Source organism: Tachypleus tridentatus, chromosome 2 (genome assembly GCF_004210375.1).
Source record: "Tachypleus tridentatus isolate NWPU-2018 chromosome 2, ASM421037v1, whole genome shotgun sequence".
In the NCBI taxonomy this organism is placed as follows: domain Eukaryota; kingdom Metazoa; phylum Arthropoda; class Merostomata; order Xiphosura; family Limulidae; genus Tachypleus; species Tachypleus tridentatus.
Genome location: NC_134826.1, coordinates 20,149,197 through 20,291,411, shown reverse-complemented (window position 1 = coordinate 20,291,411; position 142,215 = coordinate 20,149,197). Strand labels below are relative to the sequence as shown.

General features: G+C 37.0%; 1 protein-coding gene across 3 annotated transcripts; it reads left to right on the top strand.

Annotated features, from left to right (window-relative positions):
- The first annotated feature begins 20,582 nt into the window (after positions 1-20,582).
- Positions 20,583-85,374, top strand: LOC143239148 (protein madd-4-like). 3 transcript variants are annotated; one of them, XM_076480014.1, is made up of 18 exons: positions 20,583-20,686; positions 26,269-26,432; positions 27,262-27,492; positions 28,617-28,761; positions 29,333-29,462; positions 30,360-30,561; positions 32,965-33,118; positions 33,444-33,528; positions 33,881-34,011; positions 35,027-35,239; positions 50,162-50,291; positions 53,367-53,577; positions 55,661-56,582; positions 58,323-58,948; positions 71,800-71,964; positions 72,671-72,853; positions 74,990-75,137; positions 83,169-85,374. In XM_076480014.1, exons 2-18 carry the CDS (start codon positions 26,301-26,303, stop codon positions 83,276-83,278), a joined length of 3,918 nt encoding a protein of 1,305 aa, XP_076336129.1. In that variant the 5' UTR covers positions 20,583-20,686; positions 26,269-26,300; the 3' UTR covers positions 83,279-85,374. The 3 variants fall into 3 exon arrangements, with proteins under 3 accessions (XP_076336129.1, XP_076336122.1, XP_076336115.1); XM_076480007.1 differs by having other exon boundaries at positions 35,027-35,242; positions 58,326-58,948; XM_076480000.1 differs by having other exon boundaries at positions 35,027-35,242.
- Positions 85,375-142,215: the final 56,841 nt, after the last annotated feature.

Below are 142,215 nucleotides of genomic sequence, written 5' to 3'. Positions count from 1 at the left end.
TTGTTGCACGCATGAATCAATGATTTGTTCGATGATGTTTGTAAGTAATGATTTATTGCATGCATGAATCAACCTGATCGGAAATTTGTCCGTTTTTTCTTGAGCCTTCGACACACAACAACTCTTTTAATGAAATGGAAATGGGAACACTTCGCCACAGCGCTTATTACTACAGTCGCGTTGATCAGCGTTTGTCAACCTCTTCTATTCCAGAGCTCGTCTCGCTGTCTCTGTAAACTGTCGCAGATTACTAACACTTCAGTACAAAGAAAACTACAATATCATCTTACATAAGAATATTTGTGAGTTTTTTTATTTGTTATATTTTAGTGAAACCCCTATGAACTGGTAAATATGGTTGTAACAGATTGTGGTTGTCAAGAGAAACTGGCTTAGACCAGAAACACCACTGACTTAGATCAGAAACACTGGCTTAGACCAGAAACACTGGCTTAGATCAGAAACATTGGCTTTGAATTCAGAAACACTGGTTTGAATCAAAAAACACTGGCTTTTAGATAATAGACACTGTTCTGAATTAGGAACACTAGTTTGAATCAGAAACACCGGCTTAGATCAGATCAAAATTATTTATATTATTCCTGGAAGCTTTGTTGTTCTATATTACAAGCAACATCACTCTGCATCTTTGTCCTGTATTTCAATCATAGTATTTCTCTATGTATCGTCCTATATTCCATTCAAAGGAATTCGTAGTTTTGTTGTCCTATGTTTCATTCTTTCACAGCACTTTGCACCTTTGTTGTCCCATCTTTTAATTACAGCACCTTACACTTTTGTTGTCCTGTATTTATAGTCACGCCACTTTCCATCTTTTGTTGTCCCATCTTTTAATCACAGCATTTTGCACTTTTGTTGTCCAATATTATAGTCACATCACTTTCCATTTTTGTTGTCCCATCTTTTAGTCACACCACTTTCCATTTTTGTTATCCTATATTTTAGTCACACCACTTTCCCGTCTGTCTTTATATCCTATATTTTAGTCACACCGCTTTCCGTCTTTGCTATCCCATATTTTAGTCACACCGCTTTCCGTCTTTGTTATTCTATAATTTAGTCACATCTGCATTCCTGTCTTTGTTATTCTATAATTTAGTCACACCCCATTCCTGTCTTTGTTATTCTATATTTAGTCACACCCATCTGCATTCTGTCTTTGTTATTCTATAATTTAGTCACACCGCTTTCCGTCTTTGTTGTCCTATAATTTAGTCACATTACTTTTAGTCTTGTTGTCCTATAATTTAGGTACACCAATACTTTCCGTCTTTGTTGTCCTATAATTTAGGCACATTACTTTCCGTCTTTGTTGTCCTATAATTTAGGCACATTATTTCCGTCTTTGTTGTCCTATATTTTAGTCACACCGTGTTCTGTCTTTGTTGTCTCATATTTTGGGACACCGCTTTCCGTCTTTTGTCCTATATTTTAGTCACACCGTGTTCCGTCTTTGTTGTCCCATATTTTGGGACATTGCTTTTCCGTCTTTTTTTTGTCCTATAATTTAGTCACACCGCTTTCCTCTTTTTGTCCTATATTTTAGTTACAAACTTTTCGTCTTTGTTGTCTTCTATAGTTTAGTCACACCAGTTTCCGTTTTCTTGTCCTATATTTTAGTCACACCACTTTCCGTCTTTCTTGTCCTATATTTTAGTCACACCACTTCCCTGTCTTTGTTGTCCTATATTTTAGTCACACCACTTTCCGTCTTTGTTGTCCTATATTTTAGTCACACCACTTTCCCGTCTTTGTTGTCCTATATTTTAGTCACACTGCTTTTTTGTCTTTCCTATCCAATATTTTAGTCACACTGTTTTCTGTCTTTGTCTATTTTTGTTTTTCCTGTCTATTTTAGATCACACCACTTTTGTCTTTGTTGTCCTATTTTGGTTACACACTTTTTTCTGTCTTGTTGTGCTAAAATTTAGTCACATTACTTTCCGTCTTTGTTGTCCTATATTTTAGTCACATTACTTTCCATCTTTGTTGTCCTATATTTTAGTCACACTGTGTTCCATCTTTGTTGTCCTATATTTTAGTCACACCACTGTTCCATCTTTGTTGTCCTATATTTTAGTCACACCACTTTTTCCTCTTTGTTGTATACTATATTTAGTGACACGCCACTTCTTCCGTCTTTGTGTCTTATATTTTCGTCACTCCACTTTTTTTCTCTTTGTTGTGTCTATATTTGGACACGCCACTTTCCGTCTTTTCTTTATCCTATATTTTAGTCACACCACTTTCCGTCTTTGTTATTCCATAATTTAGTCACACCGCTTTCTTTCCGTCTTTGTTGTCATATATTTTAGTCACATTACTTTCTCCTTCTTTGTTGTCCTATATTTTAGTCACACCACTTTTCCGTCTTTGTTGTCCTATATTTTAGTCACAATTCACTTTCCCTGTCTTTGTTGTCCTATATTTCGGACACACCACTTCTCCTGTCTTTGTTGTCCTATATTTTGGACACACCACTTTCCGTCTTTGTTGTCCTATATTTTTGACACACCACTTTCCGTCTTTTGTTATATCCTATATTTTAGTCACACCACTTTCCGTCTTTGTTGTTCTATATTTTAGTCACAACACTTTCCGTCTTTGTTGTCGCCATATTTTAGTCACACCACTTATCTGTCTTTGTTGTCCTATATTTTAGTCACACCACTTTTCCGTCTTTGTTGTCCTCCTATATTTTAATCACTCCACTTTCTGTCTTTGTTGTCCTATATTTTAGTCACCCACTTTCTGTCTTTGTTGTCCTATATTTTAGTCACACCACTTTCCTGTCTTTGTTGTCCTATATTTTAATCACTCCACTTTCCGTCTTTGTTGTCCTATATTTTAGTCACACCACTTTCCGTCTTTGTTGTCCTATATTTTAGTCACACCGCTTTCGTCTTTTCCTATCCAATATTTTAGTCACACTGTTTTCCGTCTTTGTCTATTTTGTCTTTCCGTCTATTTTGATCACACCACTTTCGGTCTTTGTTGTCCTATTTGGTTACACCATCTTTCTGTCTTTGTTGTGCTAAAATTTAGTCACATTTCACTTTCCGTCTTTGTTGTCCTATATTTTAGTCACATTACTTTCCATCTTTGTTGTCCTATATTTTAGTCACACCGTGTTCCATCTTTGTTGTCCTATATTTCAGTCACACCGTGTTCCATCTTTGTTGTCCTATATTTTAGTCACACCACTTTTCCTTCTTTGTTGTAACTATATTTTAGACACGCCACTTTCCGTCTTTGGTGTCTTATATTTTCGTCACCCACTTTTTTTCTCTTGTTGTTGTATATTTCGGACACACCACTTTCTGTCTTTTCTTATCCTATATTTTAGTCACACCACTTCCGTCTTTGTTATTCCATAATTTAGTCACACCGCTTTCCGTCTTTGTTGTCATATATTTTAGTCACATTACTTTCCTTCTTTGTTGTCCTATATTTTAGTCACACCACTTCTGTCTTTGTTGTCCTATATTTTAGTCACACCACTTTCCGTCTTTGTTGTCCTATATTTCGGACACACCACTTTCCTGTCTTTGTTGTCCTATATTTCTGACACACCACTTTCCGTCTTTGTTGTCCTATATATTTCTGACACACCACTTTCCGTCTTTTCTTATCCTATATTTTAGTCACACCACTTTCCGTCTTTGTTGTTCTATATTTTAGTCACACCACTTTCCGTCTTTGTTGTCCTATATTTTAGTTCACACCACTTTCCGTCTTTGTTGTCCTATATTTAGTCACCCACTTTCCGTCTTTGTTGTCCTATATTTTAGTCACCCACTTTCCGTCTTTTGTTGTCCTATATTTTAGTCACTCCATTTCTTTCCGTCTTTGTTGTCCTATATTTTAGTCACTTACTTTCCGTCTTTGTTATTCTATATATTTAGTCATACTGCTTTTTCGTCTTTCTTCATATATTTTAGTCACTCCACTTTCCGTCTTTGTTGTCCTATATTTTAGTCACACCACTTCTTCCGTCTTTGTTATTCTATAATTTAGTCATACTTTTTGTCTTTCTGTTTCCATATATTTTAGTCACATTACTTCTTTCCGTTTTGTTGTACTATATTTTAGTCACATTACTTTTCGTTTTTGTTGTACTATATTTTAGGCACATCACTTTCCGTCTTTGTTGTCTTATATTTTAGTCACAATTCACTTTCCGTCTTTGTTGTCCTATATTTCGGACACACCACTTTCTCCGTCTTTGTTGTCCTCCATATTTCTTGACACCACTTTCCCTGTCTTTGTTGTCCTATATTTTATGGACACACCACTTTCCGTCTTTGTTGTCCTATATTTCGGACACACCACTTTCCGTCTTTGTTGTCCTATATTTCGACACACCACTTTCCGTCTTTGTTGTCCTATATTTCGGACACATCACTTTCCGTCTTTGTTGTCCTATATTTTAGTCACACCACTTTCTCGTTTTGTTGTCCTATATTTTAGTCACACCCCACTTTCCGTCTTTGTTGTACTATATTTTAGGCACAACCACTTTCCGTCTTTGTTGTCCTATATTTTACTCATACCACTTTTCCGTATTTGTTGTCCTATATTTTAGTCACACCACTTTCCGTCTTTGTGTCCTATATTTTAGTCACACCACTTTCCGTCTTTGGTGTCTTATATTTTAGTCACACCACTTTCCGTCTTTGTGTGTCTTATATTTTAGTCACACAACTTTCCGTCTCTGTTGTCCTATATTTCGGTCACACCACTTTCCGTCTTTGTTGTCCCATATTGTTGGTCACACCACTTTCTGTTTTGTTGTCCTATATTTTATTCACATCACTTTCCGTCTTTGTTATTCTATATTTTAGTCACACCGCTTTTCGTCTTTCTTTCCCTATATTTTAGTTACAACCACTTTTTGTCTTTGTTGCCCTATATTTTAGTCACACCAGTTTCCGTCTTTCTTGTCCTATATTTTAGTCACACCAGTTTCCGTCTTTCTTGTCCTATATTTTAGTCACACCACTTTTCCGTCTTTGTTGTCATATATTTTAGTCACACCACTTTCCGTCTTTGTTGTCCTATATTTTAGTCACACCGCTTTTCGTCTTTCCTATCCAATATTTTAGTCACACCATTTTCCGTCTTTGTCTATTTTTGTCTTTCCGTCTATTTTGATCACACCACTTTCCGTCTTTGTTGTCCTATTTCTGGACACACCACTTTCCGTCTTTGTTGTCCTATATTTCGGACACACCACTTTTCCGTCTTTGTTGTCCTATATTTCGGACACACCACTTTCCGATTTTGTTGTTCTATATTTTGTCACACAACTTTCCGTTTTGTTGTACTATATTTTAGTTACACCACTTATTTGTCTTTGTAGTCCTCTATTTTAGTCACACAACTTTCCGTCTTTGTTGTTCTATATTTCAGGACACACCACTTTCTGATTTTGTTGTCCTATGTTTTGTCACACAACTTTCCGTTTTTGTTGTCCTATATGTTTTAGTCACACAACTTTCCGTTTTTGTTGTCCTATATTTTAGTCACACACTTTCCGTTTTGTTGTCCTATGTTTTGGTCACACAACTTTCCGTTTTGTTGTACTATGTTTTGGTCACACCACTTTTTGTCTTTGTTGTCCAATAATTTAGTCACATTACTTTCCGTTTTTTGTTGTCCAATAATTTAGTCACATTACTTTCCGTTTTGTTGTACTATATTTTAGTCACATTACTTTCCGTTTTTGTTGTACTATATTTTAGTCACATTACTTTTTCCGTTTTGTTGTACTATATTTTAGTCACACCACTTTCCGTCTTTGTTGTCATTATATTTTAGTCACACCACTTTTCCGTCTTTGTTGTCCTATATTTCTGGACACACCACTTTCCGTCTTTGTTGTCCTATATTTCGAGACACACCACTTTCCGTCTTTGTTGTTCCTATATTTTAGGACACACCACTTTCCGTCTTTGTTGTCCTATATTTTTGACACACCACTTTCCGTCTTTGTTGTCCTATATTTTAGTCACACCACTTTCCGTTTTGTTGTCCTATATTTTAGTCACACAACTTTCCGTCTTTGTTGTTCTCTCATATTTTAGTCACATTACTTTTCCCTCTTGTTGTCCTATATTTTAGTCACACCACTTTTTTGTCTTTGTTGTCCTATATTTTAGTCACTCCACTTTCCGTCTTTGTTGTCCTATATTTTAGTCACTCCACTTTCCGTCTTTGTTGTTCTATATTTTAGTCATACCACTTTTCGTCTTTCTTTCTCATCCTATATTTTAGTCACACAACTTTCCGTCTTTGTTGTTCTATATTTTAGTCACATTACTTTCCCTCTTTGTTGTCCTATATTTTAGTCACATTACTTTCCTCTTTTTGTTGTCCTATATTTTAGTCACTCCACTTTCCGTCTTTGTTGTCCTATATTTTAGTCACACCACTTTCCGTCTTTGTTGTCCTATATTTTAGTCACACCACTTTCCGTCTTTGTTGTCCTATATTTTAGTCACACCACTTTCCGTCTTTGTTGTCCTATATTTTAGTCACACCACTTTCCGTCTTTGTTGTGTCTTATATTTTAGTCACAGCACTTTCCGTCTTTGTTGTCTTATATTTTAGTCACAGCACTTTCCGTCTTTGTTGTCTTATATTTTAGTCACAGCACTTTCCGTCTTTGTTGTCTTATATTTTAGTCACACCACTTTCCGTCTTTGGTGTCTTATATTTTAGTCACACCACTTTCCGTCTTTGTTGTACTATATTTTAGTTACCCCACTTTTTTTTATCTTTGTTGTCCTATATTTCGGACACGCCATTTTCCGTCTTTTTAATCCTATATTTTAGTTACACTACTTTTTTTGTCTTTAGTCCTCTATTTTAGTCACACAACTTTCCGTCTTTGTTGTCCTATATTTTAGTCACACCACTTTCCGTCTTTGTTGTCCTATATTTTAGTCACTCCACTTTCCGTCTTTGTTGTCCTATATTTTAGTCACTCCACTTTCCGTCTTTGTTGTCCTATATTTTAGTCACTCCACTTTCCGTCTTTGTTATTCTATAATTTAGTCACACACTTTTCGTCTTTTCTTTCCTATATTTTAGTTACACCACTATTTGTCTTTGTTGTCCTATATTTCGGACACGCCACTTTCCGTCTTTGTTGTCCTATATTTTAGTCACACCACTTTCCGTTTTGTTGTCCTATATTTTGGTCACACCACTTTCCGTCTTTGTTGTCCTATATTTTCGTCACTCCACTTTCCGTCTTTGTTGTCCTATATTTTGGTCACACAACTTTCCGTTTTGTTGTCCTATATTTTAGTTACACCACTTTTTTGTCTTTGTAGTCCTCTATTTTAGTCACACAACTTTCCGTCTTTGTTGTCCTATATTTTGGTCACACAACTTTCCGTTTTTGTTGTCCTATATTTTAGTTACACCACTTTTTTGTCTTTGTTGTCCTCTATTTGAGTCACACAACTTTCCGTCTTTGTTGTCCTATATTTCGGTCACACCACTTTCCGTCTTTGTTGTCCTATATTTCGGTCACACCACTTTCCGTCTTTGTTGTCCTATATTTCGGTCACACCACTTTCCGTCTTTGTTGTCCTATATTTCGGTCACACCACTTTCCGTCTTTGTTGTTCTATATTTTAGTCACATTACTTTCCGTCTTTGTTGTCCCATATTTTAGATACACCACTTTTTTTTTGTCTTTGTAGTCCTCTATTTTAGTCACACCACTTTCCGTCTTTGTTGTCCAATAATTTAGTCACACCACTTTCCGTCTTTGTTGTCCTATATTTTGGTCACACAACTTTCCGTCTTTGTTGTTCTATATTTTAGTCACATTACTTTCCCTCTTTGTTGTCCTATATTTTAGTCACTCCACTTTCCGTCTTTGTTGTCCTATATTTTAGTCACTCCACTTTCCGTCTTTGTTGTCCTATATTTTAGTCACTCCACTTTCCGTCTTTGTTGTCCTATATTTTAGTCACTCCACTTTCCGTCTTTGTTGTCCTATATTTTAGTCACACCACTTTCCGTCTTTGTATCCTATATTTTAGTCACACCACTTTCCGTCTTTTGTGTCTTATATTTTAGTCACACCACTTTCCGTCTTTGGTGTCTTATATTTTAGTCACACCACTTTCCGTCTTTGTTGTCTTATATTTTAGTCACACCACTTTCCGTCTTTGGTGTCTTATATTTTAGTCACACCACTTTCCATCTTTGTTGTACTATATTTTAGTTACCCCACTTTTTTATTTTTGTTGTCCTAAATTTCGGACACGCCATTTTCCGCCTTTAATCCTATATTTTAGTTACACTACTTTTTGTCTTTGTAGTCCTCTATTTTAGTCACACAACTTTCCGTCTCTGTTGTCCTATATTTCGGTCACACCACTTTCCGTCTTTGTTGTCCTATATTAAACTCACACCACTTTCCGTCTTTGTTGTCCTATATTAAACTCACACCACTTTCCGTCTTTGTTGTCCTATATTTTACTCACACCACTTTCCGTATTTGTTGTACTAAATTTTAGTTACACGACTTTTTGTCTTTGTTGTCTTATATTTTAGTCACACCACTTTTTATCTTTGTTGTCCTATATTTCGGACACGCCACTTTCCGTCTTTTTAATCCTATATTTTAGTCACACCACTTTCCGTCTTTGTTGTCCTATATTTTAGTCACTCCACTTTCCGTCTTTGTTGTCCTATATTTTCGTCACTCCACTTTCCGTCTTTGTTGTCCTATATTTTGGTCACACAACTTTCCGTCTTTGTTGTCCTATATTTCGGTCACACCACTTTCCGTCTTTGTTTTCCTATATTTTTATCATGTTATTTTCATATGTTCTAAGTTTATTTCTTCCAAAGTGATATTTAGCTCAGTAAGCTTTAAATATTTTTCAAAATCAAACTTTTCAATCTGTGGTGAACTGATGGTTTGTTGTATCTGTGATGAACTGTTTGTCTGTTGTATCTGTGGTGAACTGTTTGTCTGTTGTATCTGTGGTGAACTGTTTGTCTGTTGTATCTCTGGTGAACTGATGGATTGTTTACCTTGAAGTATTTAGCCTACTTTGCATCTTCTCTTGTGAAACATTCTCCAAACTTGTCTTCACCGGACATATACTTTCATATGTACTTAAAATCGGTTCTAAAGTTAGCCATTGACCTTCTCGGATATGACAGTGTGTTCTAGTTTGACCTTCTCGGATATGACAGTGTGTTCTAGTTTGAAAAAGGTGACTTTTTGTGTGACTTTCTTTTCAGGTAGTTGTGTTTACATTTTTATTTTGAGGTTTCTGGTGGTGAGTTGATTATTACATCCAACCTTGCCCCCTCCAGTGGCTCAGCCGTATGAAAACCGGGTTTCGATACCCGTGGTGTGCAAAGCACAGATAGTCCATTGTGTAGCTTTGTGCTTAATTCAAAAGGACAAAACTACAATAACATCCAACTTTGGTTGCTCTCTAGGGTTGGAAGTTTTAAACAAGTTATCGGAATGGTTTCTTAAAGCGAAAGTGTTCAGTTTGATTTTAGGTGATTAAACCTGGAGTGACCCATATTGTTTCGTGAATTTCTTTACACAATAATTGTTATCTACATATGACAAAATAACTGTTCTAGCGTTGTTGTTTGTCCTCTGTCAGCGGTAAGTTTACGGATTTATTGCGCAAAAATCCGGGGTTGGTTCCCTGTGGTGGAGACAGTACATAGCCCAATGTGGCTTTGCGCTAAAATAAACAAACACATGATCAGTTGACCGTTTAAGGAGCCCATGATTTCAGAAGTAACTGACCGTAAAGACAACTCTTTAGTTTATAAGGTTTTCGTTTGTTATACTTACAAGAATTAGCACTCTTAATATTTCAACACATCAGGGACTTTAATGTAACGTACTATTTTATACGTGTGAAAGCTATATTACTTTGGTTTGTAAATTACAAATTTGGGGCTAAGTTATAATATAATTTGGTAAATTTCTTTAAATGCCTCAGTTACTACCTTTGTACGTAGTTTACAACGTAGCTAGTTTTTTTTTCGTTATGCAAGTTGCAACGTAATTTAGAAAACTGTTTTTATCAGTAAGGCACTACTGTTGTTTATAAGTAGCAAAGTACTTCGATAAACTTCCATCATCTGTAAATTATTACTTCGTTGTGCGAGTTACAACGTAATTACATCAACCTACTTAACCTGTATTCCACTACTTAATATATAAATTATTAGTTATAGAAATGATAGCTGTATAAAGTAGATGTTGGTTCAGTCATAAATATTTTTAGGTCGGTCGTTAAGATCTCTAAGCCTAGTGAACCAACTGCTTGACAACGTTTTATGAGCTGTGTGACAAACCTTGCTAAACACGTGAAGGAAATAAATAACAGTTACGAACAAGCGTGTGTTTTCTTTACCAATATCTGCAGAGGAAAGAAGTCTACAAAACGTACATCAATGTCTTCTGCTTCATCTCATTTCTAACAGCTTTTACAACCTCTTTTATGGCATCAGAAACTAGCGAGAAAATTAGCATCAGTCTTTCAGACAGCTACGTCCTTTAAACAGTGCATTACGAAATTAACACACGAAAGATAACAATATTAAAACAGTAGTAACAGGTACGTCTTAAGTACACTGTGAAATTAACACACGAGATATAATGTTAAAACAGTAGTCACAGGTACGTCTTCGATACACTGCGAAATTAACACATGAGAGACAACATTAAAACACTAGAAACAGGTATGTCTTCAGTACACTGTGAACTTAACACACGAGAGATAATATTAAAACAGTGGTCACACACTTTACGTCCTGTAAACAATACATTAAGAAACGAACTCAAGAGAAACATTATTTAAAAAAATATTCGTGTATAGTGTCTCTAGGCTCTGTAAACCATCCCTGTAGGAAATAAATTGAGATTTCAAAATGTTATAAGTACTCTCGAAAGGGAACATGTAGTTAAAGAAGTTAAACTTAAGTTTACCGGGAGGTTTGTTTGTTTGTTTTGAATTTCGCATGAAGCTACATGAGGGCTATCTGCGCTAGCCATCCCTAATTTAGCAGTGTAAAACTAGAGGGAAGGCAGCTAGTCATCACCACGCAGCGCCAACTTTTGGGCTACTCTTTTACCAAAGAATAGTAGGATTGACCGTCACATTATAACTCTCCCATGGCTGAAAAAGTGAGCATGTTTGTTGCGACGGGAAATCGAGCCCGCGACTTTCAGATTGCGAGTCAAGCACCCTACTTACCTGGCCTACTGAAACAGTCCTGAAACTCCGGAAATTTGAAATGGACGCTCAATTCTTGAGAACTTGCAAACACCATCAATTTACTTGATCCAAGTTCCTGGGATTCTCAGATGCACATTTAAAACCAAAATAATATTATTTTATAAAACATTAGAATGTGAATAGAATGAAGAGAAACAGTGAAGGTTTGTTTTGTCACCCTACTATAAATTTATTTTCTGTTTTAATGACCGTTGTATCTTTAAAATTGGCTTTCGAGTCCTTATACCGTCCCCGAAAGAGAGATTTTTACTTTAATTATATTCAGAAAGCAATTAATACTGTTACGAATATACTAAATAACAGTGGAATATTGAAGTTTCCAGTTCTTAAAGTTCAGCTGAAACTGTTTAACTACTTATAAAACTGTACTACTTTCCAGAATGTTCAACAGTGTTCGTATGCAAAGACAAACATGAACATCTTTCAGTAAAATTAACACACGCTAATGTTTTGCTTACAAAGAAATGACGCTAAAACTTTACATCACAATAGAACGTAATAACGGATGTTATGCCTCACAATAGAACAGAATTCAAACTTTAACTCAAACTCCATTATTTTCAAACTCATTCTTACATCAACGTTTTATAATACCGAACGAAACTTGTTTGTTTGGAATGAACAGTTTTACCTCTGCCCCATTACTCACTGGACCACTCCTACCTGTGTTTGGAGATAATTCTACTTCCATTAAATTTTTCTGCTTCTTTCTACCATCCACATTAATCACAGAGAACGTAGAAGAAAAATAAACTTTTATAAAACGCTTGCCTTCTTTTAATACTTTCATTTTATGTTTAGCAACTGGATGTAAGGAAGGGAATGAGTCCATGGTTCGATATAAGATTTCTCGGGCCTTTTGGCTACTTTGAGAGAAGACAAAAAATGTCGTTATCCGAATAACACCCAGGAGACACATAGTTATAAAAAGTTATTGTTTGGAAAATTGAGACTCTTATGTGACGCAGTAGGTTTTGTTGGCTGCACTAATCGTCACAAAAATTCTTTATGTTACAATGCTGTTTTTTTTAACCGTGTATGATACTACTAGAGACAAGATGAGATTATTTTTATTTTTAATTTACATGACACAAAATATAGAATAGCAGACTCTTTACACAATAATGTACTATTTAGTAATTAACGTCTCGGTCACTGACTGCTACTTTTAACCTTATACAATCATTCCCCATATTAAGTATCAAAAACTTAGTAAATAATTCCATTCGCGGATGAATGTTTCTCGTCTATTGTGATCGCTTTAACTGTGTATCGTTTATGGTTTGCGAAGTAAAATCTTTATTCAAAAACTTCTGGTAACTGCAACGTAAGTGCGTCAGTTGTTTTAAAATTTATTATTCAATCGAAGAGTTCTTTCGCATTGTTTGTTTTGAATTTCACGCAAAGCTACACGAGGACTATCTGCGCTAACCGTCCATAATTTAGCAGTGTAAGACTAGAGGGAAGGTAGCTAGTCATCACCACCCGCCACCATCTTTTGGGCTACTATTTTATCGAAGAACAGTGGGATTGACCGAAATTATAACGTCCCCATGGCTGAAAGGTCGAGCATGTTTGGTGTGACAGGGGTTCGAACACGCAACCCTCGGATTACGCTTCGAATGCTTTATCCACTTGGCCATGCCGAGCCTCACACACAATAAAAGTACAAATGGGCTATTTATGATCTGCCCACCACATTTATCGAAATCAGGTTTCTGTAACTAATAACTAAAATGTCTGTAGACATACCGCTATGTCACTGGGGAAAGTCTCTTGAATATTTTAAAGTAAAAGCATATAATTATAGAAATTTAGGAGTTTCGATTTTAATTTTTAGAAAAGGATAGATAATTCCACGTTCTAAATGTTGCACATATTTTATTACCATAATGTTTTGTTTGATGTTGCACATATTGTATTACCATCATGTTTTGTTTAATGTTGAACGTATTTATATTGTTCCATATTTATTCACTCATTTACAGAATGCCAGTTCTTAGCACGTGCATGAACTATTAAGTTGTTTCGTCACTTCCTTAAAGCTTACAACTCTGATGGCGTATTATTATATAGCGCCGATTACAATATAGTATGTTAGGCTAGACCAACTAGATCCAGTGAAAATTCATTGAATAGTGGGAATAATGCGACCGTAGATTATTTCGAGTTTTTCTCATCAACTGTGTAAAACAGGAAACATATTCTTTAAGGCTGAAACTCCTGTCGTTAACAGTGACATCAGGTTACTGTTATATGAAATTCAGTATAAAAATAATTATTTTTAGGTGATCACGTTCCCGTCAGAGTGCGTGATTGTTTTCTTAAGGGTACAATTACTTTGAACTTTTTTTTGGATGCATTTAATATACTGACGAGAACTGATAATGTTTTTTGTTTTGTTTTTAATTTCGCACAAAGCTACTCGAGGGCTATCTGTGCTAGCCGTCCCTAATTTAGCAGTGTAAGACTAGAGGGAAGGCAGCTAGTCATCACCACCCACCACCAACTCTTGGGCTACTCTTTTACCAACGAAAAGTGGGATTGACCGTCACATTATACGCCCCCACGGCTGGGAGGGCGAGCATGTTTAGCGCGACGCGGGCGTGAACCCGCGACCCTCGGATTACGAGTCGCACGCCTTACGCGCTTGGCCATGCCGGGCCAACTGATACTCTATAAACGTGCTTATCACGGAACTGCAAGTTGCTTAGTTTTCCATTGTCTATGTTCTCTACTTTTTAAAGCTAACATTCCATCAACTTATCAGATTTTTTATTTTCTGTAATTTAGTTGAGAGATGTGTGTGTGTGTGTTGTTTTCACGCAGACATATAGATGGAAGAGCGTCATTAGATTAGTATTTGTAGCAACTACATTTGAGATTTTTCTAGATGAAAGAAACTCTCTTTTATTTATCTTCTTAAAGAGTTTCTCTGACCAAAACCAAATTGTTTCACCGATAAAACAAATCCGCCCTGAACTGCGAGTCGTTTTGTTTATTTAAACTAACAAAGAGAACAAAGATTAACTACTTTGCCATCCGTGTATCAAAATATTACTAACTGTTGACACTGAAGTGTCTTCTTTTCGAATATAAGTGTTTAATTTCATAAAATAACACATAAAAATTGCCGAATTTTTGCTGTTACGTGGTGGACATTTTTACTATCTGTATAATTAAATGAATGACGTGTGTGCACGCGTTGGAAGTTTTTCAAACTTCACAAAATTATGTGAAACGAATTAGGGTTAGAGAAGTACAAACGATGTTGTCATACGAAAGTTACTTAACTGTTTTGAATACTAACACTTCACATCGGTGCATAAATTAAGTTTTTCTCCTCAGTTATTACTATTTGAGATGAGGTTGGAATGGGATAATGTTGCTTAAAATGTCAGCTAGAATCCGTTCGCAATGTTGCCTAGACAGTCTTAAAGTTGTATTGTTCATTTCTTAAGTTTTAATAGAAGTCTAAAACAGGGTAGGTATCTCAAATCTAGCAGAACGTAAGCATGGAAACAACCTTATTTATCAAAACTAGCTAAGGCTCGGTATGGCCAAGTGGTTAAGGCGTTCGACTCGTAGTCTAATAGTCGCGGGTTCGAATCCCGGTCGCACCAAACATGCCCGCCCTTTCAGTCGTAATATGATAGTCAATCCTACTATTATTTGGTAAAAGAGTAGCTTGAGAGTTGGCGGAAGGTGATGATGACTGGCTGCCTTCCCTTTAGACTCTTATACTGCTAAAGTCGGGACGGCTAGTGCAGGTAGCCCTCGTGTTGCTTTTGCGAGAAATTCAAAAGTAAGATAAGTGTTTAATTATTTTAGGACAAAATTACATTTTGCTATTTGCCGTGTGCACCACGGGGAATCAAACCCTTGATTTTTGCGTTGTAAATCCATTGCCTCACGGGGGAAAATATTCAGGTGGAAAAATAAAACAATACCTGGAATTTACAAACACGATCAAAAGATAATGGTGTATGTGAAACATGACAGGACATTTTGTCTTGTTTTTTTAGGCTTAGTCGCATAACCAGAAGATTGAGGGCATTAGCATAAATATATAATTATACAGAATATTAAATAAAACATTTTATCACAATAGGGGGCGTCGGTTGTATATAGTGACTAACTGTCTTTTCGTGGGTTGTTTACACATGTATTTATGTATATATACATATACATGAGTTCGTGGTCAGCGAAATCACAGTGATGAACAAATGTAGTTGTGAAATATCGGTGATCACGTTTTATTGTTATTTTTTCGCAAAGTTCATTTTATATTCGAGCTGTTAAATAGACAGCAGTACAAACTCAGGAGTATAAATTAGAATTCTCAGTTTACAGACTTTGCTGTTAAGGGTATTATGAATGTTTTCAAGCGGAAAAATATTAAAAATACGCATGTGTTCTAAGTGTCACATCTTTTAGCGTTAACTGTAGCACATTCTTAAAACATTTGAATTTTTTGTTTAACTGCACAACGTCGCGCTACAATGAACGCTGGCGTCTTTCACTTGCAAAAATTACCCAACGTACACACACAAATATACATGCACTCGTGCACACTGTTTCGTAAGTTATTTAATACTTGTTACATTATTTGAGCTAGCGTGGATATGGACGTCAGGTGGTGTTTTCTGTTCCTTAACCACTCGCGAAAATATTGAGCAAAATGATTAAATTCATAATTATGGTTCGTCGAACGCTTTAGCTATAAAAGTCAATAAGGCTTTAGTACCTCTGCCAGATTAAACACAGAATGGAAGTGTACGTGTGTGACGTCAATAACTCTTTAGGTTTACGGTTTGCAGTCCTCGCACAAGAAACAACGCGATAATTTGAGCCAATATTTGAGATTAAAAACTTTTTTTTTCTTCGAAAAAGTTAAGATATAGCAATCAAGATATTTCCAAAGTTAGCCACTTCACTCGCTCTGCTGACTCACAAGACTCATAATGTTTGAAATCGTGTTTTAATAACGTGTGGTGAGCGCAACGCCGAAAGTTTGTTATGTAGATTTGTGCTTAAGGAAGAAACCCTAAACTAGAAGGCAAAATTGAGGATTTGTTGTATTTGAACCTAGGGTCCAACTGCTAACCCTGAAAGAGGAGTGGACAAAAAAAACACGGATATGAAAATATTTTCCTCTGACTTTCATAACATTGGAAAAGATTAACCTCAATGAGGAATAGATGGAGAGAAATTAGCTTTTGAAGATCAATTTCTCAGTGAGAGAGGATAAAAGGAAAGATTGGGTTGAAGATAGTTTTGTTTCTAATCAGAAATTTTTTTTTTAGAATATTGAGAATCATTCTAAATAAGAATTTCAGAGGACGAGCGAGAACTGAATTATACAGTTCCGAACGCAAAGCAAAACGAGCCAATCAAACGAGCTAAGAAGGTGGTTGGGGGTGACACAGATTGAAAAGGTTTTAGGGTCCATTATGCATCAACTATTTAAATTAAAAGGTATAATTTCATTCAACTTAAAACGGAATTACTAACAGCACTCGTATTTGAAGGCCTTTCTTTATAATGATAACCCTCCGTTATTCGAATTGTTTATTCTTAATTAAGGTGGAATTTAGAGAGAGTCGTCACAGCTGAAAAAATGGTGGTCATCCATCTGATGACGATTTTCAATATTATTACGTTAAAAATTAATTGTCTATTATCTATCTATGTATGAACCCAGCGATAAAAAGGCTTATAACGATAGCAAATGGGTTTGAATACCAGTGGTGGGCACTACAGAGATAGCCCACTGTGAAGCTTTATGTTTAACTACAAAGAAAAAAATCTTCCGTTTGCTTTCCATTTCCCAAAGAAATTTATAAGTACCGAGTTCGTTCGGTACAGCAAACTGTTACATATGGTAATATTGTATAGTAGATCGATACTGTCCTAAATGTGTTTGATATTTACGATGTAGACAAGCAGTGATTGTATATACAATAAAGAAATAGCGACAAGACTCTTGACTGAATTTATTTATGTATTAAAGAAGAAATCTTGCAATATGAAGGTTTTTCTTCTGAAATATTTACATAACTTTTGTCATTTAAATGGATAAATGAAAAATTATACAATGAACAAAGTAGAATGTTCTGAGAATTATTTCAGATTTATTCTTGGACATTTCAAGCTACAAGCGAAACAGAAAAGATAATTCGTTTCTAAAAAACTTAGCCAAAGTATTTTCCAGCACAATAGAAATAATGTACAACAGTTTTCTAAAAAACGATTTTCGGAGCAGCTTTAGCGCAGACTCAGTTTAAATCTTAGATTTTTAACCACCAGAAAAGTAAATGAAATAACAATATTTAACTGTCAAATTACACACGTTTTGCCCCCATTAAGATTCAGCTTAGGTTTGGTTTGAATTTCGCGCAAAACTACATGATGGCTATCTGCACTAGCCATCCCTAATTTAGTAGTGTAAGACCAGAGGGAAGGCAACTAGTCATCACCACCCACCGCCAACTCTTGGACTACTCTTTTTCAACGAATGGCAGGATTGACCGTCACATTATAACGTCCCCATGGCTGAAAGTGCAATCATGTTTGGCGTGACGGGGATTCGAGCCCGCGACCCTCGGATTACGAGTAGAGTGCCTTAACCACCTGGCCATGCAAGGCCTAGATCCAGTTTTAAAAGTTATCTTTTTATTGCAAGATTATTTGTTTTAATGTTTTAAGCATTTCCCGACATTGTTTCTTTATTTGTTTCCACATGAACCTGATTGACGAAAGCAAAAAGATTTTGGAACTTCAGCGCCTTATTACAGCCCACGTATTCACGCTCTATCATATTCTATTTGACAACCATACATGTTGACAATAGTCCTGTAACATAGTTTCAATTGCACAAGATCCATCGTAAAGCTGTCACATCCAAAGCACATTACCCTTCCGTGTTTACTATCCAAAATCCATTTAGTGTGCAAGAACGACGAATTCCCAGCATTCGTTTCAAAAGTTCGATCACACAGACTTCATAGGAGCTGCGTCCAACGACTTGATCGATATGTCTTAATATGGTATGGGATGAATATTCGTTTGAGATGTGTAAAGGTTGAACAGACACGTCATGGAAGCAACTCTTGTACACATACACATGATTTGTTTCTCGTTTTCAGATGGAGTTCCTTCCTGGTTATGTTACATGTTGCAACTGAATGATTTTTGCCACTGAACTTTGTGAGTAGGGTATGAACTGTTACAGGTGTCACTCTGAATGGTTCTGGTGCTTAAAGATGATACATATTCATTTATTGTTCAATGCACTTAGATAAACTATCAATGACAATAGGTTTAAATCCCAATTTAAACACATGCCAAGATGTAGTTCTGATACATGCTGTTTCTCTGCGATTTACGTCAGTTGTGGTTGTAATATATCAAAATCAGCCTCATTATTAATATTTATTCCTCGTGGCTACCTCGTAGACTGATATTTATGATAATATTGTTATTTCTTGAAAAGTTGCAGCTTATATTTTTGTTTTGTGTGTAAATAAATTTATTTGCGGGTTTAATTACGTCGGAAGAAAAACAATCGAAAAATCTCATTATTATGTAATTCTTAGTTTTAAGTAGAATCCTCGTTTGTGATGTTATTTATTTGACTCTGCGCCTAATTTTTAATCAATAGAAACTGTAAATTTATAGCAGACAGTTGTAAGTCTGTGACGTTGTATAATTTCGTCTGTCAAGAATTTTCACTTTTCCCGTGATTTATTTCGCACTTATTGAAATATAGATATATTATTCTCCAGTAAACAAAATTATAGACGAAACAAACATGTTTGTACATGGACCACTATTATTTCTGACTGGTAAAACATTTTATCCAGATGGTCACTTTCTCAGCCGGGAAATGCGCGTTTTATCCCACGCAACAAACACGCACCCTTACGGCTCTTACAGTAAACATCATTCAAACAAGAAAGGTCAGAGACAAAAGATCGACCTTCCACTTAATCGTTAAAAAAACTTAAAGTAGGAAAATATTAATGTTATTTTTGTGTTATTCAAAAATTGTTCCCTTGGCAACATTACGGTAAACACGAGAAACTGAAGTTTTTTTGGGTTTTTTTTTTTACGATCCACGTGTGGATTTAGTAAATAATTTAATTACCTATGCAACTAATTATCATATATTACGGAAGATCTATATATATATACAGTTACAAAGCTACATAATTTATTTTAGTATACCAAGCAAGCAATTTTATGTTAATCACAGCATAAATTGTATAATTGGCATAATTTGTTTAGCGTCTATTTATCTATGTTATATGCCGTCGAAAGATTCCAGTGTAGAAAAACATTACGTTATTATTGTGCATAACCTAACTCAGTTAAATTAAACGTGATAAAGAAAAACGACCAAACTTAAAACATGTTTTCATTCACATCCTTTTAAGAATACAATAATTCAAATCACAGTGTTAAAAATAACTTATTAATTCAATAAATAAGGTGTATAAATTGTTTTATATCGCCCTCTAGTGGCGCAGCGGCAACACAACGAACTTGTGTGTTAACCTGGTGTAAATTGTTTACAGCTACCATTAATACATGACCAATAGTGTAAATTGTTTACAGCTTCCATTAATACATGACCAATGGTGTAAATTGTTTGCAGCTTCGACTAATACATGACCAATGGTGTCCATCTTTTTACTACTGCCATCAGTAGTCGAGCAACAGTATATTTTTTTACGTTTTAAATATTTAATTAAAATAATTAATTAACTAATAAACTTAGTTTAAACACATTAGGATCTTTTTTTTTTTTAAACAATTATGCAAAAAATTCAACATGCGTGAATAACAAACCTAATTTTATTGTATTTATTTGTTTTTATGTAATTACTGGCACAATATTTACTGACTTACCATTAAATACATGACTCTTTGTTTTCAGAGATGACTTCAGTTTTTCTTTCATCCGATAGTAGTAAGTTTTAACTTAAATATTTGTAGTTCAACTGTGCTGTCGATACAAAGATATGGTTGAGATAACTAATATTATTTTTACGCATAAAGTTTAGGTCTTGGCTTTCTTGTTTGAGAAGTTATGTTATCATGTCGTTATAAGGTAAGACGATGTTATTTGCATACTCTCTTTTCTATAGGGGTTAAAATTATCATAATTGTTTGTAAGTACACAGATATGGCTGTAGGTTAATAATCTGTTGAACATTGGAACTGATATTACTTCGTACTAATTTAAAGCATAACTGTTTTAGGTCTTCTTGGGGCTAAGAAAGCAAGAATTGCATCTAGCTGTTTCAAGTTCACCACCAGCAGAATCCGAGAGATGGTTCTTCTCTACTGACAAGGTAAGTAGAAAGAAAAAGAAGAGGTTATCCCAAACAGAACACCATCCATAGTAGACAGCTGACAAACAAAATGAAATAATTCACGTATTAAGTCGCTTTTCGTTTCCACGAAATATGGTACTTTGTTTGTAATGTATTTCACGCAAAGCTACTTGAGGGCTATCTACTCTAGTCGTCCCTAATTTAGTAATAATGTACTAGAGGGAAGGCAGCAGTTAACGCCACCCACCGCCAACTCTTCGGCCTCTTTTTTTGTCTTTTTTTCCACAGACGAATAGTGAGGTGGACCATTATATTATAATGCCCCTATAGTTGAAAAGACGAAGATGTTTGCAGAAGAGGTTTGAATTCATACATGTCGAATACTTACTGAGGCTAGATGAACTTAACACGTCATAATGGTTTTTCATGTAAAAGGCTCCATTTACCTACCACAAGTTACTTTAGAACCAGTTACCGTGTGGTGCTGTGTCAGCCTTACAAATCGACTCTCGAATATTTGTGTTATAAGTCCGAAAATTCACCGATTAGCCACAGAGGGATCATGAGAGAAAAAAAATAAAAGAACAGTACACTATACCTGAGTTTAAAGTCTGACTTAGTTTGTTATTTCTAAATATCGGTCGGTTATATTTGGTAAAGTGTTTCGTGAATCCTGCTACTTCATACATTTAAACTTTCAGACAGATATAACTACTAACCAACATTGTTTTACTTTTCGTAAAGTCACGCTAGTACCTGTTTTGTGCTGTTAATAAAACTCCCCATTTTGTTTTTGGTGTTTTGTTTATCGATTAGGTAGTTTACTCGCTGGAACACGACTTGAAAAAAATTTTATGTCAGATTTAAAGGAATGAAAAAAACAGCTCACTTTGGAGATTCAAATAGACTGTACATACGTGTATTTAATATAATAAGTACATTTACTGAGTTTGCGGGTAATTGGAGTGATTGGTTGACAGTGACAAATGACCAATCACCTTTAGATTCTGCTCATGAACTAGTAGGTTTGGTGTAAGGATGTTACCTGTGTTGTCAGTACAAGCTATCGTCATTAAGTACATTACCTGTGTTGTCACAAGCTACAAAGTACTTACCTGTCATTAAATTGTATATTACAAGCTACCGTCATTAAGTATGTTACCTGTGTTGTCAGTACAAGCTACCACCGTCATTAAGCCACCGTTATGTTTACCGTGTTGTTACAAACTACCGTCATTAACTATGTTACCTGTGTTGTCAGGTACAAGCTACCGTCATTAAGTTACCTGTGTTGTCAGTACAAGCCACCGTCATTAACCATGTTTACCTGTTGTTGTCACCACAAGCTACCGTCATTAAGTACGTTACCTGTGTTGTCACTACAAGCTACCGTCATTAAATACGTTACCTGTGTTGTCACTACAAGCTACCGTCATTAAGTACGTTACCTAGGCCGTTTATTACCACAAGCTACCGTTTATATGTTACCTGTGTTGTCACTACAAGCATCATTGAAGTACAAGCTACCGTCATTAAGTACGTTACCTGTGTTGTCACTACAAACTACCGTCCGTCATTGAATTACGTTACCTGTGTTGTCAGTTTCAAGCTCACCGTCATTGAGTACGCTACCTGTGTTGTCAACTACAAGCTACCGTCATTGAGTACGTTACCTGTGTTGTCACGTTACCCTGTGCTGTAGTACAAGCTACCGTCATTAAGTACGTTACCTGTGTTGTCACCAAGCTACCGTCATTAAGTACGTTACCTGTTTGTCAGTGCTTGTCACTCACAAGTACCGTCATTAAGTGTCGCGTTATTACTGTGTTTGTCACTACAAGCTACCGTCATTAACACGTTACCTGTGTTGTCACTACAAGCTACCGTCATTAAGTACGTTACCCAGTGTCACTCACAAGCTACAAGCCACAAGCTACCGTCACTTAAGTATTACATTAAGTACCTGTGTTGTCACTACAAGCCACCGTCATTAAGTACATTACCTGTGTTGTCACTACAAGCCACCGTCATTAAGTATGTTACCTGTGTGGTCACTACAAGCTACCGTCATTAAGTACGTTACCTGTGTTGTCAGTACAAGCTACCGTCATTAAGTATGTTACCTGTGTTGTCACTACAAGCTACCGTCATTAAGTATGTTACCTGTGTTGTCACTACAAGCTACCGTCATTAAGTACGTTACCTGTGTTGTCACTACAAGCTACCGTCATTAAGTAAGTTACCTGTGTTGTCACTACAAAGCTACCGTCATTAAAGCCACCGCATTTTACCTGTGTGGTCACTACAAGCTACCGTCATTAAGTACGTTACCTGTGTGGTCACTACAAGCTACCGTCATTAAGTACGTTACCTGTGTGGTCACTACAAGCTACCGTCATTAAGTACGTTACCTGTGTTGTCACTACAAGCTACCGTCATTAAGTAAAGCCGTTACCTGTCAGGTTGTCACTACAAGCTACCGTCATTAAGTATGTTACCTGTGTTGTCACTACAAGCTACCGTCATTAAGTACGTTACCTGTGTTGTCACTACAAGCTAAGCGTTACCGTCATTAAGTATCGCCATTAAGTACGTTACCTGTGTTGTCACTACAAGCTACCGTCATTAAGTAAGTTACCTGTGTTGTCACACAAGTACAAGCTACCGTGATTAAGTACGTTACCTGTGTGGTCACTACAAGCTACCGTCATTAAGCACGTTACCTGTGTTGTCAGTACAAGCTACCGTCATTAAATTACGTTACCTGTGTTGTCACTACAAGCCACCGTCATTAAGTACGTTACCTGTGTTGTCACTACAAGCTACCGTCATTAAGTACGTTACCTGTGTTGTCACTACAAGCCACCGTCATTAAGTACGTTATGTCAGTCACCACAAGCTACCGTCATTAAGTTATTAGTACAAGCTACCGTCATTAAGTTACGTTACCTGTGTTGTCACTCACAAGCCACCGTCATTAAGTACGTTACCTGTATACCGTCATTAAGTACGTTACCTGTGTTGTCACCAAGCTACAGCTGTCATGTTACCTGTGTTGTCACTACAAGCTACCGTCATTAACTACGTTACCAAGCTACCGTGTTTACCTGTCAGTACAAAGCATATACCGTCATTACAGTATGTTTACCCTGTGTTGTCACTACAAGCTACCGTCATTAAGTTACGTTACCCGTGTGTTGTCACTACAAGCTACCGTCATTAAGTACGTTACCTGTGTTGTCAGTACAAGCCACCGTCATTATGTTACCTGTACCGTTGTCACAAGCTACAAGCCTACCGTACATTAAGTACGTTACCTGTGTTGTCAGTTACCTGTGTTGTCACTACAAGCTACCGTCATTAAGTACGCAGTACCGTCATTAAGTACGTTACCTGTGTGGTCAGTACAAGCTACCGTCATTAACTACGTTACCTGTGTTGTCACCTGTGTGGTCACAAGCTACCGTCATTAAGTACGTTACCTGTGTGGTCAGTACAAGCTACCGTCATTAAGTACGTTACCTGTGTGGTCACTACAAGCTACCGTCATTAAGTACGTTACCTGTGTTGTCAGTACAAGCTACCGTCATTAAGTATGTTACCTGTGTTGTCACTACAAGCTACCGTCATTAAGTACGTTACGTTACCTGTGTTAAGTACGTCGTGTACTACAAGCTACCGTCATTAACTACGTTACCTGTGTTGTCACTACAAGCTACCGTCATTAAGTACGTTACCTGTGTGGTCAGTACAAGCTACCGTCATTAAGTACGTTACCTGTGTGGTCACTACAAGCTACCGTCATTAAGTACGTTACCTGTGTTGTCAGTACAAGCTACCGTCATTAAGTATGTTACCTGTGTTGTCACTACAAGCTACCGTGATTAAGTACGTTACCTGTGTGGTCAGTACAAGCTACCGTCATTAAGTATGTTACCTGTGTTGTCACTACAAGCTACCGTCATTAAGTACGTTACCTGTGTGGTCAGTACAAGCTACCGTGATTAAGTACGTTACCTGTGTGGTCAGTACAAGCTACCGTCATTAAGTACGTTACCTGTGTGGTCAGTACAAGCTACCGTCATTAAGTACGTTACCTGTGTGGTCAGTACAAGCTACCGTCATTATTGTTTTCTTGGTGTCTCCGGTGCCTAGCAACCATCGTTTAACTTCCCGATAAGGTTTATGAAGAGACACTACATTTAACAAACACACAGAAACATAACAAACCTTAACTTTTTTACTGGTTTCAGACAGTAACAGTGAAAACAATTTTGAAGCTGTCTTCCTGTTTATATTGTATCTAATGTACGCCTGTTCTAATTCATGTTTAATTAGTCAGATCAGCTCGGTATAGTTTTCAATAAATATAAAAATGAAGGATACGGTGTGGAACCAGACTTTGGTTTTGAACGTTTTGTTAACAATTCACATGTTTTTAAACACCTTGTTTTCGAATAAACATATTTAACTTTAACCAAGATAACTGACATAAACAAAACGATATTTGTACATTCCCTTTCAATATATACAGCCTACCAGTAAGTAAGTACATACCTGAAAATTCAACCATCTCACTAGCGTCACATGTAAATATTCCAGTCATATTTCAGTGAAAATCTTGACACGTATGAAAAAAATAATCCTGCGATTTAACCGTGTTTTCACAAAATCTAATGACTGGATGATGGAAACATGAAATCAAGTGAATTAGAACACCTCAGTGAATTTGGTACTAATATAGTTTTAGTTACGTTGGAAAACAACAATTTATGTTCATCCTAGGCATCCGAACTGATCAGAATGTCTGTGAAAGGACGTAAGTCGAATGGTTTATTTTAAGCAGCCGCCACAGATACCATCAGAAGTTCTGTTTTGTTTTTGAATTTCGCGTAAAGGTACACGAGGTAAAGGTACTGCGCTAGCCGTCCCTAATTTAGGAGTGTAAGACTAGTGATAAGGCAGCTAGTTATCACCACCCACCGCCAACTCTTTGGCTACTCTTTTTTACCAACGAATAATGGAACTAAACGTAACATTTTGACTCCTCAACGACTGAAAGGGCGAGTATGTTTGGTATTACGGGGATTCGAACCCGCGACCTTCAGATTACGAGTCGAGTGCCTTAACCACCTGGCCATGCCGGGGTAATCAGAAGTTATTTTCATAGAATGGGCTACGTTATCAGGGTAGCTAGACGGAAGCCATTCCTCGTCCCAGGTAATGTTTTAAATCAACATCACTGGGCACCACAAACCATATGACACTTTCTTATCTTTCGAATATGGTAGTTTTATTTTTACAACTAGCGCAGAAATTTTAGAATTTTATTATGGATCAACTGAACTATGAAGTTTCTAGTTATTATTATTTTAAAACTGCTAAATATTTAATTAAATGACTGAGGATTGTTAATGAGCAGTCATTGGATTATTGGCAGTGAACAGGAGTCGAACATCCAGTGATTTTTTTTTATACACGGTTTGAACAAACTTGCATTTGAGAGTTGTATCGATAAACATCTCGATTCGTGAGTTTTTATCTATTTTTACATGCGGACATTGTTTTACATTCTTTATTTTGTATGTTGGTACTAACAGACCAATCAGAGGAGAAGCGACACTCCAATCGGATGGTCGGAATGGAGTCTCTGGGGGATATGCTCAAGGAGCTGCGACGGTGGCGTCACCTACCAAATTCGACAGTGTTTACAGAAAACGGGTGCCGTGGAGATTCAATACGTTACCGTATTTGTAATATGCAGGTAAAATAAGAAATTTGTTTGAACTTTTAATACACTATGCCTTCGGGCAAGTCAAGGCAAAATCAATAAGCGACACCATAAGCCCTCGTAGTGTCTGTGTTAGAAAGACACTTTGAAATGCAGAATCACCATTCTTAAGTCAAGTACTTTGTGAATCTTTAAAAATGTGCTGTTTTTATGTATATTTATAGCAAAGAGATTCGTTATAGCTACTAGCAATGTATATATTTGTTTAGGGATGGAAAACCAAAAATAAAAAAACGTCGCCATACAAACAAACTAAGAAAGAAGCAAGACTACAAACTTGCCCTTTCACAGTGTAGTGTCTACCTTAGTTTCTAATTTTTAGTCTTGGTTTTTGAAAGCTTGTGTTAAGTTATCATCAAAAATAGAAGTTCAATACTCTCTTTAATCATCGTGTGTGTTTGTCTGTGTTTTCTTATAACAAAGCAACATCGGGCTATCTGCTGAGTTCACCGAGGGGAATCGAACCGCCGATTTTAGAGTTGTAAATCAGTAAACTTACCGCTGTACCAGCGGTGGACTTTTAACCATACCTACTAAAGAGTTCCCTGCTAGTACAGTGGTAAGTCTTCGAATTTACAGCGTTAAAATCAGGGGTTCGATTCCCCTTGATGGACTCAGCAGATAGCCCAATGTGGCTTTGCTATAAGAAAACACACACAAACACACCTACTAAAGTTAACGTAAACGTTATATATTCTATAGCGCACGTAAATAATTCCAGGTGTGTGCGACATATTTGTTATTTGTAGAATTCTTGAGTGCACGACAATATAAAAGGGTAAGATTCGTTGTTTCTTTTCAGCCTTGCAAGGACAGGTCTGACTTTCGAGCTATGCAGTGCAAGGCCTACGACAACAGACCATACCGAGGACGGCTCTACGACTGGAAGCCATTCCACGATCCGGAAGATCCGTGCAGTTTGACGTGCCAGGCAAAGAGTTTCTTATTCGTCGCCAAACTAGCGCATAAAGCTCAAGATGGCACTCGTTGCCGGAAGGGTTCACTCGATATGTGTGTGGAAGGGGTGTGCATGGTGAATATTCTTAAGTTCTCGCCAGGGGTCGTGTTATGTACATGTAAAAAAAAGCAACAAAAATAAAATATTTTTAAAGGTTTTCATTATATATAATATTTTGACTAATACCAATCGGGCTTTCCACCAGAGTTCGCTCAATATATACATATACTGATAACAGCTTATTTATATATTATTTATACATAGAACACATATAACGTAGCAGGTGAGCGTGTTGCAGGCTTGCATTTTATTGTGAGGAAGTTGTTCAATACGTAGAAGCTTTATATCAAATGTCTTTCGCTACGTTGCAAGAACAACAGATGTATCAACACGTAGTAAAGTCTCACTGCGGTTCCTAAACAAGAAATTCTAGGTTATTACACTTACGCTTCAGTCGATTTTCGTACACAAATATTTTTCAGCTAAAACCAAACCTGATTAATCATAAAAACGCACAAATTATTTTTTTTGTTTATCCACCCATTCGTTTTTTTATTCACTGTTCTTTTAACAACCTAACAGTAACTTAAAGAGTGACGCGTGTTTGACATGGTTTGTTTTTTAATTTCGCGCAAAGCTACACGAGAGCTATCTACGCTAGCCGTCCCTAATTTAGCAGTCTAAGACTAGAGGGAAGGCAGGTAATCATCATCACCCACCGCCAACTCTTGGGCTACTCTTTAATCAACGAATAGTGGGATTGACCGTCACTTTATAACGCCCTCACGGCTGAAAGGGCGAGCATATTTGGTGTGACGGGGATTCGAACCCGCGATCCTCGGATTACGATTGGAGTGCCTTAACCACCTGGTCATGACGGGCCTATTTGACACGGTTTAAGTCAACTAGTTAGTAGAGCATACAACCTTGTTTCCGTATAGTTTCGACCGTGTGATCATATATAGATACGAATTAGAATAAAACGAATGTGGATAAAAACGAAAAGTTGTAAGTCACAATCTGTATCCAGTAATGAAAGATAAAATAAGAAAGAATAAAGTGAACAAACTGATAAACTTTTAATCTAACTAGAGCAATATTGTAATTACCCACCAATATATTTATGTATATATATATATATGTACTTAGAATAAGGAGGTAGCCGCATCTGATGCTATTAAATATTCATTGTATTTCAGTCCGTTGGATGTGATCTTCAGCTTGGCTCAGCGAAAAAGATTGACGAATGTGGAATTTGTGGAGGAAATGGAACAAGTTGTAAATATCCTACTTATGAATGGTCAGAAACTGACCTTTCACCTTGTTCTGTGACATGTGGTGGTGGTGAGTACTACTTGTCCATTTACACATTTTTTATGACTTATAACGGTGCTAATTGTGTATTCTGTGTAAATTATGTGACTTGAGCTAATGGTTAATATGTTGGTTTTTTTATCTAAACTTAGGGTCCTGTGTATTTCACAGATGTAGTCGTGAAAAAGGTCACTCTGCTTCAAGTGAGATGTGCCTTATACCATGCATTAGTGTCGACCGTTATGAGCTCTTATAAGTTTTCTTATAAAATAAGCAGCTTAAGTCTTTCCACAACCATATTATCCTTAGGTCATTAAGTTGATTAATCTAATTTCACATTACAAAGTTTATAATCGTCATCGCTTTTGGGGAAAGATATCTGGTTAGTGTGTAACTATACGGGCGTAACCGTTACAATAAGTACGAATATAGAAACTTTGTGGTGAAAGTTTCAAAACTGCTACATTTAAATTATATTACGTTGTTTTTTTTTTTTATGGAAGGAGAAACAGAAACCAATGTAAAGTATTATTAGTTGTTAAGCGAAATCCAACAGAATGGACTATCTGTAACTATCTGTAATTGTAATATTGTTATTCAGGCTATCAGATGTCAAGGCCCATTTGCAGTGATACAGAGACTCGCAAAGAATTTCCCGAAAGATTCTGCGACTTTGCCACAAGACCCCGACCTCAAATACGGTTATGTAATACGCAAGTTTGTCCAGCAATGTACGTATACGTAAATATGTACTCACTGTCGAATGATACTACTATGTTTGAACCTTTAATAAAGGGATGTTTTCTTTTGAGTGAAGCAGATATAAAACTCGGGTATTTTCCAGGATAATTCCTGGAAATCTAGTGATGATGAAAATAAATAACGGATTGTTGAATGTCGCCCGAAAGTATGGATGTTTGTAAATAGTAATTCGTAATGTCAATGAATTTTGTTTGTTTTGAATTTCGCGCAAAGCTACTCGAGGGCTATCTGCGCAAGCCGTCCCTAATTTAGCAGTGTAAAACTAAAGAGAAGGCAGCTAGTAATCGTCACCACCCACCGTCAACTCTTGAGCTACTATTTTACCAACGAATAGTGGATTCACCATCACATTATAACGCTCCTACGGCTGAAAGGGCGAACATGTTTGGTGCGACCGGGATTCGAACCCGCGACCCTCGGAATACGAGTCGAACGCCTTAACACGCTTGGCCATGCCGGGCCCGATGAACTTTTAATTCATGAATGTATAAGGTTACGAAATACAATTTCTTTGTGAGATTTTGCTTCTGTTTTTTTTAACATCCTACACAATTAAATGGACGTTCTCAAAAAGCTTCTTGTAAAAGAAAATTGCTTTTCGTGATGTATGCCTACCACTATCTAGAGCAAATATAGATGGTCAAAATTCGATACCGAATAGCAGTACATCACTATATCCAGTCCTCCAACCTTATAGTTTCCTGTTATGTGTTTCATTTACAAATCCATTTCTTATTCCCACGATCATTAAGAAACAATTCGTGAGGATCTAAGTAATGCGATGGAAGAAATGTGTATAATACAGTTGATAACAAAGACGTTTTTCTTAACTAAACTTTTATTGTTACAATTATATTACTTTTCAGCTGGATTACCGAAGACTGGGGTCCCTGCAGTGTTCCCTGTGGCGGAGGTTTCCAAACCCGTAATGTAAAATGTGTTCCAGATTCTTATAACAGAACAAATGTCCAGGTTAACACTAGGTTTTGTTTTCCACCTAAACCCGTCGACCGGCAACCCTGTAACACTAGGATCTGTCCTCGGTGGTTTGAAGGTCCTTGGTCTGAAGTAAGTTCATTTGTGTTCTAGTTTAGCCATCTTGTTGATTAGGTCCAACTGGACCCGTTTTCTAATTTTCTAACCTCTGAATTTCAGTTAAAGTAGACTTTGTAATCTGTATATACAGATACATATAAAAGAATCCTTTTATCAATATCCGTTGTTATTTTCAATCACCGCTTTAAAGTCACAAAAGACAATGCCCTGGTAATATACATACAGGGTATTCGGAAAGTCACTGTGCACTTATATATTTATTAACAGACATGTTTCAATATAGAATACAAGAGGTAAATATGAATGACAATTATAAACAATGTTGAAAGTGACCCCCGTTGACATCAATACAGGCCTGGATCCTTCTTATTTTGTTTCTAAACACCGCTATCAGTTGCTGGCTTGAAATAGACTGAATAGACATATGAGTACAAAACTGCACAGTGACTTTCCGAACACCCTGTATAAATAAATTCCCAAGCTAACATTTCTAAAATTATGAATCACAATTTCGTTTAGAATTCAAACAAAACAAGTACAACAATAGGCTAGATTCGACGTTTTTCAAACAGAATGGACTTGATAAAAAATATGTCAGTTAAACATTACACAAAAATTAGTTGTTGGTTTGGTATTACGACTTTGTTTTGTTACAATGTAAGTCAATACTGAAAGGAAGAAGTTATAGACGAATGAAATCTATCCAGAACAACAATCGGGTTGTAAATACACAATGACATTAATTAATACACAAAAATCTGAGCATTTATTTTCGCAACTACCTTAATCCCAAGTACTATTGTAAGCCAAGACCTTTCTTCCATCCTAATAACGTTGTTTTCTAGTGCTTTAGCTACTGATGTAAAACCTTCTTCATTATGGTATAGATTAATAATATTCTAAATTATTTAAAATATTTATCGTATAATTTTAATGGTATCAACACAAAGAAAAATTGAATAAGACGTTATTCAGTGGGCCTGGCATGGCCTAGCGCGTTAATGCGTGCGCTTCGTAATCTGAGGGTCGTGGGTTCGCGCCTGAGTCGCGCCAAACATGCTCGCCCTCCTAGCCGTGGGGGCGTTATAAAGTTACGGTCAATTCCACTATTCGTTGGTAAAAAGAGTAGCCCAAGAGTTGGCGGTGGGTGGTGATGACTAGCTGCCTTCCCTCTAGTCTTACACTGCTAAATTAGGGACGGCTAGCACAGATAGCCCTCGAGTAGCTTTCTGCGAAATTCCAAAACAAACAAACAAACGTTATTCAGAAATAGATAAAATACAAGTGTTTAATCTCACGAGACACCCAACGACACAAACTGATTTAACATACAGAGTGCATTACAAATCATTAGAAAAAGAACAGTAAACGCGTATACAGACTCTGATATTGATGTTATATCGCTGATTCAATAAGGATGAGGGTAGTACCACTGTCTGTGATGATAATTGATGTTAAAAGCCTGACTTAATCGCTGATCGTCAGTGATCAGGGACTCCGAGATTCAAAACCTGTCAACGGACTGATCTTGTTTAGAGTAGATATACGTTTGCTTAATAACTTAATGGATTATATTAAAGTATATTTGACTTTTCTTAAGAATACAGAGTATATGTAGGCTTAGAGAATGAGTTATAGGTTAAACTAGTGTTTTTCAAACTTTTGTCATTCACCTTCTTTGATAAATATTGTTTCTTGGTGCCCATTTCACTTGTAAATGAGTAAAAGAGGGCTTGTTTGTTTGTTTCGGAATTTCGCACAAAGCTACACGAGGGCTATCTGTGCTAGCCGTCCCTAATTTAGTAGTGTAAGACAAGAGGGAAGGCAGCTAGTCATCACCATCCACCGCCAACTCTTGGGCTACTCTTTTTACCAACGAATAGTGGGATTGACCGTCACATTATAACGCCCCCACGGCTGAAAGGGCGAGCATGTTTGGCGCGAAGGGGATGCGAACCCGCGACCCTCCGATTACGAGTCGCACGCCTTAACACGCTTGGCCATGCCGGGCCCGTAAAAGAGAGAGTTAAATGTGGGGATATAATACACAGTAATATTATATATGTGTTGTAGAAATTACATATTATTTTCATTAATAAAAACATATTAAAAACGCTTAAATCTGCATTATTGCACTATTTATTTTATCCTATTCACTCGCGCCCCCGTAAGAGATCATTTGCGCCCTCACAGGGGGCGTGCCCCACAGTTTGAAAAACACGGGGTGAAGCTATGCTACAATACACTCGTGAACTTTCAAGAAAAAAAAAATGTTTTATTTTTCAAGAAAATACCGTGTAAAGTTTCCCAAATGTTTCCAAACACATACAGTGTTAATTATAAATACTTTACCCTAAAGCGATTTAAAAATCCTATTTCTATGTGTACGTTTGTTCACGGAATTCTCTTCCGTAGTGTTCAGTAACATGTGGACAAGGTTACCAGCAAAGATCTGTGGTTTGCCGGAACAGTGATGGACATTTGAGTCCAGAATGTAAACTGAACACTCGACCTGTGTTAAGCAGAACATGTGTGAGCCGAGTGCCATGCGCTGTTACTAAAGACACAGGTAATTTATATGTTTAATGTGTGTGAGGAATAGTATTCCTCTACCGTTTCATTTATCGTGTGACTGGAGATCACATTTCAAGACTTTCCATAAATTATCTAGAACATCACATTTTAATTTTTACTAGTAACTATTGAAACGTAGGAAATACTTAATACGTAAAATACACACATGATTCAATTAATATCAATAGTTTAAATTCTTAGAATGTACTATTACAGTGATAATAACTAGAAGTGTAAGACAATAATTTATAGAAACTCAGTGTTTAAACAATAATAACTATGATTGCAACTTAAATGTTATTTTCAATCTCGGAGCGAAGAAACTGAAGACCTTCGGCACAGCCAGACTGGCGTTTCCTTAACAACACAAACCAATGAATCATCTCGACCGAAAACACAAACAAAGTGAGTTTACCACCAGGTGGTGTGACATTTATTCGACTAGTATAGAGCAATTGCTAAACCTCAAACTGCACATAACTCGTAAATTAGAATCAAGTGCTATTTTTAAAACTAAAATAATGGCACGTTCAAAGTATTCGGACGTACAGTCGGATGCGCTGCGCTGATATAATAATAATAATACTTCAATTAAAATCATTTGTTGTTAAAATCAAATTATTTGTTCTATTATTGTTGATAAAATTTGCAATTAATAAAATAAAATATAATGAGAACAATAATAACACTAAACGTTTTTTTCCTCAGCACTTATAAAGTATTGATCTGAGAAATTAATAAAATATTTTCTTTTCAGATTCAAGGTAGGCGAATGGGAACCTTGTAGCGCCACCTGTGGTGAAGGGACGAAACGACGATCTGTGGAATGTATAATGTATCTAGAATTTGCAAAAACGGCTTCTACATTACCTGATAACGAATGCCCAGGTTAAAACCAATTCTGTTGTTTCACCTCGTTGATAAGTTTTGGTTTTGATTTTTTTGGGTAACACTTTTTTTTTACTAAGCTGACCAATTAAATACTGCACGAGGAAAATAGTCTGAACTGCGTTTATAATAATCAATCAATATTCGTACAGACCCTATAAAAATACATTTATTTCGGAACGATAACTTCTGCAATACAAGATTTACGTAAATGATCTTTAAAAGCTTGCTTAAACTTGATAATTAATAAACAATATCTTCACTTCTGTTCATTAATAAACGAACATGCTAAAGTCAGTGTATTGAACAAAAGCCTCTATATTTATAATATTGATTATGTTTCCTTGTGGTTTGTGAAGTACATCGTCACTTAAATAAACAATTTGTCGTTAACAAGAAATAACCAACATAATACTTCGAAACATAGTTTTTAGTCGATGACTTTGATCCACTAATTGCCACTCGCTAGCACAGCGGTAAGTCTACGGATTTACAACGCTAAAATCAGGGGTTCCATTCCCCTCGATAAGCTCAGCAGATAGCCCGATGTGGCTTTGCTATAAGTCAGGAATAGGAATATTCTCCTTCGCTCCTGCCCTCCTCTAGTACAGCGGTAAGTCTACGGATTTACAACGCTAAAATCAGGGGTTCGATTCCCCTCGATGGGTTCAGCAGATAGCCCGATGTGGGTTTGCTTTAAAACAACAAACAAACACCGCTAAGGGAATTAAAAATACGTGAGAACACGGTTCTTTGTATCGGATACACCTCGCTAAGGGAATTAAAAATACGTGAGAACACGGTTCTTTGTATCGGATACACCTCGCTAAGGGAATTAAAAATACGTGAGAACACGGTTCCTTGTATCGGATAACCTGACTACAACAATTCAACTACGAAGAACTTAACAAAAACCTTTGTAAAAGTTTTCATTTCTTATCCTTTGTTTCTGACTACCGCTTAAGAATAAAATCTAAAAATAAAGAACATCACAAGCCAGTCTGATCAATTACAGGACCCCGGCCTCCCGGGAAAGACATTTGCTTCATCCAGCCATGTGACAACCATCGGAAATCACCCGAGGGAGGGACGTCAGTGAATCATCTTGAAGAATGGATTCAACAAAAAGCTGATGGTGCGCGAGGAAGACTGGGAGACAAGTCGAAGCACGTAATCAAGTACTTTTGGAAGAGAGTTGGAATGTCTCCTTGTAGCGCTTCCTGTTTGGGTGGTAAAGCTTTATATATCATGTCTTCTGAATCACATTTTTTTTCGTATTAACATTAAATATACTTTATGTTTGTTACAATTTGTGTCATGTCGCGTGTATCGGTTTGAATTTCGTAACAAATTAGCAACACATTTAATCTATCTATCGTCACGTCATATATGACGTAAAAGTACGTAATATACTACCATATTTATGGTTAAGTTATTATCAAAATTGTGTTTGTTTTTTCCTTCAGACAAATACAAGTTAAAGTAAGTTGTTGTTGCTTGAGCTGTATAGTGATCTTATATTTACATATGAGTAAACAAATTAACGGAAAGTAAGAATCGTTTGTTATTTGTAGAAATGCTATACGAAGCATCAAAAACAAAATAAATGCTGAAATAAAAAGTACACAAATAGAGAATTTAAATAGATTTAAAACAATTTTAGTCCCTACTTTGGTTGGCCTTGTCACCCCTACAGCTAAATGAAGCAGTCTAAATTTTATTGAAATGTTTATTTTGTTTTGGACGCTTCTTATAAAAATTTTATGAGCAATCAACAATCCCTATTTTATGTTAAAATTTTATTTTCTTCCTATTTATTTATTCTGTTTTTATATGTCCGTGGAAATAAATACAACATCTATAAATTTTCAAAATATCCATATTTATGACAGCTATAACTTTGACAAGATTTAAAATCACAAATTTAGAAGATGTAATTCTTACTTTGGTCTACAGAAGTGTGTGTAAAGCTGCCATACTACGGATTAAACTTTGTAAATTTGTTATTGTAGTTTTAGTTCTTTAATACTCTTGTTTGTTTACCTTTATGTTATATCTGTATAAAGTATATACTTTACCTTGAGAAACTGTCACGTGCCTATTCATTGATATGTTGCGCCATCTTTTGGGTTAAATTGGATTGAAAAGATGTTCAAGTACGTGTATGATGTATTTATCATTTATACAGAATTTGTGTATATTTATCGGAATAACAAAATCGGATACCCACAGACCACTTAAGTAACCTGGAGAAATTTTGTAGTGATATTTTGAGCCGTCTAGGGGCTAGCCCCGCTGACGTGATCAGGTAGGCAGGTGATAGACGATCTTGTATATTTTTGAAAATCTCAGTGACATTTTTAGTGTATTGTTAGTATAGCGCATAATATATTGTAATCAATACTTTGAATAGTTAGTTGTTTTTTGTTTTGCTTTGGAATTCAATACGGTGATTTCTTTTGGAGTTATTTGGAAACCTTGTCAAACCCTACTACTAAGTACTACTGTACTTAATAATATGAGAAGTTTAAGAACATGCAAAATTGAGCTACCAGTTAACTTAGCCAATAAAGGTATTTAATATTATAAAAATAAAAGGGAAGCCCCCTCTATCATTTTATTTACCACTTGTACATGAGTTGTACTGATTACGTGGAAATCTATATTTCACTAGTAATTCTGAACAAGGACAACTTGAAAGAACAGATACTAAATATCATATATGGGTGGATTGTATTTCATACGTATTACATGACGTATGGTTATTATATTATTTCGAAATGCCCTTTAGAGGGTTGGTAGTGAGGTGTAGAATTCATTCAAACCACTAAAACTCAGAGACAATTAGTGAATCAAATGATAGATTTGAAGTCAGATTTGTCAGTATTTTTCAGCTGTACGATTTGACTGTATAGTACAACAAATACATGTTATTTGCTTTCTTTAATGTATGCAACATGTTGAAACTGTTGGGATCCTAAACACTTTCACAAAGTATTTTTTTATTATTTTATTTTGAAATGTACTTAAGAAAAGCATAATTAAAACGCCTAACAAAAAGCAAAATAAATAATTAAAAAACAGACCAATAGATGGGAGCACTTGGAATTCTAATGCTTTAAGGCCGGCTATAGGTTTGCAAGCTCGAGTATTTAATGGTGAAAAGAAACGAAGTAAACATTTCGCTGTAGATACTATGTGGACGGTATGTAAATTCAAAGTGTAAAAATTAGACCACAGTTACGCAGTTAGACTGCCAACATCTTCAGGTGAAACTACTGGGAAGAAAAGTCACAAAATGTCGGAAAGTGCATTTCTAAAAAGGTAAGACGTTATTATTATTGTCACTTAAGTACTAATGTTATTTTAATTATTATATGGCCGTAATCCTGCAGTTCTCAGTTGGTTGTAGGCTTAGCATAGTTTACGTTAAGCATAACTTGTGTTTGGTCTAGCGAATGTTACCTATCACTTATCTGCTGATCAGAATTTCTAAATTAAACTATTTGACGTTTATTTCAATAGGTACCGTGTTTCTCCGAAAATAAGACAGAGCTTATATTAATTTTCACTCCAAAATATGACACTAGGGCTTATTTTCGGGGGATGTCTTATTTTGATATATTAAAAAAATGAAGTTACAAAGTAAAACTATTAAACTAACTGATTAATACTTAAACAAACTAATTAAGTAACTAGTAAACTAATTAATAAATTATTATTTTTTATTTCTTTCCTCTTCCTGCCACTCTTAACTAGGGCTTATTTTAAGGGTAGGGCTTATATTAAAACTATCCCCAAAAATCACACTAGGTCTTATTTTATGGGTAGGTCTTATTATCGGAGAAACACGGTATATGTTAAAGTAGGGGTTTTCGTTTGTTTTCAAAATACTTGTATATGTATATGATTATGCTATCCAAATTGATCCTAAAATTAGGGGTTCGATTCCCCCTCGGTGGACTCAGCAGATAGCCCCATGTGGCTTTGCTATAAGAAAACACCAAATTGATCCAATTATTTGTATTCAAATGCTGGAGAATTCAGACATGACTTGGTCTGTTAATGGCTAACGAAAGACACTTCAAGCGACCTTCTAAAGAAGACTTAAACGAATTTAGTCAGACACATCTGTATAGAAGCTTACAGTGAGCTATTTCATATAAGCTCAGTTGATGGTGTAGGAATTTGCTAGTGTGTGGCTATAAAAAATTTACGAACCTGTGTAAATAATAGTTTGTTTGAATTTTGTGAATAAGATCTGTATAAAGGTTATACATTCCATTTGAATTTATGACTAAAGTAACATAGAAAATGAAGTATATATTTCAAATACGTGAACATATTAAACATATTTAACCATTGAATATACACACGAATCTATTCAGTATATGAAGTATAAGCAAGTACGTTAACGGAAGTCAAACCATAACTATGATAGTCTATGACAGTATGTAAATCCAAAGAAGGAATAATTGATATCAGTAGTTAAACAAAGGATTTGTGGCTACATTCAACGAGTTTAAAGTGAAATAAATCGTTGTACAATTTCACCTGTTCATAAAGTGACATACTCGTATTACAATGCAAATGGTAACATTGCTAAAATAGGAAATAATATTCTAAGGTTTGGGAAGATCAGTTCATCAGCCAAATGAGTTGCATCAGAGATCTGTTTACACCATCCTTACAAAGTTCCTGCCATCAAATTAATTCATTGTTGGACGTGGAATAATAAATTGCCATTTGGCGTGGCATGGCCAGGTGGGTTAAGGCGTGCGACTCGTAACCTGAGGGTCGCGGGTTCGCATTCCCGTCGCACCAAACATGTTCGCTCTTTAAGTCGTGGGGTTGTTATGATGTGACGGTCAATCCCAATATTCGTTGGTTAAAGAGTAGTCCAAGAGTTGGCGGTGGGTGGTGATGACTAGCTGCCTTCCCTCTAGTCTTACACTGCTAAATTAGGGACGGCTAGCACAGATAGCCCTCGAGTAGCTTTGCGCGAAATTCAACCAACAAACAGACAAAATTGTCATTTCTGGGCAACGGATTTGTCAGTACATAAAGTTCAATATGGTTCTTCTTTATTATGACATCTGGATCAATGAGCACAGCTCGAAGTGCACTCGCATGTTTTCTCCAGATCGTGGCCTCAGTTTTCCAGATATTATACCTAGAAAATGAATTGCCATGCTGTGTTCGTAGTCTTGGAGTGCTATTGGAGCGATGCTCCTGACATCCATATAATTCTGGGACATTTGTCTTTGGAATCCATAGACTGTGCTAATTCTTTGGCTTTGGGGTAAACAGTGGGAAACCAATAATCAACAGATGCACGGAGGTTGTATAAAAAGAAATTATCTGATCTACATTTTGAAAACCCATATAAGCATCAGTTGTCTTTCCTTGAAGACACGGCGCATGTAGAGACTTTGGTTCTTTTGCAATTATACAACTGATGTTATGCTCGAAATTAGTAAATGTATGACGTCGTCCATTTGCCTTACTTCGTGTTTTTGAACCTCGTATCCAATTCTCTCCTTCGATGCAAATACATGGGTCAACAGAAGGTTCTGAATTTGTAGACATAACTTTCTTCAACTGTGTCGAAAGTGGTGTGTTGGTCTTTTGCAGAGGTCTTTTTCTTAATACTAGAGTAAGAGCATCAGTGATATTTTGGAAAAACGTTTAGTGTTTGGGTAAATTGTCCAAAAATGAAAATGACTCTCAACAAGAATTCATTACATATATCCGATGGGAAGAAACCTCATAATCATAGCGTCCCCCGCTAGTACAGCGGTAAATCTACGGAGTTACAACGCTAAAATCAGGGGTTCGATTCCAGTCGATAGGCTCGGCAGATAACCCGATGCAGCTTTGCTAAAAAAACATACATAATCATGGCATGCTGTTAGGTTTAGAGACTGTAACGCACATCCTTGGTAATCAACATTTGGTTCAAAGTTCTTAATGCATGTTTCATCTCCTTTTCTATCGGAACTCAAGGAGGTTCATAAGTCTAGCCTTTGTAGTCTTTGATTTTAACATGTTCTCTCTGAAGAGTATTGCTGATGCAATAGTTTCTCCTATTATTCGCTCAAGGTCGGCTAAGTCGAAAAGTACTTCTTGTATTTTGGGTGTTTAGTTAAGCTTAAAATTCACTGGCAAACTATGAGAGAATTTCACACTCATTGGAAGAAATTTCATTCACTCTTATTGCTGTTCGTGAGTTCATGCACAGAAGCTCATTCGAAAATTTCACCAATTGTATCTGCAACTGGTTGCCTTATTTCGTTCTGTATTGTCTTACTGGCGCAGGTGGCATTTTTTTTGCACCTGAAAGGAGGTGTTCTATCAAAATTAGTTTCTGTACAAGAAAAATCAGCGCAATAAAATTATCTTCATTGTGGTCTAGGACCTCTTTGTATTCTATCCTGTCATCTCGATGTCTTCTTAAGCCTATCTGCTCTGTTGCAAAATATAAAACGAAATCAGCTATAGTTGGAAGGATTTGTTTATTGTCTTTCGTATTGTCAGCAATGATTGAAGTCCAGGATTAACCATTCAGGAACTCATTGGACTTACTAGAGTTATTGAATGACTTCTTTAAGTAAACACCCAAGATATGCTTTTCCACTTCTTATGAAAAGAAAACACAAAGGTGACACCATCCACTTTTGTAATAAGGGTACTGCTGTAAGTAATCCACTTATAGTCATGAATCCATGTCGATTGTAAAGCGGTTGTCTTAAATTGTCTTCAATTTTGAGCGTTTCATTGTGAAATTTCTAATGTAGAGGGTGCTTGCATCAACATTTATACAAATTACGCTTTCGTGGAGCCACTCATTAAGTACAGATGTAATATGTGTTGCTGAAATCGCTTCAGAAGGCTGTGTTGTAGTCGTATGTGTTGATTTGTCTTGACAGCATGCTTCGTTGGACTTCGGAACCCAAAATCAAAATAGAAGAGACAGCGTTGTTTTAGACGCTTAATGGGTTGAGGGTAGTTCGCTTAACATGACAAAAGTATAAAATATTGAGTATAAGGAATCAGTAATACCATTTAAACTAGCTAGGTAAGTAAAATGTAAAGTTGAATTAATATAACAGAAGCACATATATTGTAAATATGTAATACACTTAAAATGGTGCAAATTGTTTGAAAGAAGAATTGTTCGCCTGCGCAGATGTGCAATGTAAAACATATTATATTAAGTGACTGTGGGATTCCCTTGAGTCTAAATGTATGAATGGTCGACCGCTAGAGGCGCTACAGAAAATGTAACATAATGCTACAGACGTACCTATTTATTCGAGGTATTATCCAATGAAATTAGTTAGTCAGATCATGAATTTTAATTACTTAAGCAATGAATTATTCACTAATAATTAAATATATTTCTAAATGTGACATAACTTTTTTTAAAATATATAGAAAAAGAGTGAGGTAGTTACCCAAGCCACCCCCTAAATGTGCCGCTGAAGCTGAATGTTCTGATGTTGATTAAAAGTGCAACACGCTTTAACATTTGATGTTCGATTAAGACATCAGTTCTCCCGTATTGTGCACATATTTCCATAATAGTTTTTGCTTAAAAGCTCGACTAACTTATATAATGAGAGAAACAACGATACGTTATTAAAAAATTGTTGGATGGCGCAGTAGATAAGGTTTAAATGTCTTCTAATGCACTGCTGTAACAACTCCCTTTGCAAACATGTTCGTGCTCTGTGTTATTGCGTTGAATATCACGCCAACTTAGACATGAAAGCTCCGGGATTAATTACTGAGGAAAAACACGAAAGGTATAGACGAGAGAAAGAAATGTGGTAACCAAATCCTTTTTAACAGTTGATTCATTCTCGTTGTAGATAAGTGAAGAAAGATTTTCAGTTTTTGTTCCTCGCTTGTCTTATTGTCTTATTATGGAAACACAGATTATTAAAATATCGTTTTACAATAGCAAGTAATCAAACAAACAAATGAAACGTTCTCTGAGAATATTGTTGTACCCGAATTAGAAACAAACAACAACAAGTGAAATGCCTTGTTCCATTTATGATTGATACTAGAATTTATTATATTTATTATCAACATTTTATATTGTAATTTATTACAAGTAGAAAGCTGGTTACATTTGATATCTGAATAAATTGATGACTTAAATGTCTATGAAATGTGCAAAATTCATTGTGTTTGAAAAATGTGTAATTTATATAGAGATTATGAGCCATACATAATTGACTGAATACATCTATATCTGTACCCTTTGAAATACAAATACACCATACGTCAAACCTGATTACCATTAAAACTAAATAGTTCCCAGTTCTCTCATGAAAACGAGCAGGACACCAACCGAATCATAAAATAAAACTAGTTAGTAACTATTGTCTAGCTCTACGTATTCCCTCGGTGTGGATTCCTGTACGTGTTGAGGGGACCTTTCAAAAAAGGTTCAGTACTTTCAGTTTACCTCCTCTGGGATCTAAAAATGTTTGTGCGGTGACCCGTGAAGGGAAGGAGAGTATCCTGCTGGTTGAGAGGTGAGGGGTCAACCTTATCACACCACCTTGACCTCGAATTCTCGTAGATGGGAGGCCTTAGAGTGGCTCCCCAGGGTCAATTGGTTGGTTCATTTAGGCTAGGGTCAACCAATTACTAGTGTTGGACTTTCTCAACGGGTGTTGTGGAAATTGTGTCTGATGCTGGTGTTTGGGTATAGTGCTCACGAAACCATGGCATACTGCAATGTCCTTGTTTAGCATTGTAGTAAGTCCCCTCGTAGGGTTCCATGGTGGGTGGGGTCTTGGGCACTTAAATGCACACCCTATATTATGGACACCTCCCTCCATGAAAAAACCAAAAAGAATAAAAAATGAGAAAAGACGACTCTGTTGTACAGTCAGATTCTGTATCTCGATTTATAATTATGCATCATTCTTTATCAGAGAAATCCTTATGCCAAATGTCTCCCTTTCTATTCAAAAGGAATTATAGGGACTTGCTGGCTCCCCCAAGTCAATAAGGAAGTTACGATCTTGAGACATTTTGGTGGAAACATCTTCACTACAACATAATAAATTCCTCCTGAATCCGAAGAGCATCGGGTATATACCCATCGATGTTACTCCTCATGTAACTTTGGATTCTTCCAGAGGAGTTATAGTTGAAAGGGATTTAAAGAACATTCCCTAGTCGGAGATCCTCACTGGTTTTTCCCAGACAGGGCATTTCTGTGGTGCGCTGTATCTCTACTTGCAAAGACGGAATAGTGCTACTTACTCATGTAATTACACGTCCACCTGCCATTATCAAAGCAGGTTACTTAAATTGTAATGTGATACCATATGTTACAAATCCTCTCCGATGTTTTGAGCACCAGAGGTTCTGGATTTTTAACGTGTGCTCGTTATAGTGACAAATACCACGACACCTATGAACGTGAACTTGCACCACACAGTGTCAACTGTGGTGGTTCACACCCCTCGTACTCTCGTTCTTACCATAAATGGGTGGATGAGAAAGAGGTACAACGTTTGAAAACTGTAAACAATATCTTCTATCATGAGTCTTGGAAATTATTGTTCTCCACTTCATCTTGCTGCTGCACTCAGTTCCACTACTACAGTGAGAGTGCAGACTAATCCCTCTGTGCCCTCCAACAGAGTCATTTTCAAACCACCTAATGTTGCACCATCTCTCTCCTGCCCATCTTGCTATTCTTCTGCTTGTTTTTAACCAGAATGAGAATGCTTTTTCTGATGCGTGGTGCCAGGTCCTATGTTTTTTAAGCCTGTGAAGAATTCCAAGATTTCCTCAAACTACCGTCCAATTTCTTTGACGAGTTGTCTCTCTAAGACCTTAGGCAGGATGGCTAGTGCTCGTCTTGTTTGGTTTCTCGAATCAAACAACCTCCTCTCGCTCACCTAGTGTGGGTTCTAACAACAGTGCTCCACCGTTGACTGCCTGGGTCGACTTAAAATGTCAATCAGAGAAGCATTTTTCAAGCAACAACATCTTGTATCAGTATTCTTTGACCTAGAGAAGACTTACCATATTACGTGGAGATATGGCATTTTGCAAAACTTACACCCATATGGGTTGCGTGGCCATTTGTCCATTTTTATTAAAATTTTTTGATGGATCAGCGATTTCAAGCTCATGTGGGTTCGACACTTTCTCATTCTTTCCAACAGGAGCTTGGAGTCCCTCATGGCTGTGTGTTGAGTGTCACACTTTGAGCTGTGTGTTGAGTGTCACACTTTGGGCTGTGTGTTGAGTGTCACACTTTGGGCTGTGTGTTGAGTGTCACACTTTTCAGTGTAAAGTTTAATGCCATCATTGGACAACTTCCTCCTACCATAGGAAATGGGTTCTATGTCGACGACTTCCACATCTTCTGACAGTCGTTGAATATGAAGTTTATTATGTGGCAGCTACAGACTGCCCTTAATCGTTTACAGAATCGAACCACAGTAAAGGGTTCTACCTTTTCTCTCTCTCTCTCTAAAACCATTTGCATGCACTTTTGCCATCAACAAAGTATTTACACCAATCCTAAACTCAGTGTCGGTGAAGTTCTGCTTGCGTGCTCACTGAGGCAAAGTTCTTGGGGCTTATCTTGACCATAAGCTGACCTTTATACCATACATCAAGCTGCTACAAGTCAAATGTACAAGGGCACTGAACATCCTCTGTGTCCTCTATCCCACCTCTTTGGAAGTGGATCGATGTTCTATGTTAAAGATCTGTCGTGCCCTCATTCAATCAAAACTGGACTATGGGTCTCTGGTCAATGGCTCTCTTAGAATGTCGATATTGAAGGTTTGTTCCCCAGTCCATGAACCTCCTCTACACATTCACTGTTTGTCTTTACTGCATGCTTCAATTCTTACCAAATCATCTCACCTGGGTTTGTGTTTTCCTTCCTCAGTGGGTCATGCATTTTCAGAATAGATGGCCTGCCATTTGTTCCTATTGGCTTTCGTATCTAGGCACAGCTGGATAAACTCGATCTTTCCTTGAATGACATTGCTAAATCCGTTGGCTAGTCTATCCCACCATGCCTTATTACCATCCCCAAGTGTGATCTTTTATTGAGCCATCTGAAGAAGGCAGATACTTCCGATTAGAAATACTGTCTGTTATTTGCTAAACATCTTTCAAACCATCCTTCCATTCCTATTTATACAGATGATTCGAAATCAGTTGACTGTGTGAGCTCTGCCATGGTTTTTTTGTGGTTTGGTGGTTGCACATAGAATCCATTCTACAGTTGCTGGGTCCTTTGCCGAATTGTACGCCATTTCTTTGTCCTAGATCATATAGAAGCTTAACAGTACACGAACTGTTTTATTTATACTGATTTGCTTAGCTCTCTACTATCCCTGGAATCGCTTCACGTTAGTTCACACCCTGTTCTCGCCGATGTTCAAAACTGACTGGCCCATTTCCCTTTAACATGCACTTCTATCCAATTCTTTTGGATGTCAGGCCACGTTAGCGTTCGCGGGAACGAGCTCGCTGACACCGCAGCTACGTCTGTCTGCTCTGGTGCTGTCACTGCCGTGCCTGTACCACACGTGAATTATAGTCTTGTATTCAAGGCTCGGCTCTGTGCCAGTTGGCAATCGACTTAGAGTAAGCAACGTGAAAACAAGCTTTTCCAGATAAAACTGTCTATTGGACTTTGGCCATCTTGTTTCTGTAAGGATCGGAAAGAGGAAGTTGTCCTGGCTAGACTACGCGTTGGTCACAGTTTTTAACTCCTCGCTTTCCACACTAATGTGTGATCTGTGTGACACTCAAGCCACAATAGTTCATATTTTATTGTCATTCCGGCGTTACGACTAAACAACGGCACCATTTGAGACATGTTTTGTCCACAGGCTTACTCCTAACGCTGGACAGTGTCATGTTTTTAATTTTTTTAAGGGCCATTGGCCTTTTTAACACTTATTTAAAGTTTTACTTCAAAAATTGGATTTTGTTTTTTAAATATTTTTTTTACTAGTTTTAATAATTTTACTTTATTTGTCATTTTAAACCAGTTGTTTGGCGCAGACACCTTAGTCAATCAACCAACCAATCAGCTCCACGTATAAATACACAAGTTTGTTATAAACTAATCACGACATTTGGTGAACGTAATAATTACATTTGGTGAATGTATAACCGTGACATCTATTGACATTCGATCGTAACAATCTCGCCATAAATAATTAACAAAAAACATAAGAGCAATAGTATATTATGTTATACTACAGGACGACAAAACTACATAAATATGTACAGTACATATGAACTTTACAAAGTATAATACAATTACATTTACTGAGACATTATTAACTTCTTAAATTATAAAACCAAAAATATTCAAGAGGAATTTTTGTAAGAATTAAATTCTGATTTAATATTTTGAATGTTTTGACGAATCCTATACAGGATGTTCAAAAAGTCTGGAACCATAAACTCTTCATCGAATTTTTACAGAATTGTTCCACATACTGCTTCTGTAATTTAAAAGATGTTTGTAGGTAGTATTTCTATTCTCTTTGGACACGAATCATTGGCAATAGTCTACACTGTCACTCTACTTAAAATCTAGCTAGCAGCTTCCAAACAGCACTATGAGTAATATTTTCTCTATCCATCTCAGGATGGCGTTCAATGAATTCGACAGTAGCACTCCGCTGGAACTATTTTTCTCTGCCACACAACAGGATTAGCTTGACCTTCTTGTGCTTTGACAGCGCCATCTGAAATAAAGAAGCTCTAAAATCACCTATAGTTCCAAACTATTCGGACACCCTGTATAACCTTCCACATGTATTCACTTGGATGAAATGCTTGTAGACTTTTAAAGCGTAAAAGCAGTTTCTAAACCTAGATTTTCCTGAAGGAAGAAAGTGTCGTTAAAACATTGTTAACCTTGAATTAGCTAGTTTTGTGCAGTAAAACTTCTCTTCATAATCAGACTATTCTCTGGTTTCAAAAGCTAAAGTTCTGCTGCCTTCAAAACTTTCATCCTCACATCACAGGACTTTCAAAAGCTTCTGACACAAACATTCAACGCTCAGTTTTGATACTTCAATAAATACTTTCAGTTGTAACAATTTTTTACAAGTATAAAAGGTTATTCGATGTCATAGTAGAGTAAAATAAAATTAGATTTTAACGGAAATTGGTTGGTTATCCATAGAATTGTTATAAGAAGAATCCAAAACAAATTAATTACTGCAATAAAACTGATAAATTTAAACTGCTTTATTTAGCTTGTGTGTGTGGCGTGTTTTTCTTGTAGCATAGCCACAACGGGCTATCTGATGTGTCCACCGAGGAGAATCGAACTCCTGATTTTAGTGTTGTAAATCTCAGGGGGAGACACTTCATTTAGCTTGTGCGTGTGTGCGTGTTTGTGTTTGTTTTGTTGCAAAGCCACAACGAGCTATGTGATGTGTCCACCGAGGAAAATAGAAATTTCAATATTGTAACTCTCAACACAGGAACATTTCATTTAGCTATACGGGTCACTATGCCAACTCAAGTATGGATTGAAAATTATTTTAAAATCTGACTAACTAGTATCACTTTACTTTTCTATGAACTTTTAATTACAGTATTTATATATTCTTATAGCAATTCTACAAATACTTTACCTTAAAACACCGCCACGTGTTAAGTTTGAAAGTGTGATATTATATGTTTCACCCACAATAACGTATTTAAACACACAAAAGCTGTTTACGATAAAATTCTGTTTTGATAATTAAAATAGAATTAGGGCTATGAGTGTTCTCAAACTTTGCTAGTTATTAATTTCATCGTAATACCAATACATACAATCATGAGACATGTTAAATGTATAACGAATTTCATCAACAGGGAACAAAGCTGTAAAGTGCTATTGAACAAGGATCGTAAAGTATTGATTACGATGAGGAGTTATTGTGGACATAAATACGTTTTAACATACAATGACTGCTCAGTCGTACTAAGTAGCACAATGTTGGACTTTAGAGATAAAAGTGATTTAATAAATTCAGTGCATCTACAGTGGCGACACAATCTACTTAAACTCGTAAACTTGAACGTTTATGTGAAATAGTTCTAATTAGAATACCCTTGTAATACGGTGATATGAATTTATCCATCATACCTTATTATTATTTATTTACGATTTCTTTTTATTATGGCTATATTTTACTAATTTTTGTTTTGTTTGTTAAGCTACACGATGTACTTTCAAGGCTCTATCCACCGCGGGTATCAAAACCCGTTCCTAAGCGATAATATCTGTCAAATGTGCCGTTGAGCCACTAGAGGGTGCTATTAAAAAGACAGAAAAAAATATCAGTATTTTATCTTATGGACCTTCCATGGGTTTAGTATGAGTATTATCTTTAGATAAACCAAAAGTCCACATAGTTCTTTGGACTTTTATCACGTCATCGCACGTTACTAACACTGTTCACTAATAAACGATTGAAAACAAAACAAAACACACGCACACAAATGCCGGCCCGGCATGGCCAGGTGATTAGGCTCGACTCGTAATTTGAGGATCGTGAATTTGAATCCATGTCACATCTAATATGTTTGCGTTTTCAATCGTAGAGTCGTTATTTTATTACGGTCAATCCAGCTATTCGTTGGTAAAAGGATAGCCCAAGAGTTGGCGGTGGGTAGTGATGACTAGCTGCCTTCCCTCTAGTTTTACACTGCTAAATTAGGGATTGCTAGCGCAGACAGGCCTCGTGTAGCTTTGCGCGAAATTAAAAAAACAAACAAACGCATAGGTTAATAACATTTACTGCGTATGAAAGTTTGTTTAATGTGGGATAGTTTATACACTTAAACATTGTAACATTGTGTATGTGTGTCTCTAGAATTGTTTATAAATTACTAGTACACAAACCCGTCAAAAACAGCGGGAAACCAAAGCCTATTACATCTGAATCCTTACATATGTAGTTGCAACTTTGTCGTCCGTAAATCTATAGCAGGAAAATAAAAAATCTTCAAACTTTAAAAAAAAAATGGTTTGGTTTGAATTTCGCGCAAAGCTACACGAGGACTATCTACGCTAGCAGTCCCTAATTTAGCAGTGTAAGACAAGAGGGAAGGCAGCTAGTCATCACCACCCACCGCAAACTCTTGGGCTACTCTTTTACCAACGAATAGTGGGATTGATTGTAACATTATAACGCCCCCACGGCTGGTAGGGCGAGCATGTTTGGCGCGACGCGGGCGCGACCTTCGGATTACGAGTCGCTCGCTTTACGCGCTTGGCCATGCCGGGCCCCACAGGTTAGAGAGAAAGCAGGTAGTTAGCACCACCCACCATTAACTCTTGGGCTACTCTTTTACCAACTAAAAGTGGGATTGATCGTCATATTATAACGCTTGCACGGCTGAAAGGGCGAGCATGTTTGGTGTGATGGGGAGTCGAACCCGCGACCCTCAGATAACGAGTCGAGTGCCTTATCCACCTGGCCATGTCGAGCCCTTTAAAAAAACCACAAAAACCTCTACCGTGAACCTTATCCACCTGGCCATGTCGAGCCCTTTAAAAAAAAGCACAACAACCACTATCGTGAACAACATTTACTTCAGCTAAAGAGCATCTTCCCAGAATTCATTGATCGCAGTTATTTTATTAATACATAAATTGCACTTTAGCAATAGTTCTATTAAAACTTCATATCTCATATATACGTAATAATCGTTCAAAACCTCTCTTTATAACAAACAACAAATTAATTTCACTCGGTGATAAATATATCCTTTGCATAAAAACGCCCTCTTTGAAAGGCTTTTATATAGAAGAGAAGGTTCTGAAGTTTAGGAGTTGTTTATACCTTTTGTTAGGTATTGATTTCAATTAAAGTGAGAACACGCAATAAAAAAACGAAGTGCTATAGGAGAAAAAGTGAAACTGGGCTTTTGAAACTTACAAAATTTGGATAAATCAAACGTGATCGACTGATTGACCAACCGACCGACACTTGACACATATGATTATGACTTTCTGTAGAGAAACTAAACTGTGTATCGCATAATACATAATACCAACCTTGTTGTAAGTGCGAAGCTTTTGTGCGAGATGTTTATGTCATATCTTATAAATACAATAATTTTACAGGAACCCAAGAGTTGATGGTTGAATGTGTTCGTGACTACGATACTTTGGTGGTAGCGCCATATCTCTGTGATATTGACAAGAAACCTAACATTGTTACACAGACATGCAACAATTTTCCATGTCCATCGAGGTAGGTTATTTTCATTTTTTTATTTTAGTTTAGTGTAATAGCAAAAAAAAAAAAAGACCATTATTTTGGGGTCTTCTTAACTTTATTTTGGGTCATTCCATGCCAACTCACCCAGAAAAAGAGAACTTTTCCCAGTTTATGTTATAGATTTTCTTGAAAAGAAATTCAAGCCAAAACTTGATTTATTCAGGCCTGCAAAATGCTACAGCTGCAGGCCCGGCATGGCCAAGTGATTAAGGCCCTTGATTCATAATCTAAAGGTCGCGGGTTCGAATCCCTGTCCCACCAAATATGCTCGCTCTTTTAAGGGACGTTATAATGTGACGGTTTGTCTCACTAATCGTTGATAAGATTAGCCTAAGAGCTGGATGGTGGCGACTAGCTACGTTCACTCTAGTATTATACTACTAAATTAGGGACAACTAATGCACGTAGCTCTGATGTAACTGCACGAAATTCAAACGAAATCTACCGTTGTACTGAACTGCTGAAGGACCTCACCCTCCAGGGTATGAACATTTCTTACCCAAACACCGAGAGAGAACTGCTGAATAAATCAAAATGAAGTTTTTCATTGAATTTTTTTAACATGAACTGGGAACCCTTGGTGTGTTGGCATAGGATAACTCTTTTGTATTTTATGGATTGGCATTTTTCTCAGCAATCATGCTTTTTCATGTCCTGAGAATGTCTACTTGCAATATTTCATACCTAGATGGCAGCGCGGCTTGGATTTATGAAGGTGGAAACTGTTAGTATGGGAAAAGAAAGCTAAGCCTCGTTTTAATCGAAATATAAAAACAAATTTTCACACTAGCGATTTGTTGTCGTAACTGTCACCACTTGTTAGATCCACGTACAGTATGATATTGAGTAATTCTACACTATTATTTGCTACAATATTTACTGTAAAGAACTAACGTTAGAAAATTTCACAAAATTATTCATTTTCTACATAAATTGCACAGAAATCCTGATTAGTTAGTAAAGTAAACTAAAATATTAATGGTAGTTTTGCTTATATTTTTTTTTGTGAGGTGTTCAAATTATTACAAAATCCTGTAAACATTAAGTTGCCAGTTCATGTTGAGTTTGCTGCATAAATAGTTTAGAAGCAGGTGTTTACAGCGTTAATGGAGTCAGACATCATAAGTAATTTTAGGGTTATGTCTACATGTACTTGGTAGGGGAGAACACGAGCATGTTTCAAAAGTAAAAAACGAGAACATTGTCCTGCGCATGCGTAACACCGTCATGTTGTGCACAATGTTAACTTCCAGTTCCTAACCATAACAAAACTCTTGATGATACAGTTTTACAGATGTCTGTAATAAACCCATGCAAATCAGGTTAGTCCTAAGACAGATGGTATAATCCAAATAAGGTAAAAAAAACAAACAAACAACCTGTGACGTATACAAGAAACAGTGTTTTAGTTGATCTCATAACAGGGTCTGCGTATATCCGGGTAATTTAAAGTTAAAGCTACGTAGTACACAATGGATTTGGTTACAAACAGATTCCTTTGTTTGGACTCGACTTGTAATAGAAACTTTCATGCTTGAAGGAACCAGTTTGACACGCAAGTTCTCGTTCGGTAACACACTTACAAACTGAGCTCCACTCGTGTAAACTTAGCGAAACTTTAAGTCTTGTTTAAATACATCGATGGTAAGGTTTAAGAAACAAGGCTTTTGAAATATGATAGCAGGAACAACAAGCTTCTAGAGTGTAATAAAATATTTATCTTTTTACACGACACTGAAAAGCAAATAATAGTTTGTAGTTTATTACGCACGTAGATATTTGCAGTTACTAATAACAATGTCATAATAATTAATGATTTAGAAAAAAATTCATCTTATTTTCACAAAAAGTGTTTTCGTTTCTGAAGGAAAACTATCAATCGATAGTGTGATTTTATAGATCGTAAATAGCTCGAACCACTGGTAAAGCAACGAACATAAGGATATACACTGATAGGTATTTTCACGAAAAGAAATCCATCATTGAATAATAGAAGCAGTAACTGGAACTTAAGGCAGATAAAAATACATTACATCGTATGTCAGTTTGTCTTCGGTACGACGTAATTGACGTTTTGAAAACGACAAATGAAATTAAAATAACAATTATTTTACAGCTAATACAGTATCTATTAATATGGTCATTTGTCAGGTTTCTTAACCAGAAAAATCACTTTCAAATGTCTCTTGGTGTAGCTATTTTGTTTTGGAGTACACTAGATTCAGCACAGTGAGTGCCGAACTCACTGTTAACATTGATGCGTAGTGACCAGTTCTCTTTAACACTCGCGCACTTTTCACTGGTTACCTTACTAGGAGTGAACTTACATGTACGCCCTAATAATACACTCATAACGTGTTAATCTTATGAAATATTTTAATATATAACTAGAGACAGTTCGTCATCATAGCCGCGTGTGTGTCTCATTGTTTATAGTTGCAATAAAAGCCACTATAGTAAATATTCTCACGCGCAGGGTTGAAGGGGAAAAACCCTGCACGAGCACCCCTGTTTGGAGATCAGGCAACTATCATGTTTAATTGTTTTTCTGAGTGTGTTTTAGCGCAAAACCACATAAAGAATGCTCACGTTATGTTTGTTGCAAGAGTGAAACTCCAGATATAAGTAGTGGCTTATTTAGGTAGGGGCTAGAGAGGGCTCAACCCCAGAGCTCATGGTCTTAATGGGGAATCGTTAATAATATTATTCTATGTAAAATTAGATGGGATGTAGGCTTACAAAAATTATTAGCCCCTGGAGCCACACAGCCTTAAATCCGCTACTGGATATAAGCTCTCAAGGTTTACCGCGAAATCGCCGCCAGAGGGGAGGCAAAATGTAATACATTTAACTATTTAAGACTCTCGCACTTGAATAAACCAGCAAATCGAATATTCTTTTCTGTTATCTTTAACTACTTTTATTTTAATAAACGTGGTTTTAATCTCGTGCAACAGTTTTGGGTTTGTTACATGAAGAACAGGATGTCTCCTTCTTCTGCCAAAAACAAACAAACCATTACAGTAATAGAACCACTCTTTTATTTAGATGGAACCTGACGGAGTTTTCTTCATGTTCCAAAAGTTGTGGAGGCGGGATACAAAACCGAAAAATTCAGTGCATTCAAGAGCTGGAACGTAAAGAGAGAAGTGTGTTGGTTCTTAGAAATAACATGTGTCCACAACCTCCACCGAGGTCTCAACAATATTGCAATGTTATCGACTGTCCCGCCAGGTGGCAGGTTGGAGAGTGGAGTAAAGTGAGTTTTTTATTATTAAACAAAGACTTAAATAATCGGCTCTCTATGGTCTTCCTCACCACATGTATCAACACTTTAATTTTAGCGTCGTAAGATGCGAGAGTCACCCGCTAAGCCTCGGGGAGGGAGTTAGTACAGCGAACGACATATCTTAACTCACTATTAACGTTGGGTTTCTGTTACAGAAAGCATAAGGTTAGTGTAAACATGTTCCAGACGTAAACTAGCAAACGAAAACCATATATTATTAACACTAGTTTTAATGAACTTTGTGATTAATATGACACTAGATGAGTATTGTTCATTTGATTTTATAACTTGTTAATTAATCGAATAATGAACGAGCGTGAAAATATGGAATGTTACCATAATGCACATAATGTTTTTGTGTTTATTGTAATATGAGGTACAAAGAAAATTATTTTCTTGGTGATCGTAAAATATAATCAATTGAAAGCAACCATATTACCTTGTTTCCGAAAAGAAATCATTTTGACTTTTTCGTGTGAAAATAAACCAAGTACAAGATATTTAGATCACTTGATAAAATATGTTAAAATATTTGAGGCTTAATTTCTTGTTTTTTTTTATTTTCGCGCAATGCTACACGAGGGCTGTCTGCGCTAGCCATTTTTAATTCAGCAGTGTAAGACTAAAGGGAAGGCAACTATTCATCACCATCGCAGCCAACTCTTTTAACAACGAATAGTGTGATTGATCGTAATTTATAACGCCCCCACAGCTGAAAGGGCGATCATGTTTGGTGCAACAGGGGTTTGAGCAGATGACCCACAGCTTGCGAGACAAGCGCCCTCTAACGCCCTAGTTATGCTGGGCCTGTTGAGGTTTCAGACCCTCTTCCTTGTTGATACGTGAATTAACCATTGGATTTATCAACTGATTTAACTCTCTTTTTATAACTGCAATATTACAAAGGTATTTAAACTCAATATAACGAATTATATATTATTCTAGTATTTAACCAAAGTTACACTTGACGACAATAATAAATTGATCAAATTTACTAAAAATACGTTTTTTGTTGTTTATTTTAATGGCGCAATTTCTCAATGAAAACTGTGTTCGTGGCGTGAGAATACAAATGATTCTTCCACCTCAACTCTGAAAGTATCAACAAACTTAACGAACTACTTTAACATATTTTAATAACTGTACAATTAAACTTGTTAAATGTTATTGATTTGCAGACAGTATGAACCAGGATAACCAATCAGAACAACATCCCGTACGTCACGGGCGTTTGTTTAGTTATAATTATTTCGTGCTGTCGGATACGGATTGAAAATTATTTTTAAATAACACTGAAGAACTACAACAATGAAAAAAATATTTTGTTTTGTTGAATTAATATGATATTGTTTCAAGTAGCTTGCATCCAAAGTAACTGAAACATAGAAAATGAAAGAAAGTAGATTTTCTCCCGCCTTTGTGGTAGAAACAACCTTGTATAGCGACATCTTTCGGACACTGTTGACATAAAATGTTTAAAAATTACGCGTTACCAACTTAATTCAATTTACATGTAACCGTTGTTTTAAAGCAGTTTGCTGATATAAATAGCGGCATGGCCCTGTGGGTTAAGACGTTCGACTCGTAATCTGAGGGTCGCGGGCTCGAATCCCCGTCGCACCAAACATGCTCGCCCTTTCAGCCGTGGGGCGTTATAATGTTACGGTCAACCTCACTAGTCGTTGGTAAAAGAGTAGCCCAAGAGTTAACTTCGGATGGTAATGACTATCTGCCTTCTTTCTAGTCTTACACTGCTAAATTAGGGACGGCTGGTGCAGATAGCCCTCGTGTAGCTTTGCGCGAAATTTTTAAAACAAATATCGTCTCCATCATTACTGTTTCTATCGTGTCCTAACTGGTTTGTATAGCCCTGGTTTGGGGGGTACTGGATGTAACAGTTGATGCATTATCATTATAAACTCTTTTTTTTTTTCAATTAGATATTCTCATTGATAAATATTATTATTTATTATTTTTTGTGCGATTTAGTTCCTACCTTATTTTAACTTTTAATCGTTTTGGTTAAACACGTTTTAAAAATTGTCTTCCTTAGTGTTCTCATCTGTGTGGCGGAGGAGTACGAACCAGAAAAATAAAGTGTGTTAAAGTAGTTCCTTTTGACCACAAAATCAACCAGCCTCAGTCTAGTTGCCAAGGTGATAAACCAGCAATGCAGGAAATTTGTGGAATGAAACCCTGTCAAGAGAAAAACAAATCCAATATTGAACGGCCACCTTCCATCAAGATTTCAAAGCAAGACTACATCCAGCAAGAACCAATCAGAAATGTAAAGCTGGACATTGGGGGCAGAGCGGTTCTCTTAGAAAGAACCACTGTCAGAATCAGATGTCCAGTTCAAAGGTTTAACAGGTCACATATTCGATGGCAGAAAGAACACAAGGACTTGGCAGCAAGTCGAAAGTATCGGTTTAGTAACAGGGGAACACTTAAAATAAAAAATATATCACTTATGGACGCAGGACAGTACACCTGTAGGGCGGGGTCCGCGAAGGCAGATATAACCTTAATTGTCAGACCTTTACCTTTCAAACACCTAAAGGAAGGCATAGCTGTTGAGGGTTCTAACTTATTAGGAGATAAAAAAGATCCCCACATTAAACTTACCCAACAATCATACACTCAGAGTTATCCTAAAGAGAGAGTTAACCTCAAGATTGGTGGCATGGCTACTCTTTATTCAGGATCAGATGCAAAAATTCGTTGTCCAGTATCAGGTTATGATAGGTCGCTAGTACAATGGTTTAAAGGAAATATGAAATTATCTCATAATAACAAGTATGAAATCTCGCCTACTGGTGCCATGACAATCAAATCACTGAGACTGCAAGATAGCGGCAAATACACCTGTGTAGCTGGTTCATCTAGAGCTCACATGATCATAGACGTCAAACCAGTTTACTCAAAGTTCTCTCATGATGTGGACCGCACAGTAGAAAGACCAGAAGTTCCCTCAGGTACAACTACGACTGTTATAAGTGTTAAATTCCATCATTAGAGTACATCCTTTCTTAAGGCAGACACAAAATAACAATACTATATATATATATATATAGGATAGTATCTTAGATGAATGAAGCCTAAAACTGAGAAGTTGTCAATGGATATCATAACTTTGCTGTAATGTAAGCATGCGCGTTTTCATTATTACAATTCGCTAAGCCTTTCGCATTCCCAGGATGTTTTTTGAATTTCTGTCAATAACTGCATCTAACATGAATAGAATGATTGATTCTCCTGTGAATCAGTTTGAGAAATATCCTGCTGATTCTATTTAATGATCAAACATCAGAGATAGTGAACGGTAAACCTGTGATGCTTCTGTGTCAAAAACTTGTTGTATTTGACTGATGTGTTATCAGTATTGATGCTGCACTACAAAACTTGGGTATTAGGTCCTTTATTCAGACTGATAATAAGATACGTAAGTGAATGGAATAGTAGTAGAGACTCAAAAAGTAGAGATTTACAGTAGAATCGTGAAATTCATTTCAAACGTATTTTAAACCAATTATGTTTAAAAGATTTACAGTAATATTGTGAAATTCATTTCAAACGTATTTTAAACCAATTATGTTTAAACGATTTACAGTAGAATTGTGAAATTCATTTCAAACGTATTTTAAACCAATTATGTTTAAAAGATTTACAGTAGAATCGTGAAATTCATTTTACATCTTTTCTAAATTATGAGTCTTTTTTTCTCTATTGTTCTCTGTTCTCCATAGATAGCTTCATTTGTATCCAAAATAACCGTTTTTTTATGCACATATGTATATCTCTATAATATGATGAAAGAAACACACACAGGATCACACGCAAAAGGTGCAATAAATTAAAAACCAAACTCTAGCGCTTTCGATTGTTTGTTTGTTTGTTTTGAATTTCGCGCAAAGCTACTCGAGAGCTATCTGCGCTAGTCGTCCCTAATTTAGCAGTATAAGACTAGAGGAAAGGAAGCTATTTATCACCACCCACCGCCAATTCATGGGCTACTCTTTTACCAACGAATAGTGGGATTAACCGTTACATTATAACGCCCCCACGGCTGAAAGAACGAGCATGTTTGGTGCGACCGGGATTCGAACTCGCGACCCTCATATTACGAGTCGAACGCCTTAACCCACCTGGCCATGCCGGGCCATAGCGCCTTCCAATAGTTGAGTATTTGTGTTCGTGAACTTAATTATATATACACATACATATATGTTATGTGAAATCTGAAAGAACCATTTTTCGTTTTTTCAAGGCCCGGCATGGTTAGGTGGGTTAAGGCGATCGACCCGTAATATAAGGGTCGCGGGTTCGAAACGTCCGTCGCACCAAACATGCTTGCTCTTTTCAGCCGTGGGGGCGTTAAATGTGACGGTCAATCCCATTATTCGTTGGTAAGAGATTAGCCCAAGAGTTGGCGATGGGTGGTGATGACTAGCTGCCTTCCCTCGAGTCTTACACTGCTAAATTAGGGATAGCTAGCGCAGATAACCCTCGAGTAGCTTTGCGCGAAATTCAAAACAAACCCTTTTTTCATAAGCAAATGATTCGAATTTAAAAACAACGGTATTTTAGAATTGTTAGAATATACCGATCATTTTAATTCAAATTGATTTTAAGAATTTTTGTTTAGAAAAAATGTTCGAAATTTACGTGATTTTGTTTTGATTATTTTTGTTTAATGACCATCACTGATAACCAAGAAGAATACAGTCACGAGGACAGTGGTCACGGGATAACGTCGTCAGCGGTGGATGATACTAAGAGTCACTTCGATTTTAGGCCTAGGACTACTAATCCAGAAGCGAGACCTCTAGCGAGATTTTTCTCCGATGATGAGAGTTACGAAAAATCGTTTTATGAGATTTTAAGACCAGAGAGATTAACCGGTTCTTCCAGGTTTCCACTTTCATCCACCTCTTCTCACGACGCTTCGAAACCAACATACGTAACAGAATTTGACTCATGGGAGCTCCACCATAGTGGTAGACCAGATTTTCATCTAGGACGCAAGGACATACACCAAATAGTTACTCCACGAGACAGTGAACAGTATATTAATGGGTCGTCCAGGCAAACCGACCACCATTCTTTTCCTCGGTTACAAAGTTTATTAAAAAACATGTCAAAAGCTTGGGGAAACTCGAAAGACTCTTTGAATAGATATCTTTTCATAAAAGATCAGAAAGAAAATCCAAACTTCAATCGAACTGCTAACAAGGGAGTCAAGCATCTTTTCGAAAGAGAATGGACCGAAACTTTAAAGTTCGAATGGTTTATCACTCCTTGGTCTACGTGTTCAGGGACTTGTGGAGAGAAAGCATTCCAGGTACACTAGATCCGTTGTTGATAAACATATAGTTATTTCTAGTTCATTATAATGAGCCCAGCATGGCCAGGTGGGTTAAGGCTTACGACTCCTAATACGAGGGTCGCGGGTTCAAATCCCCGTCGCACCAAACATGATTGCACTTTCAGCCGTGGGGACGTTATAATGTTACGGTTAATCCCATTATTCATTGGTAAAAGAGTAGCCCAAGAATTGGCTGTGGGAGGTGGTGATCAGCTGCCTTCCCTCTAGTCTTACACTGCTAAGTTAGGGACGGCTAGCGCAGATAACCCTCGTGTAGCTTTGCGCGAAATTCAAAAACAAACAAACCAATCAGGATAATGATTGACAGAACTAAACGATTAAGGTAGGAAGAGTAAGTTGAAACCCATTTTTAAAAATTTATCCAGACAGTTTACTGTGGAGAAAACCACAATAACTGTCGAAGAAAGAAATCGAGACGATAGATGCGTAACTACAAATCGTTCATTCAAAATTCTGTTTTTCCCATAAATTATCTTACAACCAAAAGCTACTTTTGACTCGCCTAAGATAATTAGTGCTTTGTTTTTTAAACATTATGATAAATATGAGAATCTTTGCTACAAATTCATGTCTCATTACAAGTTATTCACGTTTCAAGACCACCATTTATATTACAAATTCGAATCTTATTAGAAACTATTTACGTTTTAAGACCTTCCTTTACTACAAATTCATATGTTGTTACAAGCTATTTACGTTTTAAGACCTTCCTTTACTACAAATTCATATGTTGTTACAAGCTATTTACGTTTTAAGACCTCCCTTTAATACAAATCCATATCTTATTACAGGCCACTTACGTTTTAAGACCACCACCCCATTTCTTAAAAAAAACAAAAAACAACTAATCCCTCTAGGCGTCGCACCAAGTTTCGACATGTTACATTCCAGAGGGCGCTGGGTGGTAGAAATAAACCACTTTACACTGCTCCTCAGACTCTTTTCTTTTTCAGCTTTAAGTTCCATGACAGATGAAAAATAGATACAGCTGTATATAGCAGTAATGGTTTTAGATGTTTCAGCGTTTCCATCTTCTCCTTTAGTTTAGTTGTTGTTGTTGTTTTTAATTGAGCACAAAGCTACACAATGGACTATCTGTGCTCTGCCCACCACGGGTATCGAAACCCGGTTTTTAGCGTTGTAAGTCCACAGAAATACCGCTGAGCCACTGGGGGCCCATCTTCCCCACAATCAACTTCATACACCTTACTTTCTTCTAATATAATTCGATTTTCACCTCTCAGGTTATTTGTCATTCCAATTACACTTCTGTGTGTGTTTTCTTATAGCAAAGCCACATAGGCCTATGTGCTGAGCCCACCGAGGGGAATAGACACCCTTATTTTAACGTTGTAAATCCGTAGACATACCGCTGTACTAGCGGGGGGTATTGATCTTTTTTCTTGATTTTCAGAATCATTTCTTTACTTCTAGTTAATATGATTTGCTTTATTCAAACATGAATCCAAATGTAAACAACATCTGCAAACACCACAGTCTGATTTCTTTCTATGTTTATGTTCCTGTCAGACATTTCACATATTTTACTTATGAATATATTTTTGTTAGTCAGAAGGAGAAGTTTCTTTAGACTGTATTATTAGATTACGGTTACATAGTGTGGCGTGTCTAATCCGTTATTCAGCTCTGACATTTGTTTTCGTGAATTTGAGATTTTTGTTCTCTCGACCGGGAGGCATTAAAATAAATTGAAACAAAAAAAATAGTTTTTATACATGGCGTGATGCAAAGAGTAAAAACCAGAATGAAAATCGTTTTTATTAATCAAGGTGTTGAGGTAGATAATTAGAATTAACTTACGGAACGGCTGCAAATTATTCAACGCAATCAACTTTCACACGGAATTCTTGTCCTTAATCACTGAAACTGTTTACAGATGACTTAATTATACAAACTATAAGTTTTCACACAGATGATCCAATTGTACAAACTGTTAGTCTTCACACAGATGACCCAATTGTACAAACTGTTAGTCTTCACACAGATAATCCAATTGTACAAACTATTAGTCTTCACACAGATGATCCAATTGTACACACTGTTAGTCTTCACACAGATGACCCAATTGTACAAACTGTTAGTCTTCACACAGATGATCCAATTGTACAAACTATAAGTTTTCACACAGATGATCCAATTGTACAAACTGTTAGTCTTCACAGAGATGATCCAATTGTACAAACTGTTCGTCTTCACACAGATGACCCAATTGTACAAACTGTTAGTCTTCACACAGATGATCCAATTGCACAAACTGTTAGTCTTCTCACAGATGACCCAATTGCACAAACTGTTAGTCTTCTCACAGATGATCCAATTGTACAAACTGTTAGTCTTCACACAGATGACCCAATTGTACAAACTGTTAGTCTTCACACAGATGACCCAATTGTACAAACTGTTAGTCTCCACACAGATGATCCAATTGCACAAACTGTTAGTCTTCACACAGATGATCCAATTGTACAAACTGTTAGTCTTCACACAGATGATCCAATTGTACAAACTGTTAGTCTTCACACAGATGCCCAGATTGTACAAACTGTTAGTCTTCAATTGTACAAACTGTTATCTTCACACAGATGATCCAATTGTACCACTGTTATTGTACAAACTTGTTAGTCTTCACACAGATGATCCAATTGTACAAACTGTTAGTCTTCACACAGATGATCCAATTGTACAAACTGTTAGTCTTCACACAGATGATCCAATTGTACAAACTGTTAGTCTTCACACAGATGATCCAATTGTACAAACTGTTAGTCTTCACACAGATGATCCAATTGTACAAACTGTTAGTCTTCACACAGATGATCCAATTGTACAAACTGTTAGTCTTCACACAGATGATCCAATTGTACAAACTGTTAGTCTTCACACAGATGATCCAATTGTACAAACTGTTAGTCTTCACACAGATGATCCAATTGTACAAACTGTTAGTCTTCACACAGATGATCCAATTGTACAAACTGTTAGTCTTCACACAGATGATCCAATTGTACAAACTGTTAGTCTTCACACAGATGATCCAATTGTACAAACTGTTAGTCTTCACACAGATGATCCAATTGTACAAACTGTTAGTCTTCACACAGATGATCCAATTGTACAAACTGTTAGTCTTCACACAGATGATCCAATTGTACAAACTGTTAGTCTTCACACAGATGATCCAATTGTACAAACTGCTAGTCTTCACACAGATGATCCAATTGTACAAACTGTTAGCCTTCACACAGATGATCCAATTGTACAAACTGTTAGCCTTCACACAGATGATCCAATTGTACAAACTGTTAGTCTTCACACAGATGATCCAATTGTACAAACTGTTAGTCTTCACACAGATGATCCAATTGTACAAACTGTTAGTCTTCACACAGATGATCCAATTGTACAAACTGTTAGTCTTCACACAGATGATCCAATTGTACAAACTGTTAGTCTTCACACAGATGATCCAATTGTACAAACTGTTAGTCTTCACACAGATGATCCAATTGTACAAACTGTTAGTCTTCACACAGATGATCCAATTGTACAAACTGTTAGTCTTCACACAGATGATCCAATTGTACAAACTGTTAGTCTTCACACAGATGATCCAATTGTACAAACTGTTAGTCTTCACACAGATGATCCAATTGTACAAACTGTTAGTCTTCACACAGATGATCCAATTGTACAAACTGTTAGTCTTCACACAGATGATCCAATTGTACAAACTGTTAGTCTTCACACAGATGATCCAATTGATGATCCAATTGTACAAACTGTTAGTCTTCACACAGATGATCCAATTGTACAAACTGTTAGTCTTCACACAGATGATCCAATTGTACAAACTGTTAGTCTTCACACAGATGACCCAATTGTACAAACTGTTAGTCTTCATGATCCAATTGTACAAACTGTTAGTCTTCACACAGATGATCCAATTGTACAAACTGTTAGTCTTCACACAGATGATCCAATTGTACAAACTGACAGATGATCCAATTGTACAAACTGTTAGTCTTCACACAGATGATCCAATTGTACAAACTGTTAGTCTTCACAGAGATGGCCCAATTGTGCAAACTGCTAGTCTTCACACAGATGACCCAATTGTACAAACTGCTAGTCTTCACACAGATGATCCAATTGTACAAACTGTTAGTCTTCACACAGATGATCCAATTGTACAAACTGTTAGCCTTCACACAGATGATCCAATTGTACAAACTGTTAGCCTTCACACAGATGATCCAATTGTACAAACTGTTAGTCTTCACACAGATGATCCAATTGTACAAACTGTTAGTCTTCACAGATGATCCAATTGTACAAACTGTTAGTCTTCACACAGATGATCCAATTGCACAAACTGTTAGTCTTCACACAGATGATCCAATTGTACAAACTGTTAGTCTTCACACAGATGATCCAATTGTACAAACTGTTAGTCTTCACACAGATGATCCAATTGTACAAACTGTTAGTCTTCACACAGATGATCCAATTGTACAAACTGTTAGTCTTCACAGATGATCCAATTGTACAAACTGTTAGTCTTCACACAGATGATCCAATTGTACAAACTGTTAGTCTTCACACAGATGATCCAATTGTACAAACTGTTAGTCTTCACACAGATGATCCAATTGTACAAACTGTTAGTCTTCACACAGATGATCCAATTGTACAAACTGTTAGTCTTCACACAGATGATCCAATTGTACAAACTGTTAGTCTTCACACAGATGATCCAATTGTACAAACTGTTAGTCTTCACAGAGATGGCCCAATTGTGCAAACTGCTAGTCTTCACACAGATGACCCAATTGTACAAACTGCTAGTCTTCACACAGATGATCCAATTGTACAAACTGTTAGCCTTCACACAGATGATCCAATTGTACAAACTGTTAGCCTTCACACAGATGATCCAATTGTACAAACTGTTAGTCTTCACACAGATCCAATTGTACAAACTGTTAGTCCACACAGATGATAATTGTACAAACTGTTAGTCTTCACACAGATGATCCAATTGTACAAACTGTTAGTCTTCACAGATGATCCAATTGTACAAACTGTTAGTCTTCACACAGATGATTGTACAATTGTCTTCACAAATGACTTGTTGTTAGTCTTGATCCAATTGCACAAACTGATGATGATCCAATTGTACAAACTGTTAGTCTTCACACAGATGACCCAATTGTACAAACTGTTAGTCTTCACACAGATGATCCAATTGTACAAACTGTTAGTCTTCACACAGATGATCCAATTGTACAAACTGTTAGTCTTCACACAGATGATCCAATTGTACAAACTGTTAGTCTTCACACAGATGACCCAATTGTACAAACTGTTAGTCTTCACACAGATGACCCAATTGTACAAACTGTTAGTCTTCACACAGATGATCCAATTGTACAAACTGTTAGTCTTCACACAGATGACCCAATTGTACAAACTGTTAGTCTTCACACAGATGATCCAATTGTACAAACTGTTAGTCTTCACACAGATGATCCAATTGTACAAACTGCTAGTCTTCACACAGATGATCCAATTGTACAAACTGTTAGCCTTCACACAGATGATCCAATTGTACAAACTGTTAGCCTTCACACAGATGATCCAATTGTACAAACTGTTAGTCTTCACACAGATGATCCAATTGTACAAACTGTTAGTCTTCACACAGATGATCCAATTGTACAAACTGTTAGTCTTCACACAGATGATCCAATTGCACAAACTGTTAGTCTTCACACAGATGATCCAATTGTACAAACTGTTAGTCTTCACACAGATGATCCAATTGTACAAACTGTTAGTCTTCACACAGATGATCCAATTGTACAAACTGTTAGTCTTCACACAGATGATCCAATTGTACAAACTGTTAGTCTTCACACAGATGATCCAATTGTACAAACTGTTAGTCTTCACACAGATGATCCAATTGTACAAACTGTTAGTCTTCACACAGATGACCCAATTGTACAAACTGTTAGTCTTCACACAGATGATCCAATTGTACAAACTGTTAGTCTTCACACAGATGATCCAATTGTACAAACTGTTAGTCTTCACAGAGATGATCCAATTGTACAAACTGAGTCTTCACACAGATGATCCAATTGTACAAACTGTTAGTCTTCACACAGATGATCCAATTGTACAAACTGTTAGTCTTCACACAGATGATCCAATTGTACAAACTGTTAGTCTTCACACAGATGATCCAATTGTACAAACTGTTAGTCTTCACACAGATGATCCAATTGTACAAACTGTTAGTCTTCACACAGATGATCCAATTGCAAAACTGTTAGTCTTCACACAATGACCCAATTGTACAAACTGTTAGTCTTCTTCACAGATGATCCAATTGTACAAACTGTTAGTCTTCAGATGATCCAATTGTACAAACTGTTAGTCTTCACACAGATGATGATCCAATTGTACAAACTGTTAGTCTTCACACAGATGATCCAATTGTACAAACTGTTAGTCTTCACACAGATGATCCAATTGTACAAACTGTTAGTCTTCACACAGATGACCCAATTGTACAAACTGTTAGTCTTCTCACAGATGATCCAATTGTACAAACTGTTAGTCTTCACACAGATGACCCAATTGTACAAACTGTTAGTCTTCACAGATGACCCAATTGTACAAACTGTTAGTCTTCACACAGATGACCCAATTGCACAAACTGTTAGTCTTCACACAGATGATCCAATTGTACAAACTGTTAGTCTTCACACAGATGATCCAATTGTACAAACTGTTAGTCTTCACACAGATGATCCAATTGTACAAACTGTTAGTCTTCACACAGATGATCCAATTGTACAAACTGTTAGTCTTCACACAGATGATCCAATTGTACAAACTGTTAGTCTTCACACAGATGATCCAATTGTACAAACTGTTAGTCTTCACACAGATGATCCAATTGTACAAACTGTTAGTCTTCACACAGATGATCCAATTGTACAAACTGTTAGTCTTCTCAGCACACAGATGATCCAATTGTACAAACTGTTAGTCTTCACACAGATGATCCAATTGTACAAACTGTTAGTCTTCACACAGATGATCCAATTGTACAAACTGTTAGTCTTCACACAGATGATCCAATTGCACAAACTGTTAGTCTTCACACAGATGATCCAATTGTACAAACTGTTAGTCTTCACACAGATGATCCAATTGTACACAGATGATCCAATTGTACAAACTGTTAGTCTTCACACAGATGACCCAATTGTACAAACTGTTAGTCTTCACACAGATCTTGTACAAACACTTCAGATGATCCAATTGTACAAACTGTTAGTCTTCACACAGATGATCCAATTGTACAAACTGTTAGTCTTCACACAGATGATCCAATTGTACAAACTGTTAGTCTTCACACAGATGATCCAATTGTACAAACTGTTAGTCTTCACACAGATGATCCAATTGTACAAACTGTTAGTCTTCACACAGATGATCCAATTGTACAAACTGTTAGTCTTCACACAGATGATCCAATTGTACAAACTGTTAGTCTTCACACAGATGATCCAATTGTACAAACTGTTAGTCTTCACACAGATGATCCAATTGTACAAACTGTTAGTCTTCACACAGATGACCCAATTGTACAAACTGTTAGTCTTCACACAGATGATCCAATTGTACAAACTGTTAGTCTTCACACAGATGTTGATGTCTCCAATTGTACACAGATGATCCAATTGTTGTTAGTCTTCACACAGATCATCCAATTGTACAAACTGTTAGTCTTCACACAGATCATCCAATTGTACAAACTGTTAGTCTTCACACAGATGATCCAATTGTACAAACTGTTAGTCTTCACACAGATGATCCAATTGTACAAACTGTTAGTCTTCACACAGATGATCCAATTGTACAAACTGTTAGTCTTCACACAGATGATCCAATCAGTACAAACTGTTAGTCTTCAACAGATGATCCAATTGTACAAACTGTTAGTCTTCACACAGATGATCCAATTGTACAAACTGTTAGTCTTCACACAGATGATCCAATTGTACAAACTGTTAGTCTTCACAAACTGTTAGATGATCCAATTTTAGTCTTCACACAGATGATCCAATTGTACAAACTGTTAGTCTTCACACAGATGATCCAATTGTACAAACTGTTAGTCTTCACACAGATGATCCAATTGTACAAACTGTTAGTCTTCACACAGATGACCAATCAAATTTTAGGATCTTCACACAGATGATCCAATTGTACAAACTGTTGAGTCTTCACACAGATGATCCAATTGTACAAACTGTTGGAGATCTTCACACAGGGTATTGATCCAATTGTGTGGCCTGAAACAGTCTTCACACAGATGACCCAATTGTAGTTCTTCACACAGATGATCCAATTGTACAAACTGTTAGTCTTCACACAGATGATCCAATTGTACAAACTGTTAGTCTTCACAGATGATGTCCCAATTGTACAAACTGTTAGTCTTCACACAGATGATCCAATTGTACAAACTGTTAGTCTTCACACAGATGATCCAATTGTACAAACTGTTAGTCTTCACACAGATGATCCAATTGTACAAACTGTTAGTCTTCACACAGATGATCCAATTGTACAAACTGTTAGTCTTCACACAGATGATCCAATTGTACAAACTGTTAGTCTTCACAGAGATGGCCCAATTGATGATCCAATTGTACAAACTGTTAGTCTTCACACAGATGATCCAATTGTACAAACTGTTAGTCTTCACACAGATGATCCAATTGTTGTACAAACTGTTAGTCTTCACACAGATGATCCAATTGTACAAACTGTTAGTCTTCACACAGATGATCCAATTGTACAAACTGTTAGTCTTCACACAGATGATCCAATTGTACAAACTGTTAGTCTTCACACAGATGATCCAATTGTACAAACTGTTAGTCTTCACACAGATGATCCAATTGTACAAACTGTTAGTCTTCACACAGATGATCCAATTGTACAAACTGTTAGTCTTCACACAGATGATCCAATTGTACAAACTGTTAGTCTTCACACAGATGATCCAATTGTACAAACTGTTAGTCTTCACACAGATGATCCAATTGTACAAACTGTTAGTCTTCACACAGATGATCCAATTGTACAAACTGTTAGTCTTCACACAGATGATCCAATTGTACAAACTGTTAGTCTTCACACAGATGATCCAATTGTACAAACTGTTAGTCTTCACACAGATGATCCAATTGTACAAACTGTTAGTCTTCACACAGATGACCCAATTGTACAAACTGTTAGTCTTCACACAGATGATCCAATTGTACAATTGTTACACAGATGATGGCTTGCTTTGGTCTTCACACAGATGATCCAATTGTACAAACTGTTAGTCTTCACACAGATGATCCAATTGTACAAACTGTTAGTTTCACACAGCCTTCACACAGATGATCCAATTGTACAAACTGTTAGTCTTCACACAGATGATCCAATTGTACAAACTGTTAGTCTTCACACAGATGACCCAATTGTACAAACTGTTAGTCTTCACACAGATGATCCAATTGTACAAACTGTTAGTCTTCACACAGATGATCCAATTGTACAAACTGTTAGTCTTCACACAGATGATCCAATTGTACAAACTGTTAGTCTTCTTGACACAGATGACCCAATTGTACAAACTGTTAGTCTTCACACAGATGACCCAATTGTACAAACTGTTAGTCTTCACACAGATGATCCAATTGTACAAACTGTTAGTCTTCACAGATGATCCAATTGCAAAAACTGTTAGTCTTCACACAGATGATCCAATTGTACAAACTGTTAGTCTTCACACAGATGATCCAATTGTACAAACTGTTAGTCTTCACACAGATGATCCAATTGTACAAACTGTTAGTCTTCACACAGATGATCCAATTGTACAAACTGTTCCAATTGTACAAACCGCTGTTGTCTTCACACAGATGAGTCAATTGTACAAACTGTTAGTCTTCACACAGATGATCCAATTGTACAAACTGTTAGTCTTCACACAGATGATCCAATTGTACAAACTGTTAGTCTTCACACAGATGATCCAATTGTACAAACTGTTAGTCTTCACACAGATGACCCAATTGTACAAACTGCTAGTCTTCACACAGATGACCCAATTGTACAAACTGTTAGTCTTCACACAGATGATCCAATTGTACAAACTGTTAGTCTTCACACAGATGATCCAATTGTACAAACTGTTAGTCTTCACACAGATGATCCAATTGTACAAACTGTTAGTCTTCACACAGATGATCCAATTGTACAAACTGTTAGTCTTCACACAGATGATCCAATTGTACAAACTGTTAGTCTTCACACAGATGATCCAATTGTACAAACTGTTAGTCTTCACACAGATGATCCAATTGTACAAACTGTTAGTCTTCACACAGATGATCCAATTGTACAAACTGTTAGTCTTCACACAGATGATCCAATTGTACAAACTGTTAGTCTTCACACAGATGATCCAATTGCACAAACTGTTAGTCTTCACACAGATGATCCAATTGTACAAACTGTTAGTCTTCACACAGATGATCCAATTGTACAAACTGTTAGTCTTCACACAGATGATCCAATTGTACAAACTGTTAGTCTTCACACAGATGATCCAATTGTACAAACTGTTAGTCTTCACACAGATGATCCAATTGTAGTCTTCAAACTGTTGCTGTCTTCACACAGATGATCCAATTGTACAAACTGTTAGTCTTCACACAGATGATCCAATTGTACAAACTGTTAGTCTTCACACAGATGATCCAATTGTACAAACTGTTAGTCTTCACACAGATGATCCAATTGTACAAACTGTTAGTCTTCACACAGATGACCCAATTGTACAAACTGTTAGTCTTCACACAGATGACCCAATTGTACAAACTGCTAGTCTTCACACAGATGATCCAATTGTACAAAACTGTTAGTCTTCACACAGATGATCCAATTGTACAAACTGTTAGTCTTCACACAGATGATCCAATTGTACAAACTGTTAGTCTTCACACAGATGATCCAATTGTACAAACTGTTAGTCTTCACACAGATGATCCAATTGTACAAACTGTTAGTCTTCACACAGATGATCCAATTGTACAAACTGTTAGTCTTCACACAGATGATCCAATTGTACAAACTGTTAGTCTTCACACAGATGATCCAATTGTACAAACTGTTAGTCTTCACACAGATGATCCAATTGTACAAACTGTTAGTCTTCACACAGATGACCCAATTGTACAAACTGTTAGTCTTCACACAGATGATCCAATTGTACAAACTGTTAGTCTTCACACAGATGATCCAATTGTACAAACTGTTAGTCTTCACACAGATGATCCAATTGTACAAACTGTTAGTCTTCACACAGATGATCCAATTGTACAAACTGTTAGTCTTCACACAGATGATCCAATTGTACAAACTGTTAGTCTTCACACAGATGATCCAATTGAAACTGTTAGTCTTCACACAGATGATGTACAAACTGTTAGTCTTCACACAGATGATCCAATTGTACAAACTGTTAGTCACAGATTCTTCACACAGATGATCCAATTGTACAAACTGTTAGCCTTCACACAGATGATCCAATTGTACAAACTGTTAGTCTTCACACAGATGATCCAATTGTACAAACTGTTAGTCTTCACACAGATGATCCAATTGTACAAACTGTTAGTCTTCACACAGATGATCCAATTGTACAAACTGTTAGTCTTCACACAGATGACCCAATTGTACAAACTGTTAGTCTTCACACAGATGATCCAATTGTACAAACTGTTAGTCTTCACACAGATGACCCAATTGTACAAACTGTTAGTCTTCACACAGATGATCCAATTGCAGATGATCCAATTGTACAAACAGTCTTCACACAGATGATCCAATTGTACAAACTGTTAGTCTTCACACAGATGACCCAATTGTACAAACTGTTAGTCTTCACACAGATGATCCAATTGTACAAACTGTTAGTCTTCACACAGATGATCCAATTGTACAAACTGTTAGTCTTCACACAGATGATCCAATTGTACAAACTGTTAGTCTTCACACAGATGATCCAATTGTACAAACTGTTAGTCTTCACACAGATGACCCAATTGCACAAACTGTTAGTCTTCACACAGATGACCCAATTGTACAAACTGTTAGTCTTCACACAGATGATCCAATTGTACAAACTGTTAGTCTTCACACAGATGATCCCAATTGTACAAACTGTTAGTCTTCACACAGATGATCCAATTGTACAAACTGTTAGTCTTCACACAGATGACCCAATTGTACAAACTGTTAGTCTTCACACAGATGACCCAATTGTACAAACTGTTAGTCTTCACACAGATCATCCAATTGTACAAACTGTTAGTCTTCACACAGATCATCCAATTGTACAAACTGTTAGTCTTCACACAGATCATCCAATTGTACAAACTGTTAGTCTTCACACAGATCATCCAATTGTACAAACTGTTAGTCTTCACACAGATGATCCAATTGCACAAACTGTTAGTCTTCACACAGATGATCCAATTGCACAAACTGTTAGTCTTCACACAGATGATCCAATTGCACAAACTGTTAGTCTTCACACAGATCTTCCAATTGCACAAACTGTTAGTCTTCACACAGATGATCCAATCAGTTTTCGCATTTGAACTTTTTCATCGCATTAAAAATTATTCATGTTCTTCTAACAGACACGTTCCAGTCAGTGTCTGTTGAAAATTGACGACAAACAAGCAAATCACTCAAGGGTTGTCGATCACAAACTCTGTGTTAATGCCGGACTCAAACCTCCGCTCTACATCAGACACTGTGGAATATCTGAGTGCCCTCGATGGAAAATTGCAGAGTGGGCAGAGGTAAGTTTTTAATTATTTTTTATCCTGTTGTAATTAGTAGTTAAAGTATATCACTGACCTAACGTATCTTCATTATTGATGTTGCATAGGTTAGATATTAGAAATGGATAATGCTATTTGCATAGCGACTCTACGTCTTGATTGGATTTTTCAAACCATTTTAATAAATATGAAATAGACTTTGATTATACATACAATAAGTTTCTAAGCCTATTTGACCCCTAGTCCAATGATTAGACTATGCGATTTTATTTTTACCATTGGGGCATACACACAGTTTAAAATCTACGTATTTCCTTTCATTATGGCTTGTAATGTCCAATATTGAGAGAATGAACACGCCACTTCACAATGAGCGAATAATTTCGTGATATTTATTATTGATATTCCAGTATCGAGCCTGCTGGCTGTTTTTTTTTTTTTAATTCTAATGTTACTACCCACGCTGTAAAAAATTACAATGAGTATAATGAAATTACTCGTAACTTGATATCGAAGTCACCGCAAGAGGTCACTAGCCTTAAGGACTTGTGGTAGGTGAATTTTACAGCATAATTACTCGGCTGCTCAACTCCCTATTTTAAAACATGGTTCACAGATGTCGCCCTTCAAGTATTAAGAACAAGTACATATTATTACACTGTAATGCTATTACTTGTTTAAAATATGACTAAATGACATCTTTCTGATTTTTCGCACGTTTTAGTGTTTGGACATCAGTTGCACAAGCTTGTACACAGGAAAACAAAACAGACGGGTAAGCTGTTCTTTTTCAAACGGAACGGAAGTGTCCGACAGTAACTGTGCTAGAAACGAGAAACCTATCGTATCTCGGGAATGTTTCAACCCTCAGTGCTTTGGGGTGTGGAAGGTTGAACCGTGGTCAGAGGTTAGTATGATAATATGAGACTCGTTAACTAGGTTTGTTTTTGAATTTCGCCCAAAGTTACACGAGGGCTATCTGCGCTAGCCATCCCTAATTTAGCAGTGTAATACTAGAGGGAAGGCAGCTAGTCATTAAATTCCAACTCTTGGGCTACTCTTCTTACCAACGTATAGTGGGATTGACCAGTTACATCATAATACCCCCACTGCAAGGGCGAGTATGTTTGGTACGACAAGGATGCGAATCCGTGACCTTGAGATTACGAGTCGAATGCTTTAACCACGTGGCCATGCCGGCCCGAGACTAGGTACACACAGGAAACTTATTTCACACTTGAATTACATGGGATTTTTTAGAGGGGTTTAATGGATCGGAATATATAGAGTTTTAATACGACTTAATCATGTACACTATTTGAAACATTGATTATGGTATCTATATTCAGAATGAATCAAGACTGTCATCATTCGATTAAAAAATAAGTGTTACGAACCTTTTGGAGACCATTATTATAAATATTAATACATTATAGTCTAAGTTATTATTTGTTTTTTTGAATTTCGCGCAAAGCTACACAAGGGCTATCTGCGCTAGCCCTCTCTAATTTAGTAGTGTAACACTAGAGGGATGCAGCTAGTCATCACCACCCACCACCAACTCTTGGGCCACTATTTTACCAACAAATAGTGGGATTGACCGTAACATTATAACGCCCCTACGGCTGAAAGGACGAGCATTTTTGATGCGACGGGGATTCGAACCCGTGTCCCTCAGATTACGAGTTAAGTCCTGAACTACTTGGTCATGCTGGGCCCCTAAGTTATTATGTCTTTTGCTACCATACATATATTTACATAAATGATTATCACCAATCAACATGTAATGGACTAAACATTTACGATATTACCATCCTCAAAGGGTTTTTAAACCCTCAGGTAATATTAATATTATCCTTCAAATGTTTCCAACTCTCGACGAATATTAAAACTTTTGTGCAGTTATTTGATTTTGTTTTGAGAATAAATTAAATCAATGGATTTGTACATTTGATCAGAAGTTGTTTATTATTTTGAATATCTAGAAGTTAAGATAAACAAGTCTATTTGTTTTAGAATTTTTGTACAAAGTCACACAACAGATTTCTGCGCATAGCATTTCTAATTTTCAGTTGGCATACTAGACTTAAAGCAGCTGCTCAATGCCATTGTCAACTCTTTTCAAATCGAATCGTGATATGTGACCGTCACGGTTTATAGCGTACTCATGGCCCCAACGTGCGGAGTGTATATTTTATGGAAAGGAGATGCGGAACAAGTATTATCTGATTTACAGTACTGTTATTTTAACCAGTCGATCATGCCTGGCCCAGATATTTAATTTATACGAATATACTTCTGTCAGATTATAAAAACAAATCGAATTTGATTTTTTCGTTTAATAGCGGTAAAACATTCATTTACCAAACAATATTGTTTTTATATCCTGTGTGTATTGTTAACCCTAATCAATTGAAACGTCTTTTTATTATTTGGTTTGGGGTGCCCAAAGTAAATTGTTTGTTTGTTTGTTTTTGAATTTCGCGCAAAGCTACTCGAGGGCTATCTGCGCTAGCCGTCCCTAATTTAGTAGTGTAAGACTAGAAGGAAGTCAGCTAGTCATCACCACCCACCGCCAACTCTTGGGCTACTCTTTTACCAACGAATAGTGGGATTAACCGTAACATTATAACGCCCCCACGGCTGAAAGGACGAGCATGCTTGGCGCGACGGGGGTGCGACCCCGCGACCCTCGGATTACGAGTCACACACCTTAACACGCTTGGCCATGCCGGGGCCCTAAAGTAAACATGCTGGTATTAAGAATTTAATGACACATGGTCTGTGTCCTGTTTTCGTTGTGATCTACAACTGGAAGCCTTGGATGCGCTATAAGAGTGACAGTAAGATGCTGCTATTCGATGAAATAAGATGCGTTCAAGAACTGGCGGTGAATGCTGTTGAACAGGTGCCTTTTTTATCTAACTTATAAATTCAGAGTTAGGGATGACTATGGGTAGAAAATTGTGCATAAATGGACAAACTGATTATTATCAAATTAAATCTACTAACCTCTATTATAGAAAGTTCACTTTCTTCTCAGTGTAATGCCAATTGTGGAGAGGTCGGTTTCAAGAACCGTATAGTAAAGTGTGTGTGGCCGCTGACTGATGAACCAGCGGGAAATTCGTGTAAACCTGAAGCCAGGCCGTCCGTGATGGAGCATTGCACAGGACCGCCGTGTTTGTCTGGTGGGTTTCTTTTCGCTGTTCTGCTACTAGAAGTTACAGAGATATTTTCTTTCAGACTATAGGTCGTTCTTCATTACATTTGGTGTCAAGAAACACAAACAACTCCATTTTATCATATCTTTCTGGATATTATTGAATATAACTTATCTTTTTCCTTGAAAATCTTTTAAACACAATATAAGAAATCCTTGTATTTTTCTAATTATGATTTGTTAACTTTTTAGAGTGCATTTTTTGTCACGTTAAAATTTGACCTGTGTTTTCTTTCATTAAATTTTAAGACTAACAAACTCATTTTTTTCTAACACTTTGAAGTCTCAGGGGTTCGGCAGAGGTCAAGACACATAAGCTATGTATGTGTCCGTTCCATTTACCCCATTCGTATGATTCGTGACGTCACGCTCCACTTGGCCATCATTGGCTGCGGCTGATCACGTCACATCACTTGGCTTTAATATCTGTGCTGCAGGGAGCTTCGTGCGCTTAGCAGTCGACTTGTTACTGTAGTAATCGTGCGTCATTTGTGATTTTTTTCCTAATCTTTGAATCCCTTCATACTAACTATGTCGAGTAAAAACAGAAAGTGGTCGGACGAATACGTACAATATGGATTCACGTGTATAACGGAACATGTAGGGAGTCAGCGTCCTCAATGCATGACTTGCAATGTCAAGTTGAGCAATTCTAGTCTAGTACCTGCAAAACTAAGAGAACACTCCCTAAAGCTGCATGGAGATGGGAAATACAAGAACACAACGCTTGCTGAATTCAAGGTAAAGAGAGCCAGGTTCGATGAAAAGGCTACTTTGCCTGTTCTCGGCTTTGTACCCATTAACAAACCGATCCTCACAGCATCGTATAAAGTTGCGTACTTGACTGCAAAGCAGGGCAAACCACACACCATTGGTGAAACACTCGTAAAACTAGCTGCGTTGAAGATTGCGAATATCATGCTGGGAAAAGCTGCTGAAAATAAGTTATCCCAAATTCCTCTTTCAAATGACACCATCAGCAGCAGAATAGATGACATGGGCGATGATGTCTTGGCTCAAGTAGTAGCAGATCTGATTTCAAGCCCAACAAAATTCAGCCTTCAATCGACGAGACCACCGACGTTTCCAATCTAAGCCAGTTTGTTGTATTCGTGCGCTATGTGAAGAACGACGAAATAAAAGATTTTTTATTTTGTAAGCTTCTTACAACAACAACTAAGGCAGCCGACGTGAAGAAACTTGTGGATGACTTCTTCAGAGACAACGATCTTTTGTGAGATATGGTTTCTGCAGTTTGTTCGGACGGAGCTCCAGTCATGCTGGGACGAACGAAACTCTGGTTTTGGTGCGCTGGTGAAAGTCGATGAACCACACATCATTGTAACGCACTGTGTTCTACACAGGCATGCGTTGGCAACAAAAACCTTGCCTTCAAAACTGGCAGAAGTATTAAAAATTATAGTGGAATGTGTGAACTTTGTGCGAAATAGTGCCCTGAAGCACTGCATCTTCAAAGAGCTGTGTAATAAAATGGGCTCTGAATTCGAGGTACTTTTGCACCATTCTAACGTTCGGTGGTTATCCCGGGGAAAGATGCTGAATCGTGTTTTTGCCATGCGTGTGGAATTAGCCCTGTTTTTGCGAGAACACCAACATTGTCATGCAGATTGCTTCGAAAAATCTGAGTTCATTCTCATTTTGGCGTACATGGCCGATATCTTCAATACTCTAAATCAACAGATGCAGGGCGGTGAAGTCAACATCATCGAAGCGGAAGAAAACCTGAAGGCTTTTCAAAAAAAAGGTACAGTTATGAAAACGACGAACAGAGAATGATAACTTCGCAAACTTTCCCCTGCTGGACGACTGTGTAAGTAAGATCGAAGATGTGTCTGAAATCGGAGACATTTCTGTATCCGGGGAACTGAAGGAAGCACTTAGATGAGCTCGCAAAGTCTCTCGACGGATACTTCCCCACCAGAGAGTCATATCCAGCATGGGTGAGACAGTAGTTCACGTTTAGTGTTGCGACAGCAGATGTTAATGGTGAATACCTCGACGAAATCATTGAACTTCAGCAGAGCCAGGTTCAACAGCAACTTTTCAGAACAACAACACTCTCAACGTTTTGGTGTCACCAAATCGTAGCGTACCCTCTTATTGTTAAGAAAGCCCTTAAGATATTCATACCATTTGTTACAATGTATCAATTTGCGATCAATCCTTTTTGAGGATGGTAGGCATGAAAACGAAGAAAAGGAACAGACTTTGTTGGGAAAATGATATGAGAGTGGCACTTGTTAAGATGAAACCGCGCATTTTTGAACTTGTCTCTGAAAGGCAACAGAAAAAGTCACACTGATCTGCAATAAATATTCATTGAGTTATATTTTTTGTTTTTGTGTGAAATTCACGTTTTGTTGGTTTTGTTTTTTGAACACAGTGATATTGTGTGCAACTGATGCATGGTTAATTTTGTGATCTTATAAAATATGTAATGTTTTGAATTTGAAAAAAAAAAACATATTTTATTTTTCCAATTACGAAGGGTTCAGTGAATGCAAATACGAAACTTCCGGGGTTCAGTACCTCCAACAAGGTTAAGAACCACTGATCTGGTTCAGTACCTCCAACAAGGTTAAGAACCACTGGTCTGGTTAAGTACCTCCAACAAGGTTAAGAACCACTGGTCTGGTTAAGTACCTCCAACAAGGTTAAGAACCACTGGTCTGGTTAAGTACCTCCAACAAGGTTAAGAACCACTGGTCTGGCTCAGTACCTCTAACAAGGTTAAGAACCACTGGTCTGGTTAAGTACCTCCAACAAGGTTAAGAACCACTGGTCTGGTTCAGTACCTCCAACAAGGTTAAGAACCACTGGTCTGGTTCAGTACCTCTAACAAGGTTAAGAACCACTGATCTGGTTCTGTACCTCCAACAAGGTTAAGAACCACTGATCTGGTTCTGTACCTCCAACAAGGTTAAGAACCACTGGTCTGGTTCAGTACCTCCAACAAGGTTAAGAACCACTGATCTAGTATCACTTACGAAATGGTTCTATATCACATCACAAGATCCACATTAGATCTAGTATCACTTACCAAACAGTTCTATATAACATCACAAGATCAACATTAGATCTTGTATCACTTACCAAACAGTTCTATACAACATCACAAGATCAAGTTACAGATCTTATAATCAATACAAATATCCAAATCAAACAACTATACGATGAAGGACCATGCCTTAAATCGTGAGCCTAGGCTATTTACTATTCAGTATAACTAATATCACAGGACCTAAACTTTCCAAGGTATAACTTCCTATTCAGTACAAACAATGAAGTAACTATATGACGAAAGACCATGCCATAAAACGTGAGCCTAGGCTATTTACTGCAAAATCGTATTAGCACAAACAATACACCTTGCAAAGTACAAATATCCTATACAATGCAAATAAACAAACAGCAATCATAAAGGGCCAAGTCCTGAAACGTAGGTCTAGGCTATTTACTACAAGGTCTTATATATTGATATACCATTAACTGTATAGTTCTATATATATATGCCATTGACTATATAGTTTTTTATGTATATATGCCATTAGATATATAGTCTTATATTAGCACAAAAATACATCTTGCAAACTACAGATGTCTTATTCAGTTCAAATAAACAAACAATTATCTGATGAAGGACCATGATCTGCAACTTGGGTCTAAGACCTTCTCCATGTAGGTTTATGTAATATTACAAAAACAAACAAACAAATGAATTAAAATAAAACACAAAAACAATAACTATTCAGTTGTGGAACAGTTTTTACCAATTATATTTTATTATCCCAAAAAACAACATGAAAATTCCAGTACTGTTTATTAATGGGACATTTGTCATTAGTCCATTAACTCTTCTATAAAGTCGCCTCGTGGTTTACAATCGATTTTTCTGTTCACAGTTCTTACAAGAACTATATATGAAACTTTTTTTTTTTTCTAATTTAAAACAACACTTCAAGACTTTTCTGGCATATCAATGTTTAGTTTGTCTGCTTTATTTCATCTAAAAATATTTCCAATGAATTATGGCCCGGCATGACCGGGTGGGTTAAGACGTTCGACTCGTAATCTGAGGGTCGCGGGTTCGGATCCCGATCGCATCAAACATGTTCACCTTTTCAGCCGTGGGGGCGTTATAATGTGATGGTCAATCCCACTGTTCGTTGGTAGAAGAGTAGCCCAAGAGTTGGCGGTGGGTGGTGATGACCAGCTGTCTTCCCTCTAGTTTTACACTGCTAAATTAGGGACGGCTAGCGCAGATAGCTCTCGAGTAGCTTTGCGCAAAATTCAACACAAACAAAGAAACCGATGAAATGAGCGTTTTTGGTTTGCATTTACTTTATAATACCATCTAGGTGATACGTGTAATTATATCTCAGTTTATTCACGTAAAATTACTTAATTTCAGTGCTAAGTCGCTAGTTGTGTCTCTCATATTTCTCCCTTGTACACAAGAAAAGAAAGACAAGTTCGTGCCATATTTATTAGTGAAATTTAGACAGAGACGTATCTGGTACTAATCAAAATACGTAGTTGCGCTTATAGGGATCGTTATGTAAAAAAAACACAAGGCTGTTTTTAAATTAAAGTCAAAATAACAAATAGCTTCTGAACTCGCGCGTGGAATAGCAGTCAGATAAGTAATGAGGATGCAAGCTCACGAGGAGGAGTTTAATTTCACGCTTCAATAACTTGGCTGAACTCACTCAAAATCCTCAATTATTAAGTAGTTAATTAGGTAATTAAAAGAACTAAGTCGATAAATTCTTACAAATGCAAATGAAATCTACGTAAACCGTAATGTCTACCGTTCCTTATGATTATTGTCAGTCAATCTACTGAGACAGTGTTTCTCAGACTTTAAGCAGCCATGTAACACTTTTGAGACATTAGCCTTATCGCAGCCTCCCAGTGGCACAGCGGAATATCTGCGTATTTACAACTCTTGAATCCGGCTTTCGGTATCCGTAGTGGGCAGAGCACAGACAGCCCATTGTGTACTTAAGTATCAAGAGAAACAAACGATATTTTTATGGCTCGGTATGGCCAGGTGGTTAGGGTGCTCGACTCTGTAATCCCAGGTCAAATCAAACGTGCGCGCACTTTCAGCCGTAAGGGCGTTATAATGTGACGGTCAATCTCACTATACGTTGGTAAAATAATAGCCCAAGAGTTGGCGGTGGGTGATGATGACTAGTTGCCTTCCCTCTAGTCTTAAACTGCTATATTAGGAACGGCTCATATAACTCTCGTGTAGCTTTACGGAAATTCAAAACAAACAAACAGCCTTATCTGTGTACTTCTTTGGAGGAGATAGTCAGCGATGCCCGACTGCTGTCTGAGAGAGGAGTATAGTCATGTAATAATGGAAATATGCTTATCTACAATCTCTTAATGATAGACACATACATGGTTCAGTAACTTACTTTACTGAAAATTGGCGTAAAAACGAATTACCACACGAATCACAACGTTAACGCATATTTGATAAAGATAGACCCAAGCATCTCTTTCTCCAAGTAACATATAATTTATAAATAAAAAATATTATTACGTAACTAATTATTAATAGAATTATTTACGAGGACATTGCCATGAAAAGTTTGTTTGTTGGAAGTTAAGCGCAAAGAAACACAATTGACTTGCTGTGCTTTGTCCACCACGGGTAAGGAAGTCCGCAGATATTCCGCTGTGCTAATGTGGGCGCCCAGGAAAAGGTAAGGATAAATTCGGTAAACTCTGACCCACTTAAAGTCGCAATGGGGAGGAAGAGGTCAGAGGCGCCCGACCCCTACGAGGTGATACATACACGGGTTAAGTGGTCAGGTCAGAGAAATTATGGTCGAAACTAAGCCATCTCTAATTTTGATCTGCTGACCAGAGGGAAGGCAAAAAGTGAGCATCACTCGCTGCCTATTAGTACAATATGAGACTGACTATCGCAGTCACAACACTTCCACAGCTGAAAGTGTTAAGCATGTTTTGGGACATATCGCAGCTCAAACCTTGAACCTTCTAATCGTAGTCTAACACGCCCAAACCTTTGTAAATGTGTACCGATGATCAACTGTTGTTGGCAACAACTTTCAAAGTTTTCACGTTATTTTAACAGCTATCAACACATTTCTAATTTATATTAGCATAACAATAAATCAACACATTTCTAATTTATATTAGCATAACAATGATTATCACTTTTAATTTATATTAGCATAACAATAAATCAACACGTTTTTAATTCATATTAGCATAACAATAAATCAACACGTTTTTAATTCATATTACCATAGCAATAAATCAACACATTTTGTATTTATATTAACATAGCAATGAATTATCACTTTTAATTTATATTAGCATAACAGTAAATCAACACGTTTTTAATTTATATTAGCATAACAATAAATCAACACATTTTATATTTATATTAACATAGCAATAAATGATCACTTTTGAATTCAATTTCCTTGAATGTTTAGTCACATTTCTATTTATTCAAGGATTTATTAAAAGGAAACTGAATTTATTGCATCTGAATAGTTAACTATGAGAGAAAGTGTGTGTTTTCTTATAGCAAAGCCACATCGGCTATCTGCTGAGCCCACCGAGGGGAAGTCGAACCTCTGATTTCAGCGTTGTAAAATCTGTGGACATACTACTGTACTAGCGGGGAACATGAGAGAAAGAGAAAAGATGAAGTAATTCTGAAGTACAATATATACTCTTCAAAAAAAGAAACGCAAAAGGCAAAATTTGAGACATATCGTTAACAAGTTTATTCCGGGTAGTTCTGTATGACATGTGTGAAACTTTGCACATTCACTGCTGAACATCCAAAGTCTGCAAAGGCGAAGTCCACGCTCACTAGTTGACGTTTAACGTCACTCAACGTCAATAACGAGTATGCCCCCCGTGAGCATCAATAACTGCTTGGCGTCTCCTGCCCATGGAAGCGATGAGATGACGAATCACATCCAGTGGAATGGCTGATCACTCAGCCTGCAAAGCTGCTGCAAGCTGAGGTAGAGTCTGCGGTTGAGGTTGTCGCCGTCGCAGACGTCGGTCCAACTCGTCCCAAAGATGTTCGATGGGGTTTGAATCTGGTGATCTGGAGGACCAGGGAAGAACGTTGATGTTGTGGTGTCTCAAGAAGACAGTGGTGAGTCGGGCTGTGTGAGGACGGGCGTTGTCGTGTTGAAAAACGTCGTTGACGTTCACCATGATGGGTTGCACATGGGGCCTAAGAATCTCATAGACGGTTGCGTACGGTCTGATCGGAAATCCTACGCAGCCCTGGTATGGTTGAGGCAATAGACGTCGCAGTGGTGGTCCTATCCCGAAGGTGACGTAACCGGATGTAGCGATCTTGTGCGGGCGTGGTCACACGAGGCCTGCCAGATTGTGGACGGTAACAAGTTGATCCATGTTGTTGGTGACGATTCCATAGCCTTATGATGGTGCTTGGGCTCTGGCAACATCTGATCGAGATTCGCCTGCTTCCAAGCGACCAATGGCGTTGTTGCGTTCTGCTTCAGTCAGTCTTGGCGTAACTGTATTGCGTGTCAGTGGCTTAACACTGAGCTATGGAAACCGAGAACCCGTCACTTTTATAGGGATTTTGCACATGTTGCACTTGCAGAAAATGCAGATCTCTCAAACAAATTTATTGGACACGAATGCGTTTTGGCGAAAAATCCGATGTTTTCCTCCGTTTACAAAGCGCACAACTTTTATTGTCATTTTGGTCTGACAATCAGTGCCTTAACACGTGTAACATGCTCTGAGCTTGTAACGTTATTACATACATTTCTCTTTAAAATAACAAAAATATCCCTTTTGCATTTCTTTTTTTGAAGAGTATATTTATCTATGTATTTTTTAAGTGTCCCCATTATTATGGGGGTATTTAGACTCGTATAAATGCTTATCAATACAATAAAACATTGAAATAAATGTCTTTTGTTTTACTTGACAGGAGACAGCTGTCAGGACAACTCCAAGTACTGTGGACTGTCCAAAAGGCTTAACATATGTAAATTGGCTCAGTATCGAATTCAGTGTTGTCGTTCGTGCACGCAAAGATAGAATGAACGAGGATAGTGAATTTTATAGCAATCATTTAAATATAATTTGAAGTAAGAAAAATTTAGACGGTTCGCATAGTGTACATACAGTTGTAGCTGACATAATAGTATATCAGCTAGTCGATGTTAGCAATAAATATTGTAGATTTAATGTTACTGGTAATTCTTTAATGCATGTCAGTTATTGCATTACTCAATACAAACAAGAACAACTGTTTATTAACTGAGAACTTATATAAATACGTAATCTAGGCTGTGTATTAAAAATTAGTCTAAAGTTTACTAGTCATCGATTCATTTATCAGAAAACGTAACTTGTTTACTTGAAGTATTGAATAAATATTATATTTTGGAATTTTGGGTATTCCACTTTCAGTAATTTAAAAATACAAAAATACACCGCAAATGTGACATACTCTACAGCAAATGACATTAAACTATTTGAATGAAATAAAAAGAGAGTGAGCAGTGTGTACCACAAATTAAATCACAAATATGGAAAGTGATTTAATTATTTTAACATATGCACTTCTGTCTCTAGTGGTTTATTTCGTTTTCCTTTGTGTTCAAATGATTTAACGCCGTTTGTAACATTCTTTATGTAATTATCTGTGTGTATTTTTGTGTCGATTGAACTTACTGTAGATAGAATTTCGAATATTCTGAAACGCTTATTAAGTGCTTTAAATAATTATGTTCGTCTTGCTATTAATAATTAGACTGAAGGTTATCTTTGTGTTACATTAGTTACCCAGGAAATATTCTGTAAACATCTGCATACCATCCTTCAAGCTCAGTTCTAGCCATAAACATCTGAATAGCTTTGTTATTGGTTGGCTTGAATTTTGTCTGCCTATAAGTACAATTAAAATCATATTGATCTTAACATGTTATTTTTATAATTTTATGAGTTGGTTATAGATTAAAATTTCGAGTTTATGTCTTGAAAATATCAGAGAACAGATTTAAAAGTTGTTAAAAGTTTGTGCACCAGTGAAGCACGGAGACAATAAAACATGCTTAGTAATAAGTATTTATTATGTTTTATACGTATTAAATATTTAAAAGTATGTGTGTGTGTGTTTTTCTTATAACAAAGCCACATAGGGCTATCTGCTCAGCCCACCGAGGGGAATCGAACCGCTGATTTTAGCGTTGTAAATCCGGAGACATACCGCTGTACTAGATTTAAAAGTAACGATAATGTACGTTAATCCTAACACACTTCTGCACATTAAATACAAGAGTTTTAAATACAGTTTGGAAAATAATGTATTAAAACAACGTACAATTAACTCAGGTCAAGACCGTTCTGCTCGAGTTTGTCATCTGTCACTGTAAACTGATTTATTAGCAGTCCGCGTCCTTAAAGTTTTGTATCTATAAATCTTATGGAATGATTACAAGCAGATAATGCATTACGTAGTATACTACACAAACCATTTCTATATGTTTAATGAACCAGTACGCTACTATGTGTCGTATTAATAGACGAGACAGTTTCGTAATTTCGGTTCGTCTGAGAAATAAAACAAAGGAAAATATAGATTTGCTTGGAAGTTTCGTTACGTAGAAACGTTCCGTTCTGTTTTAATTCTAAGGTTATTTTCTTTATTTTGTCATTAGATTCTATGTGATGTTGTAGTGTGTATGTGTGAATATATATATTATATGCATATAAATACTTGTTATACTCAGGATAAAACTAATTAAAGTTAATATATGTACATATATTTATTTTTCCTTCGGTTGTATAAATAAATGTTTGTTCGTAAAATTAATTACCAGATAAGGGTGATTGTTAGAGGTAAGAATAGTTTTATGTGACCTAAAACAGTAACTTTAAGAGTGACTCCACCTAATGTAAGCCACTTTTGTTTAATAAGAAGACGCAATGTGAACTTCTCTATATTTTGTTTAACTGCATTTACCATTATATGAAAGATAAATCTTTAAATTGTAAATATCTTGTAATTAACAAATTAACTGATAGAAAATTCACATGTGTAAAAAAATGTTGACCAGAAGTTTCTGTAGACTCTGTGGAAACAAATGTATAAAATGTTATAGAAAATAAAACTATGTTACAGCAACTGACATCTTTAATTTTGATTTACCTAATATTTAAAAAGATTTATCAAAACGTTCTAAGTTTAAAGTCCACGAATGAAGCTGTTCTAGTCATGCACCTTCAACTGAAGAACAAACAATTAGAAACTGATTATGCAGCATGTTTTTGTTACCCTGTTTAACTCATAATTGTTTTTTTAAGGAAAGAAATCTTAAAATGTATTTTTTTTTCGGGAATTGCGTTATTTCTTCCTATTTAAAACGAAGTTATTAACCAGCAATTATTATATTCCGTTTTGTAGAAAAAGTCCCGTTATAAGACCGTGGCAAACATCTGTATTTCACCGAATATTATTCTATTAAAATGATTAGCGTTTCTTTCTTTATGAACAGAACACCTGATTAAACTAAACGAAAATTGAAATATGCTTTCCTTTAACTGAAAATATAACATCAGTATATTGACGAGACATCTGGTTGATCACGTTCCTGAGATTGTTTGTCCTTCTACACCATTACTATTTGTCCCTCTACACCATTACTGTTTGTCCCTCTACACCATTACTGTTTGTCCCTCTACACCATTACTGTTTGTCCCTCTACACCATTACTGTTTGTCCCTCTACACCATTACTCTTTGTCCCTCTACACCATTACTATTTGTCTCTCTACACCATTACTGTTTGTCCCTCTACACCATTACTATTTGTCCCTCTACACCATTACTATTTGTCCCTCTACACCATTACTGTTTGTCCTCTACACCATTACTTTTGTCCTCTACACCATTACTATTTGTCCCTCTACACCATTACTGTTTGTCCTCTACACCATTATTGTTTGTCCTCTACACCATTACTGTTTGTCCTCTACACCATTACTATTTGTCCTCTACACCATTATTGTTTGTCCCTCTTGCATTATTGTTTGTCCCTCTACACCAGTTATTATTTGTCCCTCTACACTTGTTACTATTTGTCCCTCTACACCGTTACTATTTGTCCCTCTAAACCATTACTATTTGTCCCTCTAAACCATTACTATTTGTCCTTCTACACCATTACTGTTTGTCCCTCTACACCATTACTGTTTGTCCCTCTACACCATTACTATTTGTCCCTCTACACGTTTTTTTCTTGTTGGTTTATAAAATGTAATAGACACTTTTGTTTTCTTGTTTTGTCTACCAGTTTCTCAAATTCCAGGAATTACCTGATTGAGCTCATTATATTAAGAATAATTTGAATATTCAAATCAACAAATCACGGGGTAATTACAACTGGTATAAAATCACGTTGGAAAGGATTGTATCAGAACTATATTTCAGTTTTGTTTGGCATTGATTGTGATGCCACAGAAAATCGTTGGTTTTTCGAAGGATTGAATGTCTGTAGTCTTAACTTGCATGGTTTGAGTCTGGCATGAAGCTGTCTTCTTTGGTTTTGGTCGCTGCTGGATAGTAACGTCAACCTTGGTCAGAGTATATTTGTCTTTCTTTTTAGCACTAAGTGTAGAAATGCTGCTGGCAGTAGAGATAATGGGCATACATGGAGATGAAAAGCTTACTGGACGAGGGTCACTCTGATTGACAGACTTGACATGTTGAAGAGGGAAATGAAAATCTTACTGGACGAGGGTCACTCTGACTGACAGACTTGACATGTTGAAGAGGAAGATGGAAAGTTTACTGGACGAGGGTCACTCTCATTGAGAGACTTGGCATGTTGAAGAGGGAGATGAAAAGCTTACTGGACGAGGGTCACTCTGATTGACAGACTTGACATGTTGAAGAGGGAGATGAAAAGCTTACTGGACGAGGGTCACCTGATTGACAGACTTGACATGTTGAAGAGGAGATGAAAAGCTTACTGGACGAGGGTCACTCTGATTGACAGACTTGACATGTTGAAGAGGGAAATGAAAATCTTACTGGACGAGGGTCACCTGACTGACAGACTTGACATGTTGAAGAGGAAGATGGAAAGTTTACTGGACGAGGGTCACTCTACTGAGAGACGGCATGTTGAAGAGGAGATGAAAAGCTTACTGGACGAGGGTCACTCTGATTGACAGACTTGACATGTTGAAGAGGGAGATGAAAAGCTTACTGGACGAGGGTCACTCTGATTGACAGACTTGACATGTTGAAGAGGGAGATGAAAAGCTTACTGGACGAGGGTCACTCCGATTGACAGACTTGACATGTTGAAGAGGGAAATGAAAATCTTACTGGACGAGGGTCACTCTGACTGACAGACTTGACATGTTGAAGAGGAAGATGGAAAGTTTACTGGACGAGGGTCACTCTCATTGAGAGACGGCATGTTGAAGAGGGAGATGAAAAGCTTACTGGACGAGGGTCACTCTGATTGACAGACTTGACATGTTGAAGAGGGAGATGAAAAGCTTACTGGACGAGGGTCACTCTGATTGACAGACTTGACATGTTGAAGAGGGAGATGAAAAGCTTACTGGACGAGGGTCACTCTGATTGACAGACTTGACATGTTGAAGAGGGAGATGAAAAGCTTACTGGACGAGGGTCACTCTGATTGACAGACTTGACATGTTGAAGCTGGAGATGAAAAGCTTACTGGACGAGGGTCACTCTGACTGACAGACTTGACATGTTGAAGAGTAGTTGGTTGATGTCGAGGACGTTCGCCACTAAAATGATAATACTGTAGGGTACATCCGTGGTTAAGTATAAAATCAGCTAACTGTTTATGTTTGGACACAACATTAACAAAGTTAATTGGTAATCCTGTGGTCTTGGATTGAATTCTGTGGGCTGCATGGAGTTTCCTGGAGGTTGTTGTTTTCAGAGAATGTTGAATTTCAGTAGAAGCTATAGACAAATGAACGTCCTTAATAAATACCGAGTATAAGCTACTGGAACTTTTGGTAGGAGAGCACTGAACGTTGATATTTGCATTCCATGGTTTACATAGATAAGCGTGGTCCTGGAGAGTTGAAGGCTGCAGTAATATACCTCCTCGGCGAAAGATTTTTGCTTTTTTGGGATCAACTGAGACGTTGGGTTTGAACTGGTCAGACAATAATCTGACGAGGGAAGAAATCCAACGGGAATCCATCAAGAATTAACGAGGGTACTGATGATGTTAGGGTAAAAAATGAAGCTTGTGCGATGAAGGCAACATGGCAGCATTGACTTCACACGTCGAACACTTCAGCTACCAGTCAAGGAATGCAAAAACGAAAGCAAAAACACAAAACATTTTAAAAAATAAACAAAAACTGGCAGTGATTTCGGTTTGAACTACTCTAACCCCTCTGGGGATAGAGATAACCGGGGGTGCTCATAATGATGGACTTTCTCTTCGCCACGGTCATCAAATAAGAACAAGCTACGTGAAAAAAAACCAAAAAACGTGACAAAAAAAAAAACACGAGCTGATTGCGACCCAGAGCAAAGAAGACGAAAAACCGGCGGAACGACACTAGACAACCAAGGTGAGAGATTGAGTGATACCATAATACCAACGGACGATGCGTGACTTAGGGTCCATCAGGGCGGCTGGGAACTATAGATCCAATGCCCTAATTTCAATGTGGGGGAAACGGGAGAGCCCCGGGAAAACCCACTTTCACTAGCTAGTGCCAGTTTGTCTCACCACAAAAGAGTGGGTCGCACTAGGAGAAGGGAGAGGAAACGCACGGGGAGATAGGAGGAGTCGTGTCGCGAAGAAGTCCACGCTCTTTCAAAAACTTTATTATATCAACGATGGAAATTATGTGTTCTGAACTGTGCCACCAGGTGGAGTTTTTAGATCTTGCATAGATACATACACCGGGTGTTCATTGGATGTCTGGGAAAATTTATGTCTTTAGCTATTTTAGAGTCAGTAGATTGAGAAATGATATGAAGTTTGTCAGTCATGTTTGATTGTTCTGAGTGGGTAGTAAAAGTAGCCCAAGAGTTGGCGGTGGGTGGTGATGACTAGGTGCCTTCCCTCTAGTCTTACACTACTAAATTAGGGACGGCTAGCACATATAGCCCTCGAGTAGCTTTGTGCGAAATTCCAAAACAAACAAACGCCTCTGAGAAATTTCGGTGAAATCCTGAATCTTGTTTGGACTGATTTTGAGCGGCCCTTGTGAAAGACGTTTTGTTGATTTGTCTCTTGAAGCCTGTCTGGACTGAATCGACTTTAGGTGGAGTTTACATTGTTTCATTAATGTACTTAAATTGAAGGGAGTAAGTACTTACGCATCGCTGATCAGTACTTCTTGATCGCATTGTACTATAGTGGGCTTTGGGACTGTCTGGAAATATTTAAAACACTAATAAAAGGCTTTATATGGTGTTGGAATAAATATTATAATATTGGTTTATCAGTCACTCCTACACCAACCCAGTATATGTATAGGAAGTTTACTGACATGCATGTATGACCGTACTAATTAATTCCTATGTATTATTTAACTACATAAACTATTCAACTACCTAAGAAATAAATGTGTAGCCGAGTCTATGGTTTACAAATTCTTTTCGAGTTATGTTTGTTTGAGTGTTTTACACTCTCATTAATGGTATTCAGAGAGTATGTAAGATTTATATATCTATTTATACATATTAAAATATACACAAACTTTCATATCTCACTCGATTTTGGTTAAATATTTCTAATGCTGTTAATTTCTCTCTTTCTGTATGAATTTATTTTGAGTTATATTTACAATGGTTTAGCATTACACATAAAGCAGCTGTTTGAAGGCTAATATTTGGATATTAATCAACGCTAAATCTCCAACTAGTTTTCAACTGGGGAATAGTGCGGTTAACGTTACATGCTTGTTATTAGAACTGTTACAATCATATAATGTGTTATACCCAATATATGTTTTAATTCATTACTTGTTATCGCACTATATCTCCAAGAGCCCCACCTACAATCAGTTAATGTTAACATAGGTTTAAAACGCAAAGAAAAGGCCTAATAAATTGTTGAAGTCTATATAAGTTATTGTTTAAACGCTGCTCACTCCTACATTAACCCATTATTTATATTTAATAATACAGAAGACAAAGTATTGTACATTAGATGAATGTTTTCTCGTGTTGTGTTGTAGTGTATATTAGATGAATGGTTATTCATGTAGTGTTGTAGTGTATATTAGATGAATGATTTCATGTAGTGTTGTAGTGTTTATTATGTGAATGTTTTCTCATGTAGTGTTCTAGTGTTTATCATATGAATAGTTCCTCATGTAGCGTTGTAGTGTTTATTATATGAATGGTTTCTCATGTAGTGTTGTAGTGTTTATTGTATGAATGGTTCATCATGTAGTATTGTAGTGTTTATTTTTCTCGTGTAGTGTTGTAGTGTATATTAGATGAATGTTTTCTCGTGTAGTGTTGTAGTGTATATTAGATGAATGGTTATTCATGTAGTGATGTAGTGTTTATTAGATGAATGATTTCTCATGTAGTGTTGTAGTGTTTATTATATGAATGGTTTATCATGTAGTGTTTATTATGTGAATGTTTTCTCATGTAGTGTTGTAGTGTATATTAGATGAATGATTTCTCATGTAGTGTTGCAGAGTTTATTATATGAATGGTTTCTCATGTAGTGTTTATTATGTGAATGGTTTCTCATGTAGTGTTTATTATGTGAATGATTTCTCATGTAGTGTTGTAGTGTATATTAGATGAATGTTTTCTCGTGTAGTGTTGTAGTGTATATTAGATGAATGGTTATTCATGTAGTGATGTAGTGTTTATTAGATGAATGATTTCTCATGTAGTGTTGTAGTGTTTATTATATGAATGGTTTATCATGTAGTGTTTATTATGTGAATGTTTTCTCATGTAGTGTTGTAGTGTATATTAGATGAATGATTTCTCATGTAGTGTTGCAGTGTTTATTATATGAATGGTTTCTCATGTAGTGTTTATTATGTGAATATTTTCTCATGTAGTGTTGTAGTGTATATTAGATGAATGATTTCTCATGTAGTGTTGTAGTGTATATTAGATGAATGATTTCTCATGTAGTGTTTATTATGTGAATGGTTTCTCATGTAGTGTTGTAGTGTTTATAATGTGAATGATTTCTCATGTAGTGTTGTAGTGTTTATTATGTGAATGGTTTTTCATGTAGTGTTGTAGTGTTTATTATGTGAATGGTTTCTCATGTAGTGTTGTAGTGTTTATTATATGAATGGTTCCTCATGTAGTGTTGTAGTGTTTATTATGTGAATGGTTTCTCATGTAGTGTTGTAGTGTTTATTATATGAATGGTTCCTCATGTAGTGTTGTAGTGTTTATTATGTGAATGGTTTCTCATGTAGTGTTGTAGTGTTTATTATGTGAATGGTTCCTCATGTAGTGTTGTAGTGTTTATTGTATGAATGGTTCCTCATGTAGCGTTCTAGTGTTTATCATATGAATAGTTCCTCATGTAGCGTTGTAGTGTTTATTATATGAATGGTTTCTCATGTAGTGTTGTAGTGTTTATTATATGAATGGTTCATCATGTAGTATTGTAGTGTTTATTTTTCTCGTGTAGTGTTGTAGTGTATATTAGATGAATGTTTTCTCGTGTAGTGTTGTAGTGTATATTAGATGAATGGTTATTCATGTAGTGTTGTAGTGTTTATTATATGAATGGTTTATCATGTAGTGTTTATTATGTGAATGTTTTCTCATGTAGTGTTGTAGTGTATATTAGATGAATGATTTCTCATGTAGTGTTGCAGAGTTTATTATATGAATGGTTTCTCATGTAGTGTTTATTATGTGAATGTTTTCTCATGTAGTGTTGTAGTGTATATTAGATGAACGATTTCTCATGTAGTGTCAGTAGTGTATATTTTTTCTCGTGTAGTGTTGTAGTGTATATTAGATGAATGTTTTCTCGTGTAGTGTTGTAGTGTATATTAGATGAATGGTTATTCATGTAGTGATGTAGTGTTTATTAGATGAATGATTTCTCATGTAGTGTTGTAGTGTTTATTATATGAATGGTTTATCATGTAGTGTTTATTATGTGAATGTTTTCTCATGTAGTGTTGTAGTGTATATTAGATGAATGATTTCTCATGTAGTGTTGCAGTGTTTATTATATGAATGGTTTCTCATGTAGTGTTTATTATGTGAATATTTTCTCATGTAGTGTTGTAGTGTATATTAGATGAATGATTTCTCATGTAGTGTTGTAGTGTTTATTATATGAATGGTTTCTCATGTAGTGTTTATTATGTGAATATTTTCTCATGTAGTGTTGTAGTGTATATTAGATGAATGATTTCTCATGTAGTGTTGTAGTGTATATTAGATGAATGATTTCTCATGTAGTGTTGTAGTGTTTATTATGTGAATGGTTTCTCATGTAGTGTTGTAGTGTTTATAATGTGAATGATTTCTCATGTAGTGTTGTAGTGTTTATTATGTGAATGGTTTCTCATGTAGTGTTGTAGTGTTTATTATGTGAATGGTTTCTCATGTAGTGTTGTAGTGTTTATTATATGAATGGTTCCCTCATGTAGTGTTGTAGTGTTTATTATGTGAATGGTTTCTCATGTAGTGTTGTAGTGTTTATTATATGAATGGTTCCTCATGTAGTGTTGTAGTGTTTATTATGTGAATGGTTTCTCATGTAGTGTTGTAGTGTTTATTGTATGAATGGTCCTCATGTAGCGTTGTAGTGTTTATTATGTGAATGGTTTCTCACGTAGTGTTGTAGTGTTTATTATGTGAATGGTTCCTCATGTAGTGTTGTAGTGTTTATTATGTGAATGGTTTCTCACGTAGTGTTGTAGTGTTTATTATGTGAATGGTTTCTCACGTAGTGTTGTAGTGTTTATTATGTGAATGGTTCGTCATGTAGTGTTGTAGTGTTTATCATATGAATAGTTCCTCATGTAGCGTTGTAGTGTTTATTATGTGAATGGTTCCTCATGTAGTGTTGTAGTGTTTATTATGTGAATGGTTTCTCATGTAGTGTTGTAGTGTTTATTATATGAATGGTTCCTCATGTAGTGTTGTAGTGTTTATTATGTGAATGGTTCCTCATATAGTGTTGTAGTGTTTATTATGTGAATGGTTCCTCATGTAGTGTTGTAGTGTTTATTATATGAATGGTTCTTCATGTAGCGTTGTAGTGTTTATCATATGAATAGTTCCTCCTGTAGTGTTATAAGTTAAAGAATAGGCTTAAGATAACTAGATACGGTAATATGAAGTAGATCAGTGAGTAACAACATTATAAGAATCACAAGTAGTTTCAATCACATTAGGGATTTCATGAGTAAGTCTTCCATTAATATTGTTTTTCTCTTAGATAATTATTTTGTCTATCTCTCTATTTATATATATATATATATATTATATTATATTATATGTACAAAATAATAAATGTTTAAAAGTATGTAAGAATTCATCAGCTAATGACAAACTGAAAATGATATTCTGAACAAAACATAATTAACATTATTTATGTATAAACAATTACCACAATGCTTCTTATTCGCCTGGCATGGCCAGGTGGTTAAGGAACTCCACTCGTAATCCAACGGTCGCGAATTCGAATCCCCATCGCACCAAACATCCTCTCCCTTTCAGCCGTGAGGGGCGTTATAATGTGTTGATAAATCCCACTATTCGTTGGTAAAAGAGTACCCCAAGAGTGGGTAGTAATGACTAGCTGCCTTCCCTCTAGTCTTACACTGCTAAATTAGGGACGGCTAGTGCAGATAGCCCTCGTGTAGCTTTGTGAGAAATTAAAAAAAAAAATGCTATTAATTTCTTCGATAAAAGACGACTTTTTATATCAGCTAATGTAAAGAAAACAGAGTAAAGTAACTTAAGAAGACAGTTTTTTGAGGTTTCTGTAATAATAAGTTATTTTACATGAAGTTCAATTCAAAGATGTTCATTTTCGGTTCATTTTAGTTATTTCCATGGTCATTGTTTTATTAATTATGAATGAGGTGATTAATACATAAGTCATCACTTTCAAAGTTTTTTATTATCCATACATGAGGGTTTTGTCATTTAAAAGTTACACTGGGAACCATGATATAACCATAGCTATACTCGTGTTTTAAGATGTATTGTAAAAGACATACAATTAAACCACTGCTAAATAGTATTGCACAAGTGTAAGAAGTTTTACAATGGCCAGTCGTTTATTATAAAAAATAATATATACATATGAAGATCACGAACAAGCTTTCGAGCCTATTTATAATATGTTTCTATAAAAATATATTTATCTCATATTACTTCTATCTCTTAACATGTTTTATTATTACTATATCGATCCATCTCTTTGAACAGCACAGCTGTGCTTTTGACAACAATGCATTCTTCCGATTTCCATGTTGTAATTTAAATATTATTTGCGTCGATAAAATAAATTAAAAATTCTTCACGTTCGAGTATAATCATGTTTTGTAGATTACGGAACAAATAAAGTGAAACTAAATTTTTGTTTCCTTTTACTGCAAAGATTCATCAAAGATTTGAAACGTTATGTATAACTTTTAAAATACTTTAACCGCAGACGAGATAACTCGCCCAAGCCGATCGGTAACACAGTGCCACGGACGAGTTAATTCGTTCTCAATAATACCTAACTTCAACGCTAGACGTCAGCACCATACAAGCATTTGACGTACTTACGAATTGTTTTACTTTCGATCCAAAATGGCGTCACGAGAAAAGTTACAAAATGAAGAATCGTTAGAGTTGTATTTTGGACTTGGTTCGGAGTTGCAGTAGCAGCTGAAATACTTGGCAGCCAACAGGTAAAACAAAACGGAAATGACGTGACATATATATATATGTATGTATATTTACCACAACAATACATTGCTGCGAAGTTTTGTGAAGAAATAAACACAGCAGTAATGGACTTAGCTACACAACATCAATGAAACAGAACAGTGTGGAACTGTATTCGAAAAGTGAACATTTAATAAGCTAGAATAATGACACAGTGATATAGTTGGTAATGAGACAATATATAATTATAAAAAAGCCAAAAGTTAAATGCCAAATGAATAAACAAAAATGACATTTTAAAAAACAAATGTTGGTCATAATAAAACTTAATTTACTACAATATTACATTTTAACATGTTACTACATTATACATTAATGAATATAATTCTACGTAATTAGTTTTACTACTGCAGATTGTGCATACCAACAATTTTTGGCCATAGCATGTCCAGGTATTTAAGGAACTCGACTCGTAATCTGAGGGTCGTAAGTTCAAATCCTTGTCACACCAAACATGCTCGTCCTTTCAGCCGTGGGGGCGTTATAATGTGTCGGTCATTCCTGCTATTTGTGTACCCCGCTAGTACAGCGGTAAGTCAACGGATTTACATCGCTAAAATCAAAGATTCGATTCCCCTCGGTGAACTCATCAGAGAGCCCAATGCGGCTTTGCGATATAAGAAAACACACATACACCACTATTCGTTAGTAAAAGAGTAGCCCAAGAGTTGGCGGTGGGTGGTTATGACCACTTGCCTTTCTTCTAGTCTTAAAGAACTAAATTGAGGACGGCTAACGCAGTTAGCTCTCGTGAAGCTTTGCACGAAATACAAAACAACTAAAAACAATTTTTATTCATTATCCTAAAGAATTCAAAAAAATAATTCTTATGAAAGAAAAAAGGAACTTGTATGATGAGTTAAAATATAAACACGTTATTCTTTTATCCGACATCCGAAGTTATTTTAGAAATAAAAATAGATAACAAACATCTGCTCAGTAAATTAACAAACACATTTCAAGAATTAATAATACAGTTACTGAATGCAGTTCACAGATGGCAGGGCAGTCGAGACGTAACTTGTCTCAAACAGTGTATTTTCAATGCGTAAATAAAATATCTGCAGGCAGACTTTAAGAAACAAACAGCAAGAAATGAAAGAAACATATCAAACATATATTTGTTTTAAACAAATGCTAGTTCTAAGAAATAGAAATTGTTGTATGAATTTACTTCATGTTGTTTTGTGTATCTTTGGTTCGGTCCTGCATGGCCAGGTGGGTCAAGGCGTTCGGCTCATCATCTGAGGATCGCGGGTTCGAGTCCCCATCGCACCAAACATGCTCGACCTTTCAGCCGTGGGCGCGTTATGATGTGACGGTCAATCCCACCATTCGTTGATAAAAGAGTAGCCCAAGAGTTGGCGGTGGGTGGTGATGACGAGCTGCCTTTCCTCTGGTCTTACACTGCGAAATTAGGGACGGCTAGGGCAGATAGCTTTCGTGTAGGTTTGCGCGAAATTCAAAAACAAGCAATCCTTTGGTCCAGAATTTCAGTGGAGTCAAGCTTGGAAGATATGTGGGAATATGCATTCAGTCATTTCTAATTCATGTAGATGGAAAAATTGTATCTAAGGATCTCTGAAGCGTTTGAGTGCTGTTAGGCCTAATCTTGTTCTCAGCACTCTGAGGTATGGGGTAACAGTACCCAACAAAATTTGATATTTCTGAATGGCTTGTTTCATTACATCACAGATAGAAACATCCCAGCAAGTTATGATTCGCTCTATCAGAGTAAGGCCTATGATTGAGGCTACCATGATTTCTTGTAGTATTTTGTTGGTTCCCCTTTGGATTTTGTGAGTTACTTAAGAACCTTTTGCACCTCATCTTTTAGCATGCTTTTAGTGACTGAATGCTTGGCGGCTCCCTTTCACATAACTCAGGATGTTCGTCAAGGATGTCTACTATCGCCTTCTTTGTAAATCCTGGTGAAAGAGTGCTTGCTTTCTAACCTGTATCACACTATTTCAATGGGTGGTATTTCACTGCTAGGTGGAATGTCCATTAAGTAAGTCAGTTTTGCAGATCATGTGAGCCTTTTTTCTCTCAGATCAAACACCATTAGGTTCAGCACTAGAAATTGTTACGAAGTACTCCCGAGCCAGTGCAACCCAGCTAAACTAAACTAAGACTAACGCTCGGTGGTTGGGCAAATGGGCCTCATCTGCAGACATCCCATTTGGTTAAGCATGGATTTCCTCTTCGGTTAAGTGCTTTGAGATTCGTGGATCCCAAGGCTGTCTTTGATGAGATGATGCAACGTTTCAGTTAGATAGCACGAGACTATCGCTATAGCCCTGTTGACTTGTTTAGCAGGACTGACGTCATCAGCAGGAGGATGCTCCCCTTGATGTGGTATCTTTGTACGAATTTTGTGCACCCGCTGTCGAGCGACAGGTCTTCACCTTCTTTTGGAGTGGTAAGATCGATTTGGTGTCTGAATTGTCTTTAATAAAGCCATCCCACAAAGGAGGACTAGGCAAACAATATATCCAATCGAAGTATCTCTCTTTCCCATTGTCTACTACTATTCGCAGTCTATCCTGGAAGGCTCATTCCTGTAACCAACTCGCACATTTTCTACTTAGCACAGGACTCGGGCAGTTTGGAATATCATCAATGTGGTTTGATCCTTCCAAGTGGTATACTGACGCTGTTGGGTCACTGGGTCACGTATCGTAATTTGTCCCTGACTATTGACTCCGTTTTGTCTATGGTTTACTGACCCAGACTGCACTCACATGATAGAGCAACAGCACCCTGGTCTTCTATGGAGTGTTATTTGGAGCCGGCTGATGATGTGCAATATTGATAGCCATTTACAAGCCTTCAACTGGCGCGTTGTTCACAATGTCTTACGAGTGAGAGAACGTTTGTACCCGCTTAACGCCATTGTTCATGCTCTAGTGCAGTCTGTTTTCCATCTGTTGGTCCAGTGTCCGATATCGAGTAGGATATAGCAATTTGTGGCTCGTCTTTTCCGTGTCGATCTCGGTCAGGTCCTTACTATATCATGTAGCCGTTCACCTGACTTTTACGTTTTACTGTACAAGACAGTGTTCAAGAAAATTATTTGGCTCACAAGGAATCAGTGTATATATGAACATATTCCTGTGACGTATTATAAAATATTGTCTAAGGTTAGGTACAAGCTGTTACTCCGCCTTGAAGCAGACTACAAACTACTGGGAATTCGGTATTTTTATCATCGTTGGTGTCCCAACGTTTCGCTGATATACACAATTAATAACAAGATGGTTACGTTAATAATCTGACAATTTCTGTTTACATTTTTATTACGTTTATTTTCACTGTAAAGTTTATGTATATATCAAATTATCTATAGCAGTTGTGTTTGTATTGTATTATACAGTTTAGTTTTTTATTTGTATTTAATATTGTATTTTATTCTGAACATTTCTCTTTACATACTTTTTATTATACCCGGCATGGCCAGTTGGGTTAAAACGTTCGACTCGTAATCCGAGGGTCGCAGGTTGGAATCCTCGTCGCACCAAACATGCTCGTTCTTTCAGCCGTGAGAGCGTTATAATGTGACGGTCAATCCCACTATTTGTTGGTAAAAGAGTAGCACAAGAGCTGGCAGTTAAGTGGTGATGGCTAGCCACCTTTCTTCTAGTTTTACATTGCTAAATTATGGACAGCTACCGCAGATAGCCCTCGAGTAGCTTCGCGCGAAATTCAAAAACAAACAAATAAATCTTTTTCATTAAGTTTATTTGTTCTGTCATATTAAAGTGTGCAATGTAATTGTTTATAACCCATTATGTTTCATTGTTTGTATTGTTTAATTTCTTTTTTGATTTGTATTGTCAAATTCTTTGGTTTACCGAATTCAAAATGGCGTTCAGCCATCACCTTATTGATTTTGTGAGTATAAATTTCAGTGTTATCTGTTAATTATTTATTCGTTATAGTTACCAGTTCTCGTGTTTAATAGTCTATTAGGACCTTTTACTTTTTTCTTTCCCTGGACTTTTATGAAGGTGTGTGTGTGTGTTTTTCGTATAGCAAAGCCACAAAGGACTATCTGCTCAGCACACCGAAGGGAATCGAACTTTTATGAAGGAGATAAAATGTTATCATATGATGAACTCGCACTCGGATTACGATCAGTATGTTTTCAAGGGTCACAATCTTCATTACACTATGTAGTTATCAGCTCACTTCACGAAGTGCTAGTAGCTTGATCTTGGTGTGTCTTCAACATCTAGGAAGTGGAAGATGTATGTCAACTTTTCTCAATGTTTCTATCGCCCAGAAACTCCTGGGAAGAAATAATTTCGCTCGTCAGAATGAAATCATTGCTGTTCATCCTGCAGGATCAAACCTAAAGTGTTTGATAGTCTATTACACACCTTGTGAATTATCCAATGATACCACAGTATCTTCACTCTCTTCGTGTAGCCGAGTACTACACATTGAACATGAACGCTACTCTGATCATCTGGATATCCTTACAGGTTCTTGACGGGCACGTATAGATATGTCATCACCAATCCCGAACTTTCTGCGTTTAGATCAATGCAATTTAATGATTAATTACTCGGGTATGGTTCGTTTACGTAAAAGTTGCAGCCAAGCTGGACATCTATCCATGAACTGTGTTACGTTAAAACGTATGAGGTGTTCCACATTCGGTCATGATTCCAAAAAAATTTCAGTTAAGTGTTCTATTTGTAGTGATGACCACAGTGTGAAAAACTGTCCTCAACACTAGTCTACTTATGCTGGCAAAATTAGTCTTGTTCATCAAGAAGTTTCTACCGGTAATGTCTATAATGTGTCGGAAGAAGTTGTTTCCTAGAATGAAGAACCTAATATGGTCAACATGACTTTAAATGTTTAAGGAACTATAACACCAAGTGAAGTTAATCAGCCTTTGGATTGTTCAGATACTGTTAACCCACTCACTGTCACTGTTGCTACTGATCCCTTCACTTCTTTGAAGGTACCAGTGTCCAATGCAGCTGCACTGAAGATTGTCCCACAAAGGAATTGAATATTACTCGTTATCCAACTACCACATCTTCTGATATCCATTCCTCCAATATGTTCTTTGCCTCCTACTTCCTTTCCCTCATGAATGGAAGAAACTACCTACGAGTTTCCTCACTTGACTGTCACTAAATCAGAAGATATGTATTCAGTACCGAATGTTTTTTTCCACAATTCTCCGTCCAGCTTGACTCAAGATAATTTCCAAGTATCATCTATCTGTAGCAGTACCCCTCGACGTCCTCAAGGATCTGATAAACACTGCGATTCTAAAATCTCCGCATCTGGTGCAGCTATGGAAATGAAAATAGAAAATCCATCTCTACTTCAGAAGAAAGAATTGCCGTCATCGTTACCTCAAGTTAACGTAGTATCAAAGAACAAAAATTGTAATGTTAGTATATTATACCATTTTATTTTTCCCATTCTTTAAAATGGGGTTTAAATGTATCACTTTAATTATACATGGAATACGAAGATTGTCAAACAACATTATGTTATTTCACTTTTTCCTGCTTTGATGCTAATGTTATCTTCTTACAGGAAACCAATTTTTTTCATTACCAATGACCATTTCCATTTTGTATCATGATTTAATGTGTTAGCTTATTGGTCCTTTGGTGGATTTTACAGTAAAAAGGTCGGAATTATTTTTGCCCCAATTTTCCAGAGATTATTGTTCGTATTCATAGCAATGCTGAGAGCAGAGTCACAGTTGTTGATGTTCACGACCATCCTGTACGCTTAATAAATATTTATTCACCAGATTGGTAGTCAGAACAACAGGTCTTCTTTTGTAATCTAGATCATTTTTTGTTAACCGTGAATGACATTATTTTAGAGGGCAACTTAGAACACAGTTAGTGTTCTAAAGCCCATCACTGGATAAGCTTGGTAGCAACTAGTTAACGAAATTAAAGGGTCCTTAGCTCCTATCAGAACTGATAGACTCCAAGAAACTCTAAGATCTATGGCGCTTCTATTATGGGAATGCTTTTTTTGGTCACCAGAATAGACTACATTGTTTCCTGTTTATGGACAGATTTTATGAATCTGATGGTTTGCTGCCTGGTTTGCTGAGACTTGGGGCTTATCAGGTCGGCTCACCATTCCACTATATTTCAGATCATTAAGTTTTTCTCTTGTCTCCTAAAACTAGAGGCCCTGTATTGTAGAGATTGAATAGCACACTACTTGACGATTCAGATCTACTCCCAGTTATTAACGAACAATTACTAGAAACATTCATGATGGGCAGTGGTGAAAAAATCTTAAACACCTGTGTAGAAACCACCAAATGGTGTCTTTCAGAGCTCATTAGTCCTGTAGCTAGTTACAACACAAACAGAACAAACTAGCTATTTTACGATGCAGCAATAGTGTGGATGATACCATGAATGATGTAATTGACCACCTCAAATCGTACATAGACCTGACCTATGTTGCATTGTAGAGGTCAGCAGTAGTTCATTCCCATATCGAATCACTAAAGTCAGATGTCTTGAACAGAATCCATGTTGACTGAATTAAGCTGTTTGATGATACTGTTATAGGTGATATCTCAGCCATTTTGAGGGAATTTTATTCTCATTATAAGTCGATATTTATTTAACAGAAGTTCAGGATTCCAAGTGGATTGAAATTACTTATTTCCTTTTCCCTCTAGATTCAGTGTCCTCCTTCCATCTTCTTTCACCTCTGACAACTGATGAATGTGAACAAGGTCTTCATCTTCCTCCCAAGAACAAGTGTCCTGGACCAGATGACCTTTCAGTCGAATATTTTCAGAAGGTGTGAAAACATATCAGCTCATATTTTGTGAAAGTATTCAACACTTGCTTTCTCCAGGAACAACTTCCTCCTGATACATCAAATGGTTATATCACCATATTTTGCAAATATGAGAATAATTCAGAAGATTTGCTGGTATGGCGCCTGTGTGTTTACTTAATGTAGGCTATAAAAAAGTAGCTAAGGTTTCCAGTCTCTGGCTTGGAAAAGTGTTGAGTTCCTTAGTTCAACTAACTCAAACTTGCAGTGTTTCAGGTCGAAGAATACAGGTAAACTTCCTGCTTATAAGGGACTTGTTCATATTTATCGACAAGACAAACCTTACTGCTAATTTCTTAGCTCCAGATCCTTCAAAAATATGGGTTTCCAGCTTATTTTATTAAAAGTATCCAAGCCCTATATGCTGGTAAATGGCTTCTTAACTTCATTTTTTTCCATTCTTCAAGAAGTATACCAGGGTTACCCATTATCACCACTTCTTGATGCACAAGTAATTGAATGTCTATTTCCTTGTGTCACCCACTCAGTTGATGTTATTGGAATACTACTGCCAGGTAGTTCAGGATTTCACATCAAAACCATTAGCCACACTGATGATGTATCGTTTTACTGAAAAACATAGGATACCTAGGAAAATTAATCAATATAATAGCCCTCTATTCTGAGCCACTTGGACTTAATTGAACTATACAGTCACGTGCATTTTGACTAGGTCGATGGAAATATTCCTTAGACACTCCATACAACTTGTGCTGGACCAGCTATGCTAAGAAATTTTTGGGCATTTGATTTCCATATGACTCTGAAATTAACAGGAATCACAGTTTTGCTCTCGTAGCCAGCAAACTAAAACTGATAAACATTCTCCACAGTCAGTCTCTCTTTGGGCCACTATTGTCTGTCAGAGAATTATGCCTCTTCTCTGGTACTTAGGAGCTATTTACCTTCCACTGGATGACATTGCCCTACAACTTGAATGTTTAATTTTTGGATTCATATGGAACTACAAAACTGTTGCATGTCTAACACACCACCTTCCACCCTTCAGCAGAGATATTGTAATTCCAGTCACACCCATCAAATACCTCATTTTACACATAGGTTTAATATGATTAAGTCACCAACAAACTGATATTCCATGCCATTTTCTCAATAACTACAACTCAGGGTTTGGGGTCAGATACTTCAATATAGCCCACACCATTTTAAACCCTACCTGTTTTGACTCTCTAATTGTTATTCTTCAATTACCAATGCAATTTGTACTCTCACACAGGATGATTCTTATTTTAATATTCATACTCAGGTCTCTTTTATGCCTATATCATCTCCTCACCTCATTACCTTCTCCAAGAACAATACAATGAACACCTTATAAAAAAGGTGTGGCGCTGCATCACCAATACTGGTCTGGATCGTTATTTAACGCAAGTTGTTCACAACATTCTTCCAATGAGGGAACGACAATATGTCCAAAACATCAGCACAACAGAAGCCTGTCCAATCTGTTGAGACCCATCAGAATCAGTGCTCCATCTATTTTTACTTTGCCCTCTTGTGCGGAGACCCATCATAATCAGTGCTCCATGTATTTGTACTGTGCCCTCTTGTGCTGAGACCCATCAGAATCAGTGCTCCATCTATTTGTACTGTGCCCTCTTGTGCAGACACCCATCAGAATCAGTGCTCCATCTATTTGTACTGTGCCCTCTTGTGTAGAGACCCATCAGAATCAGTGCTCCATCTATTTGTACTGTGCCCTTATGTGCAGACACCCATCAGAATCAGTGCTCCATCTATTTGTACTGTGCCCTCTTGTGCTGAGACCCATCAGAATCAGTGCTCCATCTATTTGTACTGTGCCCTCTTGTGTAGAGACTCATCAGAATCAGTGCTCCATCTATTTGTACCGTGCCTTCTTGCAGCATCAGTTTGGAATGGCTAGCACGTATATACCACCTCCAACAAACTGGTAATTAGACAATAATTTACGATGTCATCATATCAGTAGATCAACCACAGTGCTTTTCTTTTTCTGTTAAGCCTTGGCAAAGCACGTACTTTGGCTAACTAGAACTCACTACATATTCAACCACTCCACAGATACATGATCCATCAGGTTTCATATCATCTTTCCATCAGAATTTATGCAGATTTGCCGCCTCTTTAACATAGCTACTTTGCTGAGCTATGGTATCCTGGATACTCTCCCTTGTTCAAGATCGTTAATGGAACTATAAAACTGTCATTGTAATTTCTGTCTACCACTAGTTACGTAAAGTTATTTTTCAGTTTTGTAACTTGTATTTTTTAACTGACACCTTACTCCCAATTTGCATTATTTTTAATCAGCATATATAACTTTGTATCTAACACAACAGTAACGTTTGTTTATAACATTAAGTTTATTTTTTACATTGTTTAATTGAGTATTCTTCTTAATTTTTTGTAATTCTTGTATTACGTGTTATTGTTTGTCATAAATAAAGTTAAAAATTGGTACCATACTTCAAAACCTAGGATCCGGGTGGTGTCCTCCTGTCAATTGCTCTGATCCTCCTATCAGGATATCAATTGTATACACTCATAGTGAGTTGGAACGGAGGTGGAAAGCGAGGGTAGTCGAAATGACCACCAGCGTTCTATGGTACTTGTACCATCTGGAAACAATCCATCTTCGCTGGCTCCCTTAGTAATCATTCTTTAAATCATTGGAAATATTAGTTGCACGTACCAAAATAAGTATGTGGCTAACAATTCGTATTTTAGTATGTTCTTTATCTGTCACAAGATGGCGCGACATACTTTTCTCTGAAGATTGTTTGTTTGTTTTGTTTTTCGCATAAAGCTACATAAGGGCTATCTGCGCTAGCCGTGCCTAATTTAGCAGTGTAAGACTAGAGGGAAGGCAGCTAGTCATCACCACCCACCGCCAACTCTTGGGCTATTCTTTTACCAACGAATAGTGGGATTGACCGGAACCTTATAACGCCCCCACGGCTGAAAGGGCGAGCATGTTTGGCGCGACGGGGATGCGAACCCGCGACCCTCAGATTACGAGTCCAACGCCTTAACCCACCTGGCCAGGCCGGGGCCTAGTGTAGTAAGTGGATTATTGTTGTGTTTTTTTCAAAATCCTGATCTTGTCAGGATCTTGTCAAAAAGCTGGTAAAATGTGCCACAAATAAAATCATGAGTCAAAACAAACGTGATGTCAAATCGGCTATTAATTGAAATGTGATATTAAATCAAGCAGTGATAATCAAGTATCTTAGAATGTGTTGCATTATAACAGTAGAATTATAAAGGAAATATAAAACACACATCAATCAATCACGAAAAAGTACACGTTTGTGACAGAAATGAGTAACTTTCTTACACGAATTTTATGTTTCTTCCTTTCTAAAGATTCATTGTTATCATTCTTTGAATACAAATGTAACTTGTCACTTACACCATTCTATTTTGTTGTTTTTAAATTTAACACAAATTTGGTGATATCATGTGTATTCAGCCTGAAATATGTGTGTTTTTATTATAGCAAAGCCACAATGGGATATCTGTTGAACCCAACAAGAAAAATCAAACCCTTGATTTTAGCGTTTAAAATCCGTAGACTTAACGCTGGACTAGTGGGGGCAGCCTGAAACAGATTTAGTAAGACAAATAGAGGTGAACGACCTGATAAACAGCGACAAGTCTACTACACCTTTCACACAAATAAAGGTTAACTACCTGACGAACAGAGAGAAGTCTACTACACCTTTTACACAAATAAAGGTGAACGACCTGACGAACAGCGACAACTCTACTACACCTTTCACTTTCACACAAATAAAGGTGAACGACCTGACGAACAGCGACAAGTCTACTACATCTTTCATTTTCACACAAATAAAGGTGAACGACCTGACGAACAGCGACAAGTCTACTACACCTTTCACACAAATAAAGGTGAACGACCTGATAAACTGCGACAACTCTACTACACCTTTCACACAAATAAAGATGAACGACCTGACGAACAGCGACAAGTCTACTACACCTTTCACTTTCACACAAATAAAGGTGAACGACCTGATGAACAGCTACAACTCTACTACACCTTTCACTTTCACACAAATAAAGGTGAACGACCTGATGAACAGCGACAAATATACTACACCTTTCACTTTCACACAAATAAAGGTGAACGACCTGACGAACAGCGACAAGTCTACTACACCTTTCACTTTCGCACAAATAAAGGTGAACGACCTGACGAACAGCGACAAGTCTACTACACCTTTCACACAAATAAAGGTGAACGACCTGACGAACAGCGACAAGTCTACTACACCTTTCACACAAATAAAGGTGAACGACCTGACGAACAGCGACAAGTCTACTACACCTTTCACTTTCACACAAATAAAGGTGAATGACCTGACGAACAGCGACAAGTCTACTACACCTTTCACACAAATAAAGGTGAATGACCTGACGAACAGCGACAAGTCTACTACACCTTTCACTTTCACACAAATAAAGGTGAACGACCTGATGAACAGCGACAACTCTACTACACCTTTCACTTTCACACAAATAAAGGTGAACGACCTGACGAACAGCGACAAGTCTACTACACCTTTCACTTTCACACAAATAAAAGTGAACGACCTGATAAACAGCGACAACTCTACTACACCTTTCACACAAATAAAGGTGAACGACCTGACGAACAGCGACAAGTCTACTACACCTTTCACTTTCACACAAATAAAGGTGAACGACCTGATAAACAGCGACAACTCTACTACACCTTTCACACAAATAAAGGTGAACGACCTGACGAACAGCGACAAGTCTACTACACCTTTCACTTTCACACAAATAAAGGTGAACGACCTGATGAACAGCGACAAGTCTACTACACTTTTCACTTTCACACAAATAAAGGTGAATGACCTGATAAACAGCAACAACTCTACTACACTTTTCACTTTCACACAAATAAAGGTGAACGACCTGACGAACAGCGACAACTCTACTACACCTTTCACTTTCACTCAAATAAAGGTGAACGACTTGATGAACAGCGACAAGTCCACTACACCTTTCACTTTCACACAAATAAAGGTGAACGACCTGATGAACAGCGACAACCTACTACACCTTTCAATTTCACACAAATAAAGGTGAACGACCTGATGAACAGCGACAAGTCTACTACACCTTTCACTTTCAAACAAATAAAGGTGAACGACCTGATGAACAGCGACAAGTCTACTACACCTTTCACTTTCACACAAATAAAGGTGAACGACCTGACGAACAACGACAAGTCTACTACACTTTTCACTTTCACACAAATAAAGGTGAACGACCTGATGAACAGCGACAAGTCTACTACACCTTTCACTTTCACACAAATAAAGGTGAACGACCTCATGAACAGCGACAACTATACTACACCTTTCACTTTCACACAAATAAAGGTGAACGACCTGACGAACAGCGACAAGTCTACTACACCTTTCACATTCGCACAAATAAAGGTGAACGACCTGACGAACAGCGACAAGACTACTACACCTTTCACACAAATAAAGGTGAACCACCTGATAAACAGCGACAACTCTACTACACCTTTCACACAAATAAAAGTGAACGATTTGACGAACAGCGACAAGTCTACTACACCTTTCACTTTCACACAAATAAAGGTGAACGACCTGACGAACAGCGACAAGTCTACTACACTTTTCACTTTCACACAAATAAAGGTGAATGACCTGATGAACAGCGACAACTCTACTACACTTTCACTTTCACACAAATAAAGGTGAACGACCTGATGAACAGCGACAAGTCTACTACACCTTTCACTTTCACACAAATAAAGGTGAACGACCTGATGAACAGCGACAAGTCTACTACACCTTTCACACAAATAAAGGTGAACCACCTGATAAACAGCGACAACTCTACTACACCTTTTACACAAATAAAGGTGAACGATTTGACGAACAGCGACAAGTCTACTACACTTTTCACTTTCACACAAATAAAGGTGAATGACCTGATGAACAGCGACAACTCTACTACACTTTTCACTTTCACACAAATAAAGGTGAACGACCTGATGAACAGCGACAACTCTACTACACCTTTCACTTTCACACAAATAAAGGTGAACGACCTGACAAACAGCGACAAGTCTACTACACCTTTCACTTTCACACAAATAAAGGTGAACGACCTGATGAACAGCGACAACTCTACTACACCTTTCACTTTCACACAAATAAAGGTGAACGACCTGATGAACAGCGACAACTCTACTACACCTTTCACTTTCACACAAATAAAGGTGAACGACCTGATGAACAGCGACAACTCTACTACACCTTTCACTTTCACACAAATAAAGGTGAACGACCTGATGAACAGCGACAAGTCTACTACACCTTTCACTTTCACACAAATAAAGGTGAACGACCTGACGAACAGCGACAAGTTCTACTACACCTTTCACTTTCGCACAAATAAAGGTGAACGACCTGACGAACAGCGACAAGTCTACTACACCTTTCACACAAATAAAGGTGAACGACCTGATAAACAGCGACAACTCTACTACACCTTTCACACAAATAAAGGTGAACGACCTGACGAACAGCGACAAGTCTACTACACCTTTCACACAAATAAAGGTGAACGACCTGATGAACAGCGACAAGTCTACTACATCTTTCATTTTCACACAAATAAAGGTGAACGACCTGACGAACAGCGACAAGTCTACTACACCTTTCACACAAATAAAGGTGAACGACCTGATAAACAGCGACAACTCTACTACACCTTTCACACAAATAAAGGTGAACGACCTGACGAACAGCGACAAGTCTACTACACCTTTCACTTTCACACAAATAAAGGTGAACGACCTGATGAACAGCGACAAATATACTACACCTTTCACTTTCACACAAATAAAGGTGAACGACCTGACGAACAGCGACAAGTCTACTACACCTTTCACTTTCGCACAAATAAAGGTGAACGACCTGACGAACAGCGACAAGTCTACTACACCTTTCACACAAATAAAGGTGAACGACCTGATAAACAGCGACAACTCTACTACACCTTTCACACAAATAAAGGTGAACGACCTGACAAACAGCGACAAGTCTACTACACCTTTCACTTTCACACAAATAAAGGTGAACGACCTGATAAACAGCGACAACTCTACTACACCTTTCACACAAATAAAGGTGAACGACCTGACGAACAGCGACAAGTCTACTACACCTTTCACTTTCACACAAATAAAGGTGAACGACCTGACGAACAGCGACAAGTCTACTACACCTTTCACTTTCACACAAATAAAGGTGAACGACCTGACGAACAGCGACAAGTCTACTACACCTTTCACACAAATAAAGGTGAACGACCTGATGAACAGCGACAAGTCTACTACATCTTTCATTTTCACACAAATAAAGGTGAACGACCTGATAAACAGCGACAACTCTACTACACCTTTCACACAAATAAAGGTGAACGACCTGACGAACAGCGACAAGTCTACTACACCTTTCACTTTCACACAAATAAAGGTGAACGACCTGATGAACAGCGACAACTCTACTACACCTTTCACTTTCACACAAATAAAGGTGAACGACCTGATGAACAGCGACAACTATACTACACCTTTCACTTTCACACAAATAAAGGTGAACGACCTGACGAACAGCGACAAGTCTACTACACCTTTCACTTTCGCACAAATAAAGGTGAACGACCTGACGAACAGCGACAAGTCTACTACACCTTTCACACAAATAAAGGTGAACGACCTGATAAACAGCGACAACTCTACTACACCTTTCACACAAATAAAGGTGAACGATTTGACGAACAGTGACAAGTCTACTACACCTTTCACTTTCACACAAATAAAGGTGAACGACCTGACGAACAGCGACAAGTCTACTACACTTTTCACTTTCACACAAATAAAGGTGAATGACCTGATGAACAGCGACAACTCTACTACACTTTTCACTTTCACACAAATAAAGGTGAACGATCTGATGAACAGCGACAACTCTACTACACCTTTCACTTTCACACAAATAAAGGTGAACGGCCTGATGAACAGCGACAAGTCTACTACACCTTTCACGTTCACACAAGTAAAGGTGAACGACCTGATGAACAGCGACAACTCTACTACACTTTTCACTTTCACACAAATAAAGGTGAACGACCTGATGAACAGCGACAAGTCTACTACACCTTTCACTTTCACACAAATAAAGGTGAACGACCTGACAAACAGCGACAAGTCTACTACACCTTTCACTTTCAAACAAATAAAGGTGAACGACCTGATGAACAGCGACAACTCTACTACACTTTTCACTTTCACACAAATAAAGGTGAACGACCTGACAAACAGCGACAAGTCTACTACACCTTTCACTTTCACACAAATAAAGGTGAACGACCTGATGAACAGCGACAACTCTACTACACCTTTCACTTTCACACAAATAAAGGTGAACGACCTGATGAACAGCGACAATTCTACTACACCTTTCACTTTCACACAAATAAAGGTGAACGACCTGATGAACAGCGACAAGTCTACTACACCTTTCACTTTCACACAAATAAAGGTGAACGACCTGACGAACAGCGACAAGTCTACTACACCTTTCACTTTCACACAAATAAAGGTGAACGACCTGACGAACAGCGACAAGTCTACTACACCTTTCACACAAATAAAGGTGAACGACCTGATAAACAGCGACAACTCTACTACACCTTTCACACAAATAAAGGTGAACGACCTGAAGAACAGCGACAAGTCTACTACACTTTTCACTTTCACACAAATAAAGGTGAATGACCTGATGAACAGCGACAACTCTACTACACTTTTCACTTTCACACAAATAAAGGTGAACGACCTGATGAACAGCGACAAGTCTACTACACCTTTCACTTTCACACAAATAAAGGTGAACGACCTGATGAACAGCGACAACTCTACTACACCTTTCACTTTCACACAAATAAAGGTGAACGACCTGATGAACAGCGACAACTCTACTACACCTTTCACTTTCACACAATTAAAGGTGAACGACCTGATGAACAGCGACAACTCTACTACACTTTTCACTTTCACACAAATAAAGGTGAACGACCTGACGAACAGCGACAACTCTACTACACCTTTCACTTTCACACAAATAAAGGTGAACGACCTGACAAACAGCGACAAGTCTACTACACCTTTCACTTTCAAAGAAATAAAGGTGAATAACCTGATGAACAGCGACAACTCTACTACACTTTTCACTTTCACACAAATAAAGGTGAACGACCTGATAAACAGCGACAACTCTACTACACCTTTCACACAAATAAAGGTGAACGACCTGACGAACAGCGACAAGTCTACTACACCTTTCACTTTCACACAAATAAAGGTGAACGACCTGATGAACAGCGACAAGTCTACTACACCTTTCACTTTCACACAAATAAAGGTGAACGACCTGATGAACAGCGACAAGTCTACTACACCTTTCACTTTCACACAAATAAAGGTGAACGACCTGATGAACAGCGACAACTCTACTACACCTTTCACTTTCACACAAATAAAGGTGAACGACCTGATGAACAGCGACAACTCTACTACACCTTTCACTTTCACACAAATAAAGGTGAACGACCTGACGAACAGCGACAACTCTACTACACCTTTCACGTTCACACAAGTAAAGATGAACGACCTGATGAACAGCGACAAGTCTACTACACCTTTCACTTTCACACAAATAAAGGTGAACGACCTGACGAACAGCGAGAAGTCTATTACACCTTTCACTTTCACACAAATAAAGGTGAACGACTGCCACCAAGCCTAATTGCCGGTCCCTTTAAAACGAACGAACGTGGCAGGATTTTCGGTTTAAAGTTTTCTGTCCTCTAGCCTAAGCTCGTCATCAGATATAACCGAGGGCGCTCAGAAATTTTGTTTCTCTTCGTCCCAACTTTTGTGGTGATTTTTCTTGTCAACCTGAATATTTAGAGCTTGTGGGAAAACTTAAAATTTGAAAGAAGAATTTAATCTGAAATAAAAAATGAAACCTGTGTACGACATTCTCGATATTTGATTTGGTTAAATTACATTACATTTGTAGACTGGAAAGCAGTAACGGAAAAACCGATGATAGACACCGACCAGTAAGTATCACAAATATAAACGACCGATATGGCACTTAGGGACCTTCAGGGAGGCGAGGGAAGGGTCCTTCAGGGAGGCGAGGGAAAAAGAGTGTAGGCATCGGTTGATGTTGACCAACGTGTTGAGCTTCGATGGAGCACCAAGCTATAGAATCGCATGTTGAGTTTCCATTTTAAGAGTACCAAGTTAAAGAGTCGTATGTTGACTCACATATTAAACAGCCATCATTAGAGCACCAAACATATGGTTGACCTGCCATCTTTCCAGCGCCGAGATAGAGTTATATGTTGAGTTGCCATTTTTAAATGCGACGTTAAACAGCCACATATTGAACTTTCATCTTAAGAGCGCCATGTTAAATAGTTGTATGTTAACAGACATGTTGAGCTGCCATCTTTAGAGCACTAAGTTAAATAGTCACATACTGACTGACATGTTGAAAATCCACCTTTAAGCCATGAAGTTAAGCAGCCATATGTTGACTGAAGTGATGTACATCAATACCATGTTAAACACCAACTTTCAATATTGCTTTGTACTACCATTTATAAAGAGCTTTACTAATCAGCCATGTGTTGACTGAAGTGGTGTGCATCAATACCATGTTAAACACCAACTTTCAATATTGCTTTGTACTACCATTTATAAAGAGCTTTACTAATCAGCCATGTGTTGACTGAAGTGGTGTACATCAATACCATGTTAAACACCAACTTTCAATATTGCTTTGTACTACCATTTATAAAGAGCTTTACTAATCAGCCATGTGTTGACTGAAGTGGTGTACATCAATACCATGTTAAACACCAACTTTCAATATTGCTTTGTACTACCATTTATAAAGAGCTTTACTAATCAGCCATGTGTTGACTGAAGTGATGTACATCAATACCATGTTAAACACTAACTTTCAATATTGCTTTGTACTACCATTTATAAAGAGCTTTACTAATCAGCCATATGTTGACTGAAGTGATGTACATCAATACCATGTTAAACACTAACTTTCAATATTGCTTTGTACTACCATTTATAAAGAGCTTTACTAATCAGCCATATGTTGACTGAAGTGGTGTACATCAATACCATGTTAAACACTAACTTTCAATATTGCTTTGTACTACCATTTATAAAGAGCTTTACTAATCAGCCATGTGTTGACTGAAGTGGTGTACATCAATACCATGTTAAACACCAACTTTCAATATTGCTTTGTACTATCATTTATAAAGAGCTTTTCTAATCAGCCATGTGTTATTTTCAATACTAAAAAGGTTCGATCTTTTGTAATTTGTAGTAGTTAGTAATTTATGAGATTATCTTGTCCTGGTTTGGAGCCAAAAACAAACAGGAGTTTCGTTTTTGTTCAAAGTGTTCCTATCTTCAGTATAACTTAATAATAAGGCTGTTATTACTTCACAATCCAATATTACTTGACGAAAGACTGTGGGCGTTTTTTCCGTATAAATGGTGAGCCATTGGAACAATTGTCACCAAATCTGTCATTTGTGCTTTGGGAACTCTAATGAGTATGATACATATAGGTGTATCAGCGTTTGAAACTGGCTCCTATGTATCACACATGGGCTCCATGTTTCTTTCCCGTGGGTTGTAGCTAGTAGTCCAATGTTTGTGATACAGAATAACTTATCAGTAGTTGTACCTCATCTAAACGCCATGTGGAAGTGATACAGAATAACTTATCAGTAGTTGTAACTCATCTGAATGCCATGTGGAAGTGATACAGAATAACTTATCAGTAGTTGTAACTCATCTGAATGCCATGTGGAAGTGATACAGAATAACTTATCAGTAGTTGTAACTCATCTAAACGCCATGTGGAAGTGATACAGAATAACTTATCAGTAGTTGTAACTCATCTAAATGCCATGTGGAAGTGATACAGAATAACTTATCAGTAGTTGTAACTCATCTAAATGCCATGTGGAAGTGATACAGAATAACTTATCAGTAGTTGTAACTCATCTGAATGCCATGTGGAAGTGATACAGAATAACTTATCAGTAGTTGTAACTCATCTAAATGCCATGTGGAAGTGATACAGAATAACTTATCAGTAGTTGTAACTCATCTAAACGCCATGTGGAAGTGATACAGAATAACTTATCAGTAGTTGTAACTCATCTAAATGCCATGTGGAAGTGATACAGAATAACTTATCAGTAGTTGTAACTCATCTAAACGCCATGTGGAAGTGATACAGAATAACTTATCAGTAGTTGTAACTCATCTAAATGCCATGTGGAAGTGATACAGAATAACTTATCAGTAGTTGTAACTCATCTAAACGCCATGTGGAAGTGATACAGAATAACTTATCAGTAGTTGTAACTCATCTAAATGCCATGTGGAAGTGATACAGAATAACTTATCAATAGTTGTAACTCATCTAAACGCCATGTGGAAGTGATACAGAATAACTTATCAGTAGTTGTAACTCATCTAAATGCCATGTGGAAGTGATACAGAATAACTTATCAATAGTTGTAACTCATCTAAACGCCATGTGGAAGTGATACAGAATAACTTATCAGTAGTTGTAACTCATCTAAACGCCATGTGGAAGTGATACAGAATAACTTATCAGTAGTTGTAACTCATCTAAACGCCATGTGGAAGTGATACAGAATAACATCAGTAGTTGTAACTCATCTAAACGCCATGTGGAAGTGATACAGAATAACTTATCAATAGTTGTAACTCATCTAAACGCCATGTGGAAGTGATACAGAATAACTTATCAGTAGTTGTAACTCATCTAAACGCCATGTGGAAGTGATACAGAATAACTTATCAATAGTTGTAACTCATCTAAACGCCATGTGGAAGTGATACAGAATAACTTATCAGTAGTTGTAACTCATCTAAACGCCATGTGGAAGTGATACAGAATAACTTATCAGTAGTTGTAACTCATCTAAACGCCATGTGGAAGTGATACAGAATAACTTATCAGTAGTTGTAACTCATCTAAACGCCATGTGGAAGTGATACAGAATAACTTATCAGTAGTTGTAACTCATCTAAACGCCATGTGGAAGTGATACAGAATAACTTATCAATAGTAGTTGTAACTCATCTAAACGCCATGTGGAAGTGATACAGAATAACTTATCAGTAGTTGTAACTCATCTAAACGCCATGTGGAAGTGATACAGAATAACTTATCAGTAGTTGTAACTCATCTAAACGCCATGTGGAAGTGATACAGAATAACTTATCAGTAGTTGTAACTCATCTAAACGCCATGTGGAAGTGATACAGAATAACTTATCAATAGTTGTAACTCATCTAAACGCCATGTGGAAGTGATACAGAATAACTTATCAATAGTTGTAACTCATCTAAACGCCATGTGGAAGTGATACAGAATAACTTATCAGAATAGTTGTAACTCATCTAAACGCCATGTGGAAGTGATACAGAATAACTTATCAGTAGTTGTAACTCATCTAAACGCCATGTGGAAGTGATACAGAATAACTTATCAGTAGTTGTAACTCATCTAAACGCCATGTGGAAGTGATACAGAATAACTTATCAGTAGTTGTAACTCATCTAAACGCCATGTGGAAGTGATACAGAATAACTTATCAGTAGTTGTAACTCATCTAAACGCCATGTGGAAGTGATACAGAATAACTTATCAGTAGTTGTAACTCATCTAAACGCCATGTGGAAGTGATACAGAATAACTTATCAGTAGTTGTAACTCATCTAAACGCCATGTGGAAGTGATACAGTGATACAGAATAACTTATCAGTAGTTGTAACTCATCTAAACGCCATGTGGAAGTGATACAGAATAACTTATCAGTAGTTGTAACTCATCTAAACGCCATGTGGAAGTGATACAGAATAACTTATCAGTAGTTGTAACTCATCTAAACGCCATGTGGAAGTGATACAGAATAACTTATCAGTAGTTGTAACTCATCTAAACGCCATGTGGAAGTGATACAGAATAACTTATCAGTAGTTGTAACTCATCTAAACGCCATGTGGAAGTGATACAGAATAACTTATCAGTAGTTGTAACTCATCTAAACGCCATGTGGAAGTGATACAGAATAACTTATCAGTAGTTGTAACTCATCTAAACGCCATGTGGAAGTGATACAGAATAACTTATCAGTAGTTGTAACTCATCTAAACGCCATGTGGAAGTGATACAGAATAACTTATCAGTAGTTGTAACTCATCTAAACGCCATGTGGAAGTGATACAGAATAACTTATCAGTAGTTGTAACTCATCTAAACGCCATGTGGAAGTGATACAGAATAACTTATCAGTAGTTGTAACTCATCTAAACGCCATGTGGAAGTGATACAGAATAACTTATCAGTAGTTGTAACTCATCTAAACGCCATGTGGAAGTGATACAGAATAACTTATCAGTAGTTGTAACTCATCTAAACGCCATGTGGAAGTGATACAGAATAACTTATCAGTAGTTGTAACTCATCTAAACGCCATGTGGAAGTGATACAGAATAACTTATCAGTAGTTGTAACTCATCTAAACGCCATGTGGAAGTGATACAGAATAACTTATCAGTAGTTGTAACTCATCTAAACGCCATGTGGAAGTGATACAGAATAACTTATCAGTAGTTGTAACTCATCTAAACGCCATGTGGAGGATGATACAGAATAACTTATCAGTAGTTGTAACTCATCTAAACGCCATGTGGAAGTGATACAGAATAACTTATCAGTAGTTGTAACTCATCTAAACGCCATGTGGAAGTGATACAGAATAACTTATCAGTAGTTGTAACTCATCTAAACGCCATGTGGAAGTGATACAGAATAACTTATCAGTAGTTGTAACTCATCTAAACGCCATGTGGAAGTGATACAGAATAACTTATCAGTAGTTGTAACTCATCTAAACGCCATGTGGAAGTGATACAGAATAACTTATCAGTAGTTGTAACTCATCTAAACGCCATGTGGTAGTTGTAACTCATCTAAACGCCATGTGAAGTGACAGAATAACTTATCAGTAGTTGTAACTCATCTAAACGCCATGTGGAAGTGATACAGAATAACTTATCAGTAGTTGTAACTCATCTAAACGCCATGTGGAGGTGATACAGAATAACTTATCAGTAGTTGTAACTCATCTAAACGCCATGTGGAAGTGATACAGAATAACTTATCAGTAGTTGTAACTCATCTAAACGCCATGTGGAAGTGATACAGAATAACTTATCAGTAGTTGTAACTCATCTAAACGCCATGTGGAAGTGATACAGAATAACTTATCAGTAGTTGTAACTCATCTAAACGCCATGTGGAAGTGATACAGAATAACTTATCAGTAGTTGTAACTCATCTAAACGCCATGTGGAAGTGATACAGAATAACTTATCAGTAGTTGTAACTCATCTAAACGCCATGTGGAAGTGATACAGAATAACTTATCAGTAGTTGTAACTCATCTAAACGCCATGTGGAAGTGATACAGAATAACTTATCAGTAGTTGTAACTCATCTAAACGCCATGTGGAAGTGATACAGAATAACTTATCAGTAGTTGTAACTCATCTAAACGCCATGTGGAAGTGATACAGAATAACTTATCAGTAGTTGTAACTCATCTAAACGCCATGTGGAAGTGATACAGAATAACTTATCAGTAGTTGTAACTCATCTAAACGCCATGTGGAAGTGATACAGAATAACTTATCAGTAGTTGTAACTCATCTAAACGCCATGTGGAAGTGATACAGAATAACTTATCAGTGGTTGTAACTCATCTAAACGCCATGTGGAAGTGATACAGAATAACTTATCAGTGGTTGTAACTCATCTAAACGCCATGTGGAAGTGATACAGAATAACTTATCAGTAGTTGTAACTCATCTAAACGCCATGTGGAGGTGATACAGAATAACTTATCAGTGGTTGTAACTCATCTAAACGCCATGTGGAAGTGATAAGAATAACTTATCAGTGGTTGTAACTCATCTAAACGCCATGTGGAAGTGATACAGAATAACTTATCAGTGGTTGTAACTCATCTAAACGCCATGTGGAAGTGATACAGAATAACTTATCAGTGGTTGTAACTCATCTAAACGCCATGTGGAATGATACAGAATAACTTATCAGTAGTTGTAACTCATCTAAACGCCATGTGGAAGTGATACAGAATAACTTATCAGTAGTTGTAACTCATCTAAACGCCATGTGGAAGTGATACAGAATAACTTATCAGTAGTTGTAACTCATCTAAACGCCATGTGGAGGTGATACAGAATAACTTATCAGTAGTTGTAACTCATCTAAACGCCATGTGGAGGTGATACAGAATAACTTATCAGTGGTTGTAACTCATCTAAACGCCATGTGGAAGTGATACAGAATAACTTATCAGTAGTTGTAACTCATCTAAACGCCATGTGGAAGTGATACAGAATAACTTATCAGTAGTTGTAACTCATCTAAACGCCATGTGGAAGTGATACAGAATAACATCAGTAGTTGTAACTCATCTAAACGCCGTGTGGAAGTGATACAGAATAACTTATCAGTAGTTGTAACTCATCTAAACGCCATGTGGAGGTGATACAGAATAACTTATCAGTTGTTGTAACTCATCTAAACGCCATGTGGAAGTGATACAGAATAACTTATCAGTGGTTGTAACTCATCTAAATGCCATGTGAAGTGATACAGAATAACTTATCAGTAGTTGTAACTCATCTAAACGCCATGTGGAAGTGATACAGAATAACTTATCAGTAGTTGTAACTCATCTAAACGCCATGTGGAAGTGATACAGAATAACTTATCAGTAGTTGTAACTCATCTAAATGCCATGTGGAAGTGATACAGGAATAACTTATCAGTGGTTGTAACTCATGAGTCAGAAGTTGTAACTCATCCAAATGCCATGTTAGATGATACAGAATATACATATCAGTGGTTGTAACTCATCTAAACGCCATGTGGAAGCGAACTGACATCATATCTTTTCTTCCAAAGAAACTCTCAAGAGGGTCTAACGTGGTGTTTATTTACTAGGTATGATGTTTCAATGCGTCAAGATAAGAAACAGTCTCAGTACGTGTTCTCAGAGATAAGCCATTATTTAATACAAGGTAAACCTGAATAACTGTGATTACCAGAGTAGAGAGCCTTTAAAATCAGTAACAAGATGTATTGTTTAATTCATAGTCCACCATCAGCGGACATGAGACACAGGCCAGGATACTGTGTATGTTACAGTGAGTATACAGGCCAGGATACTGTGTATATTACAGTGAGTATACAGGCCAGGATACTGTGTATGTTACAGTGAGTATACAAGCCAGGATACTGTGTATATTACAGTGAGTATACAGGCCAGGATACTGTGTATGTTACAGTGAGTATACAGGCCAGTATACTGTGTATCTTACAGTGAGTATACAGGCCAGGATACTGTGTATATTACAGTGAGTATACAGGCTAGGATACTGTGTATATTACAGTGAGTATACAGGCCACGATACTGTGTATATTACAGTGAGTATACGACGCATTTCCTTAAACGAACCTTGATGAACCTTTGCTTGTAAGGAGCTTTTTGCAAATAATTTTGCTTTCTTGGTTGTTAAAGTTGTAGTTATCTGTGTAATAAAGCAAGCGAAGTCCAACTTTACTAACCTTTTAACACAGAAAAGTGAGATAAGTCCAAGTTATATAGGTCTGGTGGTAAGGACATTCATTGCACGATCCTTGGGTTACGAGTTCGAATCCCATTGCTGAACACGATGACTTTTTCAGTTGTGGAAGCTGTTATAAGGCGATGATCAATCCCACTATTAATTAGAAAAATTAGCCTAGCGGTTGGTTGTGTTAACTAGCTTCCTTTCGTTTAGTCTGTCACTTCAAAATGAGGGGCAGCTAATTCAAATAGCCCTCAAATAGTTATGTGCAACAAACAGGCAAGTTTTTCCTTGTTTTTCTAACAGAATATTCTATATATCTTTCCTAGTTGCTTTTCATACCTGTGTTAAATAATATAATCGAAGTTTGTAGGCCTTGTGCAAGTATTAGACTGTTCCGATTGAAATATAAATTCCATAATTCAGAGTCGTTATCTTGCTTTTGTACCTAAATGTTAGAATCACAGTTCGTAAACGGTAAATTGAAAGTTTGATAGATTTGTTTGTTTGTTGTATTTCGCCCAAAGTTACTCTAGAGCTATTTACGATAGCCATTCCTAATTTTGATGCCACAGACGAGAAGGAAGGCGGTTATTAAACGTCACACATCGAAACTCTTGGGTTACTCTTTACCAAGGCTGGCGAGAATTCGAACCCGTGATCCTCAGACTGCGAGTGGAGTGTCCTAACTATCAGGCTATGCAAAGCCTAAAATTGTATCTCAGAACGGTTGGTATGGGTTTTAACACTTTTACTAATAAAGCAGACAATGTTTCGACCTTCCTAGGTCATGACGTTGTTCTCTGCCTTATTAGTTTGGTGTGACGGGGACTCGAACTCGCGACTCCCATATTACGAGTCGAGTACCTTAACCACCTGGCCATTCCCGGATTTTATTCACTTGTCATCTTTACGTTAACCTTTAGGTCAAACTTCAGTAAAGACTGGGAAACACAAATGGAATATTGATAACACATTGACTCTGCCCTTAATATTGGTAACACATAGACTGTGCCCTTAATATTGGTAACACATAGACTGTGCCCTTTCTGATTGCGTTTCTGTGTTCAGACACCATTTCTTTTTGGAATTACAATAAAAGCATTATTCGTACCATAAACACATGAATACTTCAACTGAAACTTAAAGACTCAGAACCACTAAACGTTAAATGAGTTGACGTGTTTTCAAAATGATACATTTATTTTTAACAACTCAAACCAATTAAAAAAGAACCAAAACCACTAAGTCTTTTTAAATTGGGTTTATTAAAGTGCCGTCCTCGTTTAAAGACAGCTAAAACTGAGAGACAGAAGAAGGAGTTTAGAATAAAAACAAAAGAGGGAGTCACAGTCAAATGTTGAAGAAGTTAAGTCTTTGACAGACGCGGTTCAAAGAGCATTAGAGTATTCAGCCGCTAGAGGACGTTATTAGTCCAATACGAGTAATGGACCATATCCAGAATTTTAAGATAAAATCGATTCAAAACATCCCAAGAGTTAAATATTGAAAAACGGGATAGGCAAAGAATAAGCCAGTAATACAATTATTCGAAGGCAGTTATCAGAAAGAGGTCCGCGTTGAAACGTTACATCCAAAAAGGTCTGGATATTTGCGTGTTTAATGAACCGTTTGAACTTTTCAAAGGATTAAAAAAATAAGTGGATCGAATGTGCTCTGAACTAAATGATCAAGTAGAGATTAAGAATTCGAGAAGAGCATCTTTGAGAAGACGATCCCAGGATAAGTTTACAAGATAAAGAATTCGAGAAGAGCATCTTTGAGAAGACTTTCCCAGGATATGTTTACCAGGTAATGAATTAGAAAACAGTATCTTTGAGAAGACGTTCCCAGGATAAGTTTACCAGGTAATTGAGGGAAAAAGAAAGCGTTTGTGATATGATTTTTATGAAATTACTTACCCTTACAGTATCGATGCTAATTTATTTGACACTTTGTGAAAAGGATATTTTAAAAAGCAAGCCAATTTATTTCTGTACAAGTTGGTAAAGCGTACAACAAAACATGATGAATATACAGAATACATAAACTGTACTAGCAATTTTACTATGTATTAAAGACCAATAGAGAATCTCTTATGCACTTATTATGTTGTATTTCCAAATGAGCTTTTTATATATAATATTTGTAATTTTGTGTACGTGTGTGTGTGTATGTACATATATCATATTAATCAAAATAACTCTATTATTTTGAAACACCTTCCGGTGGCACAGCGGCGTGTCTGTGGACTTACAACGGTAGAAACCGAGTTTCCATACCCGTTGTAGTCACAGTACAGAGAGCCCATCGTGTAGCTTTGTGCTTAGCAAATAAATCTTTTGAAACATTTCATAAAAAACTTGATATCAGACATTCAGACATGTGAATGTATTCTACTACATATTATTTACACTAACGAAAGTGATATTTCACTGTTTTCCTTTCTTTTGTAAATACGCTGTTATCAACCTGTAAGTATGCAACGTGTATGAACTTAGGACTCAAGAGGCTCTTCAGTACAGATGCTTGAGTGGATGTTTGCTCGTAAAACAACGACAACAACATCAAACAAACAGCAACTTTAAAAACAAAGCACGTGAATGCGAATGGTTATTAATATTATTTCGTGTCTATGGTTTCAATTACAAATCAGAGAACTAATAAGGTTTTAGATATGTTTGTTTATTAGTTTTGAATTTCGCGCAAAGCTACACAAGGGCTATCTGCGCTAGCCGTCCCTAATTTAGCAGTGTAAGACTATACGGAATGCAGCTAGTCATCACCGCCCACCGCCAGCTCTAGACTTACTCTTTTACCAGCAAATAGTGGGATTGACCGTAACATTATAAAGCCCCCGCAGCTGAAAGGGCAAGCATGTTCGGTGTGACGAAGATTCGAAACAATGACCCTTGGATTACGAGTCGAATGCCTTAATCACCCGGCCATGCTGAGCACTTAGATATACATCTAAGGTTTAGATCTAAAATAAACTTTTATATTAAAAAATTGAGAGTCCGAAAGATAAAAAAAAACACTGGAAATGCAGCAGTTAACATGTTGGCTCCCAAAGCCTATTATATCTTGTTTGTTTGTTTTGAATTTTCGCACAAAGCTACTCGAGGGCTATCTGTGCTAGCCGTCCCTAATTTTGCAGTGTAAGACTAGAGGGAAGGCAGCTAGTCATCACCACCCACCGCCAACTCATAGGCTACTCTTTTACCAACGAAAAGTGGGATTGACCGTCACATAATAACGCCCCCACAGCTGGGAGGGCGAGCATGTTTAGCGCGACTCGGATGCCTATTTTATCGATACTTTCCAAAAAAAAGAAATGTTGTCTTGATGATCCACTCTCATCTGTATATGTAGCCATTGTGTCACAGTCACTCTCATCTGTATATGTAGCCATTGTGTCACAGTAAATAAGTGGCCTTTTAAAAACAAAATAGAGCACGACTCGCCGGGGTGTCGTATTGGAGCCAACGTGTTGAGCGGTCACTGTTTAATTACATTTTCATAATTCGGTAAACAAGGTAATTAAAAAGTATCTCAGACAAATAAATACAACTGTTTGCTCTTTTATTTTGGCGCAAAGACTTATAATGAATAATCTCTTCTCTGTCACCACAAGGAATCACACCCCAGATTTTAGCTTTGAAAGTCCGTGAACTCACCGCTGTCCCATTGGCATACAATAATTCGGATATATTGATTTGTAGGATTGTAAATGTTACTGGTTTAAAACAGGGTGTTGTTAGCGTATATTGTGACAACACCATTGAGACCACGACCTTTCGGTCAGCAATTAAAAACTATGGGGTAGTTATACCTGAACCATAAGTTTAACCTGACCAAATTCCAAATTTAACATAGTAGTAGTTTTGTTTTTTAAACCTCCACGTGAAACGCCCAAGAGGCAAACTAGGGGCGTTAAGAAACTGTTGTTTCTCTTCAACCCCAAACGCGTTCATAGGCTAGACCTGTCTTGAAGGGTAGGGGAGTGTCTTGCTTTATGTCTGGAAAAACTGAGAAATCGGAAAAGCTGCAAGAGGGACGGCCAGTCCATTTCTATGGGGATAAATTTTATCTTGTGTTAAGGGCTTCAGATGAAGAAAATTGTTAAATAGCAGTGAGATCAAGCTGCAGCTCGTCATGCTTTATCTTAGGATACATTGAATTAAGCAGTGAGATCAAGCTGCAGCTCGTGATGCTTTATCTTAGGATACATTGAACTAAACAGAGATCAAGCTGCAGCTCGTGATGCTTTATCTTAGGATACAAGCAGAGTGAGTGGTAAGAGAATAAAAGAGATCAGGGAGAGAGGAAAGATGAAGTGGAAGAGGAAGCGGAAGTAACAGAGAAAAAAGACAGGAAGGAAAGTGAGAAAAACAAAACAAAAAAAGAAAGAAAGAGAAAAGAAAAGAAAAGAAAAGAAGAAAAGAATGAAGAAAAATAGGTTATAGAGAAAGGGGTTCTTTAGAGCCTGGATGCCAGCAGGGATTTATAGATCAATGGTTGGAAATTTTGTTGTGGGGAAAACAGGAGTGCATGGAGAAAACCACTTTCACTTTGCGGGCGCCGAAAAATCTACCCACTCAGTGCTTAATCTGAAATGTAAAACTTTATAAACATACAGATAAGATAGTATTAATCAGTGGGATTAATGATCCAGTTAAGTGGTGATGTGTTGTACTTAGCCCAGGGTTGGGGGGGGGGGTCAGCTAGTTGAGATATTTGACGTGTTTGAGTGTTTCTGTCTTCTGCTTTAGTGTAGTAGCGATAAGCTAGTTTAATGAACCGGTCTTGTATTGGTAAGAGCTGTGTTAATGAATTGAGGTATGTTGAGGGAATGTAAATGGACAGGCAAAAAGCAATTCTGGTGGTGCGATTCTGGAGATTCTGTAATTCTGAATATTGGTTTTCAGACATGTTACATGTGACTGCATTGCCGTACCCGAAAAGGGGTCTAATGAATGCTTTGTTTATGGTGAGAATGATTTTGGGAGAGCAACATTTGTTAGAGCCCCTAATACGTTTTAGAAAGAATATTCCATAACTTGCTTTATTAACAGGTTAAATTCTGAGACACGGTGGGGCTTAAGAAGTTGATGGAACAAGTGAAGTGGATATCAACGTTAATGAGGCTTAATTTTGTATTGTTAATTTTTTTCCTGTACTTATCATGGGCTGCGTTTTGGTGGGGTTTAAGGCGACACACCATTTGTTGCACCAATGAGTGACAGAGCCGAGCGTTGTTTGGACCCTGTAGGCTGCTGTATGGGGGATTGCTGGAGGTGCTCCATATTGCTATATCGTCGGCATACTGGGAAATTAGGGTATAATTAAGGGAGGGAAAGGGTATATCATTAACATAAATATTGTAATGTATTGGACTAAGCACCGAACCTTGGTGCACACCTGCGTTTAAGTTGAATCGATTTGAAACTGGTGTATGAATTTTGACTACAGCTCTATGGTTAGTGATGAAGCTGGATATTCATCTGACTAAGATTTGCGGGATGCAAATACTGGAGGCAATTGAACCAGAGTGCTTTTTGGACATCCAGAAAGATGGCAATAGTTGTTTGTTTGTGAGACGAACCAAGTGGTCAGTGAGTGGTTTGTTTTTTCCTTCTACCTGCGTTTTGGTTCTCGCTGATCAATTTGTTAGACTCAAGGAACCTGGTCGTGTACCCCGAGTCTTTAAATTTGAAACTATGATGCTCGTGTTTAAACCAGTTGTGTATACAGTCATTACACAAGGATAAAATGTTACATTTACTGTATAAACAATGACACGAATATTTTCTTGGTGTACAAGATATTTAAGGTGTGGACTTAGATACGATAAAGATAATATTGTCCAGGATAATAATGCTTTATCTGTTTAGCTGTAAATCATTTGTACTACAAAAGAAAGATTTTTAGTTTCGTGAATTTTGCGCAAAGACAAGAGACAGATAAAGCAATATCAGACATTGAGGGCGTTATCCTGTCAAACAAATAAACGGCTGATATGGGTATTAACACTTTTATTGATAAGGAGAGAACAACGCTTCGACCTTCCCAGGTCATCTACAGGTTAAGAAAGATAGAGTTTGAATGTGTCCGTTGTCGGACGGATGTCTTAGGGACGAGTATAAACGGGTATCGGTTGTAGGGAGCGTTGTAGGTGAATGTTAGGTTATTAATTAGTACAGGCATAGAAGTGTTCCTTTATACTGGTTTGATTTTGGTTTTAGTTGTTGTATAAGTAGAGCTTCTTTGATTTTGCGTTTGTTTATATTTGTTTCCCTACTTAATATCTGAGTGTTCTGTAGATGTGAATCCAGCAACCGTATCACCAACATACCTGTACCAGTCTAGTGGTGGGTGTAAGGCTGATCTGACCGCTTGTGATTCAATCTGTGTCATAAAAATGTTGGCTAGAACTGGTGGCACAGGATTCCCCTTACTTAGGCCATTTATTTGTAGATAGTTTTGGTTATTGAACATGGAGTTAGTTTTGGTGGTAATGAATTATATAAAGGTTGGTAACTGGTTGCTGGGAATGTGTGTCAATGGGTTGGGGTCTTGGATATAAAGTTCTAAAGCCATCTTACAGACTTCTGTTGTTGGGACTTCTGTGAAGAGGAGATTACATCAAAACTGTCCATTAAGGTTTTATGATTTAGTTGATTAAGGATATATTTAAAGTTAAAAGAGTCTTTGAAAAAGGGACCCGGCTGATGTTCCATATTTAGAAAAGGCCCATACTGTATATTTACCGAGGTTGTAGTTAAATGATCCATAGGTCGACATTATGGGTCGAAGAGGACAATCAGATTTTAGAGGTTTGGGGGCGTTGTATAGTTGTTGTGTGCGTGAGTCGGTCTTTCGTAGGTAAGAATAAATGTTTTTTTGAGATTGTGTTGGTTTTTATCATTTGTAGTAGTATTTTGTTTACTTGGTTTTCATGTGTTTTTTGTATTTGTATTTAGTAGTTTAAATTTGTGTTCGTTATAACTATAGCATTGCCTTTATCTGCTTTTAGAATGTTGATGTTCTTGTCTTGTTTTAATTTGTTTATAGAATTAATATCTTTTTGTGCGAGGTTGTTTTTTGGATTTCTTTTCTGTGAAATTATGTTGATAGTTTTGTGTGAAACTTTATTGAAAAAGTTGTTTAAGATACCGTTTTGAGGTGTTTCAGGGAAATAAATGTTTCCAGTTCTACCTGGAAAGATAGGTTGTTGGCTGTCAGTGAAATTGTTGTCGAAGTTGTCTTCTTCCTGGTGATTAGCTATCGTTGTTTTTTTTATATTTTTTGTTTGTCTGTTGTTGATCACCAGTCTTCTAGCTAGGTCTTCCAGGCAGGCTTTCATTTCAATGGATGGAATATTTCTAGGCGTTGCTTCAAAGTTGAGTCCTTTGTTGAGTAGATGTATTTCTTCATTTCTTAATTTTTTCGGACGGATCTGTTAATTACTAGGTTCGTTGGCATTTTTGTTGTTGTTGTTGTCACCTTAATTGATCCAGTTTCTTGTTGTGGTTGACTTTTCTTTCCTTCTTGTTCTTACTATTCATTTGATTTACGTCAAGTTGGATGAGTCCATAAATGTCCGGTTGAATGCAGCAGGTCACTAGATAGTCTAGATTAAGTTTTAGTTTCTGCAGGTCATTTAGTTATATATATTTTGAGTTTAACGTGGCTTGTAGTAGTTTTTTTCTATAGATTATGGATAATGTTTGTACACTGGGTAAAATTCTTCGATAGTTTTATCTTCACAAAATTAGGGATTAGTTTTCCTTTTATTGGATGAACTAAATGTCATTTTTTTCTGTTGATAATTTGTTGTTTTAAGTTTCTTAGTTTCGTTAGGATTGCACGAGCGTGTACAGTTAACAATGGCGAAATGATAACACAGGAGAAACAAAAAAACCCTTAATTTATTCGTCTACAACTAAACATTCAAAGAAGATTAGATGATATGTTGGAGAGGGACAATGGAATATTTACGAACTTATAGCGTTAAAACCTGGGGTTCGATTCCTCGTGTTGGACGCAGTAGATAGTCCACTGTAGCTTTGTTCTCAAAGAAGCAGATAAAATAAATGTTTAACAGGTGAAGGCAGTATATGTCCGAGTTTATTTATTTCTCTGTTGTTTTGTATTTGTAAAACACACGTATAGAACCAAAACACTACAACCGGTTATTTCCTCTTTGTATTACATTTCGAAACGGGACTGGCATGGCCAAGTGTGTTAAGGCGTTGGACTCGTAATCTGAGGGTCACGGGTTCGAATCTCGGTCGCACTAAACATGCTCGCCCTCCCAGCCGTGGGGGCGTTATGATGTGACGGTCAATCCCATTATTCTTTAGTAAAAGAGTAGCCCACGAGTTGGCGGTGGGTGGTGATGACTATTTGCCTTCCCTCTAGTCTTACACTGCTAAATTAGGGACGACTAGCGCAGATAGCCCTCGAGTATCTTTGCGCGAAATTCAAAAACAAACAATACATTTCAAAAGATTTCATAATTTCGCTGTTTCGAACGAGCGACAACAAGAACAACTAACCATGAAGACATAAAATAGGCTTAGGAAAACAATCCTTTCATTCGTGAGTCGAGCGTTTATTTTTTATTCTATTGTTAGTAAAGGCTAAGCCAAACTTTTCTAAAATATCAAAACAAATGTATTTCGTAACGTTCGACTCGTTTTCATAGATAAATAAACTTTTTCGTCTTAATTGGCTTTCCAGTGGTGCAGTAGTAAATCCCAGGTACGATTTCCCGCAATGGCCACACCATATATCTCAGTTTGTCTTTGTTATTAAATAAATGAAGAAATATTCATCCCCGTGCTGGCGCTACGGTAGGTATGTAAGCTTGCAACGGTAGAAACTGGATTCTGATCCCGTGATGAGAAACACACAGATAGTTCAATACATATTCAAAAACGGCTCGTTTGGGTTGAGAAAATATTTTACGTAGAGGAGCGAACAACGTTTCGACCTTTTTCGGTCATCGTCAGGTTCACAAAGAAAGAAACAGGTAACTGACCGAAAACTGACCACATATTTGAAAGGGGTTGTGTAACTGAGTGTCGGAATGCAGAGGGCGGTGTTAGATGTTTAAATATATAATTTTATATTATTTATTATATTATTTTTAATATAGGTATAAAGGTGTTCCTTTGAATTGGTATACAATGTGATAATTGCCATGACTTCTATGTTGGAGAAACAAGTACAGAAATGGAAACCAGATTCAAAGAACATAAAAAGTCACCTTCACACGTTTTCGAACACTGTAAATCAAATAAACACAACATAACCATGGAAAACACTCAAATACTAAATAAAGAAACAAACATAAACAAACGCACAATTAAAGAAGCCTTACTTACACAACAACTCAAGCCCAAAATAAACCAATACAAAGGAACACCTTTATACCTATATTAAAAATAATATAATAAATAATAATAATAAACTAAATAATACAAAATTACATATTCAAACATCTAAACACGCCCTCTACATTCCGACACTCAGTTACACAACCCCCTTCAAACATGTGGTCAGCTATTGGTCAGTTACTTCTTTTTTTCTTTGTGAACCTGACGATGACCAAAGAAGATCGAAACGTTGATCGCTTCTCTACGTAAAATATTTTCTCAACCCAAACGAGTCGTTTTTACATATATATTTTTCTCTACAAGTGGGTTTTCTCGACATCACATAGATTGTTCTTCGTGTAGCTTTGCTCTTAACAACAACAAAGCCAAGTTGTCGCTTTTGTCTTAGCGGGTTTCATCCCTTCCCCAGGTAATCTATCACCCACTAATAACCAAGTTCCAAAGTGACACCTTATTTCAAGCCTTAAACAGTTCGTAAGAAAACTAATAAACTGAAAGGTCTCGTACTTTGTGAATTTCGCTGACACTGTTTCTTGCTTATAAATTAGCATTCACATATGCCTAAATCCTATGTGCCTCTAACTGGGTCGTTTAGGCACGTGTTTAATAATGCCCTTTTTCATGGAATGTAACTGATATGCCACGTGCTATTTGTTCAAATTTCTGAACTTTAGGGTAGAAATAAACAACCTGAGAACAGTTTAATAATGACGATTACCACCACGAACAGATGCTGCAAATTAGCTATGATTATTGAATACATCGACTTCGAATCCAATAACGAAATTAATTAAAACTTTAAATTACTAGTATTGTCATCTGTTGAGCTATTTATGAACTAATGCCCGTTGTACTTGCTACAAAGAACAAAAAATCAAACTTGCTGCGCAGTTACCGATCAACTTGTGTAGTGTACGCTTTCGAGCGAAATTGATGTTATTTTGGAAAAAGAAATGTTTGAAATTTTTCATCTAAACCATACGTGTTAAAATTTCCACTGGAAACATCGCTGTATTGAGAGGATTCCAGACTTTCTAATTTAATAAAACCAGGTTTTGTTTTGTTTTAATTTGGCGCCAACGCTCCCATGGCTGAAAGGGCGAGCACGTTTGGTGTGACGGGGATTCGAACCGACGACCCTCAGATTACGAGTGAAATAATAGTTTTACTCTGGCCGTGCATTGTACCTCCTAATGAAATGGCGTTTGGACTGAGTCTAAAAAGAGTTCTTTTTATTTCTGTCAAGAATGCTGTCAAAAAATCCCTAAAATTTTGATGTAGTGTACAGCAGTGGCTACTTTGTTGTCCAGATTACCAGTGGTACAAATGCGTTCTTTGAAGCCTGTTTATAGAACCAATTTCTGTTTTGGGGTTTATATTTTTGCCTCTGACATGTTGGCCACATCATGCATGATAATCAAATTCACAAAGGACATTGTTATAGAGTAGGCCTAGAACAGTTACTGTCATGCCAAAAGCAGTTATTTTCTTGTATTATATTACCATAGAGTAGGCTTAGAATACTTGGTTTCATGCCAGGAACTCATTTTCTTACATCTTATTGCCAGAGTGGGCCAGTAGCAGTTATATTTTTTTTATCTTATTGTCACAGGTTAGGCTTAGAACACTTAGTGCTATGCCAGTAGCAGTCACTTTCTTGTATCATATTACTATGGTAGGCCTAGAACACTTTGTGCCATGCCAATAACTGTTACTTTTATGTATCTGGTTCTGAATTATTTGTTTCTCAATGGACGCATGTACAAACAAAGAAACTGTGAAACAAGGAATAGAGTCCGACCACAAAGAGAGCTCTTTCAAGACAGTGTTTTGTCTAAACTGTCATGGAACTGCTCTCTTTATAGAGGAACTCACTAACTACAGAAGATAAGAAAGAAAAATATGGAAGAAGAAATACAAAATAAAGTTACTGGATGCAGCAGCTTTCTGAGCCTGCCAGAACAAAGTGACCGTGTGCAAGTGAATTTGTAATCGACTGGAAAAGCGTGCATTCAAGAGCATAAGCAGTACACGGGTGTATGATTTTGAAAGTTAAGCCTAAAACATACAGAAGTTCATAGGACTACAGATGTGTATGATAGCATAAGCTAAGCCTAAATCAAACCAGAAGAAAAAAAGTGCTATAGAGTTTTATAATGTCGCTAGTTAAGCCTAAAATATTTAGACTAGAGTTCAGACTATTTTTATTTTCTCCTCTTTATTTATCTACCATAAAAAGTATATTATGCCCTATCGTTCCAGATGTTTTATTTTATATTTATCTATTTAGAAAACCTTTTCAGATACTATAGATGAAAGGCAGCCAGTCAACACTACCCATCTCTATATTTCAGTCTACTCTTGTCAGAGCGAACAGTGAGATTTTACTGTCATTCTTATAACTCATCCACTGACTTCAATGTCACGAGCATTTTTTTTGTTTGGCGTTCAAGGGACATGAACCACAAATCTTAGCTCGGCACGATTACCCATGGGCCACGAACGGCCTTTTCAAATAAACAGATTGTCAAAACTGAATAGAATTGAAAGATGGAATTTTCAACCGTCTACTTATATTTGTGTTTAACTTAATTATCAAAATTGTAACTTAAGTAAAGGTATTTTAGTTTGTAACCACATAGACAAATTAGTTTTTGTTACACTTGTTTTTCAAAAAAAAACACACAAAAAAGGTCTACAAACAGACGAAGCTGCTAGCCCTAATTGTGTTTATTGTTTGGAATACTCCATCAAATTAAAAATATTTATCATTAAAAACTATTTACATGTAATGCTAAGCCTATTTGTATTTAGTGCTAAACCTATTTATATTCAATGCTAAGCTACTAAGGCTGTGCCTAATTTCAGACTACTGACCAGAGAGAGGGCAGCATATTACCAACCATCTACGCTAAGTAACTGCTGCCAGTTTATAACACACCTCACTTTAAAGTGTGAGTAATATTATGCGGTGTCTCAGGGATTCCAGCTCTGCCCATCAGCTCCGTAATATAGAGCTTCACCACAGATTGAACACGTGCTCAGTTTATGTGAATTTTATCTGAACGGCTAGGCCAGTGACACCCTAGATTTAGGTCATAACATCTCAAATGTAGATTTCTGGTCAGAAGGAAGTTAAACTGTATGACTGTCGCCATAAGGGCTTTGAACCGAAGAGAGAGACTGACCGCTACTTTTTTATCATGCTAATGTTTGGATTCTTGGACCCTATGATTCACAGACCGGACAGCTAGCTATCAGGCAATGTCCGGCTTATTGTTTGATAATAAATGAAGAAGTGAAAGTTCACGACGGAAATGTTTTAAAAAACACTTTTGTAAATATATATAAATTCATTAATAACAACAACAAAAACGTCACATAAACTGAAGTAAAAAGCATTGGATTTAAGCTAAAGAAAACACACGCAAAAATAAACGTTAAAAACTGAAAGAATTGTAGTGCTATTAAGTTTGTTGAAATTATCGACTTCTTGTCTGATTTGCTACCGGTCGATTTCTCGTATTACAACACATTGTGTACTTGTGGGTCTTATGCCTATTACAATACTTTGTTACGAGTCAGCAAATAACTGACTTAAAACACATATATGAAATAGCTCATTATCAAACTAAGTACATCCGGGAACGTAGCAATAATTGCGCTATCGTTGTTATTATTATTTGGATTTTTTTATGTGTGATTTGCGCGTCAATAGGATTGTTTGTTTTTTTTAATTTCGCGCAAAACCACACGAGGGCTATCTGCGCTAGCCCTTCCTAATTTAGCAGTATAAGACTAGAAGAAAGGCAGCTAGTCATCACTACCCACCGCCAACTCTTGGGCTACTCTTTTACCAACGAATAGTATGATTAACCGTCATATTATAACGTCCTCACGGCTAAAAGAGTGAACATGTTTGGTGTTATTAGGAACCCTATGGCCGCACGAGGAATTTAGTTCATAAATAGTTTACAAAAGTGTGTTAAAAAAGGCGCCCTCCCCGCTAGTACAGTGGTAAGTCTACGGATTTACAACGCTAAAATCAGGGGGTTCGCTTCCTCCCGGTGACCTCAACAGAGAGTCCAACGTGTCTTGTTTGTTTTTCTTTTTTGAATTTCGCGCAAAGCTACTCGAGGGCTATATGCACTAGCCGTCCCTAATTTAGCAGTGTAAGACTAGAGGGAAGGCAGCTAGTCATCACCACCTACCGTCAACTCTTGGGCTACTCCTTTACCAACGAATAGGGGGATTAACCGTCACATTATAACGCCCCCACGGTTGAAAGGGTGAGCGTGGGTGCGACCGGGATTCGAACCCACGACCCTGGGATTACGAGTCGAACGCCTTAACATGCTTGGCCATGCCGGGCCCCCCCGATGTATCTTTGCTTTAAGAAAACACATACACAATCAGGCGAAAAACCCACACTGTTGGATGATTAACATTTTTCTGTAAATTATGGCATTCCCGAAAGAAAAAAATACCATAAAGTCTAAGAAAATATATTGAATAGCAAGAGATCTGAAGCTGGATTTGTATTACATTAAATACAAAGAACGCTTTAGCATAACGTTGTCTTCAGACTGTATGCTATAGAACGAGCTAACTACCTCGGAAACAGTAGCTGTCGATAAATATAACTGAAAAAAGAAATTTGGTTAATATATACGATTAGTGAACCAAAATCTATAAATTATTCAGTTGTACTGATCTGTTTCACGTTATACAAGAATTGTGACCAGCATATCGTATTAAATACAGACTCTCGTGACAGTCACAACTATCCACTTTTATAAATATGTTCCCTATGCTTATTAACTCGAGGCTTTCGCTGTTGCATGGCGAAAACAATGGTATTATGTAAGTAACTAGCAGAAACCCACAATACACTTTTATTATAACAATAAAACTAAAGGATTCCTAAAATAATGCAAATTAATTCTAATCAGAGACATCGAAATTTGTAAGTCACTTGTCTTAGGCCTAACATTAGTTAAGCCTTTATTATGAAAGTTTATATTCAACAAAGAGGTAGATTAACTCTAATATGACAACGTTTGTTGACTTTCATTTAGTTAGGGCTAAATTTTACCTGTTTAAATATACTACTAAAGAAATGCATAATATTATTCTACGACCTAACAATACACCATTTTTTAAAAACTTTAATACGTTTTTAGTATGTTATCTACTAAAGTATATTTACAGTCACGTTTAGTTTATATATATATATATAAATATATGCATTGTGCGCGCATGCGCATTTTGATAGTAAGGAGTGCCCACATCTTCAGAACTGAGAATTACTATAACAGACATAAATCGATTTGTGATGACGAGAAACCCATCACGAGTAAAAAATGTATCTGAGGACGGCTGGTATGGGTATTAAAACTTTTATTAAAATAAAGTACAGAACAACAATTCGACCTCCTTAGGTCGTCTTCAGGTCAACAAAGAGAGTTTTCAACTAAGTATCGAAATTACAAACCCTCTTTGTTAACCTGAAGATGGATGACCTGAGGAGGTCGAATTGTTGTTCTGTACTTTATTTTAATAAAAGTTTTAATACCCATACCAGCCGTCTTCAGATACACAGACATAAATAGAGTTCTCTAAAGTCAGGCTTCCAAAACGAACTTTCATCTACCTCTTTAATAGCTTACCGTAATCGGAAGATATTATTATTATGTACCTCCCTGTCTTAAGTGCGACAATATAAATCCTGTTACGTTAGTTAGTTAATGGATTTATTACATGATGAGTCGGAAATTCTGGAAACGTGATAACTCACTAAATTAACTTTAATCAAAGATTATTTTCGGAAACGAAGATCGTACGTTGTCTACTTTATTTAAAATGCATTAAACATTATTTTATACTGATAGGACTTGTAGTATTTCTGTTATTAAAGTCCTTCCCATGAGGTACCAGTAAAGTTTATGGATTTACAACGTTAGAAATATGGCTTCGATTCTCTACGGTGGACAGAGAGCAGATAGTCCATCGTGAAGCTTGGCCCTAAAACGTTCCAACAGTTTTTCAAACTAGTGTTACATCTGTTTTCTTTATTAATAATTTGTTACTAATTCTGGAGCCATGTTTTGTTCTACGTATTGGTAAAGAGTGTAGCTTTTCTGTTATTCGTTATTAAGTGATGTTTTTTTTCCCCGTTATTTATCGGCCGAGTTCAGCCCAATGGTTAGCATACAGCACTATCGAGTTAGGCCTAGCATGGCCAGGTGGATTAAGACGTGCGACTCGTAATCTGAGGGTCGCGGGTTCGCATCCCCGTCGCACCAAACACACTCGCCTTTTCAGCCGTGGGGGCGTTATAATGTGACGATCAATCCCACTATTCGTTGGTATAATGAGTAGCCCAAGAGTTGGCGGTGGATGGTGATAACTAGCAGCCTTCCCTCTAGTCTTACACTGCTAAAATAGAAACGGCTAGCGCAGATAGCCCTTGAGTAGCTTTGCGCGAAATTCAAAAACAAACAAAACAAACAAACACCATCGAGTCGGAAATAATTGCTTCACATCCTGTTAGAGCAGAATTATATAGATACATGTCATTACCCCAGCTTTAGACTGTAGGTATGTTATAAGAGTAACAGTCAGATCTCACTTTAGGTCTGAGAAGATTGGCTGTGAGTGGTATTGACAAACTGCTATCCAGAAATCTTAAACTATTACTTTCAAATCTGGGATGGCTTTGGGCAAATAGAAGGCCTGCCCTGGTCTGGTAGTTTGGGCACTCGACCCGTCCTTTCAGCTGTGGGGGTGTTACAATTTGCGATTAGTCCAACTTCTCATTGCTAACGAGTAGCCTCAGATTTGGTTATGGATGATACTGGCTGCCATCCTTCCCTCTTGTTCATCATTTCAAAATCAAAATTGGTTCTTGCAGACAGTTTTCAAGCAGTTCTATGGGAACTCCAACAAACCTTTATGTATATTGATGTAACGTGCTTTTTTTCATTACTTACGATAACGTGGCGCGTGTTTTTTGGTTTTTTTTTCTTATGAAACCGGATGTGACGTCTAATTTTCCAATCATAGCTGTGACACGATTTGAACATGATATTTGATTTTTAACTGATGTTTTATCCAACACTTTTATAAGCACTGTCCGAATACAGTAAGTCTTTCTTTGAAACAATAATAAGCGCAGACATTAGTTGTAATGTGACGTGTGTTCAAACTAGTACAAGAACGCGATTATCGCACGTTCCGCTTCCAAGTGCCATCTCTTCACAATTTGAGAGGATTTAGGAATAGAACCACTAGTAAAAGTGATAACAAGAAGTGATAACACTTTTAGTTATATTGAAATGAGTCCTTAATTATTGTCTTTCGAAATGTGAAATAACCTGATTGAATATTTGTTTGTTTGTTTTTTGAATATCATTCAAAATTGCTCGAAAACGAATGCGCTAGTCGTCTTTAATTTTGAAATCATAGAGTGGAAGGTTTGTTTGTTTGTTTGTTTTTGAATTTCGCGCAAAGCTGCACGGGGGCTATCTGCGCTAGCCGTCCCTAATTTAGCAGTGTAAGACTAGAGGGAAGGCAGCTAGTCGTCACCACCCATCACCAACTCTTAAGCTACTCTTTTACCAACGAATAGTGAGATTGACCGTTACATAATAACCTTTCCATGGTTACGAGGGCTAGCACCTTCAGCCACATCTTTTAACTCGCGACCTGCAGATTGCGTAGGAGTTGAGTACCCTAACAACCACACCATCTCAGGTTTGTGTCGAATATTTGTAGGGATAATTTTTTAATGAAAAAAAAAGGCCTTACTATTATTTAAAGGAAATAGTTCGAAACCGAAAATCTTTATAGGCTTCTTATTATAAACTAATTCCGATCTATTTTTAAAACTATTAACTGTTTCTTATTTTATTTCTTTATGATCTTAATATTCTACAACACGTAGGTGGCGTTGTTTCCCTAAATGTATCGTAATATCGATTAACAGCTCTCCTTCAAAGTTGGCCATTCGTGACATGTGGTTAACATCAGGGCTACTCATCAAAAGGTCTTACAAAAGTCGAACTGCAACACAGTTAAACATCGTTCCACATTTTCAGCTTTAGTTGCATTATAAGAGTGAGAGTCAATCACCTTATCCGCTTCCAAGTCGGACAAAGCCCTGATTTAGTGACAACCATATTTGAACCCAACGGGATTCTGACTCGGTCGTTTAGTTCATATGTGGCATGAGTCACCGTTTAGCTCGAAAATACCAAATAAATAATGTAATAGCAGGTTATATTATTATTATTATTATTCAAGTTTGTTTTGTTGTTGTTCGTCTTATTAGAGATTTTAGAAAGACATCCGTTTTTACAAAAATCAGAAAATGTATAAGTATGTCAGAAAAAGAGAAGAAAACATAACAGTTCACTGTTAAGCCTAATGTATATACAAGGAACTCCTTTTGTAAAGTTGAGATATATTCCTTGTACATGCAATCTTTTCTCTCGAGATATACGACTTGACGAAGTCTCTCTCCCGACATCGTTTGTCGTGAAAGGTTAACCTAGTGGAAAGCAGCGCTGCGTGATCGAACTAGTAACCAAACTTTACGTGTAGTACCTTCAACGTTATTACAATTTTATTAGTTGGATATTCAAAAAAATAATTTTTTAAGTATCAGAAAAACATTTTTTGGAACATGATGAAAGACTCGAAAACGACTGTACTGGAAACTTAGTACAGAATTGTCTAAAGTAGCTCCCGATATAACCAGACCGAGTTTGTTAACATCTTCAGACCTTTTCATCGGGTTTAGAAAAAAATCGAATTCACTATTCGAATATGTCTATACAATGGCAACGCTAAAATCAGGGGTTCGATTCCCCTCGGTGAGCTCAGCAGATAGCCCGATGTGGTTTTGCTATAAGAAAAACACACACTATATAATGGTACTGTGTGGCTGCTCTTCAACCAATGAATAGTGGAATTTACGGCTTAAAGAGCGAGCATGTTCGGTGTTACGGGGACTTGAACTGGCGACCCGTGGCTTGCGAGTCAAGTGCCCTAACTACCTCTGTGAAAACGTCTTTCAAGACGCGGTAATTTAGCTAGCTGTGGACTCAAAGGTTTGAATCTCACCACAATTAGGATTTTACTCAAGATTTTGATCTTAGATTAAAACAAAAACATGGTTTTTGAACTTCTGTTTACATGTTATTATATTCAGATACCGACGTAAAAACGGTTTGTTTTGGTTCATAGTACAGCCACCATAATGGGCTATCTGTGAGGAATCTAACTTCTGATCTTTTTGTTTAAGTCTCAAAAAGGGTTAACAGATATTAGCTGGTCATTGTTTCAGAACTTTTCCGGTAATATAAGCTGATCATTGTTTCAGAACTTGTCAGATAATATAAACTGGTCTTTGTTTTAGGTATTGTCAGATAATATAAGCTGGTTATTGTTTTAGGTCTTATCAGATAATATAAATTGGTAATTGTTTCAGGACCTGTTCGATAATGTAAACTGGTTATTGTTTCGGGACTTGCTCAATAATATAAGCTGGTTATTGTTTCAGGACTGTTCGATAATGTAAACTGGTTCTGGTTTTGGACTGTTCGATAATGTAAACTGGGTCTGGTTTAGGACTGTTCGATAATGTAAACTGGGTCTGGTTTAGGACTGTTCGATAATGTAAACTGGTTCTGTTTTAGGACTGTTCGATAATGTAAACTGGTTCTGGTTTAGGACTGTTCGATAATGTAAACTGGTTCTGGTTTAGGACTGTTCGATAATGTAAACTGGTTCTGGTTTAGGACTGTTCGATAATGTAAACTGGGTCTGGTTTAGGACTGTTCGATAATGTAAACTGGTTCTGTTTTAAGACTGTTCGATAATGTAAACTGGTTCAGGTTTAGGACTTGTCAGATCAGCTGACTGAAAATATTTACTGATGATATTTTAATGTAATAGGAGTGACAAGTTGTATGAGAAAACAACTGTGATCTATAAAGAGGATTGTGACAATGGTGTCATTGGTCCTCTATCTTGAAACAAACGGTGATCTTTAACCTTCGGGGTTAGGTAAATAATGCTGGTTGTAAAATAAAGTATTCATAAACGAGAGATAATAGCCATTACACTTAACATTCCATTATGTATATTTACTTGAATGTCCCATTTAGTCATATTTTCATCTGCAAGGTTATAAACAAAACTTTATGAAAATTTATTCCCGTTTTTAGTGTTCTGCTGACTGTTTTGGCCATTGTAATTAAAATGTTGTTCTATTTACTCAAGAGATAAGAGCTAACAGTACCTGTTCATGGAACTCTTGGGTCCACAGTCCGACACGCTTACCACTAATAAAATTGTTACTTTTTTACGAGCATTGTCGACGAATACGAGTAAAGAAAATTCGATCTCAAAACGATTTGCTCAATATCTTAAACGTGAATATAAATACACCCTCTCACTTCGAGTGCTATCAAACTAGGTAAATAGTGCCTAAATTACGATATACGAAAGCTTTAAGTATATATGTACCTAAAAATTAGTATTTGGAAAAACCCTAAAGCAGCTATGTATTTATTTTTATCTTTAACTTCACTTGGATCTTAGGGTCGAGGGTTCGGATCCCCGTCGCGCCAAAATGCTCGCCCTTTCAGCCGTGGCGTAGTTATAATGTTACTGTCAATACCACTATTCGTTGGTAAAAGAGTAGTCCAAGAGTTGGCGGTGGGTGGTGATGACTAGCTGCCTTCCCTCTAGTCGTACACTGCTAAATTAGGGACGGCTAACGCAGATAGCCCTCTTGTAGCTTTGCGCGAAATTAAAAAAAAAACAACCTCGGAAGAGCAGTGGTATATCTAAAATATTGCAACTTTAAAATCTGGGACTCTATTCTCTACGGTGGGCACAACAGATAGTCCAATGTGGCTTTGTCCTGAAATTCAAGCAAACAAACTTCCAAGTAAAACGTACAGCATTAGAAATGTACGTCAGGAGAATTGTATTTAATTGTTTTACCTCATCACACAAACTGATCTTACAGTATGTTACGAAAGAAAAACTAGTTTACTTCGTGTGTTAAGTGCACCGAAATGATGGCTTAGGAAGAATTTTTTTGGCTTTCACGTTTTAGCATTAGTGGTTAATGAATTAATGGAGTGTAACATAGAATCTGAAAGGAACAATATTTAGAACCAAAGTGGTACAAACAAATGGATTGTGTGTGTTTGTGTGAAATAGCATTGGATGTGAACCTACAAGAACGGAGTTAAATTATAACTCCCAATCTTGAAACTCCTTGATGAAACTGACTACAGAATTTAATATCGTGTCGCTGTTCTGCTGATTATTATTGAAATGTATATTTCCAATAAAGGTTTAATCCTAAGATTACTGACTTATTTTATACGGTCTATTATAGCTCAAGTCCATATAGTCCATTCTATTGTGTAATCTTTCTGGTTTTTGGTTTGAATTACGCGCAAAGCTACTCGAGGCTATCTGCGCTAGCCGTCCCTAATTTAGCAGGGTATTGACTAGATGGAAGGGAGCTAGTCGTCAGCACCCACCGCCAACTCTTGTGCTATTCTTTCACAAACGAATAGTGGAATTGGCCGTTTCATTATAGCGCTCCCTCGGCTGAAAGGGCGAGCATATTTGGTGTAACAAGGACTCGAACCCGCGACACTCGGATTATGAGTCGAGTGCCTTAACCACCTAGCTATGCCGGGCTAATCTTCCTGGTACAGTACATAACTGTCCTCAAATGTAAAAGCAGTAGGTTTGTGGACTGAGAAAGTTAAAATTACCTGGTCCACACAGCTTAATGTAGCCATTCCCTAAACAAATCGATTACTGCAATTACTGTAATGGACTTACAAAACTAAAACCCAAGCTTCGACCCTCGAGGTCGAAACGGCAGATATTCTATGTAGCTTTTTCCAAAAACTGACAATTTCTGTAGCAGAAAATTTAAAGAAACAACAAACTCAAAAATAAAGGGAAAATTACTTATTTTTTTATAATTATTTAACACAAGATTTTGGGAACGTTAAATGGATTAATTTCAACATTAATGTTATTTTAGTTTAAGTTTTCCCATGACTCATATATTATTAGAGAGCTTGAAACGAACACATGCTTTGCTGAATAAAAACCTATTTTATGTTAATGGTGTTGTTAAGTTCTCTCTCGCAGGGTGATGTTCGTTTTGAATTTCGCCAAAGGTACACGAGTGCTATTTGCGATAGCTGTCCCTAATTTGGCAGTGTAGGACTAGAGGGAAACTCTTGGGCCAACTCTTGGGCTACTCTTTTACCAACAAATAGTGGGATTGACCGTCACATAATAAGAACCCAAGGCTGATAGGGAGGGCATGTTTAGTGTGAAGAAGGTTGGAACCCGTGTCCCTCGGATTACGAGTCGAGTGTCTTAACCACCTGGTCATGCCGGGCCTATGAATAGAATGCTGTATTAAGTAACATCTGTATCTCCAAGAGCCTAAGGCATGCATTTCACTTTCGAATCAGGTATTGATCGTCTGTGTTTTCTTATAGCAAAGCCACAGGGCTATCTGCTGAGCCCACCGAAGAAAACCGAACCCCTGACTTTAGCGTTGTAAATCCGTAGGCTTATTGCTGTACCAACAGGGGACAATACTGAGTTTGTATTTTGAAATATATGTTCAAATGGTAACGAAAATAACATTTCAAACCCATATACACATTCAAATAAAAATAATATTTAAAACGATATCTAAGTGTAAAGATCGTGGGTTCGAATCCTGTCAACGAACGTGCTCGCCCTTTCAGCCAGAAGAAGTGTTATTATCTGAGTGTGATACAAACAACTAAAGAAACAATATTTTAGATGTTAATTTTTAAGATTCA

What these genes read in the sequence shown, in the direction of transcription:
- LOC143239148 (XM_076480000.1), top strand. Translation starts at nt 26,301, where the DNA reads ATGGTCGGAATGGAGTCTCTGGGGGATATGCTCAAGGAGCTGCGACGG. An exon ending in TTCTGTGACATGTGGTGGTG is followed by an intron (nt 28,762 to 29,332) that starts GTGAGTACTACT and finishes ATTGTTATTCAG; the next exon opens with GCTATCAGATGTCAAGGCCC. An exon ending in CGCTGTTACTAAAGACACAG is followed by an intron (nt 33,119 to 33,443) that starts GTAATTTATATG and finishes CTCGGAGCGAAG; the next exon opens with AAACTGAAGACCTTCGGCAC.